Source organism: Pantherophis guttatus, chromosome 7, assembly GCF_059756535.1.
Source record: "Pantherophis guttatus breed Tessera chromosome 7, ASM5975653v1, whole genome shotgun sequence".
NCBI classification, from domain to species: domain Eukaryota; kingdom Metazoa; phylum Chordata; class Lepidosauria; order Squamata; family Colubridae; genus Pantherophis; species Pantherophis guttatus.
Genome location: NC_142069.1, coordinates 72,259,200 through 72,370,506, shown reverse-complemented (window position 1 = coordinate 72,370,506; position 111,307 = coordinate 72,259,200). Strand labels below are relative to the sequence as shown.

The following is a 111,307-nucleotide window of genomic DNA, read 5'->3' as shown; positions in this document are numbered from 1 at the left end:
AAGCTCTACCTCTTTCCTACATGCATGCAATGTCACGATACCCACAAAAGGTATCGGTGCAATACTGCCTTCATCATTTGATCACCACCTGCAGATCCCTGTGGAATGCAGTTAGTTACCGTAGTTGCCTTTTGATATTTTGAACCATCATTCCATGCTTTCGTACTGCTGACAAGCAATGATGCTAACATGATGGGGCTGAGGAGAGCTGGAACTGAAAAGTCTAGAGAGTACCTCGTTGTCTATCTTTGCAATAGCTTCTATGGATTGGTCTTAAGCCACAACTTAACTGATGGTTGATAAAAGCGTAACTGGATGGTCACATTGAAATGTTATGCCATCACTTTGTGAACCGAGGGAAAAAGTATGCCAGCAGGGTTAAAACATCAGGTTAGAAAGTGGGAAACTGAGTTCTAATCTCGCCTTAGCCATGAAAGCCAGCTGGGTGACCTTGGGCCCCAGCGTCTATCTCTGTCAACCCAAACTGACTTCACAGGTTTGTTGTGGGGAAAATAAGAGAAGGAAGGTGTGTTTCCCTCCCTGAATTATTTCTAAAAATAATAGAAGGCAGGAGAGGATAGATTAGGGAGGGAGGGGGAGAGAGAGAGATGACTGGCAAATTCTTTCTGGCCTCAATAATACTGTTGAATAATAATAATAATAATAATAATAATAATAATAATAATAATAATAATAATAATAATAATAATAATAATAATAATTTTATTTCTATACCGCCCTTCTCCCGAAGGACTCAGGGCGGTGTACAGCCTATTTAAAAACAGAATAGACATCAATTTAAAATAATTTAAAAGTATTAAATAAATTTGGCTTAATTTAAAACCCCAAAAATTTAAAACATCCAATTTAAAATTATGTTGCTAACTCAGCCTGGCGGAACAATAGGGTCTTGAGTGCGCAGCGAAATACCCGGAGGTCAGAAATCTTATGAATTTCCGGGGGCAGTTCATTCCACAGGGCTGGGGCTCCCACAGAGAAGGCCCTCCCCCTGGGTGTCGCCAGCCGACATGACTTGGCCGATGGCACCCTGAGGAGACCCTCTCTGTGGGAGCGGACTGGCCTGTGGGAGGCTATTGGTGGCAGAAGACGGTCTTGAAGGTACCCGGGTCCTGTGCCATGGAGCGCTTTAAAGGTGGTGACCAACACCTTGAATCGCACCCGGAAGACCACATCTATACATATAGATACACTGCTATCCATTTTAAGTTTTGTATTTATGATGGAAATTTTAAAATTTATTTTTGCATCCAGTGTCACTTGCTGAAATGAGCAGCCATACAAATAAATAAGTAAATACCCCTGGTTTTGTTTCCCCTCCCATTTTCCATCACCCCATTTAGATGCAGGATCAAGGGGTTGTGCAGGGCTCAGCACAGAGGCCAAGATGGTAGGTACAATGGTGCGTTTAAAACTCCACCACTTTTGTGTGCATGAAACTCTATACACGAATAAAGTATGGAGCTTTGTTCACAAGTTATACCTCCCGAAACATGATCTTTTTTGCCCTGCCCTGCAGATAGCCATAGAGAGTGGATGTTTTGAAAAGTGCATTCAGCCATATTTCCACTCTCCAGACTAGCAAAAACTTTTAAAAGCCTTTTTTAAAAAAATCTAGCACTCTTTTAAAAGGCCACCCAATTGTCTATGTTTGCAATAGTTTGTATGGATTGCCTATTTCCAAGAGTCTGTAGAAAGGCTCATCAACACTTTGGAAAGCTGCAATCCGACATTATGCAGGGAGATGCCTCTGGGGATGCCTGGGGTCCAGCCTCTCCTGCAGCCTAAGCAAAACTGCGCATAAGCGGCCTTTCTTGAGGAAGCATCTTCTGCAACAGCCAACAGGAGCTGGACAGGCTCCAACATCTGGTTGCATCTGCATCTCCCAACACTTGAATTATCCTAGTTTGCATCCAGGGCAACAATTGGGAGTTAGGAAAAGGGGCTAAAGCATTAAAAGCACATGCTGTAGGCATATCAGATTTTGAAAAGAATGCAAAGCATGTTAATGCTGCACCTAGGAACTTGTGATCGGGAGCCCATAGTTTTTACCCAGCATGTTGACTGAGGAATTCTAAGAGTTGAAATCCACACATTTTAAAAAGTTGCCAAGATTGAGAGATCCTGGGTTAGCCACTATTGCAGGGGCTCTTAAACTTCTCTGCCTTACTGGCATCTTGGCTTAGCCCTGGCGGGTTGATGGCAGGAATCAGCACTGAGAACCCGGAAAACACCTAAACCTACAGGTAAATTAAGGAGAATTTTTCTGACAGTGAGAACCATCCACCAATGGACAGAAGTTGCCTTCAGAAGTTGTGGGAGCTTCATCACTGGAGGCTTTCAAGAAGAGACTGGACTGCCATCTGTCAGAAATGGTGTAGGCAGGTCTCCTGCTTGGGTGGGTGGGGGTTGGACTAGATGACCTACAAGGTCCCTTCCAACTCTTAATCTGTTAAATCAGGGGTCTCCAATCTTGGCAACTTTAAGCCTGGCGGACTTCAACTCCCAGAATTCCCCAGCCAGCTTTTCTTTGCTGGCTGGGGAATTCTGGGAGTTGAAGTCCGCCAGGCTTAAAGTTGCCAAGATTGGAGACCCCTGTGTTAAATCGAGATCGGACGGGCACGTTTTTTTTTGTTTATGTTGCGCTTCTCAACATATCCCGTCCTCAGATTGGCTAAGCCTCTCCCGTGCCGTGATAGGGTGAATGCCTGAGGCGGTGTCTCGGCCAGAAAATTGGGATAGGCTGCATGGAGAAGCCGAGGGCGGGACTAAGAACAGGATGACAGGCGATCTGTCAGACGGTGGCCGAGAGGGCGAAAAATAATGGATGGCCGCCGCTCTGCGCTGTAAACGTCGCTGCTTGGGGTCGTCGTTGCCCGGCTGGTGGGTGGCGAGACGCCTTGTCAGCATGGAGGCGGCCGCCTCGCCCTCGACGCCGGCCCCGCGGTGGCTCAACGCTTTGCGCTTCGACAACCGGGCTCTGCGGGCTCTGCCGCTGGATCCGAGCGAGGAGAACGTCCCTCGGTCCGTGTCGGGCGCCTGTTTCTCCCGGGTGCGGCCCACGCCGGTGAGGTGCCCGAAGCTGGTGGCCGCCTCCGGGCCGGCGCTGGCTCTGCTGGGGCTGAAGGAACCGCAGACGCCGGAGGAGGAGGAAGAGGCCGCGCTCTGCTTCAGCGGGAACCGGCTGCTGCCGGGAACGGAGCCGGCCGCCCACTGCTACTGCGGCCACCAGTTCGGCAGCTTCGCGGGGCAGCTGGGCGACGGCGCCGCCATGTACCTGGGGGAGGTGTTGAACCCGCCAGGGGAGCGCTGGGAGATCCAGCTCAAGGGCGCCGGACTCACCCCTTTCTCCAGGTAAAGAGGGGCGGCGGAGGGAGGGAGGGTGTGTAGGGGGGGGAGGATACTGCAAAATCCCCGTTCCCTCCCCACTCCAGGGGAAGGATACTGCAAAATCCCTATTCCTACCCCATGTCGGGGGGAAGGATACTGCAAAATCCCATTCCCACCCCACTCCTGCTGGAAGGATACTGCAAAATCCCCATTCCCTCCCCACTCCTGGTGGAAGGATATTGCAGAATCTCCATTGCCATCCCACTCTGGTTCTCTTGCCGGTTCTCTGAACTACTCAGTTCTCTGAACTACTCCAAATTTCCACTACTGTTTCTCCCGAACCTGTCAGAACGTGCTGAATAGCACCCCTGGTGCATGACATATGTACAATAAGATTGGTGGAGCTCTTTCAGTGCACCCCCCTCCCCCCAACACAATACAACTCACAGTGAAGACAAAAAAATCCCTAACCCAATAAATCATAATAACAAAACACCCAGTCCTAATGCACCAGTGTGAACATGTTACACATTGCACCGGCCCTGCAAGTTCATCATACTACGTCGTTATGATGTTATTTCTCATTCAGGAGTCTGACAGTCCACGGATAAAAACTATTCTTCAGCCTGTTTGTGCGGCTGGCTATGCTTCTGTATCTCCTTCCCGATGGTAAGAGGGTAAAGAAGTGGTAACCAGGCTGAGAGTCGTCCTTGAGGATTTTCCTCAGTCTTCTAAGGCAGCGAGCCCTAGCGATCTCATCTAGTGGTATCAGGAGGCAGCCCAAGATGTTTTGTGCTGTGCTCACCACCCTCTGTAATGTCTTTCTACCTGCGGCTGTCAGACCAGCATGCCATACTGAGATGCAATAAGTGAGGACGCTTTCTATTGTGGGTTGGGCTTGATGACCTCTGAGATCTCTTCCAGTTCTACGATCCTGTATAGGACTTTGTTCCTTGTCTCAGCCAGGCCCTTTGGTCAGGTACAATTATCTGGACTCTGAATAAAAAGGCGCATGGAACCTGATTACGGGTTGAAGCAATTATTCTCTCAGGGATGTTTTAATTTAGATTTCTGAACAAAGCAAAAGTTGGGCTTAGATGGCGATGTGTCTCTATGGAGGTAAATCCACTTCTGGATTTATTCCCAATTCTCCAACTGGTTTGTGATTGTTTCATATTCAAACTTCGGAATTCTTTTCCCAAAGCAGCAAGATTTAATTTGCATATATTCCCTTCCCTTCCCTACACAACACATACACACTGCAAGTCCCTGTTTTCTTGGCAAGATTTTGGAAGTGGCTGGCCATTGCCTCCTTCTTAGGGCTGAGTGAGAGAGACTGGCATGGAGTTAACCTGCTGGCTCACGGTCTCTCAGTTTTTAGCTTTTTGTCTGTCTAATTTAGAAACCACTCATTTACCTCAAAAGGAGATTCTGGGCAATGTACAAATAAAATATTAAAACATAATGGTTTATTTAGTCATTGGATACCAAATAAATCATTCAACCAAATTGAGTTTAGTCATATTAAATGATAAATCTGTCATTTGATGCGTCATCAAAGTTAACAAATTACCTTATAAAATAGTGTAATATGGAAACCAATATTTTAAAGAAGGCCTGTGATTCTAATCTGCCAAATTTCACTCCTTTTTCTCCCATATTTTTCTCCCATTTTCTGTTTTCACTTGTGTTTTTAAAATGTTAGAAATGATCATTTTATAGTTTTATAGTACACTACTATTGTTTCAAGATGGGATTATACTAAAGCCATTCCGGCATGCTTGTTAGGTTGGAAATACTGGAGCTGGAAAATAACAAATAACAAAAGTAACAAATTCGTTTTGAGCCTTAAAGGATTCTGTAACATGTAAGATGGTTTCTGGCCCTTATGTGCTACGTTTATATTTACACATATTATTTTCATTATTTTCAGACAAGCAGATGGTCGTAAAGTTTTGAGATCGAGCATAAGAGAATTCCTTTGCAGTGAAGCCATGTTTCATCTGGGAATACCAACCACCAGAGCAGGGACATGTGTAACATCGGATTCAGAAGTTATTCGGGATATATTTTATGATGGAAATCCCAAAAAAGAAAAGTGTACAATTGTACTCAGAATAGCGCCAACATTTCTTAGGTAATTGTTCCAGTTGGATGTAATATTAAATTACATTTAATGTAATTTAAATGTAACATTACTAAATATTGATACATTATTAAATGTGGTGTTCTTTATGACAGAATGTGGATAAATTCTTATTAGGTCCAGAGGTTTTGCATAGTGTCATGATATATTGTAAATGTTCAGCTTCAGTGTTTTCTGGGATCACAAAGCTAGTATGACTAGCTTTTGTTTGTTAGACTAATATCTGGAAGATGCATTTTTGCAACTCACTGACTAGTTTCATTTCTGAATTATTATTTAGCTATTTTTATATATATGTATGACTGCAGATTTAGAGATGAATATGCTTGGTCACACAGTCAGTCAGATATTTTGATTGGATTTGGCATTTTATCCACCTATCAAGTCCTTTCCAAGGTCCTGAGATAGAAGTTATTAATATTAGTCTATTATTAATTATATCAGAAAGCAGTTTAGTTTCATTTTATGGTTAAATGTGCTTTTTAAAAAAATAGTTACAGAGAAAAAAGATCTTACTGAAATGTCAAAATACCTTATGAATGGATGGGGGTAATTGGCAATTCTTGTTTTAAACAGGTTTGGATCATTTGAAATTTTTAAGTCATCTGATGAATTTACAGGACGTAAAGGTCCCAGTGTTGATAGAAATGATATTAGAGTTCAAATGCTTGATTATGTGATCAGCACTTTCTATCCAGATATTCTACAAATACACCCTGACAATAATGTTCAGAGGAATGCTGCTTTCTTTCGAGAGGTAAAATGAGAGCTGACAATTTAAAGTATTCATTGTTAATCTACACTTCTCCTTCAAAGGGATTCAGGGTGCCTTTTTAATATTCCCGTTATTAGTGCCATAGTTAATTTAGGCTAATTTCTCTCATTTGTTTATCCTTGAGTAGGAATCGGAATGGAAAATTCATGTTCACAAGCTTGTTTAAATAGCATCATGCAATCTCTCAATCTCTAAATTTATTGTGTTATTTTATGAAGATATTAGTTTACTGTGTTTTCTTTTATTGCAGAAGATTCCTGAGACTCACATTTATGTTGAGTTTATTTTTTGTATAATTAATTGTATAATTTCAGACTTTCCAAAGTACTTTTGAAGTACTTGTCAGTCTGCGAAAAAAACAAATCATTTAAGGGCCAGTGAAATTAAACTTCCATATGCAGGAAAAATTAAGATCCCACTGTCCCATTTTCTACTCCGATGCTTATATGATGAGTATCTTCCAAATTAAAAGCTGTATTAGATACTTAAATCTAAAATTGTATGAATGCTAGAATAGAAAACTTTCAACATACACATTTGTTTACCATGTTATTACAACACAGTTCTTCACAGTTCTTGTCTTCTAAAATACAATTTGTAGATTAAAAGATCTTGACAATTAATTGGTATATATTTTAAGGTATCAAGGCGGACAGCCAGGATGGTTGCTGAATGGCAGTGTGTTGGATTTTGTCATGGTGTGCTCAACACAGATAATATGAGTGTACTTGGACTTACAATTGACTATGGACCTTTTGGATTTATGGACAGGTTAGTGTAGCTCGGGTGCTTACAATGTATTGATACTCCCTTGCAATTTTGGTCAATAATTTAATTCCAGTACTGAAGCATGTTGAATTATTATTTCAGATAAATTGTCTTCTTGCCATGCAGTTTGTTTAAGTAATTGTGGAGCTAGTACAAAATGATTAATTTTGCATATAGAAGTCTCATTCAGACAAGATGGAGAGATGAGACTACCCTCCTACAACTTGCCATGGCCAACTTACCACAGCCAACATGCTGTGGCCAACCCACCACGCGGCAACCCACCATAGCCAACTCACTGCGGAACAACGTGCCATGGGACAATTCAACAATTCAGTTTAATTAGTTAAAATAATTAAAAATATATTGTCATTTTTGTCATTCACATTTCATTTTGTCCCTCCTTTAGCATCCTTTCTTTAATGATTCTATCCACAATTTCTTCAGTATTAGTGTAACTCTTGTCCTGCAGTGTGCTGGCCATGGAGAGTTGTCCCACAATGAATTGTCTGTGGCACGTTGGCTGTGGTGAGTTGGCCATAGTGAGTTGGCCACAGCAATTGGTCCTAGACCCAGTTCAAGTTGGAAAGAGATGAGCTATAAAAAGATCTTGTCCCTAGTGGTAGACCATACTCAGACTATATGATATATAAGTATTGTTGAAATTGTTGTTTAGAATAACAATGCTATCTGGATGAATATGATGATACAGTGTTTAAAATGAATGTGATGGCAGCTTATATACTCTGATTTTTCCCCATCTTTACCTGTTGTTTGTAACTTTGTGTTTGTACCTGTGTTAGATTTGATTAACTCGTCTTAGAAAATGATGCATGCTATCTTCAAATATCAAAGTGCTTCCTGCAGTATTTAATGATTCTGTGCCATGTATCCGTATCACTTAAATATTTATCCTGTACCATTTTACATTTTATATCTTGTATCTTTTCTAGATATGATCCGGAACATATTTGCAATGGATCTGATAACACAGGACGATATGCTTATAATAAGCAACCAGAGATTTGTAAGTGGAATCTAACCAAATTTGCTGAAGCCTTAGTTCCAGAACTTCCACTGGAAATCAGCGTGCCCATTCTGGAGGAGGAATACGATGCAGAATTTGAAAAGCATTATTTGCAAATCATGAGAAGGAAACTAGGTTTAATTCAGCTTCAGCTAGATGAAGATAATAAGCTGGTCTCTGATCTCTTGGAGACTATGCATATCACAGGTGAGTATGAATCATTTTAAGAATACTAAAAAACAATTCAAACATTTGGATAGTTATGATATATTAAAAATATTACAATTGTAAAAATACTTGGAATTCTGTTACAGAAAGCTGAAAGAAAAAGCAGAAACTTTCTTATATGGCTGAAATTAACATTCTTGTTTAATCTGCTCTGTAGGTGCAGATTTTACAAATACTTTCCGCTTGTTTAACTCCTTCCCTGTGGATTTTGATCCTTTAAATCTAGAAGAATTTCTGGTTAAGATCTCAAAGCAATGTGCATCTTTGGAGGAACTGAAAGTTGCCTATAAGCCTCAGATGGATCCCAGGTATATTGAGCCATGAGACCGTGCTGTGAGAGCAAACGATGCTGTGTCCATTTTTGTGAGAGAATAATTGCTGACAAATTAAATTTTATATATTAAAATATAGCTATGGAATAGTTAAAATATGTAGATTGACTACTAAAGTTCAACGTTGCTGTACGATGTTCTTATACCTCTGGCTAGGGGGCTGAAATTTTCTTCTATATTTAAATTAAACTGGAGATTTTAAGCTATTAGCTGCTAGAAGTAATTATGAGGTGAAATGAACAGACTCTGTGGTTTGCCTACTAACCACCCATCTTACAGAAATAAGGCTCAACATACCATTTACTGTAACTCCAAGGATTCTTGGACCTAAGAATTACACATTTATAATATTACAAATTATAAAATATTATAATATTACAAATTTATAATGAAACATGCCCTTTCCTATGCATGTACAGGGATGTGATGGAATAGCTCTGCCACTAGATCTCCATTTTTTGTTACACATATCAGGATTAAGGAATTGCTGTAAGTGAAAGACCAATAGAGAAGGGAAAACAGAAAGACGAATTAGATAATTCAGAGATGCCCTCCAGAACAGTATCTTTCCAGAGATCCATACAGCTCTCCCCCAGTGGTATTTTGGAAGTTGTTGAAAACTGATAGTTCTGACCCTTTTGATGTGTGCAGCATAATTTTTCTGGCTATATATGACCTTTTTTCCTCAATTATAATTATTCTTCACTTTAAAAGTGTAAGATACCTGGAGAAATTGGGAGTCAGGCAGCCTGTAAATTTCACCCCACCCCCCTTTTCTGGCTGGAATATACATGTAGTTCAAGGGGAGAAGGGAATAGAATAATCAATACAAGGAGGATAACAAGCAAAACCTGCTTTGTGGTTCCATTCAGGATGGAAACTGCCTGTCGTATTTTAAGGATCTTTGGGAGAAAAGCCTGAAATGACACTGCCTGTTTTGTTATAGAGTTAAAAGCACAGATGATATATGAAAAGCTAAGTCTGCCCACTTTTAAACATGCCTTTAAAACAGTATTTTTCAAACTTCTTGACTTTAATACCTATGGACTTTAACTTCCAGATTTCCTCAGGCAGCATTCTGTCTGAGGAATTCTGGGATTTAAGTTCACATGTCTTAGTCATTAAGTTTGAGAAACACTGCTTTAGAAGGATAAGAAAGAACTCTTGACAAGTATAATGACTAATAATAGGTTATTATATGGAATTGATAAGTGGTTTTTTTTTCTAGACAACTTTCTATGATGCTGATGTTAGCACAGTCTAACCCACAACTCTTTGCCTTATTTGGGACAAAGTCTAATATCAATAAGGAACTAGAACGAATAGAACAGTTCTCTAAGCTGCAGCAATTAACAGCCTCCGATTTAGTCAATAGAAATAAAAAAAACTGGAAAAATTGGCTGCAGAATTACAGGTGAGGTTATTTACATTCTCTTTGCTTTAGTGCCTTTGTTTCCTTTTGTTGAGATATATATTTATAAATCAGCTAATAATTCAATCATTGCCCCGTGAAATGCAGATGAATGTTTGAGTCTAATGTTATTACATAACTTCTAGTTTTTCATTTGTTAATATTATATACTTAGCTAAGCAGTATGAGATTTAACCTGAATTACGTACTTTTAAAATATATTCAAATTAGTGTCTTTTATTGAACAGTCTCTTTTAAATGAATCATTTCAGAGATTTAAGAAACTGTATTGATCTAGGCACTCACTTTTATTCTGCTTTCAGAGTTAGGCTGGAAAAAGAAATGGAACACATTAGCAATACTGACACGTGGTATGATGAGCGTCTGAAAATTATGAATGCCAGCAATCCAAAATATATATTGAGGAACTACATTGCTCAAAAGGCTATTGAAGCAGCAGAAAATGGTGACTTTCTAGAGGTAAACAGTTTTCCCCATATTTATATGTTATTTTCTTTGCCCACCCATCTCATCACAGGAATTCTGGGTGACGTATCGGTAGTTAAAACCAAGCAAGAATAAAATTGAACAACCGCTAAGCCCCATTACCCAAGTCTAGGGTCAAGAAAAATCATTCTAGATTTCCCACAAAAAGAAATAAAACCAATCAGATTCTTGTGAGATGTGCAGGAGTGGAGTGGGGGCTCCAGATCTAGAGGACACTATTAAGAACATTCCTGTATTGCTGCCTTGTTTTCCTTTCCTTTCTCTACAGGTGAGAAGAGTCTTGAAACTCCTAGAAAGGCCATATGAAGATTCAGAATGCTTCCTGGAGGTATCGGAGGAGAGGGAGGAGGAAGAAAGTGTGATGGCAGCTGCTTCTGCTGTTGCTACCTGTAGCTCAGGAACCCAGGAAAAAATTCCATATAGCAGCAAGCCTCCCCTTTGGGCATCTGAGCTCTGTGTGACATGATCTTCGTAACTGCCTTGCTAAAGTTTTCCACAAAGAGGTTGCAAAGCTCTTGGGAGTGGAAAAAGTAGCAAGGTGCTGTAGAAGTGCTATTAAGTCTGAACAGACCATTTGGGTGTTTTCCTGTCTCACCCGAGCCACATTTATTTTATCAGATGTGACAATCAGTTCTCCGGGCACCCACTTAATATCATATGCCGGGGAACTTGGTAGGTTGAAGTTTTATCTTTCTTGAGCAGGAAATGCTATTTTATTTTTATGCATACTAGCTGGTGAACATCCAAATGAAATATATGAAGACAAAAATATAAAACCAGATGCTGGATGTATTTTTGTCTGAAAACGAACTACTAGTACTTCAAAGCTATGTTTTTAATTTTTACTTATGCAGGGATATTTTGATTCTTTCATTGGGAAGTGAGTTTCTTTTATTTTAAAGATGTGTTTGACTTAAGCAGATTGTTCATTTATTGTGAACCTCTGTGACTTGATCATGAAAATATTATCACTGGGCTTTAGGGAAATAGTAAAACTGCTCACTGTAAAAAAGCAAATAGGTAAAATTCAGACAAATATTTTCAACAACTACTTTACATGGAGTTGAAGATAATCTATATACAAATGGATGTACATCCAGAAACCTGAGTCACTGTCTCCACTTCCTTGTGAATTAGGAACCATACAGCAAATTATATTTTTCTTTTTGGTTCAAGGCTGTATCCTGCTTTCTGGGTCTCTGCATGCAGTTCATTGAATGAGGAATACTTAACACTTTACTCCCCCAAAACAGATTTTCTAAGTTAATAGCACCAATTACTTGTTGAATAGATGAACAAACTAAATTTAGCTTTGTTACTCCTTAAGGGTATCAAAGGGTCCTTAAGGGGTGATTCATTAGCACCCTAACTTAAGGAATATAGCCTCAGAGTGACATCTTTAAACAATATTGCTGTAGTAGGTAAAAATATAAATTACTGATTTTGAACAAGCCTTCCGCATTCCAATGTTGCATTTTGTGTAGGTTGCGTATTTTTTGTGTTTCAAATTTGCTACCTCAGGAGAGACTTCCATTTTTTCACTTTTTGCTGTCGGGGGTTTAATTGCCCAGTTATATTTTGATTACATTTGACTATAGCATTCAGCATATATTTCAGTTGAAGATTGTTCAACAAAGTAACTGGATGAAAACATCTCTTACTGAAGAATATGTGTCTCAGTGGGTGGGTGGCAATGGCTAGTTAGAAGACATTTTGTCATGTTTTCATTGATTGGTGCTGGGATGTGATGAACATCAAAGATATGCTCTTTTTGCATTAATAATGAATTCTTGCTTCTGTTGATAAGTTGACAAATAGTAGATAAGAGAAATTCTGAAAAATAAAAATCTAGACTACAGGTGGTCTTTGTGTTACCACTGTAATGGAGCCTACCTATTATGGTTGTAAATTATGACGGGTGAGTCATAGGATCAACCTGATTTTATGATCTTTTCTGCTGCAGTCATTAAGCAAACACCGTAGTTGGTAAGCAAATGCCGTGGTTGCTAAGCAAGCCCATTGTTCATTAATGGCATGGTTTTGCTGAAATCCAGAAACTCCAGTTTTGGGCAAAACTGTCATAAAATGCAGTCAAGTGACTGTGGGATGCTGCAAGCAGGTGTAAATGCACCAGTATATTTGAGCACAGTGTATATACTTCGAGTGCTCAAATGTGGGGTCATATGACAGCAAGGTTGGAGCAACTGTCTGAACTTCAGATCCAGGTTGTAAGTCTCCTTTTGTGGATCCGTCTTTGAATAGTCGCTAACCAACTGGTTTAAGTTAAGGACTACCTGTACTGAGATATTAATAAGACTTTAAATCATACTATAACTACTACTAAGTCACTTAAGTTATACTATTAAAAGGGCTTATGTTTTTAGTTTTGGTACTTGTTTAAATAAAACAAAATAGGACAAATGATGTGAAAAAATTAATTTTATTGGCTCTAAGTTTCAGGGTTTTTGGCAAGGCAATAAAAATACACCATGTGAATGTTATCATGATTTAAGTATTTTGAATGAGTGTTATGATTTTCATCATAGTGCATAAAATTTGCAAGCTGTCACCCTGAGCTATATTAATTGAAAATAAATGAATTTGATGTTTATAGCAAATGTCCATTTTTTAGGATAAGAAAATTAAGAAATAAAATGTTTGAAATTGTTACATGCAACTAATTTCTTGTTTTTGGATGGCACTATAGTAAGTTGATCCCAGATTTTTGTTTTTAGTGTTGTCCTAGGAATGAAATATCTTTGACTTAAAGATATGTTTGTGAAAGAGTAATGGTGGGATTGCCGTCCACTTTGGAAAAGCAGCTGCATTTAGATAGAAATGCATCCCAGCTCTACTTCCCTTATACATTTACTCATAAACATCCAAGATGGTGATGTAACTATGATTAGTTGCACCTCTAGGTTTTTCAAGGATGTGTAGTCCAGAAGCAGCCTCACCTCACCCAGGCCCTTGGCTTACAAAGCAAATACTAAGACAGAGGTATAGGAGACAGTAGAGGAGGGAAGGTGATAAGCAAACTAGGGAATCAGAGGCTATGTCTGGAGATTGATAGCTATTATAAGTGGAGAAGAGGACTTTCAGTTAACTGCCATGGCTACAAACTATGGTGAGCAGCATATCCTGGTGAGAAGTCCTGCCTGGATCTTGAAAGCAACTAGACGAGCAACTACAGTGAAATAACACATCCCAACTAGTGCAAGAATTTTTGGAAAAGGGCAGAATTTGTCTTTGGACAGCAAAGAACCTTTACACTGCTTAAACAAGTATTTCTACCTTCTTGGTGCCCATTAACACATTCAGAATTGTCCTATAAGAGCACAAAGTAAGCTTGCAAAGAATCTGAATGCAACACCTACATAACCTACATACTTGAGCCCACAAAGTGCAATGGAATAAGGTAAACTTAAAAGCTTTGGCAATATACTAGTCAACTTGTCAAGGACTAAAGCAATATAACACACTTTTGCATCCAGCACCACTCTGTCATCTCTCTCTTCTATCCCTCACATTTCCTCCCTCGCTCCCATTGCAAAGCAATACACAGTAAAATTTATTTGCTTGCCCAAATCCCATTGACCCTGGATGTCTTCTCGTGTGCCTTGATGCTAATTAAAAAATAATAAAGGATACAATAAGAACACTGAGGGAAATGTGAGTATAGGAGCTATATTGGGAAATGATTAATTAGATCTCTTTAAAAAAATCTTCACAGTATCTACAATCATAGGCCATTACAACATAATTAAACATTCTGGATTGTGTACATATTAAATTTATCCACAAAGAGGTAATTGTCAGGAAAGGTTTTTTTTTACTCTGAACATCTGCATATTGATTACAAAATAATAAATTTATGCTTTGCTCTTTATTACACATTTACATGAGCAGCTTTTACAATGCTAAAGGAAGAATTTACACATTAACAAATTTACATTTATGCACACTTTGATATATCACACCAACATGGGAAACATGCTTCCGTGAGAAGACAGTATGAACCAGTGCCATGCTATGTGAAGAAAATGGAGCATCTTGCTGAATCAATGGAACCATTCTACTCTGTCACTGTTTTCATTCAGTGGAAACTCTTCAAAGCTTCTGAGGTCAGCGGCTTTCAAATGGCCTGGGTTCCTTTATAATATACAGAGCAGTTAGTCTATTCTAAAGGCTCAATTATCTTTGTAATAGTTGTTGAAGTTAATTCGTAGTAAGAAATCTTCCAGGTGAGGCTGGTATCCTCTGTTGATAAGCTTTGTTACTACTGCAGGGAAAGGGGGGAAAAAAGGGAAAACTTAGAAAAGCCAATTGATCAATTGAATCTGCCTCTTCACAGAAACAGCTTATGGCAAGAGAAATGTTACTGGGTCTCTTCCAAATGTTCTTATTGGAAAAAGCAAAGTGGCCCTGGAATGAATCCTTGCAATCATGAGCATCAATTGGATGATGCATATCAAATCCTAAACTCTCATTATTTCTCCCAGCAGTTTCATTTAATTGCAGAGAATCTTGTCCAGCATCCTGCTCCGCTAAGAGTGTTTTAGATATCCAGCATAAAGAGGGATGCTATCAAGTACATTGGTAAGCATAGCAATAATTAGCTGGCTTTCCTTATATAACCGTTGTAAACAGTGGGACTTAAATTCTGAATAAAAAGAGAAAGGAAATAAGTCTTAAAATTAGGGGGTGAATGTAGGCCTGAAGGAAAAAATACATGCTGTGCAAAAGATGATCCTTAATTTGGGGGTGAGGGCAGGGTGAACCTGCTGCATATTTATTGTAAGGAACCACACAATTACAGAGGACTATGGAAAGAGAGATAGTATTATTGTCATCTGCCCTCTTTATGCAAACTGTTACAACCTGACATAGCAAGATAAAGTGGACAGGATATTGCAGACTGCAGAAGCACAGCTGACTTCACGGAGGTTTCACCATCTTGATACTAAATGATGCTTTAATTTAATATGAAATGAAGTGCAAGTGAGTTTTTCTTCTACACCTTAAAATACAGGATATGTTATCACATCCCTGAAGGTTTGCTCTAAGAAAACTGATAAATTAATTAGTCTTTAATGTAATCTTAAAATAGATTAGCCAATTATGCTGTGCTTGAGTTTCATTTTGATTTTCAGATTAACATTAGAGAAAAATTGCATGGCAAGTCTTACCGTTGAACAGAAAATGAGAGTAATATTTGAATGTGTTATAGGACTGCTGCATTAATCCAAAGTTAGGGTGAACAGCCACATGTTTGCTGCTATCAAAATTCCATGACTGAGAGATTAACTGGCTACGGAACTTTAAAATGAGGCTAAAGATGCTGTGAATTATATTCATCACAGGGGCTGCCTTTTCCGTCAATAATCCCCTGTCAAGAAAAAAGCAAAGGTATATTTTAAACATATACCAATGTGAAATTAACTAACAGGCAGCAATGCAATCCCTCTAACTTTGTAATAGATTTTAAAACTATGCATCAACAGTTATAAGAACATGCTTTAAGTCTGGAAACACAGAAAATATTAAAACTGGCTCATTGCTTCTTAAACATCTTGTTCTCAGAACCCTTTCCCACTTTTAAAAATTAGAGAGCCCAAAAGAAGCTTTTGTAGATATTTATCTTTTACCATATTCAGAATTAAAATTGATTGAGTCACGAGTATTTATTATTGAATCATGTAAAAAAGTATATTAGCCCCTGTAGATACTAACCTTTTGTTCATGAAAACCTCCAAATTTTTAACAAATAAAAAATAGTAAGAGTGTAATCGATTTACATCAGAGTGTCAAACTCACGGCCTGCGGCCCAGATGAGTCACGTGCTGGCCACGCCCACCCCCATTTTAGCAAAGAGGAAAGTCACAATACGTCATGATGACGTGAATTTGACACCCCTGATTTACATTTTGTAAATATCTTCAATATCTGGAAAATAATTTTGCTTTTGTGAACCAGAGAAGGCCTGGATCATTTCCAGAGGTTTGGCAGTTAAATTTGGGTGAATTCTCTTGTGACCCTGGACAGCCTTAAAGGGTTGACATGAATCTTGACTCGTCCCTGCTCTGCATAGAGTCATCATTACCGTAAGGAATCAGTTACAAAGAGGATTGAGGAAAGAAATCATTTGTGCAAAAGATCCTAACTATATTTGTTTTTATTTATCATTTACTATAAGCCATTTTGGGAGACCTATTATCCTAAAAGTATATAAATTATTGTAATCAATCAATCATCTAACAGGCTCTAGGATTCAAACAAAGTATAAATTTATAAAAACTTCCAAGAGAAGCCACAAGTGGTTCTGTACTAGGGTGGCTACAGTCCAGATTGCTCCTTAGAACATACACAGACTGATTTTTTTAACAATCTTAAAGGAATAATTTCTGCTAGTTGAAGTACTGTATAAGATTCTCTTCATTCCTGCAATGCAATGCAAGCAAATACTTTCTGTGGTCCATCAATGCACAATACATCTGTTCTGCTACATTATAGTAGAAGTAAACCCAAACCAAGTCAGTATAATGGAAATCCATGTTTATCTAACCTTTTACACCTATGAACACTACTGATCAACATAAGCAGACAAGTTATACATCTTCCTTACCGAAAGATTGCTTTGTTGAGATAGTCTGCATGTGTTCTGTAAATTTCTTCCAAATTCCCCACAGAAGACAATTTATTCCCAAATTCACACCAAGTGACATGCAAAATCTGATTGGCAATATAACCTTGAATAACTTTAACGAAATGCTGCATTTCATGCTTATAAAGCTGCAGTTGTCGAAACTGGACGGAGTTCGATGCATGTTTTACTAATGCTGAAAAACAAATATTACATTTAATCATTCAATCACAGGGTCTGAAAATCCAGTTATTTATTTAAAAATGAGAAACAGTATTTTAGAAGCCAAATTTAAAAGAAAAAAGGATAAATATAATTTAAGGTTAATGACTTACTGCTAAAATGTAATAATGTTGAATAAAATATTACATGATCACTAGAATGCAAAATTGCAAAATACTTCAATGGGAAAAAAAGAAATATTTGGCAGAAGTACACAAATCAGTCTTACCAGTTCGCTTTAAGTGGAACCAGACATCTTTAAGAGTCCATACCATATGTTTCAGCTGTAGCAGGAAGGAGAATATCTTGTTATATTTATTCATACAGTTTTCAGTAATTACAATATTTAACGGCCAGTCAACCTAAAAGAAAAAGAAAATAATTCTCACTGCATACGAATTGATATTTTGCAACCTTTTGAGATAAAAGTTTATAAACAACACAAGTATGCATTTATAAATAGTATCAGGAAATATTCAAAATCAATTATTCTAATAAATCAATCATGGCTTTAGAACAGTGGCCCCCAACCTTTTGGGCACCAGGGACCGGTTCCGGGGAGACAAATTTTTCCATGGACCAGAGGGGGCATGGTTTTGTATGCTGCCTGCATCCCTCAGATAAGGATTCACTTGTTTCTGTAGTCCAGTTTCCGGCATGCTGCGTTCCAGTGGATCAGGTTGGGGACCCCTGCTTTAAGTCGAAAAGTTCCATGGGCATCTCACCTTGTATCGTAGTTCCAAACAGGTTAGGGCATCAGGAGCATTGGGTTTGAACATGTCTGGGAGGTATTTCAGTGCAAAAGAGAGGTTAGAAGCCAAGTGACTGTCTCCATGAAGACTGTACTGAAGTGCCTTATTCAAGATGGAATTGAGGACTAATGGATTCAGAAGTTCACCAGGTGTCTGTCCTGATCCCAGCTTGAATGAAAAAATAGCATATTAGAGGCTGAGAGTTCACTGGGCAGGATGTAAGCAGAAGATAAGCATGCTGTTTATTACCAGAAAATCTTGTGCCAGAGTTTCCTATAATGCAAAGTTCCAAAAGTGGCTGTTTGCTCTTGACCATTATTGGAAACACAATCATGAAATGGCTATTTTCTGACCTATCATCGGTTTACATCTTGGCAAATAGATATAATTCAATACCTTTTCAAAAAGCAAATCACTGAGTGATTGAGCAAATTCTCCATCTTCCATTAACAAAAAATGCCTCAATGCTTCAAAATGTTTCTCAACATTCAATTCCACAAAATAATAATCCACAATGGCTTTGTTCACAAGGGAAACACTAGAAAAAAGAAATAGATGATCCAAATTTTAAAATGTAGAATAATTAAAATTCTCTGCTCATTATAAAAGGGAAGAAACAAAACCATGATAAACTAGACTAAGATAAAATGAACTGAATCATAAATCAAGCTGTGAAGTATATTTTAGAAAATGACCCTTTTGATCCTGTATACAGAATTAATGATTAGTTTCTACAAAAGAACTTACTAGAATAGTTCAAACATCCTTTGGTTGCTTTTCAAGTAAGGATGTACCATGTATGTTGAAAATAAAAAGTTCCTTTTAAATACACCTTGTTTTTCACCCTAACTCTTCTTCATAGTTGTATATAATTGCTTTGGCCTAATGAAGAAAAGACTGAAGAGGAAATATGCTATGACATTTATAGATCTAATACAAGTTATTACCGAATTTTTCGGAGTATAAGACGCACCGGAGTATAAGGCGCACTTACCTTTTTTGGTTGTTTTTTTTAAAAAAATGTTTTTTTTTATTTTTTAGACAAACACACATACAAACATACAATGTATTTTCTTTGAACAGAATATTTGGCTGGTTCACAAATTTAAACAGTGTTTAGTCATTTCAATTAAATTTACAATTCCTATATTTCCTTTTTGCCATATTTATTCCTCATCTTTTTTTAAAAAAAACCAATATTACCCTTCATCCTCATCTCTAATCTTAATCAAATTCAATTTTTCCCTTCTATTCTATATTATACCCCTTCCCATTGTCATCTATTTTTATATCCATCCTCACATTGGTTAATTATGTAATATTACAATTGTTTAATACAAATTCAACATTTTAATATAAATCAATTAGTTATATAACTATCTTTTTTGTATATTAATCAATATGAACATGAATATTCCAATTATTTCCATGCAATCCAATTTCTTACAAATCAATTAATTATATTTACCAATAATAATAAACCAAATAATTTCCCCCATATATTCCTCCAAACCACAACTTAACCATTTCTGCTTTCAACACAATATACAATTAATAGTATCTCAATTATTACAATTCCCTAGTTAAATAGAGCTTTTTTTCTTTTGTGTTTTAAAATCTTGAACTCTCCTCTTTTGCCCTAAATTTCCCATTGTTTGCACCTACCTTTTTTGGTGAGGAAAAAGAAAAAGAAAACTCTCTCTGCCTCATTTTGTCACGTTGCAGCAAAGACCCTGCTTTACTTTCAGTTTCGTTTTTTAGCTAGGGAAAAAAAATCTGCTCCAGCACTCTGCAGGGCACTCTGCAGCACTCTGTAGGGCTCTTCTGCAGAAGCAGAAGAGCCCTGCGCAAAACAGCTGAGAGCAAATCGGCTGAGAGTTGGGAGGCCGATCTAATCAACTTGTGCTAATTAACCTATGCTGAAGCTGAAAGGGGCTGTTTTTTCTTGCTGTTTGCTTGCAAGAAGGTAAGTGCTGCGAGGCACAGGCCAAAGGATGGGGGTCAGTGGGTGGGCAGGGCTACATTTGATGTATAAGACGCACCTAAATTTTCACCCCCTTTTGGGGGGTAAAAAGGTACGTCTTATACTCCGAAAAATACGGTATATGATATATGATATGATATATATTCTTTCTGCAGTAATCACTAAATTGTCTATACTATTGACTCAATAAAAGGAGGGGAGATGATAATTTGTTTGTCCTTAACAAAACAATATGAACAGCAGAAAAAGTACTCTTACGTATTGATTTAATAGTTCCAATACTACTTACTGAGAAACTAAGGGGGTAGTGATTGACCGTTTCATCAGTACTGGAAGTGATAAGAGCTCACTTAGTTGTACAGCTGTTTCATCTGTTGCAGATTGTTTTGAGGGATCCACAGGGAAAGTGTAGGATCTGGGGATCATGTGATGTAAGAGATGGGAAACTGGAAGCTCGGCTGCATAACAGGTAAAACAAAAATTTGTAAGGTGAAATATTATTTTTAAAGATTATCGAAAAGTAAAATACAATAAATTGAACAATCAATATGCAATGATCTGTAGTTTGCACTCACCATCTATTTAGTATATAGATAACAACCATAAAGTATTTATACTTTATGGGAGTATTTATAAAATGCTGTTCAAAAAGTTGAAAACTGAATGGAATCACTAATGCCAAAGAGTAGAAAGATTTACAGTAAATTAGATTATTAATCGGGGGGGGGGGGAGGAAGGTACACATAAACATAATTTAGCACATGCTTTAACCACCAATAAAAAATATTGCCTTAGTACATAATACATGTACATCTTTGCCTAGGAATTCTGGATAACAATTTCTAGTGCCTGAATTATGAAACTCAAGTGACCCGTGAAGCTACAAGAATGGAGATTTGCCATTTCTACACAACGGAAGTATTTTTATTTAGAGTTCAAAATTACTAAGAAAAACAATTTCCCCAAGTTTTACAGTAAAGGTGACAATATGTGATCTTCAACATGTTATTAAATATATTAGTATGAGGTAGTCATAACAACAGTCAGACAGGGATACTCCAAATTTTCAAGGATTGACCCTTTTCTCTTCTGGATCATCCCCAGAAGTTAAACTTAAACCAGACAAAATTTGGGGTGGACTATGTTTGGAGCATTACATGGAGCTTCCAGAGTGGAAAATTAACTTCCAGGAAAACATCCAGAATAGGTACATTTCGCATAACATTCAGCTCTGCGCAACCTTAGTCAGAGATTAAGAGAGTTGTACATTTTTGCAGGCCCTAAAATACTTACAGATCATGCACCAAAGTTTTACGTACTGTAGTGGCCGTACAATGAAAAAAGAAGCATGTTAAATCTGGACTTATTACTGAGCCTCTCTTTTCTTGCAACCTTTAGAATTAAATTAAATTAGAATTTAAAAAAATATTTTAAAAACTCACCCTCCCTAGGCTAAACAAAGTTAGTGGTCAACTGATGTAGAACATCTACAGCAAATGTGACCAACCACAGGCAGCATGCAGTCCTGAACAGCTAGTTATGCGGCCCCACAAGATTGTAAACTTTCAATACTATTATGAGATTGTTTTTTAGTGATACTATATTATATATTTTATATGTGGCCCAAGACAAATTCACTCTTCACTCAATGCAGATCAGGCAAGCCAAAATGTTTGGATACCCATGAGCTAAAGATTGTTGTGGTCTGCCGGCAGCCTGCGAAGCTGGCAGCGAAGTCGGACAGTGAGGAGGCTGGGGAGGAACATGGGCCAGTCCTGGAGTCTGGGGAAGGCTCGGACGAGGGCTCTGCATCGGAGGCAGAGATGGGCCAGGGCCATCTGGGAGTTATGTGCTGACTCCGGAGCCTCCAGAGTTTGACATCAGTGAGGCAGAGGAACAGGGGGAATCTGTTCCCAGTGCACGCATGTGCAGAGCTGCCAGAAGGCAAGAACAGTTAAGACAAAAGGGGCAAGTAAGGCTTGGAGGTGACTGGCCCCTCCCATAAGACATAAAGGTGGAGCAAAGGGACATGAGCCTTTGCAGGAAGCAACTTTGTTCGTTCTGGTTGGTTTAAACTCTGAAGCTCCGTTTTGACTTTGTGTTCCGTTTGGCCTTTCAAAGCTAATTGGCAATTAGGTATTTGTCAGTGTTTCAAAGGAGATAAAGGTGGATGCTTATCAGGCTTATCCCGAAAGACTGTGGCAGACTTCTGTCGGACTATTCACAAACTGCTTGGGACTCATTACAGGCTGTGAATGAACGTAATTCACAGCTGTTGAAATAAAAAGAGGGTTTTTGGGACTAAGCGTGTGATTGTTACTGTCTCAGGAAGCCTTGGTCAGAACAAAGATCATAAACTCCTCACCCTTGAGCTACTGAGTTATAGGTTAGCACTCTGAATTATCTTCTTTGAAAGGCTGTATCATATCAAGCAGTTACATTGTCTTAATGCATCTCGCTTTGAGACTACTCACACATAAATTCATATTGATCCTGATATTTTTCCAGGCAATATTGATTAGATAAAGCTTGCAGGTAATCATCTTCTTTCTTCCACATAGCAATACTGGTGCTTCCTCCTTCCTGGTTTTCAGGCACAATAACCTCAGAGACAGAAATTTGCTGAGTCACAACACACAATGAGGTTGATTTTTCAGGTTCTTCTACCTGATGAAAAAGAAATGTTGGTATTATAATGTTCCTTCAACTGGTATATTTAAGTAGTCTCATTCATTTTTCTAAATTCTAAAATATTCAAATCGACATACAAATATAATGGAATAAAAACAGAAATTTCTCCAGTTTCCATAGTGCAAAAAAGTTAAGTTTGTTCCCATATAAACCAACAATTAATTTCAATTAAACATATTAGCATTAATATCATCACATGGTCTCTGAATCATTCCTTAAAATTGCTAACTCCCTAGCTAGCTAGTTGGAGAAGAAGGGAATCCCATTTTAATGTTAAAAGAAACAGTGGAAGATAATAATATAAACCTCTGTTCCTTTCTGTTGGTCAACTGCTCCTTATGGAGACAACAGGCTCCATAGCTACACACTGATGCTGGCATTGCTAAGCAAAATCAGCTCAGTGAAGCAAAGCATGCTAAGCAGCAATAGCCAAAGCAGCAATATCAAAATATTACTCCTCTATAATTTTTTCCTTGCTGGCTTAGCGTTAAAAGCCTCTGTCAAAATGGTGATTGGAAAGTCAACAGTCCCTTTGCATTTTGAAATGGTACAAAAAGATATTATTCATAAAGTGATTCTTCTCACCAGGAAAGGCTGAAGATCTTCAATATCATCTTGGATGACCACTATATGAAAAAAGAAATATTATGTGGGGGAACAGAAGAAATACATAAAATTCATATACATAAATTGAATGTCCTTTTTGTATTCAGTTTTTATATTTCATATAAATATTTTATAATTTAGGCATTCTGTATATAACTTTACCTACCGAGAAGAAACTTCAGGGTAATATATTTTTGGAGCCATATCTTTTAGTTCAGTTTTAGTACAGTTCTTAATAATAATTTTGTAATTTGGATTTTAATATTTTAACATTTTTAAAGTTGTTTTATAACCTGTAACCTCTTGTTTTTGTTGCATAAACAGCTTTCAGCTATTAAATGCCATTCATTTTCCATTTATTTTTATATAAGGGGGGGCATTCTTAAGATTTGTTTAAGTATTAATTCAGACCAGTTTTAATTATTTTAATGTACCTGACAAATCTTTATTTTTTGCTACATAACTTCCCCAAACATGACCTCCTGACTGCTCCCTTTAATTACGAAAAGTATTGGGGATTGTAACCCACCATATTAAAGAGCAACAACTGGGATAAGGGTTGTGCTTAGGAAACTCAGATGTTTTCCACTCAGCTATTTGACTTCTCTGAATTCAACAGATTTCTTTAGTAGCTCTATCATTATATATTGGTATATGTCACTCACCTTGTTCTTCTTCCCCAAAGCTTTCTTCTTGCGTTTTATCCAAGTTAGCCAATCCAAGATCAGGTGGTCTTGTTTCTGGTTTTTCTCCTTTCCCATCAGAGAATCCCCCATTATATAGAGACATCTGTACTGTACAACTTGATGCAGGACCAAAACCTGCTTTAAGATGAGGTAATGGATCACTGTCAGTTGAAGGAGTCCATTCCCCCAGTTGAATACTGGACTGGGATGCATGACCGAAGGCACTCCATCGAGGCTTTGAACTCTCAGAATCCGAAACCAGCTCTCCAACTTTAAAATGTGACTCAGAGGCATGGCCATGGACATTCCACCGAGGTCGAGAAGTTAGACTTTCGGAAACATTTTCCCCAGTACAGATATTGGTATCCAAAATGTCCCCCTGAATATTCCATCGAGTTCTTGTGGCTTCTACCTTTGGCACATATTCACCGATCTTTATATTAGCATCTGAAGCATGACCATGAATATTCCACCTAGGTCTCGAGAGCTCTACCTCAGAGGCATATTCTCCAACAGGAATATGAGCTATGGAAACATGCCCATGGATGTTCCAGCGAGGCCGGTGAGGCCGTACTTCAGAAGCATATTCTCCAACCTTGATGTGTGCATCTGAGGAATGCCCATGTGGATTTAAATGTGGTTGGGAGAGTTCAGTATGAGGAATGTAGCCTCCTATTTTAATACTCGCATCAGATATGTGGCCATGAATGTTCCACCGAGGTCTCCTGCTTTCAACATTGAACACATTTTCACCAACCTGAATGTGGCTTTGTGAAACCGAAGGCCTGAGAACAGTGTTAAAGTCATATTCATTTTCCAGAGAAGCATGGAAGACTGTTTCTCCTTCTATAGCCTCTTTTGGCAGAGAATTACTTTCCTTTCTTTGATCACTTAAGGAAAGATCTGAATTGATACTTTCCAAAGCTTCATCCAATAGGTTTGTCTGTTGCGTTGTTTGGAGTATTTCTTCCTGAGGTTTTGGCAAAAAATCTTCAAAATTCAGACCAAGCTCAGACATACCCTTTGAAAGTGTTGCCATCTGATCACTACAGGCACTTTGAGAAGCAACTTCTGCTTCTTCTGATTCAGAGCAGTCCGTAGGCTGCACATTTAGGGGCTGTTTTAATTCCAATGACTGATCATTTGAAATGTAATTTGTCAGTTCAGATTTTGTATCTCTCCCCATGTCCATAATCTTTTGATGGTCAGACTCTAAAGAAGTTACCTTGGGTGCAAAATTTGAAAATAATTACAACAATATATATGTAATTCAATTAGATAACTGACTTATATTCAATTATTTTCTTTCACTTGAAGTTTCTGAAATTACTTACTGTATATACAATTTTATTTTACAATTGTACCGGTATTTAGTAGCTCATCTTATTGTCTTCATTAAATATCTCAAAGGGCTCAACAGTGTTTCATACGCCATGGAAATCATCTGGGTTACCACAAACATATAAGCACTAATCAAAGGGCATATTCATAAACCAAATATTCATCTTTAAACCAATCTTTAAACCAATCAACCATATCCATCTTTAAACCAATGGTAGGCTACATGCATGAAGAAAGTCCCAGTGCATGGGACTGCAACTTAAAACAACGATCAGGACAGCTACTTCAAATCTGAATAGAATAAACATGGCTAAAAGGAGAAATGATCTGAAGTAAGATAATTCCCTATATTTATTTTTAAACTGCATCAGTTGTTATTGGCCAAGATGCTAAAAAAAAAATATAAAAATGACTTTCTTGAATTCCAGGAAATGGTGTCAATATACATGATATACTATTACATGCTATTACTCATTAGAGGTGGAGCAAAGCATTGAAAGGGGTACATTGCAATATGTACCGGTATAATAAAGTACACCCTGAAAGCATTATGTTTACTGTACCAAACTAATCTTAACTTTATAATATTGAAACTTTATCCAATTTTTATACTTTTGAACAGGAAAAGTTATGGCTTTTTAATAACACAGAGCTAAATGATACTTTTTATAGTTGTAAAAATGGCTATGTCAAATACCAGTCTGTGATAAAATGTCTCTTTTTACTAGACATTTTACTAGTTTTTAAACTCTGGCCCCAAGCCATATATGTAAGAAGAAATACAAACCTGAAGATCAGCATCTCTCCCTTGGCCTACAGCCAGCATAACCTGTTGACTTTGGTCTTCTGGAATTATATTTACTTTTTTCCTGTACTTTCCACCAGGGAGTTTTTCAAGCATGTCCTAAACATAAAATAGAAATATTAATGTTTGTAATAAGTAGGTCCAATGTGATTTTTTAAAAAAAGAAAGAAAAGTATCAGTACCTCAATATGTTTTTGATCTTTTGACAGAAAATTGAGACGGGCTGCTTCCAGTTTATGCCTCTGAATTCTCCATAAAGCTTTTTTTTCTCTACGAGCTGCATCTTCAGACAGCTTAGTATAATGGTCAATTAACTCTTGTCTAAATGGAAAGAAAAAATACCACTTTATCTTAGATCAAAGATACTATTAAAGCAGAGCAAAACTAGCAAAGTTGATTAATACAAATTGCATTACTTCCAAAATAAATTCAGCCCAAACAGTCAAAATCAATGAGCAAGTTAGACGCTCATGGACTTCAATTTAATGAAATTACCTGTAATGTAATTATAGTGTTCAAAGCTTACAAAATAATTACCCAAAAAATCTACTATATGCGAATTTACAGAATAAAAAACACAAATGCCACGTTTTGCTGTGTCTTCAGAAAGCACAATACTCTTTCCTACGTAATCAGATGGCAAGATTAATACTGTTCTATCATAGTTCGGTACTGTAAGTAAAAATACACTTCAGTTGGTACTTTGGTGTCAACTTGTGATAAGTATATTGTGTTCTTTTAATTATTTACTCTGATTAGTGGTGCATGATCCATTAGATTGGCTGAATTCATCACTATGTTTGACAACTCCACAGACAAAAATATGGCACACTAGGACATGCAAGGCTTCAGATGTGTTTGGGCAAGGTGTTTCAGAACAGGTTGGAACAGGAATACAGCTTCTCTCTACCAACTCATGAAAACAACTGCTTCTTTTTCCATTTAATGAGCTGCAGAGAGGTACTGCATTTGATTTTCAATATTTCAAACCATCTCTTTTTAAGCTATGCATTCATGATTTAAGAGATTTTTAGTATTAGCATAAAAAATAAACATTCTTGTCAATGCTAAAATATACCTGCTCTTGATCACTGAAATATCTGAACATGAAATACTATGATTTGCTTACCTTGCCCTTTTCTCTAAATCTTCTTCTAAAGCTTTCAGTCTCTTCTCCCTCTCTCTGAGTTCCCGAGCATAACTAAAATCATCATCAATTTCTTCCTGTTTCAGAGTACGTCGACGCTACCAAAATATTCAGAAAGATTTTCAGAATAATTTTCCAAGACCTTAAACTGAGCTGTATATTTTTTCAGGCAAATAAAATATCCATCCATCCATCCATCCATCCATCCATCCATCCATCCATCCACACACACACACACACACATACACAGCTGCTAGTGAAAATGTACATTTCAGATGAATTAAAACATACCTCTTGATCTTTTACAAATTGTTCTTTCAACTTCTGAAATTGTTCACATTTTTTTACATCCAGTGCCATTTTTTCTGATATCTGTTGATCTAAAAATAAAGTTAAAATGCATATTTTTATAAGAAAAAACATAGAAGAAACTCAACTAGACTGCAAAGACAAGTGAAAATTACCAGTAATGGCTTTGAGAGCTTTGCTAGCCGTTTCTCGAGCATGAGCAATTAACTCCTGTTTCTCAATTTCCATGCGCAAAACCTAGAAGAAAATCCACCTGATTTACTGTAATTTCCAAATGTTATATCATAAAAGGAGACATACATTACATAAATCAGTAAATTTGAAATTCAAAATATTACCACTCAGAAATCAAAATCTTGTCTAGATCATGGACAATGGAATGGAATCATTTCCATTCTGAAATTACTCTGTTAAATATATTTACCTTTTCTTCCTTGCTGATGGTACTATAGCGAGCAATTCTTTCCATTCGACCTACATAGACTGCACAATCTTTCTCAATCTCTTTTAACTCATCCAGGGAGAAGGTTACTGAAATCCGAGGAACAGGAATATCAGACCAGCATATGTAGTGCTGCAAAAATTGAAAGATTAAAACCAACTTTGCTTTTAAATTATACACCTTTTACTTTTCACTAGTTACATACATTGTTTAAAGGCCACAATCCTATACTTTCTGAATCTGCTGGCCTTTATTCGTCCTGTAACCGTATACTTTTAGCAAGTGTTTCTACTACGAAGAAGATAAAGAAATAATCTATAGCAAGCAATGTAGAGATATTCTAACCACAACCTGCAAATAAAATGAACTCTAGAATTTCATGGAAATCATGGCACAAAAGGAGATAGGATGTGAAATCCCTAAAACGCATAGAGCAGGGATCTCCAAATTTTGCAACTTTAAGACTTGTGGACTTCAACTCCCAGAATTCATCAGCCAGGAATTCTGGGAGTTGAAGTCCACAAGTCTTAAAGTTGCCTAGCTTGGAGGATGCAACTGGACCTTGTAAGAAGACAAAAAGAATAGCCACGCAAGCTGGCAATCCCTTACTATAACAGCCTGAGGTTCCTGCCATCAGCAGTAAAGATAAAAGGATAGGACAGAACAACTTACAAGACTTATCAAATCCAATGCCAATTATAACCTTCTTCTGATACATATGGGAATAAATAATACTGTAAAAAAACAGCCAGAACCTCCACCTATGTTGAACATGATTGGTCACACAAACAAAAGTGGTATAAATAAATAAACTGGGGTGAATGGGAGAAATCTGCTTTCTGGGACCGCAATCTGAGTTATCTAGATGATGGATTGTTGGCACCTAACGAGGATTAGTTAAAAAAAAAATTTGGACAAAGCGTGGCAAGGTTCAAAAGGCTTGAAACCAAATCCTCTACAAAACGGAAATAAAAATGCTGAAGGACCACACAGAGAGATTTGTGTAATGTAGAAATTGTGCTTCTTAAGCCATTCAAAGAAAACGGAGAAATAACATTAGTTCATAACGTTCATGCCCTTCAATGTTAGTACTAACGTTTGGAGTATGGAAATAAACATGAGCTTGAGTTCTCAATACAGAATATGGAAGATACAACAGAGGCTGAGTGAAATGACTGACTACAACACAGCAAGCGAATTATACTATTTGCGAATTATACTATTTATTCAAAAGGAAACAGAAGCAATACAAAGCAGGGAAGAGGAATTGTAAATATTAACCCTGCTTAGAGACTACAGGAAGCACGGAAAAGATGTGGATAGTACCATACTTTCCCAAAGAAAGCATGTAATTTAATAAGGGATAAAACTCTATTCATAGAAGACTTATTTCAATATCTATTAGCAGACAAACTCTGCCAAGATGTTCCTTCCAGAAATTCCTGATTTGTATTGCTGGCATTTTTCCTTCAAAAGCTTGAAAGAAGGTATAAGAAAATCAGCTGTCCATGACTTGATGCTACTCAATATGGGAAATTATTTGAAGTAGTGAAAGGAACATGGAAGAAAATGATCACCTAATTTTGGAAATTCTTGATTTTCAGAAAAATTAAAACGGTATACACTCAAGCATTTATTATGGACTTCTAAAAACAAGCTTTTGATAAACTCAAAGAATGACTGGTAGGCTTCGATGGCAAGAGAAACTAATCAGAAAGGGCTCAAGAAGAGAAGGGTTTCCTAAATATATTCCAAGCACAACTGCAAGCAATTCAGGTGAGGAGGAATAGTGAAGGATAGCAGAAGAGGCCAATAGTACTACACCCAAATAAGACAATATACGGGTAATGGAAAGAAGGTCAGAGCAAAGGTAGGGGGCACAGAATTGTAGAGAAAAACATATGGACAGAAAGAGTTTAGGTTAATAAAGAATGCTAAAAATACAAAAATGGGTTGAAAATAACATTTAACAGACAAAACAAACTATGATTTTTTTTAAAAAAAAAAAAACTGCAAAGGCAGTTTTAGGTTGTATCAACAGAAATCTAATTTTTAAATAACAGTAAATTATCATTCTAGTATATTTTGCTTTAGTCAGATGTACTTTCTGCCCTAGATCCAGTTCTGGGCACTATTTCAACAAAGTCTGAAAACTTGGAACAGATTCAGAAAACAGCTACAAAGATGATTAGCAGATTCAAAAATAAGCCTTAGGAAGAGAGACTAAGGGAGCTGGGCATGTTAGCAGTGATAAAATATGAAGTGAGGAGGCATGACAGTATTTCTCAAATACTGGAAGAAAATTTTCATAGAAAATCAGGATGAAAAAAGAGGACAAGCTGTAGAACAAAAGATTAAAATTAGAAGATTTCAAATAAACCTAAGGAGGGAAAAATCTTAGCAGAAAGAACAATCCAGCAATAAAATCAGTGAAAGGTGGTTAACTCCCCTTCGCTGAATTTGTTTGGGTAGAAATTTGATTATCATCTGTTTGAAAGGGCTATAATTTCCAATCCTGCCCTGAGTAGGAGTTGGCATTATATGGACAGAATGGCCCTATTCATTCTAGAAATCTATGGTTTTATCAAAAGCATTCCCTAAAATCTCTATCCTTTGAGTACAAAAGAAAGAAAATTATTAACAGAAATCTCCTAATGATTGCTAGGTTCCAGCTAATATACTTTGGAAAAGAGAAGAAAAGTTTCTAATTTAGCAAGTCTCTTAGACAATTTCAATATTGCAGAAAAACAATGCCTCTTGCCTATGTATTCAAAGAATGAATATCATACTTGATGGTAACAACTGCGAGTATACACAGCCTCTAAAATTATATCAATAGCCTTAGAATTAGTGTTTCAAATATACTAAACAAAATAATAAATTAACTTCTAATACTTACCCTGGGACAACACAGCTTCAGTAAGTTTATAGTTTTCCCACAAATATATACATCATTAGCAATATGTTTCAAGAATACAGGAACACAATCTTCTACTTCTTTAGAAATCAAAACATATCCATGGGTCCAGTAATGCTTGTCTAAGTATAAAGAAGTACAACATATCAAAAAGAGTTCTGAAATATATCGTTTTGGCATGGTTTTAAAGGAATAAAATGCAGTGAGAACCCAAATACTACCCATTTGTTCTTCACAAGCCAGGCAGCTTCCTTTGAATGGCATTTGTGTTGCAAATATTTTTCACTCATTAGGTTCCATTTCTCTCTAGTCCAAAATATCTTATAGAAATAACTGTTGTGTTGGAGAAAAATGAGTGGAGGGAGCCTTATTTGTGTTGCCCTGAGTTCCTGAACAAAACGTGGATTATAAATCTAACAAATAATATTTCAAAGAAAGCTTACCTCTAAAGCCAAGATAATCTTCATTCACCTGAATCATGAATTCACCATACACATCTCTGAATACACCACTATACACCCAGTCATGGATAAATCTAAAGCAAAAAACATTGGACGTCCTTTTAAAAAAAGATATTCTAGGATGGCTGTTGTATGTAAGATTAATATGATATCACATCGGATTACTAAAAGGATTCAGTTATAGTAACCGGGAAAATCTGTGTGTTCTAAGAAATCTATTATATCATTTTGCCAGATCACTGTGACAATGCATGGCTCCTACCTTGTGTACGGTTCACAGCTTGTTTTCAGTAGGGACAGGAGAACTGGATAATGTTCACTGCTGCAGTTATTAAGAGTCTCTTGGTAGAGATATGAAAGAAGTTTAACTCCCTGAAATACATACAAGCCAGCTTGTGTAAAAAAGCATAATATTCACATTTTTTTCAGTTCAGACTCATTTGCCTGGCTCTATCCAAGAAATCAACTGGATAAAGCTATTGTTGACAGCTGCTTCTTTGCTCAAGTGAGCCTGTTTTAGTAGTTACATATTCAGGCTCTCAACAGGTGGGGAAGTACACAATATTTTTTGCTCAGTTATATTATTTCAAATATTGATGAGTACAAATTTTACAAGTTGAATAGTATAGAAATCCTATCAAACCATTTAAAATGCATGGCCTCTAAACATGTTGAGACCAACTATTTATTCCAACCAAGCCATAAATAAAAATATACAATTGTTTTTTTGCTGTGACAGAAACAAACCCATGTACTCACAGTTGGAAAGGAAGCACTGGTGCCTCCACCAGCTCCCACAGCAGTCGTTCCTATGCCACAGAGTTCAGCCAAATACCTTAACACAAAGACAAAGCAGTTACATTTGCCCAATCACTTCCAGAGTATTAAAACTGTCCAAGGTAGTGGACAGACAAGATAAGCTCTGAGCTATACCCTGATGTTTGGCTCAGAAGATGATGTTTAGAACCTTGCATCCTTAATGGAGTTTTTATGGAGTTAAGGCAAACAAATGATGAGATATCTTGCCTTCTAGAATCTAACGCAGGATTCTCAAACAATATATGTTAACAATATATGTTAAGTGTAAACTTTCAGGAAAAGATAACATAACTATATTTTATTATAGGTCTTGGATTAAATCCATTTTAAATTAACATTTTAATTTATATAATTAAATATTTTAATATACCATACATTTCAAAATATCACAATCAATTAAAACAATTCATAGCAAATACCTAAGTATGTTAATTATGTTACATTGATCTAACTAATATACTGTATTACTGTATAATAAAATATATTTCAATTCTTTGAATAGTCCATTAGTAATAACTAGATGTGCCAGATTATCTTGCCTAACCTAGGTTTGAACCTGAAAAGCTAAGCAGAGCCAGATTTCATTAATTCTTGGGTGGGAGTTCACAAGGAATCCTGTGGTTCTAAGCTTGTCTGGGACTTCGAAAAAAGATCTCTGAACAAACCACCAGCCAACCATTTCTACTTGGTCCCATGAAAACAACACTGATGTGTCGAACCAATGTGACATTACTTACATAAATAAATGTATGTGCACCACACTGAGGCAGCAGCTTTTTTATAGAGCTATATTAGAAATGAGGGGTCAGGACTATATTTTTTATTCCCTAATGCTCTTCTAGCCTTAAGGGCATCTGTCATGGCTGCATCGGAACCTAGTTTGGAGGAGTTGGAACCGGGACCATCCAAGAGGGATGGCCTCTCTCCCTTAGCATGTTTGGAGAGGCCAAGCACTGAGGACAATGCTGTCCGAGGCCCCTCGGGCACTGGGGGAGGTGCCTGACCAGACGGACAACTGCCTGCCTTCACAGACACAGGGGAGGATTGGCTGCTGATAGGCAGCAGATCTCTTCTGGTGAGGAACAGCTGCCTCTCCACTCAATCCAAGGGCAAGGAGAGTGGAGTGCAGGCAAGTCGAGAGAAGAGCTGCAAGGCTACACAGGTGGTGGTCACCCCACCCCTCCTCATAAAGAACATATGGAGAGGAATGAATTAAGGAGAAGCTGTGGGGAGTTAGTCTTTGCCAGGAACAATTGTTTGTTTTGGATTATAGTCCCCTGGTTTGACTCATGCCTTGCTTCAAGGACCGCTTTTCACTTTTGCTTTGAGGACTGCTCTTAGTCTTGCCTTAGTCTTGTGGGCTGCTTTGTTTTACCTTCAGAACTGCCCTTGTCGTGCACCTTGTCTTGCCCTGGGGATTGCCACTTGTTTTATGACTGGACTTTCCTGGTAATATATCGGCTGCTGTTTGGGGGACTGAGGGTGGCTGCCTTCAGGGGTGGAGCCTTACTGGTCATTGGAGGGCCATTTGTTGAATATGTCTTGCGGACAATAAAAAGACTCTCTAAAGCCTGCCTTGCCTTGACCTCCTGGGTCATAACAACATCTTCTTAGTCATAAAAATTATATGTTTAATTCAGGAACTTATTTTAGCAGCTACAACTAAATTACAGTAAGTGTTTATGGTTTTGTGAACCAACGGGGGGAGGGCAGAGCGGATGGTTATGCACGAGCAGCCGCTTGCATGAATGGAGCATGCACACACGTGCTCGCCCGCTGCTTGTACAAATGGGGATGTGTGCATGCCGCTTCCACAGCCTGGTTCCAAATGTCTCCCAGCTCAGTAGTGGGTCACAGCCAGGTGGGGTTCAGGACCCCTGTGTTAAAATAAAGGCAGCACCTTTCACACCATTGTCTTTGGGACACTGCTGAAAAATGTTCAATCTTCCATTTCTGTCCTATTACATTAATCCTACAATGTTACCTTAGCTGTCGTCCTAGTTTTCGGAAGAGAAAGCTGATTGTTAGAAGAGTTAAAGTCGGGGGAGTGGACAAAACACACGCTCGGTAGTACTGTAAGTATTTCCTCAGTCCACTTGTGAATGCCTAACAACAGGAAAAAGAAAGGTTTTTTTAAAATTAAAAATATTAAATACAATGTATCTCATAGTTTACTAAACTGGAAAATGGAGATAGGATACGTTAATCTTTTTCAGTGGATAACGGTCTTTTCACACACTACAGCTTAGTCACCAACCTTTTGAAACATAAAACCATTGTTCAGTAGTAGCACACATTCTCTGCATGAACAAATGAACTTGTGTATCATGTTAAGTTATGGCTTACTTAATCACAGTTGATAATTGAGACACAATTGCATTACTGTCAATTCTTACAGTATAAACCATGAGGGCTACAACACGCTGAGTCAAAACCAAATAATGACAGCTAAAAACTTGGTTTAATTTATATCCACTTATAAATATATAGCAGTGGGCAATCAGAAAGATTTCTACCTAATATAGTCAACAATATATTCTGTACACTACATATACCTACTACTTTGTGGGATGTGGACAAGAGTATGTTGAATTCTAAGGCAAACTCTAGCCTTGGAGACCCCTGAATGTATAAATAGCATAAGCAGTATGGAATGGAACTGGGCTTTTGTATTCCTTGTGATATATCAACCAAAATGTGCCAAAATTGACCGGTACTAGTCTTAGGTTACATTATAGAATTTTGGCACAAATATGAATCTGAATGTTGGTTGCTGAATAAATCAAGAACAGTATATCATAGAAGGCATTTGTGAGAATAAATGGAATGCATAACAAATGATACAACGCTGAGCAGGGAATAAGACAAAGATATATGGATGCTCCCTTGGCTTTTTCGTGTCTTTATGTGTAGATATACAGTGTAAGGAATATTTGTTTCAGTTATTAGGTATATTGGGCTAAGTCTAAGACATGAATCTGCATGTGTTTTTGTATGCAGAGACATTGTTAATGACGTTAATAAGTTAATGAAGGCATGAGGCACTGTTGTCAGTACCTCCTATCCAAAAAGCACCTTAAATGTTACACCAAAGCTTGGCAAAGCCTTCCCCTAGCCAAGTACTCTGCCTGATTATCAAGCAGGAAGGTAAGAATCCAGAAGAAGTCCCAAATAATGAACTTGTTTCTTCAGGAAAGTGCAAATCCAGTCCCCAAGAAGACTTAGGCCTTGTTAGAGATCTGATGGTTTCTGTAGAGACAGCAGCACTATCCTCTGGGACACAATAGAAGCTTGCTTTGTCCCATCCACTATTTTATGATCTCGAGAGACTCAATAAAGAAATTTACATCATCCCCCTACCTGGCTCAGAATTATATAAGTGAATGTCATCAGCAAATTAATTATACTTCACCCAGAATAAACAAATGATGTGTCTCACTAGTATTAGGAGAGAAAGGAATCATGTAGCACGCATCCTGGAGAGATAAAGAGCTTGATTGGTCAAAACTACTGACTGGAATCACCTGCTCAGAATGGAGACCTACAAAATAGTACCTTCTGTCTGTAACATCACAAATGTCCACAAGAATGTTATGATCAATGGTATTAGAACATAATGAAAAATATAATAGGACTAAGAGGGCTGCACGACTACAATCTAGGTTCTGGTGCAAGTTATCTATAAGAAGGACCAACACATCTTCAATCTCATAACTAGGTTGAATCTCAAGTGAAATGTAACAGTTAGGTTTATGCATGGACAAGGTTCTGCTTGCTCTCAGCACCTCATTCTCCCTGCACTTTGTGAAGAAGAGTTTTGTACAACTGGAATTTAAATGAACAGCGTAAGAACAAAAGGCAATTTTGTATTCCAAAACAGAGGATATACCAGATGTTACTATTAAGTAAAGAGAAGACTACATTCAACCAAATTAATAATAAAAACTGCAAGTTCATTACCTGAAATACAAGCCCCTTTTTGTATGAGGAGTCTAGGACTGGTTGAACAGAAAAACGGCTCAGTCGTGTGTAATAAGTTCCATATTCAGCCACTTCTGACAGTAGACAGTTCATACTTTCAGGTGAAGTTCCAGATACATAAATGCCTTGTTTCACTACAAATATCTGAACTGCCTATAAAGTTGGGAAAACAGTAACAGGAAATTACTAAAATGCACAGCATAGAATATATTTACTAAACAAATGCACGTCCTCATAAATCCAATTGTGAATACTTAAATGTACTATTTTTATATTAATTTTAAAAATAAAAATCTACTGAATACTGTTAATAATTTTAAGAAAATATTACCTCAATGCTAAATACTAATTTGACATTGTAAGAATATTTAAGCTTCCAGTAAAATTAAATACAACATTTTAAGTAATTTAAATCTGTATTTTAATTCAATAGGAAGGTTTTACTATCTAGGGCAGGGGGCCGCCCTGTTTGGAACTGGGCAGCCCCCTGTTCCTGTTTGGAACTGTTCCTGTTTGGAACTGGGCCGCAGAAGTGGTGGATGTATGCGCACATGCGCAAAGCTGCATTTGTGAAAGTGATGTGCACACACATGAAACCATCCCCCTCACGTCCTGCCTCAGCCAGTCTGTCAAGCCGGAAAGGTTGGAGACTGCTGATTAAAAAGAGCACTAGAACATTTCTTTTCTATACGTTTCTATGAAATGTCTTTATAATAAATAAATTATAGCCTGAACTTGATTATATAGGACAACTCCTGAGCCATGGAGCAGTCCCAGGCCGTGGCCCGTCAGGAACCACACAGCTGAAGGCAAGCGAGAGAAGTTTCATCTGTATTTGTAGCTGCTCCACCTCAGATCATCAGGCATTAGATTCTCATAGGAGTGAGAACCCTACTGCAAGCTGCACATTTGAGAGATCTAGGTTGCACACTCCTCCTCTCCCTGATCTGTGAAACAATTGTCTTACACAAAATTGGTCCTTGGTGCCACAAAGGTTGGGACCACTGACCTAGGGTATTGATAATTAATCAGTAAATATATGGCAAATATTCTTTTGTAACAACAAAAAGTTAATTTTACTGAATACACAGTTCATGTCTTAAAATTAAATCAAAGTTATGGCCATTAATATTTGATAATATATTTTTAAACCATTCAAAAAGAATCTGGACAGTTTATGAAATTACTTATAATAGTTAAAAAGTAGAGCAGTGTAAAACATTAGTAAGTAGCAACAAATTAACTTAATAATGTGGGCATTTAAAATCGGCAACTAATGTATTCTTTTCCACAGTATAAGACTGGGTACTTACATAATTCAATTCCTTTACTTAATGGGTTTTTTTTAATAATCATGTCTTCCAAGAATATGCAAAATGTAGGAGCAGTCCAATGTCCATTTCCATTTATGGAAACATCTTGCTTGAGAAGAACCATTCTCCTTCCACTATACCTCCTCACCAGCAACAATCAATGTTTATTTCAGGATAGAGGACTCTTTTGAGTCACCTTAGAAGTATTTGGGGAGGGGGAGAGGACAAGTATTGCAAAAGAGTGGGGAAAATAAGGTCCATTTTGTGAATCAGTCTCTCTGCTCACAGTATGGTGCTGTTCCTAAATCAGTGGCATTAAACCAGAGTTCCTCAACCTTTCCAGCTTTGTGGACTGGTGGTGGTGGTGGTGGGGAGACAGGATGGTTCCAGGCAAGCGGTAAGGAACAGCACACATGCTCACCTACTGCTCGTGCAAATGGGGATGCGCACCCGTTCACTTGCCCGCTTCCACAGCCGAGTTCAAAATGGCACCCAGCCCAGTAGTGGGCCGTGGTTTGGGGACCCTTGCATTAAACAATACCATTGATAGATTTTGCAAAATTGAGAAATGTATACTTTTCTTAGGCTACTTTGTCCAGCATGATATAATGCAAAAATGCATATATAGTTTTTCTATTAAAAATAAAACTATTATATACTATATCAAAATGTTATACCTGATTAAATGAGAAAGAAGTGGATACAACTCCAATAAGAACATTTAACACATCTTTAACAATTTCTGGTTCTTTTACTAATACACGCTGTGGTAACTGAAATTTAGTACTGCTGAAAAGTTGCAGTTCTTGTTCTCGAAGTCTGCAAAATTTGTCAAAGGCTTCTCTTCCAGCTTCTGAAAGATATGGCTCCTCTTTTTTCCCAGGTGGACTGTCAGGAAAAAACCACAAAAATGTTAAAACTAGAAGTCTGAATTACTCATTATTGACAAAATCATGTATAATATATACGGTTTTCCTTTTCTGTTTGATCTTCAGTATAGCTAAACTATGAATCATGCATAAGTATCCACCATGTTATAAAGAGATGTAGATTACAAGCTGTTTCCAACTTACTGGCATCTAAGCATTATGGCTCACAATTCCTTTTGAGTAAAGACCTTTTTATTAAATATTATTTAATACCTGTTGCATTAAATAAGCACTTGGCCTTATTGCCATGCACTCAAAAGCCCAATTGGGCTTATTATCAGGGGATGTCTTATTTTGGGGGAAACAGGGTACATTATATTCTGAAATCTGTTACTATGCATTCCTTTTCATCAACAATTATGTATCATCCAAAGGAATGCAAATATGCATATTGTTTATCAGTTTTCCTTTACTACTACAGCCTCCACACTATTAGGTGTGCAACTCCACACATTTCCTGTGTTTTGCCCCTATCAAAAATGTAAAGAGGAAGGAAACATAACTGAACAACTTAGATATGAATGTGATATTTTGGATCCAAAGACTGCCATTCTCCAGTTTTCCATTCATTGCAAACAAATAGATTTTAGTTGTCAGCAAGGTAACTCTGGAAATTGAACTGTAGTATGAAATCTAATGAAAAGACTTGGAACATTGTTGTACTAATCACAGCATCCTCCTGCCCCAAAATAGCTCATTACAAGCACTTTTTAAAAATATAAAGCAAAATACTTACAATCCAATTCTTTCCCAGCACCGTCGTTTACTAGGTCCATAAGTAAGTGCTGCCTCCCAGAGATCAAGATCTGGTGTCACACTGGGTTCTGATTGAGAGTCTGGAGTAAGATTGGATGCTGACTGGAATCCTTCATCTTCAGAAGGATCAATACTTTGGGGAACCTGCAAATATAAACATACTCCTTTACTGTTCCTATATTATGACTTTTAACAATTGTGCTCTGGGATTGTTCTAATAAAAGTAGAGCTTATAACAAATTGTTTAAATTAAAATTAATACTTAGATTTGGTTTGTATCCAACTTTCTATAGAAAATCTCACGAGACAATAGTGCTACACTATAACATTCAAACAGGAATAAACAATATCAATAAATGAAAGCAATAAAACATTTTAGAACCCTAAGTTGTTGTGAAATATTGGTTGATGTGTCAGAAGCATATTACTGGTCAAGAAACATTTTGTAATATTGAGACAGGGACAAGACATACTGATTTTCTTAGTATATTTATGTGAATCACATTATACTTCAAGATGGAAACATACAGCATCAGATCAGAGGGATGCATGAAAATGAAAATCTACATTTTTGCTTTGTTTATCCTTCCAATGAGCTAATAATTGTGGAATTGCAGAGGTAGAGTGAATGGAGACAGTGGTGCTTCTTAACCAATGTCATCTGCATTCTATAGAGGAAGCATAAATATCAATGAGTTCATTAAGACCAATATTGGCATAGACAAAACAATCTTATACCTTGATTGCAAGTCCAGACAGATCTGCATTGTCAGGCACTGGTGGCAAATCCAACTTGATGTCCATATCATATGTACGACTGTGAATGAGAGCACCAAAGAGCGAGACCCGAGTTTCTCTCTCATATCTGTCCCCCATTGAACAATTCTGTGAAAATAGTTCCACCATAGGAAGACCTGTACCAGGTGCTGCCTCCATAATTTGCAAGGTCTTTTGAATTGTATCATTACATTGAAGTTCTTCATTTGCAATAAAAGCCTGCACGTCTGCTTCAAATGTGCTAACATCATAATAATCATAACCTTGATATTTAGTGTTTCTTCCTACATATTTGTTATTCACAAAATAATCCTTTTTGAGGGGTGAACAATGAGGAGGCCCAGTTCCTGCAAGCTGTACCAGAAAATCCAAAATAGAAGTAATTTCAGTAAATGGTAAGCAAGTAGACTTTTCTAATTCCTCTACAAGTTGCTCCAGCCTGTCTGCTTCTAAGCTCAGTCCAGCAACTCTCAAATTGAAAGACAGCATTAATATTTTGTTTTTCACAGGGAGTCTAGAAAAATTTGATTGAGGAACTTTGTGGGTTTCATCCAGAAAAAGATTAGCAAACAAAGTATTATATACAATCTTTTTGAGACTTTTCCTTGAAATTTTTTTGCTGCTCTTTCTTTTGTTCAAATGGAACTTTGTTGACACAGATACTATGTGAGCCTCACACAAGTCACCAAATAGTTTTGTAATACTCTCCATGGTTCCATCAGTTATGGATATCCACAATCAACTCAGAATGAATCCAGCACTAATAGTCAAACAAGCATTGATTTGTGTTCCTAAAAAAATGAAAGAAAGAAAAATTATTAACATAATGAATGCTGTCTCTATTGATTTTCTCTGCATTATAAAATTAACAGCCAAGACTTTGGCAATGTCCCACTAGCAAGTAGCAAGAATGTTGCAAACATAACACTATCATAGCAGCTCAGGTAACTATTAAGGTTTTTGTCAGAGTAATAATCTATTTTAAATCTTTTAGTCTAATTAATACACAAATCTTTAATCAAAACTTGCTACTCTTTTTTCAGAAGACCCTAGCCACATTTTGTATGTGTGTGGGAACTGCATGTGCACAGTTTTGGGGTTAGTTTTTGACTCCTGGTGACAGCTTGGACAAGTCTCTGCTTATTTCAATTAGGCTGTGACACTATTTTCTGTAATTTCTTTCAAGGTGCCACTTATTTACTTTATATTTCTTGGCAAAACATTATAAAAACAATGCAAGAGAAAAAGGGGTGAGCATGACAGAAAAGAATCCAGCGTAAACTAAATGCATAACCTATCAAGAAAGAACACACACATTTTATATAGAATCAACTGTTGGGCTTATACCCCACACTACCTAGGGCAGATGGTGCCAACTATAGCAAAAAAATGAAGTATATATAACTGCAATGAAGAACCAAATTGGGAAGTATAATCTGCAAGAATAAAAAGTATTAGATGCCAGTTTCTGCCCAGCACAAATGTAAATTAGATAACTTGGTACAGTGATGAAGTGAAAGAGACCATGGAAAAGAACTAGCAAAAATAGTTCTATTAAAATAGCAAAAAACTGAAATGCTTTGAGTTAGGGTCTACACTGAACATTGCAAAGAAGGCAGTCAAAGACAACAAGAATGTCAGAATAAAAGCTGCAGAAGCATTTTTCATAGAATAGAATAGAATTCTTTATTGGCCAAGTGTGATTGGACACACAAGAAATTTCTCTTTGGTGCATATGCTCTCAGTGTACATAAAAGAAAAGATATTTGTCAAGAATCATAAGGTACAACACTTAATGATAGTCATAGGGTACAAATAAGCAATCAAATCATATTAGGAAACAGTCAATATAAATTGTAAGGATACCAACAACAAGGTTACAGTCATACAGTGATAAGTGGGAGAAGATGGGTTAATTCATGAAGATTAAAGATGTTTTGTAAATGTATGGAGCGGCCGAAACACGGAGCCTCCTGCGTGTCCAAGGGAATTAAAAATGACAAAATTATTTAGAATAAAACTGTAACAGAGGGAATTGCAAGGAGCATTTAAGAGATTTGCATGGGATGATAAGAACAACCAAGAATGATACTGAAACAAATGCTAAAAAAATTTTTTAGTCTCTAAATAACAAAAAGAGAAAGTGTAAATATTGTTACTACTGTATCTTGTCTTTTTATGTACACTGAGCGCATATGCATCAAAGACAAATTCCTTGTGTGTCCAATCACACTCGGCCAATAAAGAATTCTATTCTATTCTAAATGCTGTTAAGAATGGTCAGAAAATGGAAAGGATGCACCTGAAGTTCGGAAGAAGGAGATTATTTTATTATTTACAATTATTTTCAACTGATTCAACGGCTACCTCGCAGATTATCTTCCCCTGCAGAGAAGGGACTACCGTAGCGTGGCGACGGGTAGAATTCCCTAGGTAAGTAGCAATGTACAATGCCTCCTCTCTCCGCCATCGGCACGCCCCAGTGCTGGCTGGGGATGATGGGTCTTATAGTTCGGCATCCTTGTTGCTGCTGTTGTCGGTATCCTAGAAGCCACCAATTTGGGAAAAAGTGGGGAGCAACGTAGAAAGGCGGAGGGTTCTATGGCGTCGGAGGGAAAGGAAACCCGGGCGTTGGCGGATGACAGGCCCGGTTCCCGTCTCCAGGAAAGGTGGGTCGTCCGGGTCTCGAGCCACTTCTGGTGGGTCGCCGCCCGCCCGAGGTGACGGAAAACAGGCAGGCAAGAAAGCCGGAGCTCCTAATTGGACAACTGGGGGAGTCCGCACTTGACGAGCCTGGGGTAGCCGAGTCGAAAAGGCGCCATTTCCCCCTCCTCTCCCAAATAAATTATTATTATTATTAATAATAATAATAAAAAGCTTTCCCTCATCCCACCCAGGTCGCCAGTCAGGGAGACCTTCCGCCGCCTCCAACGCTTAAAATTCAAAGAAAAGCCGACCTACCGCGGGGCACGAAAAGAAACAGCAGGATTGAGGCGGAGCTACCGCAGGAGGGAGGAGTCAGGCAGGCGCAGAAGAGCCGCCTGGTAGGGAAGGGAGGCACGTAATAGGCGGGTGGGCTGGGATCGATGATCTCACCCTGATAAACCAGGGAGGAAGGTTCGGGCTCCGGCGCTCAACAAGGCGGAGCGTGAAGGGAGAAGGGAGGCGATTGGCTGGCTGGGAGGCGGGGGGTGGAGCTTATTGGGTGTGTATGCAAGGCGCGCGCGCCTGAAGCAATAATCTCGCGCTGTCCTATGTTGGGACGCTACCCTGTACGACAGGGGTCTGCAACCTTGGCAACTTTAAGACTTGTGGACTTCAACTCCCAGAATTCCTCAGCCAGCAAAGCTGGCTGAGGAATTCTGGGAGTTGAAGTCCACAAGTCTTAAAGTTGCCAAAGTTGCAGACCCCGCTGTACGAGGTTAAAGCTCTGATTTCTTTCCCGGTCCTGAATTAAATGGCTTGTGTAGGTTTCCAACAATACGCACCCCCCCCATCCAAAAATCTCCCACCGCGCGTTGGCTATAGCAATTGACATGAACATGCTCCACGGGTGGGGATAGAAATGCAGGCAAGAGGTTTTAAGATTTTCAAGCTTAACAGCAGTGAAACACCCGAGGACAAGAAAAGGGGTTCGAGTTCTTCAAGATGGGACCTGGCTTTTTTATATATGACGGGTGATGCTTGCTAATTGGCCTGTATCTTTGGTGAATTGACTGATTTTCAAGTAGTCGTCCGAATCTAAAATTGGATTAATGTGTATATCTTGGCTCAGGTTGGGATTGTGTTAATACAAAACCTGTGGTTTTGTGCAGCATAGTAGATAATCCTGAATGAATTCAGTATAATTTTCATGTACAAATTATATTCCAACTTCATTACAACTAGTTGATGCCCCACCCCGCCCCCCAGAACCAAATTCACTTTTATTCAGTTCCCAGCACATCTGAATAGATTAGAATTCTTTATTGGCCAAGTGTGATTGGACACACAAGGAATTTGTCTTGGTGCATATGCTCTCAGTGTACATGAAAAGAAAAGATACATTTGTCAAGAATCATAAGATACAACACTTAATAATAGTCATAGGAAACAAATAAACAATCAAATCATATTAGGAAACAATCAATATAAACCGTAAGGATACAAGCAACAAAGTTACAGTCATACAGTCATAAGTGGGAGGAGATGGGTGATAAGAACAATGAGATTAATAGTAGTGCAGATTTAGTAACTAATTTGACAGTGTTGAGGGAATTATTTGTTTAGCAGAGGCATGGCGTTCAGGAAAAAACTTCTTGTGTCCAGTTCTGGTGTACAGTGCTCTATAGCGTCGTTTTAAGGGTAGGAGTTGAAACAGTTTATGTCCAGGATGTGAGGGCTATGTAAATATTTTCACAGCTCTCTTTTTGACTCGTGCAGTATACAGGTCCTCAATGGAAGGCAGGTTGGTAGCAATTGTTTTTTCTGCTAAGTCTTTACTGAAAGTTTGCAAAAATTGAGTAGGAGTCCATGTACTGTAATTGGATACATACATGTAGTGATCTTGGAAACAATATAGAAGCTTTCTCTGGAGATGTTTTTTAACTTCCTAGTCCAACCTGCAATAACAGCACTCCGTGACATCATGCTGGCCAACATGACCATGGAAATGTCTTTGGACAATGCTGGCTCAATGGCCTTGAAACAGAGATGGGCACCGTGCCCTAAAGTCAGCAACTATTAGCGGAGTAAAATCCACAGGGACTCCTTTCCTCCTTTAGTCCAACCTGCAATTTCTCCAAGTACAACCAGTGCCAATCCTATTTAACTTTCAGTTCCAGACTACATCAGACAGATGCCATGACCTGCTGAGTAATATAAGAAAACATTTTTTCCTCCAGTTACGGCTTTTTGCTCCAATTATTGGTCATTGTTGAAATATTTAAAACTTCATTAACATCCCAAAGATATTGGTAATCTTATTGATCATACATTAAAGTGATTTCTTACACATGTAAAATAATCTCATGAGAGTTTGTAATTAAGTTTATTTAACATTGCAAAAATTATACATGAGAAATAGGCTTTACTCAGTAGTAGTTGACATTATTCAAATTTAATTTATAAATATACATGTCAGCGGGGAGTTACTACAGAAATGCAATCCCATTTGTGATCCTATATCTTTTTTTCCTTGGCTTGAGCTAAAGATATTAACCTCCTTTTCCATATTAAAAAAGTAGAGCTGTACAGTGCTAATTGGCTGTCCCATATGTCTGCCTACTTAAGAGCAGGGCCACACAAAGCCTATATATCACAACCCCTTGTTTGCCAGAAGTTTGTAAAGACTAAAAGGACACAATAAACCAACTAACAGAATAACAAAATAGCAGAGTTGGGAGGGACCTTGGAGGTCTTCTAGTCCAACCCTCTACTCAAGCAGGAGACCCTATATCATTCCAGACAAGTGGCTGTCCAGTCTTCTTAAAAAACTTCAGTGATGGAGCACCCACAAATTTTGAAGGCAAGCCGTTTCACTGGTTAATTATTCGCACTGTTAGGAAATTTCTCCTTAGTTCTAGGTTGCTTCTCTCCTTGATTAGTTTCCATCCATTGTTTCTTGTCTTGCCTTCTTTGGCAAATAGGTTGATCCCCCCTTCTTTGGGGCAGCTCCTCAAATATTGGAACATTGCTATCATGTCTCCCCTAATCTTTCTTTTCACTAGACAAACCAAATTCCTATAACCATTCTTATGTTTTAGCCTCTAGCCCCTAATAATCTTTGTTGCTCCTTTCTTCACTCTTTCGAGTCTCAACATTTTTTATAATATGGTGACCAAACCTGGATGCAGTATTCTAAGGGTGGTCTTACTAAGGCTTTATAAATGGTATTAATATCTCACGTGATCTTGATTTTAACCCTCTTAATGCAACCTAGGACTGTGTTGGCTTTTTTTGGCTGCCGTTGCCCATTACTGGCTCATTTTTAAGTGATTGTCCACTAGGACTCCAAGATCTCTCTCTCAGTTACTGCTATTGAGCCAGGTTTTACCTAATCTATACCTGTACATTTGATTTTTCTTGCCTAAGTATAAAATTTATTATTTTTCTTAATTTTCATTTTGTTAAATAGGTCCCAGTGTTCAAATCTGTCAAGATCTATCTGGCTCTTGAGTCTATTTTCTGTAGTGTTGTCTATTCCTGCCAGTTTATTGTCATTGGCAAATTTGATGAGTTTCCCTTCTATTCATGCATTCATTCAGTATTCATGCAATATTCATACATTTATATAGTACATATAAAATATTTATACATTTTTACTGTATAAAATTTTAAAAAGTCTTTATAGCAAAGCCAACAGCATTTCTAAAGTTAACGGGCTAGAAGGTAGTTTTCAATATAAAAATTATATAAAAATCAGTTCAGAAACATTTTGTGCCCTTTTATTCATAAAGCATATCTTGTTCTGATCTTTTGTTTTGTTTTCTTGTGGAAGAAAAGAGATTGTTGAAATCAAGATTACTTTCCATCTTTGAAGTTCTTTGCTACACAAAACAAAAAGACAAAGTAGTCAGATTTTGTAACAAAAATGCTCTTGAGAATCTCTAACCTCAAGTAATTCAAAGCTCAGCAGTAAGATATTTAAAGGTAATGAAGATTTACATTTTGTTTTCATTCATCTCTGATTGATTACCTGAACATTGAAGCAATTTCCATTCCTGTTGAAATTGCGCTCTTAATTCTTTTATCACTTCCACATTCTCCTGTAAATCTGGTGCAAAATTCTCAAAGTTGGGTATAAAGTCACCTGTTAAGATGTTGGCTATATCTTGCATTATTTTTTCTTCAGTATCCTTTAAAAATAAAGTAAAACACTTGCATAAATGTGTACTGATCTCCAAAAAAGAAAAAGAAACAGCATTTTATTGCTTGCAGTGTCATTTCTGAGAATTTGTAGTCTATTGAATGACTGTATTGAATTACTGGACTAAGCCATAATACGGCTTGCTTAGTTTTGGTTTAGTGAATTGTTTAACTAGACCTCTGTGGTTGGTAAACCTTGGTTTATAGCTTGGCATTTTCTGCAAACCCAAACAAATTGGAATTATTTGGTAAGACACAATGAAACACACCATACTTAGTGCAATGTGGGAATATATCCATTTAGGAGTCAGTTATCTTTAATATTATAAATCAGTTTTCTTCAACTGTGAGGTGGAACTCCAGAGAAATCTCTCAGCAATTTGTGAGGTCAGAATCCTTACATAAGTGTCTGTCTATATCCGTGATGGCGAACCTATGGCATGTGTGCCAGAGGTGACCTGCAGCACCCTCTCTGTGGGCATACGAGCCATCACCCCAGCTCAGTTCCACTGGCCGTGCGCCTCCCACCAGCCAGTTGGTCTTTGTGTCTCTGTCGCGCATGCGCAGGGGGCAGGGCACAGGCGTGTGGGGGGCGTGTGCATGCACGGGTGGGACACATGCGGGGGTACACACATGGGAGTGGGGGATGGGCGCATGCGGGGGGCTGTGTGTGCATGGCCAGGGTGGGGCGCATGTGGGGGCCGCACCCGCATTTTGGGTGTTTGGGTGCACATGCATGCATTCGTGCGCATGCATGCTTTGGCCACTCGGTCTGGAAAAGTTTAGCCATCACTGGTCTATATTGTCCCAGGGTGCTTTTCCTAAAAGGCAACTGGACTTTGGTTTTTTCCCTTGAAAACGTTTGTTTTGTCATCCAAGAAGCTTCTTCTGAAAAAGTTTCTTAGATGAGAAGCAAACAGTTTGTATGTGTATGTGTAATCAGGCTAGAGCAGGGGTGTCAAACTCATGGCGTCACGTGATGTATCACATTTTTCCCCTTTGCTAAGCCAGGCGTGAATGTGGCCGGCGCATGATGCATCCGGTCCGTGAGCTAGAGCAATGAAACAGAAGCACTGTCAAAATCTTGCTCTCAACTTTTTCCCCCCCCCCTCCCTTTATCTGCGCATGATGGCTAAAAGTTTTCCCAAAGTGGAATGGATTTTAACGATAGTGTCCTGTCAAAACTTGATTTGAGTTCTGTTCCTTGCTTTGCCTGCATCAGCTCGGTCTAACAATGGAAAGTTGTGATGTTACAAAGTTTGAGAACCCCTGGTGATAAATATATTAAAATTGAGTTATTAATAGGAAGCTTCATATATCTTTCTTGCTAAATTCTAACCACAATGAAATCATTCATTGTATTTGGGAGGGGTGTTGTTTCACATATGTTCATTTATTATTTTAGAGATGTCATGATGCTGCAGAGTTAAAGAACCTCTGCAATAATTGTTATGCATGTTTTGTTTGTTTGACTTATTTAGATTTTCCCAAGATCCAGGCATAGGAACATAAACAGAGAAGCAAAGCTGAATTATTCTTTAGGTTGAATCTCAAAAAGTTGCTTTGGCACACAGATACAAAATATTGTCTGAACCACTTTAAAGACAACACATCTTTTCTTTGAATTTTCAGTTGCCTTTCATTCTCTTTTAGAACCGAAATTGAAATGCTACAGCACCTTACTAGATTCTTCATGTATTTGCTTCAGGAAAACAAGAGAATCTGAAACTATAGACAGTTTTAGAAGGAATTACTCACACATTTCCCCTGGATCCTTTCTTCTAAAAAATAAGCTATTTTGTTGTAAAACCACTTATGTACTCCTTACCTGAATTACAGCAAGAATCTGAGATTCTGCTAATCCTTGCAGTAAACTAATAAGCAAGGAAATTCTATTTTTGCCAAGGTTCTGGTTTGGTCCAACAATTACAATGGTTAAATTAGGCTGATAGCTGTATGCAACTGGAAGAATAAATCCAAAGGTAGCAGAGAAGAAGTTGTTGGTTTTAGGATCCTTCCAAAAAGAAACAAAAAATTAAAATATTTTTGTTTTATTTATGTTAATGAATGTTAGCATATTAAAATTATCCAAAACTAAATTTCTTAATATAATTAATTAATTAATTAATTTCTCAATATAAAAACTATATTTACATATTACTTGTGTAAAGGGATAAAAAAACTGAGAGATCTATAGGACCATAACACTAACATGCAGTTCTTTCCAGCCCAATAATTAAGTATATGAATGCTCAGAAGCTTGATTTTTACTTTCATCTATGTGGGGTGAAGTAGGGGTAGGAAGTATTCACCTTCTGCAGACTGTGACTTCACCAGAAGAGGTGTTTTGAATTTTGGGGGGGATGGGGAAGGGGTTTAGCCTCTTGCTTTAAACATTGGAGGCTTCCTACATTCAAATTATGTGCATTCATACTGTTAAAAAAACCCTCAAAATTATGCTGCTGAAATTTGGCCATTTTGCTGCTGAACATCATTAGTAAAATCTTGGAGTGTTTTTATTTGTACTGGTCTATGACTGTGATAAACTGAATAGGTTGAATAGGTCTGCATGGACAAACTTTTGTTGTTCCTGGATCCCAGAGTGAACAAACAAGTAACTCTTTTCATGTCTGATTAATATAATCAGACTTCCTTGATTCAGATGTCCATAAAAAACTATGTGGAAGTCAGTGGTGGGAAAAACCATCTATCTGTTTTACAATTGTGCTTTTTCTCAGTCCTTTCCAATTCATGCCAGGAAGACAAGGGTTAAAGATTGTGCTAATGTTTCGAAGTTTCTAAAAATGATGTGCCAATTACTTCCACCGTAGCAGTTCTTCAGTTTATCCCAAATATATTTATAGCATTTGCTACAAGACTGATTGGTTATTAAATTTATAGCCCACCCAACTCAAAGCATGACTCTAGGTGGCAAACTGTACATTTCCAGCAGGCAGAATTATCAGTTGGAGCACAATATTCAAATATTTGCATGTCATCCACATTCTAAATCTCCACAGTGAAAATTGCTGAATATATAGTTCAACTCAAAATTTATGTCCTTGCATTCTCACTAAATCATACTTGGGTGATAAAAAAAAAGACCATAAAATGCCACACCTACTTCTTTCCAGTTGAGAGAGATATTGTGTTTGGTGTTAACTTGTTCAAAATGTTTAGCACAAATATTGATCAAGAGCACTTTGCTGTAAAATATTAAAGAAAATAGGTTCTATAAATATTAACTCTATAAAATAGTTGCCACACTGGTAATAATAAAATAAAGCAAATACACATATCTGGGAAATATACAAACTGTAAAGAACTGCTATAATCAAATACATGTTTTAGATGTAAAATTATTCTAATAAAAAAAAAAGAGATTCAAAGTTCCATGTTTTTTTTACGAAGCCCCACTGACCTTAGCAGAATTTCATTTTCAGAACCAACTGCACAAATTTAAATAAATTGGTTGCAATACTGAGACTTACTCATCATCCAACTCAATTTTCATGTCCATGTCACCAACAAATACACACAGGACTCTGCAAAACAAAATATTTCAAGATCTGTTATGCATATATATAATATTTATTTATATCCTACCTTTATTATTTTTTATAAATAACTCAAGGTGGCAAATTTACCAAATACATCTTCCTCTTCCATTTTCTTGCAATAACAACCCTGTGAGATATGTTGGGCTGAGAGAGACTGACTAGTCTAAGGCATAACTAGAAGTAGCCTGGTGCCTTAACCAGTAGACAAAACTCAGTAGACAAAACTTAATTGAAATCCAATTTCTTTTACTACCGGTTCTGTGGGCGTGGCATGGCTTGGTGGGCGTGGCAGGGGAAGGATACTGCAAAATCTCCATTCCCTCCCCACTCTGGGGCCAGCCAGAGGTGGTATTTGCCGGTTCTCCAAACTGCTCAAAATTTCCGCTACCAGTTCTCCAGAACCTGTCAGAAGCTTCTGGATTTCACTGACAAAACTTTATGATAAATAGCTTCATTTATGTAAGGTAATCTGATAATGGACTACATAAAAAAACTGGCATAGCTGAGAGTCCAACAAAATTCACCATGTATAGCCAGCTACCATTATAATTGCAGTATGAATAACAAATCCTGAAAATTCAGTGAAGGAATTGATAATCTAAACCTCTAAATTTAAGAGCTCTTTTATAATTCTATATGTATAATTCTGACAATATGCTAACTAGAAAAAACAATTTAAGGATTATAGCATATATGGCAAAAGTTTCCTAGTCTATAAATTAATATTATGCATCATGAACAACGGACGTGCAGTCTAATTTATTTCTATCCAAGTAATATATTCTGTATTCATTCAGTAGCAGCAAACCTCTGCTTTTTACCGTAGCCCATCCATCCCCTAGGTATACGGTACCTATTTAGTCTTTTTCTACCACCACAACTATGTAGTCTTTTGCGTCTTCGTTATCATATACATTCATAGTATTCTGAAAATGGATCAAATTGCGCACAGTGCAATTCTGAATAAACTACTCAGAAAAAAATCCCACTGTGTTAAATGGAGTTTATTCATATACTAATGAGTACTGTTCACTTTGCATATAGAGTGCGTTTGTATATAAAATAGCCCAGGTTATGACAGATTCATTGCTTTTCAAAATCTGTCAAGAATTTTCCCAAGTCCCTAAATAATAGACAATGTTAAGAACTGAAAGCATTAGTCAAAAAAGTCACAATATTTAGAGTTGTGCACGCTTTGAAAAGGTGTTGATAAAAGAGAATATCTGTGGGGTCTTTGGTGCTCTCTGAGTTTGTGGTTTTCTTGCAGACGTTTCACTGCTAAACTAGCTAACATCTATTTGGTAATGAAAAGTCTGCAAGAAAACCACTAAGTTCAGAGAACACCAAGGACCCCATTGAAAAAATGCACTTGGTTTGCAGAAGATGACTAATTAAAGTTAGTATGATTCCTAAAAACATTAATACTTTTTTTCAGGCTCATGCAGATGGCTAAAAAATTTTAACTATTTCAATGAATAGTAGAGAGGTGCTGCCTTAATGTGACATTCACAGAATGTCTTTGAATCATTTTTGAATAATAATTTATTACATTGTCCTTTAAGTACACAACTGTGCAAGAAAATATTAGGCACAACATTCTTATACCTACTTTTGTACCTTCAGGTTTTGACAATGTGCTACCGCAATGGCAGAAGAAAGTGAAGGTGTAGATGAAACTGCAAGCCCATTGATCACCTAAATAACATGATAATAATAATTAAAATGTTACTATTTTATTTAATATTACTTACAATCAAGATTATATAGCTGTATTGCCTTATATGGATACATTCATTGCATATGAATGTCTAGATTGGTATAGTTATAAGAACAAATAAAGTCTCTGCAAATACTGTAAAATTTATATCAAAACAAAATATTTGGACATTTAAAAGCATATCAAGTCTGGATATGTTCCTATTTTGCCACAAAAAGAATAACTTTATTACATTATTACATCTAGAGAAGGATCTCTATTTGAAGGGCTACCAGCAAACACAAGTGTCTGATGACATATTTTCCTTAAATTAAACAGTCAGTTAAATCTTAGTAATGCACCAAATAGGAATGTTTAGTCTGTTTACAGGATACATTCATGTTCTGATTTCAATCAACCAATATTAAGAAAACATTTTGATATGGGACAAATAGAAAGAAACTTAGGCTTCCCCAAGTATAAACAGAAGGATTCAAATTCTAAAAAGCATGTTGTTCGCACAAAGAAATTTGATTAACTAATTAACTAAACACTAATAATTTGGTAGCACCCTCTACTATTCATTTGGGCATATTAACTGTGCAAAGAGGGAATTATTGTCATTTAAGTTAACAAAAGTATTAGGGCTGACTTAGGTGGCTTGAAGTTGTTTTCTACTCAGTAACTTTTATCCTAGCAAAGATTATGCATGAATAAATGGTCTACTTTGGCATAGAGATGGACTACTTCCCATCTGGGCCTCTTCAAACTCTTACATAATTTTGTACAGGCATGTATACAAGTCATACAGCCACAGATATACAGTATAGGGAGGATGGTGGCAAATAATGAAATACATATCATGATGCCACAATTATTATTTAAATATTTTCTTCTGCCAATTTACTGTTTTTATAAAACAACTCAAGACAGTGAACACACTTAATACTCTCTTTTCCTCCTATTTTCCAATAACAAATTTTCCCAACCTGTGAGGTGAATTGTCTGAGAGAAAGAGAGTGACTGACCCAAAGTCACCCAGCCGGCTCTGGGACTTATATCCCACACTGGAACAAAAGCCAAGATCTACATTGTTATTTCTTTGGCCTTGTGGTTACCTGAGGACATTTACTGTATGCACACAGCCCGTCTTGACATCAAGCAAGCTTTTCCAGCTCTAGCAAAAATGTTTAATATTTATTCATAAGATGTGATTTACTGGTTTCAGAAAAATTATTCACACCTCTGTAACCCAGGTTAGTCTTCTCTCTATACAGTTGACAGGTTTACTGAGTTAATTGAAATGTGTTATTGTTACTAGCATTAGCATTTACATTACAACACGATGCCCAAGGTGGGAATATATGCAGCCTTTACCTTAGCAGTAATAGAGAAATTATGCAGCAATTAGTGTAATGGGATAATAATGCATTGTTCTAGGAGAATATAAAGAGTTAACCAGCCATATAATAATTGGGTAGTTAAGCATGCAGATGGAACTTGTGATATATCTCTTTAAAGAGAATGAATTTACATCCTAATTGCTTGAGAGACATAATGTGAGATCCACCAGCCTACATCTAAGATGCTATGGAAAATGACCAAAAAAGAAACATATCAAGTGGTTTTTTTTATTTTGGAAAAAAAAGGCAACTGGACTAAAATATATTTAGTTCTCCTCAAGACTAACTAGAAGAAAATATATCATTTCGAATCAACCCAGTTTTCCAAATGATTAACATTACCTCCTTTTTAATGATTTTGTTAAGGACAGCCAGCATGTTCAAGAGTAAGTTTAGAGCTTCTTCTTTCATATTTTTCACATCAAATGCACTGTGAAATACATATATTTGAATGATCATTATACACCAGAACATTTGGAACAATTGTACTTCTTGAACAACATGTTGAGGTTTGAATTTATGACTTTTTAATGGACATATAAAAGTTGCCCAAATTATAAATTACTCTGCGTACTGTACACTAAAAGTGTTGTCCCTATTATTCAGGAGGAATCTTATGTTAACTGCAACATTAATTAACCCATAGCAATTTCTTCTTGCAACATAATAGAAGGACTTTTGAATTCTGGATAAACAAATTATCACTGTGGGGAGGGTGGGTTTTTTTGTTTTTTGTTTGTTAATATGGGGGATTTTTAAATGTTATAAGACGCCTGGAAACACCTCTGTGTGACTTTGACAGCCTTATAATTTTGCAAAATAAATAAATAATCACAGGCCACTTCTAATTGATCTTCTACCGGTAATCCTTGATTTACGACCACAATTGGGCCCAAAATTTATGTTGCCGAGTGAAACATTTGTTAAGTAAGTTTTGCCTCATTTTGCAATCTTTCTTCCCACGGGTTGTTAAGAGAATCATTGCAGTTGTTAAGTTAATAACGCTGTTGTTAAGTGAATCTGGCCTCCCCATTGACTTTGCTTGTCAGAAGGTCACAAAAGCTGATCACATGACCCCAGGACACTGTTACTGTCATAAATATGAACCAGTTGCCAAGCATCCAAATTTTGATCACATGATCATGGAGAATGCTGCAAGTGTGAAAAATGGTCATAACTCACTTTTTTCAGTGCCATTGTAACTTTGAATGGTCACTAAATGAACTGTTGTAAGTAGAGGACTTCCTGCACTTTACACAGACAAGCTTTTGCTACCAATCCTTTTAACTGGAGAGACTGAATGTTCTTTTTCACCAAAAGCTGAATACTAAATATTTGGTTGTATCATGATACACTCTGTTTTGAGCCGGTGAACAGTATGGCTAACCTGATAGTAGTTTTGAACTCTTTCATATCCAGTCCTTTTGGAATGTGAACAGTTGGTGGGAGCAGGTGTGCACCACTCTCACCAACAGCAGCTGCGGTTTTAATAGGAGGTTTCAAAGACAAAATGCTTTTCATATGCGTCTCCAAAAACCTATCTGTTTTGATGACTTCATTGACATCTCCCTTTCCAACTTCTTGAGGACTCAGGAGTTCCACATTGGTCTGTGTAAGCTCAGCTTTCTCTGCTTGACAGGATATAGTACTGAGATCTTGCACTGGAGTTGCATCTGGAAACAACAACAGAACAGAGCCTGTCTCCATAGTGAAGACAAATTATCCTTGTTTTCGTCAAACCAGTGGCCTCCAGATCTGTTGGGATTACAACTCTCAAAATTCTAGCCAATTTATGGAAAGTTGATTATGCTAGTTATACTTGGGGCTTGGGTATTGCCACATTTTCAAATCTCTGAACAGATTTCTGGGGGGAGGGGGAAGCATTTAGCTCAGAAATGATTCGTTTAGTTCAAAATTTTAACATTATGGAACAGTAATGGGACATACTACCACCAATGGTGGACCTGCCCTAAAGCAGGCAAATATTGGTCCAGGGTCCAGAACTGGATAGTGGAAATTACAGGTTATAATATAGAGCTGAAACCTGAAGTTTTCTTATTGGGAATGAAACCAGATAAAATAACTAAGGAAAAATGGTACTTGATCCTCCATATCACTGCTGCAGCTAGGATATTATACGCGCAAGAGTGGAAAAATGAATTAATACCCACAGAGAATAAATTGATTTGGAAAATTTCAGAATGTGCAGAGGCAGATCAGTTAATGAAATTACTTAGGAACCAAAAAGATTCTGATTATTACGAATGTTGGAACCTATGATATATTTGGGTGAAAGAAAAGAGAGGGAAATGAAATGGATCTTATCAGTGATCTAAATTGTATAGGCGCATATGTGTGTACGTTCGTTGCAATAACTTTGTATGTGTATATGTAAAGAATTGGTTTTTAAAAAATGGAAATAAACTTATTTAAAAAATTTTTTAACTTTATTGTTTTTAGTAGAAAACATATTAAAAATAGACAGTTTTTACATTTTTGTTGCCTAGTGTATAATATTTAACAATCCTCTTATTGTTGGAGCTATATACTATGATCTACAAGTCAGATAGATGGGTTGTGCCTACTTTGAAAATGAGTTGGAAGAAATGTTTCAAAGTAGAGGGAGCACACTACTTCATTAAAGCAGCTAGGATTTTCCCAACTGCTCCAAGAAAGATGATGATGTAGTTCCATTAATACAGAGGTGTTAAACTCATGTAGTCACAGCGATGTCACGTGACACAGTGGGTTTCAATTTTTTTTACTACCTGTTCTGTGGGTGTCGCTTGGTGGGCGTGGCAGGGGAAGGATACTCTAAAGCCTCCATTCCCACCCTACTCCAGGGGAAGGATACTGTAAAATCTCCATTCCCTTCCCAATCCAAAGGGAGGTTACTACAAAATCCCCATTTCATCCCTATCAGCTAGGACTCAGGAGGCAGAGAATAGATGGGGCGGGGACAGTCAGAGCTGGTATTTACCAGTTCTCCAAACTACTCAAAATTTCCGCTACCGGTTCTCCAGAACTGGTCAGAATCTACTGAAACCCACCCCTAACGTGATGTATCGGGACTTTTTCCCCCTTTGCTAAATCAGGCATTGGCGTGGCCAGCGCACAACGCATCTGGCCTGCGGGCTGGCAGTTTGACAGCCCTGCATTAATGAATCAAAGCATCATGTCCTTATTGCAACTCATTGTTCTTATGCTCCCACATTCTGAAAAACACTTCTTTTGGTTGATATTTTTAAGTATGCAGTCTTTAAGTACATGCAGCATATTTTTAAGTACACTCATATTTTTAAATTAATTCAACTCCAGTTATTTCAACCAAGTATACTGTCATAATTATTTACGCTAAATTTGCCACTGACATCCTTTATATCGTCAATCTTTCATTTGACAATTCAGAAAGAAGAAGAATAACTTTAGGACAAGTTGTTAATTTATACTGACTAAATTAATTTAGTCAATATATTGACAATTTTGTGACTTTATCACCTGGCAATGTTAAAATTAGCCAATCTAGTTTATAATACTGCTTCTAAATTGAAATAGGAATTTGATGACTTGTTCTACTTAAAGATCTGCTTTGGAATATTTAAACTTGATGAGTGAGATTTCTGTGAATTAAGAAAAAGATAGACAGTAAACTAAATCCAGAAATGTTTTAATATCTGCAGAAATATATAAAGAAAAAAGGCAATTCCTGCCATTACCTTCATATGTCAAACACTTCCAATATGGCTTATGTGCAGCTCTCACATTCTGAATGGATTCTCTTGCACTAAAAAAGATCAAATGCATTAAATCTCTTTAAAAAATATTTTTAAACCTCTATATTTTTTAATACTAAGAATATGTATAAGTGTTATTTGTAATGATATATGCCACAAAAACATGAAGCTACAGTATCTAAAATACAACTTGTATGAAATAAAATTATTAAAGTATAATAAGGTAGGTTCAGCATATCAATATTCAATATCCCATCTGGCTGTATATGGATTTTTTCTACCATTCTTTGTAATTCCCAGGATTTTCTAATATGTAGACACTTCAACAAAAAAAAGAGCTCAAATCTACGTATTTTGTTGAAAATATTCTTTCATATAAGACAGTGTTTCTCAACCTTGCTGCTGGGGATTCAGGGAGTTTTTTTTTTATTTTTTTTTTATTTATTTTAATTACATTACAAACAACATGTACAATATTTCACCCTGTGCTATACATAAGAAAGGAAGATTTGGTTCTTCGGATATATCCTCATGATCGCCAAAATCCACGTTCTCAGGGTACAGGTACCGAAGCATCCAATTTTCCCAGCGCATAGTCCACAAATGGTTTCCAAATTTTCCAGAAAATATCTTCTTTATAGTCACCATTTCTAATTTTAATATCACATGTCATTTTATCATTTAAAGCTAATTTCCACATTTCACAATACCATTCTTCTATTCTAAAATTCACATCTAATTTCCAATATCTGGCTATTATAATTCTACCCATTATAATCATAATTCTAATCAATTCTTTCTCATATTTTGTTGGTTCTATTTCCTTAATTATCAACAGTAATATAGTTTCTGGTCTCAATATTATTGCTTTCCCCATCATTTCAAATATCATTTCCTCCAATTGTTGCCAAAACTTTTTAACTTTATCACATTTGTACCACATATGTTCATAAGTCCCTAATTCCATATCACATCTCCAACATTGTTTACTAATTTTTTTATCCATCAATGACAATCTTAATGGAGTCAAATACCATTTCCAAACAACCTTATAATTATGCTCTTTAATCCTTACAGATAAAGTCTTCATAATTCTACTCTTCCAATTCACGTTCCAATCTAAATCTGATATTTTAATATTAAGTTCTTTTTCCCAATTAATCTTCATCACCCTTTGTGGTTTTCCATCAAAATTTATAATCTTATATATCTTACTAACGAGTCCCTTTAGCCCAATTTCATCTTTCATAATTTGGAATACTAAATATTCAAATTCAGTTTTACTTCTACTTATCGAACAATTGTCCCTTACCTTCTTAGTCCATTTTTCTATCTGTATTTTTTCAAACCAGCCTAAACCCAATTTTTCAATGATTTCTTTTTTCCTCCTTTCATTTTCTGAAGTTTTTAACCAATCTATTATAGTTTGTATATTTTCATCTTCCATTACCCTATCACGACTTATATTAATTTTAATCGGCCAATTTTCAATTGTCTTCCCTAAGAAAATTATATCTGGAATTAAAATTTTAACAAATTTGTTCCAAATTTTACTCAGTCCCTTTAACCAATAGCTATTAATTACACATTTTGATTTTGCTTTATCTAAAAACCATGTTGAGCCAAATCTCTTGATGTCCTTTAATTCTAAATCTCTCCAATGACTATCTTCACCTTTAAATATTTTTACCACAGTCCGAATAGCATAAGCCCAATAATAATTGAGTAGTTTGGGGATTCCTAATCCACCTTCCTTTTGATTTTGATACCACATTTTCTTCACTAATCTAGGTCTTTTCCCACCATTACAAAATTTATCCAATTTCTTCTGATATCCTTCAATATCTTTCTCTGTCAAGTTTAACGGTAACATCTCAAATAAAAAATTAAACTTTGGCAACAACATCATCTTACACATTGCAATTCTACCAAACCAAGACAACTTTATCATTTTATATTTATCTATCTTTTTCTCAATTTCATTCATCACCACATCATAATTTAATTTTTTCATTTCTTTAACTTTGAGTGAAAGTGTTATGCCCAAATATTTCAATGTTTTTTTAATCCTTATCCCAAGTTGTTCTTGCATATTCTCCCACTCCTTACCATTATTATTCATTAATAATTCAGATTTTGACCAATTTATTTTCAAACCTGTCATTTCCTCAAATTCTTCCAAATGCTTATGTATCTTTTTCAAATCTTTCTCTATATCTTTCAAAATAATCAAAGTATCATCCACATACAGATTTATCTTATATCCCTTATACCCTTCCAATTCTTCATCTTTTTCTATCATTTTAGTCAAAATTTCCATAACTAATAAAAATAATGTTGGAGACAGGGGACATCCTTGTCTTGTAGTCCAATCTTATCTCTTCTGTCAGCCTTCCATTCACCTTCACTCTTGCACTACTTTTTTGATACAGTTTTGAAATAACATGTATAAACTTATTACCAAAACCTAGTACCTCAACAATTGTTTTAATAGTTTCCCATTGTACAGAGTCAAAAGCTTTGAAAATATCTAATGATATTATACCTATTTTATCAGCATTATATTCAGCAACATCTATAATATTTAATACTCTTCTGACAATATCACTCATGTATCTACCCTTCACAAAACCTACTTGGTTATAACTTATATATCTGTCTATAAATCTACTTAATCTATTATTTATAATGGCAGTAAATATCTTTGCATCTTGATTAATTAAAGAGATGGGCCGATAGGACTCAATCCTTTCTAAGTCTTTATCTGGTTTAGGGATTATAGATATCACCGTTCTGTTCCATGACAACGGAACTTCTCCACCATGTAAAATTCCGTTAAATAGTTTTTGCAATTTTGGTATTATTATTTCCTTAAATTCTTTATAAAACTCAGCAGGTAATCCATCTTCACCTGGAGCTTTCCCTAATTTTATTTTTTGTATTACTCCATTAATCTCGTCTTGTGTTATATCTTCTTCCATTAAATCTTTGTATGTTTGGTCAATTTTCACAACATGTTTTTCTAAATAGCTTCTTAGTTTTCCCCGATCAATTAATTTTTTCGAATATAAATTTTGAAAAAAGTTCCTGACCACTTCACATTTTTCTAATTTTTTATAGCGTCTTATACCCTTATCATCTATCAAGGCTCCAATTTCTCTCTTCTCTCTTTTATTTTTCGCCATCCTTGCCAATAACTTAGAGTTTTTATTGCTAAATTCAAAAAAATTCCTATTTAAATATCTCATATTCTTTTTTACCAATTCTATATCTTCTATCAATTTATTTTTTAGCAAATTTAATTCCTCCAAAAAAAATTTTTCTTTAGTAAGCAAAAATTGATTTTCCAATTCTTTAATCTGGCTTTTATCTTTTTCAATTTTATTTTTATAATTTTTATATTTTCTGCTTGATAACTTGATACTTTCCCCTCTAAACACTGCTTTCATCGCATCCCAAACAATTTCAAATTTAACCTCTCCATTATCATTCAATCTCCAACATTCTTCCCATTTTTTAAATATCCATTTTTTATCCTCCTCATTTTTATACAGTTTTTCATCATATCTCCAACAACTTCCTTTTTTCTCAAAATTAAAATCTATTTCCATCGTAACTTCTGCATGATCAGAATCCTTAAAAATTCCCACATCTATCTTATCCACATTATTCAACAAATCTTTAGAAACTAAGATATAGTCAATTCTTGAATATGTATTATGTATCTTAGAGTAAAAAGTGTACACTCTTTCAGTTCCTTTCACTTCTCTCCAGACATCCACCACGCCGTTTTGAAACATCCATTTATTTAAGGTCCCCATTTTATTTGCTCCTCCACAACGAGTGGGGTTAGTACTATCTATTTTATCTCTAATTAAATTAAAATCCCCAGCCACAATTACTTTCCCTACACTTTCGATTTCCAAAATTTTAGTTATTTTTTCAAGAAATTCTTTTTGCTTCTCATTTGGTAAATATAAATTAACCAGTGTCACTTTTTCCTCGTTAATATTTCCCACAATTATTACATATCTTCCTTCTTCATCCACAATTACTTGTTCTTTTTCAAAATATACCCTATCTGATATCAATGTAGCAACTCCTCTAGCTTTTGAAGTTCCAAAAGATTTTTCATAAATTTGCATACCCTTTATATACATTTTATTTGAGTCTTCAGATTTCTGATGGGTTTCTTGCAAAAATAATATATCTGGTAAATCTCTTTTAATTTTAAGTTCCAATCGTGTTCTCTTGATCTGATTCCCTGTACCCTTCACATTCCATGTCATTATTTTTATTAAACCCATTTAAACTGTAACTTTTTTAATCCTTTCCCCTCCTCTTCCTTTCTGTGCCCAGATCCCAGCACCAATCTCCCACATTCCAAACAACATTCAACATAGAAGAAAAAAAACAATAAAAAAAAAACAAAAAAAGACAAAAAGAACATCAAACATTGAATAACAAACAATCTTCGTCCCCCACATCCTCAACTGGTTTCCGCCTCTATAAAGAGAGTAGGGGAGAGGGGACATGCCAATGGTCGGGTCACTTCTTTTGGGTAGTCTACTTAAATTCATCTCTCAGAGAAAGGGTGGTAACTTCTCCCCGCACTCAGCTTCCTGCAATTCTTTTTCAAGATCCTTGAATTTCTTATCCGCTCCATCTCCCATTATATCATCACGACTTTTCTTTTGTTCAACCATCGCAGGTGAGATTTCCTTCCGCTTTAGTCCTTTAGGATCTTGTCCTCCAGCAGCCCCTTTTTCTTCTGGTGTTGATGTTTTTGCATATGTTCCACCCATCTTGAGCATTTGATCTTTTATCTCTGTTACGTCCTCATACTTTACAATCAATCCAAGTTCATGTAAGTATAACACTGCATCTGTTTCCAAAGTAATTATTTGCATTCTTCCTTTATAAAAAAATTTTAGTTGCTGTGGCGGTCTCCAGTTATATTTAATTCCATTGTCTCTCAGAACCTTTGTGATTGGTTTCAAAAAAAATCTCCACGCCCTTTCTTCTCTTGATATATCCGGAAAGACTTGAATAATTTTCTCCTCAAATTTCAAAGCTTCACCCATCTCTCTCACTTTCACCATCACTTCCAATTTGTCACTAAGATTTGCAAATCTGACAAGTACATTTCTATTTAAGCCGTTTTGTCTTTTAAACCCAATTCTAAAAACACTTGCCAGATTTGTTGCTGTAAATGTGATTTGTGTATCCAAGTCATTGAGCCATTTTAAAACTCGTTGTTTCAAATTGTCCACTTTCTCTTCTTGAATTCCACGAATAACCAGATTATATTTCCTCGCTTCTTCTTCCAAAAGACAAATTCTTTTATCTTGTTGTTCATTTTTAAAAAAGATTTCTCCAATTTGCCAATCTATCTTTGCATCATGTGTATGAATCTGCTCAATTTCATCTTTAATTATTGTCATTTCTGCTGTTTGCTTTGCAAAATTTTCATTCATTTCTTGCTTCATTCTTTTAATTTCCAATGTCATATTATCCATACTATCTGACAGTCCTGATATCTTTTCACTAATTTTGGTTAAGGCCACAGCAACTTGTTGCATTTCTAAAGATTGTTGGGTCGCCATTTTTTAATAAGTTTTAATTATCCACTTTTGCCAAGAGGGTCTGTAATGAAGATTAAGGGACAGCAATCCAATATTGAAGCTGAGACAGCTTATTATTGCACTCAAAAGGGCCAGCAATAAAAGTTTATAGTTCTCAATTCAGCTTACGTAATTTCCCTAAAAAAAAAAGCTAACATCCGTTGGAAGGCACTGCCCAGAAATGCGTTTTGCCGCTTCAACTCAGGCACTTTCACAAACAAAAGATCAACTTAAAGTTCACATATTCTTCCAAGAGAGAGAAAAAAAAAACCCCTTCCACCAGTCTTTTGATGTTCCGTGCCTTTATCCCACAGCAAAAACAAACACAGATCGCAGTAATAATGAGAACAAAGACAGCTATTTACTCCAAATATGCAATCGCGACTGCCTATCTGGTCACCCTTCGCTCCTTCCACTTTCCCATGCTATGAAAAGCTTCAAAATTTGAGTCGTTCAGGGTGACCTACGATTCCAAAGTCAGTCTGCTGGGCCAGTAGCTCTTCCGATACAATTTATAAAATTTTGGTCCTTATCAATGCATTTCAAACACTTTAATCCACATTTATCTTCCGTAAAATGCCCTGCGAAGTGGAGGAAAACGTCCTCACACCACCACGGCCATAACCACGCCCCGGGGATTCAGGGAGTTGAAGTCCACCCATCTTCAAGCTACCAGTTGAGAAACACTGATATAAGCAGTGGAGATTCTTTTGGATATATAGATTGGCATATTTGTAGGCAATTAAGCAAACCTACAGAGGCACTTGAATTATTGGAAAAGAATAGTGTAATTCTACACTTTTGGTTTCATTCAACAACAGGGTGAGCTCCCGCTCTTACCAAACTAGCAGTTCAAAAGCATGCAAATATGACTACTTCTTCAGTAGGAAGGTAACAGCATTCTTTGTGCTTTTGGAGTATAGCCACATGACCATGGAAAATGTTTTTGGACAACACTGGCTCCCTCGGCCAAGAAGCAGAGTTCAGCACAGCACTGCACCCTAGAATGGACACGACTGAAAGAGAAACCTTTACCTTTTTTCAAATTACCTATAACCACCTCCAAACAGTGAGGACTAATCCACTGCACAAGTAAATACCTTGTGGGTAGATGCCTCCTGCACCAGTTTCAGAGATCTCATCCAATACTGCCTATATTTTATGCCATTTATCAAGAGAGTGTGTGAAGGTCACTAGAAATTCCCATTCTTTAGGGTAACATTTCTATATGAGCTTCTGTCTTTGTCATTCAACATTTAAAGCATGCTGGTCGGGGAATTCTGGAAATTGAAACCTACACATCTTCCAGCTGCCAAGATTGAGAAACACTGGTTTAAAGATATGGTGGGCCATATGAAATCTTCAAATTAAAAAGATTATAACCTAGCCATGTCGCAATTGTACACCATTGTTCTCCTACAATTAAGGAGAACAGATTTAAGAACATATCTTCCTCACTGAGCAATGATTTTATGATAGAACAATGCAATATGGTTTATAGACCTAACACTAAAAGAACAGGTATATACCAAATGTACATCCAATCTCTCCACTGTAAAATCTTCACAGGTTTGTCTACTACAAGTCATCATACATAAAACTGTTAGAATCTGCATTTAAATGCAGGGCTTGGGTAGACCAGTAAAAACCTAAATGCATTCTGGACTTTGCACTGTTGCCTGACTCAAAAGATCAAAATAGTGGAATCCTATTTACAGAAATGCTCACACAGGAATAAAAAAAAGTTCTGATAGTGGTTTCAATTGCGTGATCACCATTTTGCCTTTTTTGACAATCCCTTAGTGGAAATAATTTTGTAAGATTGTCCCAGCCACAGGCTTGTTTAGAACTGGCCTTTTGTCAATGCAGATCTATCTTTTTAGTTATTACATGCCTACACCAGTGGTGGGTTGCTACTGGTTCGCCCCAGATTGGGCGAACTGGTAGTGGCGGTGGCAGGAGGCTCCACCCACCCGCTCAGATGTCTCTGTGCATGCGCAGAAGCTTCTGCGTATGTGCAGAAATGTTGTGCACGTGTGAGAGTGTCCACGAGCGAACCAGTAGCGATGGGATTTGATTCCCACTGCTGGCCTACACACATGAACATTGTCATACATGTACCTTAAACATGGCATCATTTCACCAGACAAAGGAGGTAAAGGATCTCCAAGCAAAGCTTTTAGAGTCATGCAGACGGATTCAGAGAGTGACCGTAAGTGATATCCACCCTAAATAAAAACAAACCAATGTAAAATATAAAAGAGTATACAAAATTCCAAGCAAAGATTAAGCAATCAACATCGATGTGTTAAATTATTAGAAAATTTAAAGAGTGGTATTCATAAGACACCAGCGTATGCTGGTTTCCAAACACCTGATGCAATCACTACTGAAAATAAGTACCCCCCCTAAAAAAATCTCATTTCATAAAGAAAGAAGTGAGATAATTGTAAGTAGTAATAGTATTACTGTTTTTATGATCTCTGGAATGGCCTAGGTGGCCTGGTTGCCAAGTACACAAAGTGAGGTCATATGACTGTGGGTGGGAGGGTGGCCATTGGAACTTCAAATTTAGGTTGTAAGTATCCCTCAGATAGGCCCATTGGAACTTCGATTGCTTGCTAAGTGATATGTCATAAATCAGTGATGGCTAACCTTTTTGCTGTCGCGTGGCAAAAGTGGGGGGGGAGCGCGGGGGAAGTTGTGCGTGCATGTGCTGATACCCATAATTCAATGTGCCCCGCCCCTCATACATTCGTGCATGACCCGCATTCCCACAGCTATTGGCACATGATAGCATGGTGGGCCCGGTAGGCCCATTTTTCGCCCTCCCCAGGCTCCAGAGCCTTTCTAGGGACTTGCGGAGGGCGAAAACAGCCTTCCCCCCCCCACTCCGCCGAGGCCCAAACAGCCGGTTTTCCGACTTCCAGTCCCACCGGAGCTGAGCTAGGGCAACGCTCGCGTGCCCACCGATATGGCTTCGCATGCCACCTGTGGCACGCATGCCATAGGTTCGCCATCACGGTCATAGGTCAAGGACTATCTGTATTCATAGACCAGTAAGCATCTGAGATTTGTGTCAATATGTAAATATTCATAATCCAAGAAAAATTTGAACAGTACCTCTAATTAAAAAGCATTTATTACGTTGGAAATAAGATTGTAATAAAATCCATACCTCTAAAACTGCACACAACTTTCCATTAGCTAAATTCATTAGAAAATGAGTAAGATGGGAAAAGCATTCTGGAGTCGCTTTCATCTGCCCCTAAAAACAAAATAAGCAGAAACAAAGACATTTTGTGATCTATTTTCATGGGAAAAAAGAAAGAAAAATAGTATCTAGAAAAGAGCTTACCTCTGGATCGCCTATTCCAGAGTCATACCCAGCAGAAATCAAAACAAGTTCTGGATCAAACTACAGTTGGGAAAAAAATCAACAGAGTTTATATTTTAGTATAATGTGCACAGTATAAAGATGTTGCAAGTTGTAATTCATCAAGATCTGAAAAGTCACAGGTTCTTTCTTAAATTAATCAAGATTTGATTTCTGATCTACTGTTCCCTTTCAAACTTTTCATAAAACCTTTGAGCTGTTTTCCCTCAACCTCAGCTACTTTAAAATGAGTGGAATGCCCCTAAAAACAAAACAAGCAGAAACAAAGACATTTTGTGATCAAAGACAATTGAAAAATGCCGACAAAAAGCAACCCACAAGTTCCCTGCTTTGATGCCTTTTTGCTAGAAGAATTTGCGTGCAAATAATCCCTCCAGTTGACCAATGTAGAATATGCAGGACCAAAATTGTCTAATCAGACCTCACACATTCTTCACTCCTTGCTCATTTGTTTCTTGTCCAATTCAGTCCCAGTAGCAGTTTGAGCTGATAGATTTTCCATTCATTTTAAAACCATGGATCTCAAACAGACAGGGAAAAGTGAAGACCAAGGGCATTCTCATTACAGGTAATGAGCTCGAGTCACAATCATTTGTTTAGTGACTGAAGTTACAGCAGCAGTAAAAAAAAAAAGTGATTTATGTTCCTACGGCCCTTGTAGCATCTTCATGGTCATGTGATCAAAATATGGCAACCAGCATGTGTTTACAATAGTTGTACCATCCTGGGGTTATGTAGCTTTGCTGGCTGAGGAATTCTGGGAGTTGAAGTCCACAAGTCTTAAAGTTGCCAAGGTTGGAGACCCCTGATGTAGATCACTATTTGCAATGTTCCCAGCCTGCCTCTGATAGGCAAAGTCAATGGGGGAAGCAGGGTTTGCTTAATGATCATGTGATTCCCTTAACAGCCTTTAAAAAACAGGTAATAAAATGAGGTGCAGCTCGCTAAACAACCTCCTTGCTTACTAATGGAAATTCTGGCCTCAGTTGTGGTTATAAATTGAGGACTACCTGTAGCATTTCTGGAGCTATTCCTTTCACACCACTACAGAGATGTCAGAGAATTGGCTCTGTTACACAATTGTACAACAACATTCAGGAACTGTAACATTTGTGAAGGGGCTCATAGTCTTTTTAAAAAACAACAACTAGCAGCTCTCGTTATACAGAGATAATTGTAGCACAACAAATCTGGGGAGATCCCAACGGTAGCAAAAAAACCAAGAGTGCAGTACAGCTGCTGTCTTGGTTTTTGGGCCTTCTTCCTGCAGATAATCCTAAATGTAATTTTTTTAAAAAAGGAAATTGTTGCTTTTAAATAATTGAAGATTATTTCTGATATTATACAAAAGTATTTTACTATTGTATTCTACTTTGAAATAGCATCCGTAATTAGGGGGGAAAAGGTCCAGAATTCAAAAGTTACCTCAAAAGCTATTGGAAGCAAGACATGAAGAAATACAGCCAAATAATCTGAATTTCCCATTCCAACCTGCAAAGCCAAGCATAATACAAAATAACAGTTCTTTTAAAACAGAAAAAAAACCAACAACCCCAAACTGCCATTATATGGGCCTATTAAGTCCACAAATATATTAGTGGAAATCGTCTCTGGAGAGCATTGTGCTTCTCCAACAAATTCTAAATTGTATTCAGCAAACAGTTTTCTAAATCCCCAGGAAGGAAAACTATATGGACATTTTAAAATGTGTATTACGTTCCGTCTGACAATATACAATCTATATTTTACTTTTTTACTTTTTTTGCCTCAAATGTTGCCCTCATTAATATTACCACAGTAATAAAACTGTTATTTTTCTTAAAAGTCTGTGCTACAAATAAATTTTTTATAAACAGTAGAGTAGGAAAATGAGTGTTTTTATTAAATTACGGTATTTCAGCGGAAACCATGCTTCCCTGTGCATAATTCATCAGCTGCATATGAGGACACAAATCTATTCTAATTACAAAATGAGTTCTGAGTTGACTGCAAATATGTATAGTAGGTGTGTAAATGGAATTAAAAACAAAACTGCATCAAATGCATGACTGCTAGAGTTTAACATCTATTTATATTATAGTGCTATTAAACAACATTTACCTGATTCCAAGGGACATTTATGGTGAATCCTTTTCCTTTCCCCTGACCAACCGCATCATAATTAGACTCACTGAGCCAAGGCCAAAAGTTCTGGTGTTCAAACCGATGCCAGGAAAAATAGAGAACACTAACAAGAACAAAATAGTATTTAATGAAGTTGCTGATACACCAAGCAAACTACTCTCAGCAGTGCTTATTCCAGGACAGAATAGCTGAACTAGGTCTGAAATCTATGAATTTTCACTATTTAAGTTTTCTATAAATTGATTTAAATATAGGGTGTTCTGGACGAGTTTAATTTTTCATAGTTATAGAGTCAGAGTAGTTTTTAAGATGTCACTAAAGTTTTCCGCAAAAATGTGGGTGTTGGTAGGAGTGCCATCCATTTTGTAAATGTACCTCACAATAACATGTATACTTTTAATCAATTGTTTTCATCTTTATCTTTGAATAGGACCTCATCTATCACTTTAGTTCAACACTGAAGGGAGTTTTACAACATTAAAAACACAGACTGTAAGATATAGGTTATAGCAAAATTAATACAATTTGCCTAAAAACCAAAATGATACATAATTGTGTAGTGAAAGCTATCAAAATATCTTGAGGCCTGCTGTCTGCTACTGAAGTTTATTGGTAATTCATTTCCAAAATAAAAACTTTTTGAAACTCATGCAGTACCTGGGGTCATCATCAAATGCATATTGAATTCCTTGTCCATGATGTATATCCCAGTCAACAATGAGGATCCTGCATGAACCAACAACATTCATTAAAAGGTAAGACCTTCAAAGATTTGTGATTTTAAATATATATACTTCACCTTTGCAAGCCGTATTTTCTCTGAGCATATTTTGCTGCAATAGCAACATTATTGAAGATACAAAATCCATTGGCTGCATTTCTTTGACTATGATGACCTGGAGGCCTGCAACCAAGCATGATTAAGTCAGTTAACCATAAACTATACCAAAGAACATTCACCTAGAGCAGGGGTCAGCAACCTGCGGCTCCCTGTCTCTTTGGGCCCTCTGCTGTGGCTCCCTGTCTCTTTGGGCCCTCTGCTGTGGCTTCCTATCAGGTGATCCCACCACTGGCTGGCTCCGCCCCTCGCCCTCCCCTCCCAGTCACTCCTCACCTGGCCTGAGAAGGTAAGGGCGACAGGGGATGGAGAAGCAGCCAGGGCAGAGACAGAGATACAGAAAGAGGGGGGGAGAGAGAGAGACATAGAGAGATACAGAGGGAGAGGGAGAGAGGGGGGAGGGAAGGAGGGAGGGGAGAGAGAGAGATGTCAAAAGGATTTTGTGGTTTTTTTAACAACTGGTTCTCTGCCCTAATGACCGGCTGGGTAGGCGTGGCTAGGGGGTGTCATGTGACTGATAGAAGTGAGTGACATCGAGTTGGCCACACCCACCCAGGTTTTGTGGCTCCCGGTGTTTTCTTTTCTGTGGGAAATGGGTCCAAATGGCTCTTTGAGTATTTAAGGTTGCAGACCCCTGTCCTAGAGAACAGTTCAATTTGGTTACCTTATTAGAGTCAAGCCATTACGGGTCTTTCCCGACATCACAGCATCTACCAGTTGCAGTGTTGCTCCCACAGCCACTTTGGCACAACGATATGTTGTCTGAAGAACAGAACAAGTTCATGATTCAAAGACTCTACTGCAGTTTCTGAGAAGAATGAATGAAGGCTGGAGAGATGGGAACAGATTGGCACTCTACAACACTGAATTTCCCCTCATTCAGGCATTGGGTATTAGAACTGTAATTCAAAGAAGCACTCAGCAGTCACCTTCTCCCAATTTATATTTCCAGGAGTAGGAGAACTAAGAAAGTAGGAATTTGGGGAGATGGGGAGAAGGATACATCTGGAGGAAGCTTGGAGTCTTGGCCATAAGAAAAGCTCCACCTGTTCAAAGGGACAAGTTTATGAACACATATTTAGTTCCAGGGAAGGCAGAACTGTGAGCCTGTAGAAACATTTCAAAGTTAAGGATGGCCATTGAAACCCATTTTGAGTTATTTAACAATGGCTAAATTTGGTTCCTTCTGCAAACATTAACAAAATGACTGTGGTGTTCAGCATCTTACTCCAGTTACATAATTTGGATTAGAGATTTTAAAAATGGAGGGGAAAAAAATCTCCAAATCAGGAAAGGGCTTAGTGGTGGTAGCAACAGCAACAGATCCTTTTCAGGCCTTCCACAGGAAAGCTAAAAAGCCAAAATGACAGCTGCAACCATGTCATCAAAGACTCTCCATCTCCTCCAAAATGACCCTGGAGCCTTGAGAAATATTCATGTCTTAAGAACAATATGTTTTAATTTTGAAGAACAGTCGCCCCACAACTCTTTGGGTGGACAGCGGAATTTGGAGAAAACGGTTTATGACTAAAGTACATTATATCTAGGAAGAATTCTTGATTAGGCTCCATACTGGATGAAAGTAAACAGCATCATATTCAGCAGAGACTTTTTGGAGCTCTTCTTTTTCCATTTTCTCAGTGCTCTTCACCACTTCCACATAATCCATACTGGAAAAAAAAAAGAAATATGGTGTCACCCATAGACATAACGTAGGGTGTGAGCCAGTTTAAAATGTTGCCGTCTCTATTACTCTGCTAATCAGGAATCTGGTTGCAGATAAAGTGACAGGACAGCTATTTATATAGAGCAAGCCAACTGAGATCTGAGACAAGATGCTGAACCAATATGTATATAAACTGGGCTGATTACTGATTTTGCCCCTAAGTCAAAACCAAATTGGGACCATTTCTCTTATGAAGAGCAGTCATGTAAAATGCAATTCCATTTCTTTGGGACGGATTTTTTTAAAAAAAGTTTAGAACACTAAGTCTAGGAAGCATTAGTCTGTAGAGTATCTCAGTCATCCAAGTCATGGTTGTCCTAAAGGTGCTTTTTCAGGAGGCAACTGGACTTTCTTGTTTTTTCTTTCGAAGATGTTTCACTTGTCATCCAAGAGGTTTTTCAGCTCTGACAGAATAGTGGGGAATGGAAGGATTTATATTCCTTGCAGACAGCTGGTCATCTGCATCCATTTAGCGGGTCGTTGAAGCACTTGGAGGTTTATCTGTGCCCTCAGGGTCATCTGTGTTGGGAAAACCCTGAGGACACAGATAAACCTCCAAGTGCTTCAACAACCCGCTAAATGGATGCAGATGACCAGCTGTCTGCAACGAATATCAATTCTTCCATTCCCCACTATCCTGTCAGAATTGAAGAAGCTTCTTTTTCAAAAGAAAAAACAAGAAAGTTGAGTTGCCTCCTGAAAAAAAGCACCTTTGGGACATCTAGGATGCATTGAATTTAGTAATACAAAATCACATTTCTTACTGATGCTTCATTCCTTACTGTGGCTCAGTTCAGCGCAACAATAAATCGCCCAAGTTTAAGAGACAGAGAATTAATGTCAGCCTTGAACTCATCCCTCATTCTATTCAAACACATATTCCCTTTTTCCTCTTTTTTATGGATTAATCTGAATAATTATATTTATATCAGTGTTGATGCTAAGAAACTGTGGGGAGTGGAAAAGCTGGGAGCCATTAAAGAGGAGATGATGGTCTGGTGCCATAGCTAAGGGAAGCAGGGGAGAGCTCCTAGAAGACAAGAGAAAACTCATTGGAAGGGTAATTTAAATATTCAGAAATCAAGGTTTAACTGAAGAACATAGAATCTAGAATAATAGGGTTGGAAGGAACTTTAGAGGTCTTCTAGTTCAACCGTTGCCCATGGCAGGAGATCCTACTCCATTCTAGACAAATAGCTGTCTAGTCTCTTCTTGAAAACTTCCAATGATTGAGCACCCACAACTTCTAGAGGCAAGCCACTGATCGTTTTCATTGTCAAGGAAATTTCTCCTTAATTCTAGATTGGATTTTTTTAATGAATTTCCTCTGGCTACTTCTTGTCCTGACCTCAGCTACTTTGGAGAATAAATTGACTCTTCTCTTTGACAGCTGCTCAAAACTGGAAGACTGCTACCATATCATCATCCTTAGACTAGGCATACCTAGTTCCCTCAATCGTTCATCATATGGTTTAGCCTTCAGTCCCCTTATCATTTTGTTGCTCTACTCTCCATTCTTTCTAGGATCTCAACAGAATCCACTTCTGAATGGCATGTTACCTCTTTGCAGCTTGCCCAGCAAATGACCTTTTCTAGTTATCAGGATAATGAGCTTAATGACCCATATGCTCAACAAAAACAAAAACAAAAAAAAACCCAAATCCCATAACTTTAACCTTAGATTGTCTACTGTAGACCTCACCTCATTCCTTAGAGGTCTGTAAGGGGCATGCATAAGCGCACCAGTGTGCCTACCATCCCTGTCCTAATATTTCCTTTTATTCATATCCATTTTATGTATTCATAATTATGTTTACACTCGTATCTGTTATCTTATACATGTTTGACAAACTAAATAAATAAATAAAAACTCCAGATTACAAAACAAGAGATAAAGAGAATCTCTTTGTGCATATGCTGGGAGAGTTTATATACAGTAGAAGTAGTGTGTAAAAGTTTTACACTGGAGTGTAAAAGCTTCTTTATCTATAGGTTGATATTTTGTTTGCTGCTTTTTGCCTGATTCTTCCCTTGCAATCTATTCCATACTGGAAAATTTTCTTGAAATTAAAATACTCCTAGCTTTTGGTAACTATCTAATTACTTGGAGCATACCTGTGAATCAGCATGATTTCACTCTCAGTTCCTTCTCTGGCAGAGACCGAAATGCATCTTTCAATCAGGTTATAGTGCTGAAGGCGGCCATAGCAGCAAGAAAGCCGTTCAGGGACCTCCACCTCACATGTTGGGCTAAAAATGAGACCAAGAGTTAGGTTCCCAGTTAAATCATTAGAAATCTATGTTGCAGCTAAGAAAGAAGATATTTTTGATTACTAGAAAGAAAAAAAACTGGTGAAGGAAGGAATGTGACCTTTAGTATAGTATTGATAATGAAATACCTCAGATATTAACTAAAACCAGAGGTGAAATGCTGCTGGTTTGGAGACCGGTTCGACTGAACTGGTAGCGATGGCGGCCGGTGGTTCAGAGAACCGGTAGGAATGGTGGCACGAGGCTCCGCCCACCTGCCCGGTTGTTTCTTCCTGGTTTTAACCAGGAAATAACCTTTTTTTTACCCTCTGCACATGCAGAGGGTAAAAAGAGCAAGACAATTAACTTTGTCATGATACTCCTGCCTTAGACAGGAGATTGGACTAAAAGACCTCCAAAGTCCTTTCCAACTCTATGATTCTATGATAACAATGGACCAGTATTTCTAAGCCTTGGCAACTTGAAGATGTGTGGACTTCAACTCCCAGAATTCCCCAGCAATCATGTCAACACATGTTAAAGTTGTCAAGGTTGAGAAGCACTACAATGGATTAAGCAAAATCAAAACCAGATTTTCTTTTTGAAGCATGCAATAGTATCCACAGCAAGGGTGCATGTATCAGCATCAAAGCCCCTCTCCTTTTGCACATGCAGCAACGATGCACAAACATACAAAAGATGCAGGTTTCTGATCATGATGCTCCATTGACTGATAGGGGCGGCTATAGAAATTGAATAAATAGAAATAAACAGCAGTATTGGTCATTAGTATATTTCATGCGTGTAAAAAATCTGCACATGCATCATAGCACACGAGCACCATCTAGCCAGCCTGGCTGACCTAAAAAAAAAAAAAAAAAAAAGCTAAGTAGGGACCAAGGCACCAGTGCTTTTTTGAGTGAGCACAAAATCCCAAATTGTATAGAAATCAACATCATATAAGGATCAAATGTCATTGTAGCAACAGGGTATCACACCAGGTGAAACAACACCTAACTGATCTTGAAGAAAGCTAAGCAGAGTCACATCTGGTTGGAATTAAGAGTTCCTTTGTTAATGTTTATCAGAAACAAAAACCAGCATAAAACAAATGAGCATTTTTAGTAGGAGTGTGTACATCAGCAACATGCATCATAAACAGAGTACAATAAAGCCTTATCAATAATTGTTGAACAAACAAAATTTTCCAGTGGTGCAATAAACATAAATCATGAAACCACACCAGTCAGCAACAGGACAAAAGAACAGATTGTAATCAATAATGTTCCCTTATTGCCTTTTGATCTAATTTTATGGGCTGCAGCACAGAATCTAGCCTGGTCTTTATAAGCTAGCCGGAGAATCAAGGAAGAAAGATCTGATTCTCTGGGTTTATTTATAAAAAGATTTTCAGTCTTTAGATCCTGGCATAGTTAAAAAAAAAAGTGAGAATGTCTCCATCTCCTCAGAACCACAGGTATATTATTAAATCTTTCCTGGAGCACAGTTGTGGGGACCACAGTGACATGCACGATTAATAAAGTTCTGTGGAACTTTGGAATTGATAGCTAACTGATCAATGTGCCTAAAAAAATATTATTGGGAAAAAGTCTCAGAACTGTCTGTAAGTTCTGTCAGAATAAACCATTATTCTTGGTTTCTTCTAACAGCAGAAAGGGCATCATTGTGTCCCTCCCCAAGAAGAAACCTAAGTGTCAGGATCTCAGGTTAGCTATTCTTCAACTTCCTCCAACGATGTTACTTCAGAAAGTGATACTTACAAGGCTAAGGAAAGAAATATAAGATCTAGTTTGTATTTGGATGGGACACCCATGACCAGGAAATCCTAAAGCAGACCGAGATGTCAAAAAGAGAATCCAGAAGGAGGCAGTGACAAGCCACTTCTGTATTCCTGCAAAGAAAAACCATGACTGGGTCTTTGTAGCCCAAGTTAAGGAACTTTTTTATGTCAAAGACAGGCAGTCAGTGCATCTCAGAGCATCTTATTTAAATGCAGATGAAATAAGCCATGTTCAAATCATCCCGTACACTTAACCACCAAAAGTAACATAAATTTTACTTGTTCTGGTTATTTTGTCTCAAATGCTTTAAAAGAATGCAAAAGCATTCCATTCTTTATGTACATGCAACTGCAGCAAATATATAGATGTTGGGAAAGTAGAAAGTTATGCGAAAGAAACACAAAACAATTTCATATTAATTAGGATAGGTACAGTATAAATTGAAGCAGAGGGTCTGACAGGTTTTCAAGATTGTGTAATCTGTCAAGATCAGGAAATAGAAATTGCTAGGAATCTTGGAATGTATCTTAATGTGGTTAGAAATTTCACAATTTATACCTAACAGTATCAAGTTGGAATTGTTTTAAGTTTTGTTCTACTTTCCCAGGACTCAAATATCCTTTCTGTAATAGTTTGGCATTTTTTCTTTTCCCTGAATCAAACACGCATGCAGGTAATCCTTGCTTATAGACCACACACTGAGCAACCATTCAAAGTTGAAACTATACTCAATGAGGGATACTTATAATTGAAGCTCTGGGTGAGTGCAATTGGCTTACTTGAACAGTTGCACTGTCCAGCATGATCATGATTTGTGACCTTCCCTGCCAGCCTCCCATAAGGAAAGTCAGAAGGAATGTCACAAGTCACTCTGGCATGTCCCCATCCCCTATCTTCTTGCACACTGTGCAATGCCTTCCTTCCCTGGGCCTTGCTGCATTCACACACACACATCTGCATCCCAGCATCCTCTCCCCCAACTTCTGCACATCCTGTCTGAGGCCTCCCCCACCCAGGCAGTTCTGGTTCTAACTACCATTGTAACTCAAGGACAATCTGTATCTGTAATTCCCTTTTATTGCAAAGTAGAGGTTTCTTAAATGAAACAACAACAACAACAACAACAACAAAAGCTGTACTTACTCTTCCCAAAGTAGCTTATGGTTGATCATTTCACCATCGTAAACCAAGGCTGTTCCAGCTGCCATCACTTTGTTTGAAAACACAATGCAATATCTGGTATGTGGTTCATTAAAGAAACAAAACATGCATCAAGAAGGGAACCAGCAAAATCAAGACGTCAATTGTTATTTTGCTTGACAGTCTGAAATAATGCTACAGCTCACAAATTTTAATAGAGCAATCATCTGAACCTGGTTCAGTTTAACATTAAACTGTAGCTGAACACAATGTGAACAAGCTTATTTAAGCTTCAGACAGAGTACAACTTCTTCCAGTCATCAAGACCATTCCAGAGGAAGAAACTAAAAGCATCTTCTTTCAAATCCAAACTACTCATAATTGTTAGTTTGACAAAGATAAACTATCACCTATGATTTACCAAAGTAAGGCAAAATCCAACCACTATTTCCAGCTCTAGTTCGTTTTGCTATAGTTCATTGATTAAAACAACCATATTTCCCAATAATTGCATAAGTTTCTGAACTGGAACTGAAGAAAGTTGCTGAATGCTAACTTCAGGATGTGTGAACTTCAACTCTCAGAATTCCTCAGCTAGCTTGACTATCTTGAAACTGCCAAGCTGGAAAAAACACTGAATTTGAGCATGTTCCTATCCAGCTGGACTTACCGTAGAAATTATTCTCAAATTGGCTAAGGAATTTCTCAGGGTTGAAGTCCACACATCTTAACATTGCTGAAGCTGAGAAACACTGAGCTAAGAGAGAAAGGTTGGTCCAAAGTGCTGCAATCCAATGGCCTCTGGCATCAATGTTCGGAACCCTGGTCTCTGTTAGAATTAACTACTTCTCTACATATTGACTCTCCTTTTTACGGCAAACAGTAGTCAGAACTCATTCATGGACATGTGAAGCTACAGCAATTTGTGAGGATATTTTAATAATGGAAGGTCTTAATTTTAGGTTCTTTAATCTTCAAATTCTTTAGACTTGAATAAGCACAGAAGAACAATTTTCTCAATCTCTTGAAATACCACCCAATGCTGCCCTTAACATCACTCTCTTCTTACCTGTTAGGTGCAATCCAGAAAATCCTGCTGAAGAAAATAATTTCAGGATCAGTGTCGAAGGATCTAGCAAGAATAAGATAAAACTCTGAGCATGCTGTGGACTTCAACTCCCAGAAATCCCCCAGACAGCATGACCATCTTGAAGCTGCCAAGTTTGAAAAACACTGAATTTGAGAAAGTTCCTATCCAGTTGGAAGACATTAGATGCCATTCTCTAGCTGGCTGGGGAATTCTGGGAGTCCACACACTGTAAGAGTTGCCAAAGAGTTGAAAAATACTGGTCTAAATAAATTTGGATAATCAATTTTCATTTAAAATGAAAACAGCTGCAAATTTTGTGTACTATCCGCAAAAAAAAGTGTAAAATGTAACATTAAAAAGGGGAGGGGGAGACCTATGTCTCCAGCAAGATTAAGCTCCGAATGTGCAAATGCAATTTTTAAAAAAATCTACTCCTCTGACCATGTGCAGAAAGGAATTCCAATTCTCCAAAGAAAGCACAGTCGATTCAAAACATCTGAAATTAGGCGATGGGAGTTGGCAAGAAAGATCTCAAAAGAATCTCTTCTTTGCAATAATTCCGAATTTCATTTTAGCTTACTGGAAGCCTCACTTCTGGATCAGCGACTCAGCCTCATGTTACAGGAAAAATGTCAAACGGCATTTAGATCAAAACTTTCCTACCCGGATTCCAGCTTCTATTAAATTCTTACCACTCGGCGCAGGCAGGGGAGGGAAAATCAAAGTGCTTGGAGGAAGAAGAGGACAATCTGCAACGTCTTATTGGCTTGAATGTGTACACAGAATGTTGAGTCGGACCAATCGGGAAAAGGAGTGCAAAGAAGGCGGGGAAACATCAACCTGCCACACAAATGTTCAGTTCCCGCCCTTGTCTACGCCTTTCCATCTCTGATTGGATAGTCCGACTACTCTTTGCCAATAATAGCACACAGAAGAGATTGGGGAAAAGCATGGGAAAAATACGTGGTGCGCTGTAACTTTAATCGAAATAAGGTTTGGACTGAATCTGGAAACAAGTTTGCATGCTACAACTTTCTTATGTTAGCTCCATGTCTTAAGTGTTTTAAGAACAATGTTGTATTGCATTTGATTCATTACTTAATAACGTGTGTGTAGAAGACATTACGAATAATACAACCTTTAAAAAAAAAGGTCATTTTCTTTATTTCGGTGCTTTCCAATTTCTTGTGGAATCCATTCCTGGTTTTCTATATAGCTCATGCTTCGCTGACTTTGTTTTCCATACAGCCCAGCTGTGGCTGTGTTCCTTCTCAGCTTCCCTCATCTTCTATTGCAGGGGTCCCCAACCTTGGCAATTTTACGACTTGTGGACTTCAACTCCCAGAATTCCTCAGCCAGTTTTGCTTTGCTTTGCTGGCTGAGGAATTCTGGGAGTTGAAGTCCACAAGTCTTAAAGTTGCCAAGGTTGGAGACCCCTGTTATTGCACTTCCTTCGGACGCTGCTGTTTATTTCAAAACATTTTTTATTTTTATTTTATTTTACTTCAAATTTATATACCGCCCTTCTCCCTAGGGACTCAGGGCGGTGTACAGCCAAGTAAAAACACATAAATACATAATACATAGATTAAGAACAGATTAAAAGGAAATATCTCAATTTGGCCCAAAATTTAAAAAGACAAACGAATTTAAAATCATTTAAAATCATTTAAAAGGATTTGTTAGGCCAGCCCGGCTTGTTGAAAAAGGAAAGTTTTAAGGGAACGGCGGAAGGCACGAAGGTCTTGGATTCTCCTTATCTCTGGATTTCACCCCTGAAACAAAGAGAGGAAAGTGACATCATTGGAATATGTGTGTCTTCTCAGTTAATCATCTCAATAATTTAGTATCATTTAAGCATGTTCTCATTGGGGCGCTGCTTTCAACAGACCGATATTTTTCACCTCTACAACGTCTAAGTATAGTTACTGCCACTCTGGACATCCTTATGCAGAGCAACTTGTGAATGGAGAAGAAGCCACAAGGATGCCCTAGGGCATAGGTCAGCAACCTGTGGCTCTGGAGCCGCATGTGGCTCTTTCACCCCTCTGCTGCGGCTCCTTGTCATTCAAAATATGCGTCACAACCGGCAATGTGCGACACCTGCCGGCATGCGATTTATTGAGCTTTTCAACCCCTGGTAGGCCAACCATGGATAAATCCAAGAAAAGAAAAGTTTCAGAAGAAAAACAGAATGTTTAATTCAACTACATATGCTAGTTTTGTGGCCGCTCAAGAAATAGTCAGGCATGGGAAGGGTTTTGTGGCTCCCGGTGTTTTCTTTTTCTGTGGGAAACGGGTCCAAATGGCTCTTTGTATGTTTAAGGTTGGAGACCCCTGCCCTAGAGATAAAAACCCTCTGACTCCATTTTAACTATGCAACAACCCTGCAAGAAAGGTTAGCTTTGTGGCTGAGATTCATAATCGGCCCAAGTCACTTAATTGCCTTGCTTAGCAATGGAAATTCTGATCCCAACTTTGCCTGTCAGTCAAGGACTAACCAGTATGTAAACTTATGGCTTTATGGTTCTAATATGATGCTCAAATTGTATTTATATTTAATATTTGTATGGAAATCTAAATAAATATGTGGTACTTGATAAAGGCGGCTTAAGTTCTGGTTTATACATTTACTACAAAATATATAAAAATTGAACCAGCATTAATGGTTTGTTATACTCACACAGTTTCAACAATCATCATTTGTCCAACAATTGCTGGTTATGGTACGCACAGATATTTCATTCCACTAGGAGTCACTTTCCTCTCTTTGTTTCAGGGGTGAAATCCAGCAGGTTCTGGAGAATTGGTAGCGGAAATTTTGAGTAGTTCGGAGAACAGGCAAATACCACCTCTGGCTGGCCCAAGAGTGAGGTGGGAATGGAGATATTGCAGTATCCTTCCCCTGCCACCAAGCCACACCATGCCCACCAAACCACGCTCACAGAACCGGTAGTAAAAAAAATTGGATTTTACCACTGCCCTGTTTTATATAAATTTGCTACTGATTATGAGCATCTCTAAGATACTTCATGTGAAGGGTGGTTTGGAGATAACTGAGGTTCTGAGGCTTTACTGTCAAATGTTGAAGCAGAAACATTGGATTGCAATGGTGCATCTTACCTGCAAAGGAGGGTGGAATGTTGGCTCATCTATTGTTCCTGTAAAGAAATTTACTTTAAATGAAGCTCACAATCCTGGTGACTACTTGGACATGTCCATGGAGCAGGGGTGAAATTCAGCATGTTCTGACAGGTTCTGGAGAACCGGTAGCAGAAAAATTGAGTAGTTCAGAGAACCAGCAAATACCATTTCTGGCTGGCCCCAGAGTGGGGTGGGAATTTAGATTTTGCAATATCCTTCCCCTGGAGTGGGGTAGGAATGGAGATTTTGCAGTATGCTTTCCCTGCCATGCCCACCACGCCACACCACGCCCACCAAGCCATGCCCACATAATTGGTAGTAAAAAAAAAATTGAATTTCACCACTGCCATGGAGGTTTCTTGGCTACAGTTCCCTAGAGCTTTTTCACCAGCTTCTCTAGCATGTTGCTTTGGTTTCTCAGATTAGCCTTCAATTCTAGAATTTCTTGGTTCCTCACCCTAGACTTGACAACATTAAACTCCCCCCCCATCAATGTTGGCTAAGTGCTATGCATGTATAAAGAACAAGAAACATCCAATTTGGAAAAGTTTTTTAAAGAATAAAAATATAAACAAAAGTATTAATAAATGAGAAAGACCTCAGATAAGAATCTCCACAAGAATGCCATTATTTACTAAAAGTACATGTACTATTGTGACTAACAAAATAAAAATATAGACTTCTGAAATTAAAATAATCATATGGATTTGTCTTCCTCTCTCCAGCACATTGGAGGCTTGTTGGCTGTCATGCAAAACAGAGTTGATGGTGTTTTTCACATGTACCTGACACATTGGAGGAATATGTATATGTAATAGAACCCATACCGTATTCCCAGCTTGTGTATATGCATAAATAAAGCCTGTTTTGTAAGTTCTAGTGACTTACGGAAACCAACATTGATTAAATACTGGTGAATCACAAAATTTTCATTATTGAGAAGTGGGATACACCCAGCCAGCATGTGTGGTAAAAAAACCATCAAGATGATAGCCACAATGGTGTGCTTGAAATTCCAGCCATTTTGTTTTGTAGATAACAGAGTTTTGATTGCACCATCATGATCACTATCTTGATCCCAGATGCACCTATGATTCCAATGCTAAAGTGAATGAAACCATAGTAATCTCTAATTGACAATTGGTATAACTGAATTAGCTTGAACCAGAAAATAGATCCGAGGTGGATTTCAGCAGATTCTGACCAGTTCTGGAGAACCAGTAGCGGAAATTTTGAGTAGTTCAGAGAACCAGTAGTAAAAATTCTGACTGGCCTTGCCCCCATCTATTCTCTGCCTCCCAAGTCCCAGCTGATTGGGAGGAAATGGGGATTCTGCAGTAACCTTCTCCTGGAGTGGGATGGGAATGGAGATTTTACAGTATCCTTCCCCTACCACGCCCACCAAGCCATGCCCACCAAGCCACACCCACAGAACCGGTAGTAAAAAAATTTGAAACCCGCCACTGATCCAGATCTATATGCAGGAATACTGTCTTTGTCCTGAGAAAGGTTTTGCAATGTGGATTTAAATCAGCCCTGGAATTCATTTTACCTTCATTCAAAAACAGATTCCACTAAAAACAGTCTTACATTTTACATCAAGGCCCATCAGGACTTTGGGATCAGTTACCTTATATTTGTTTCCTAAAGCCCGTGACATTCAGGTTAAAGCTTTTGCCTGAGTGTTAGCAAAGAAGAGGTAATATGTGAAACAGAACTAAAAATCATTATTATTCTCATCTATCAAGCTAAGCATTGATCAAAGGTTTAAAAAGAGGTGGTAAAGTTCATGCAGAATAAATAAAATCTTCCTCTAAACTTAAGAAACAAATAAATCAATGTCCTGCGTTTTGTTTCTTTCATTGATTTTAATCTTTATTGAATAAAAAAACTGGTTAGAAGCCAAATTCAATCCAACATTTAATCAAATGGTTGTTCTGGTTTAATGTCAATGACTATACATATTCATTCATTACAATAAGTAGGGGAACATGATAGAGAGTCGGGTTTGTGGCTTAGTATCAATAGCCATAAGCCACCTCTGCGTCTAGCAATTCAAATTTCTTCAAAATTCACATTTGCCACAGAAAAGATTCTAACATTGGTGTGAAAGGAGAAAACTTTATACTAATTCTGAACTGAAATCTGTTCTTCCCTCAAAAAGGCATCTGTTTTTCTACAACATTCTTTTTTTCCCCCAGTTCCTTCCACATTGGGCCACCATCGGCTTCAGATCAGTGCACCTCTTTATTCTTATGACGTCAAAAGCTTTGGAAAGCTTAACTTTCAGCTCAGCTCCTGCTCCAGTCAAAATACATCAAAGATGGTAGCAAAGAAGAGAACTTCTCTTTTGAGAGCCTCGGCTTCATCTCATCTCACTTTTCTTGAATTGTTACACTGCTATCTGAAGTCAAAGTCCTCAAATTCCTTGGTTTATATTCTTCCTGCCCTGAGTACCTTCAGGAGTACCCAGAAGGTTAGTATCTCCCCCCATATTGTGGAAGAAGCAAAGAGGGTAGAGGGAAGAAGCTGAAGTGCCAATTTCCGCCATCTGTCAGATGGTCCTTTCACATGTCTCTCCCTTTGTCAATTCTCTAGGGTGCAGCCATGAGGATTTTTATGAAATATCATGAAGCAATAAAATAACATGGGGCCAATGTCGGTGGGGAAACGATCTTACAGTAGAAGAATCTTCAAGCATTTATCATTGCAAGATGACATTCCCTTTAAGTGCTCCTGCTTTCTCCAGAGCTGCGAAAGGCTCTGGAGAATTCACTTGTTATATTACATTTTCCCTTGGGATTTTATTGAGGGCTTAGAAAGCTGCATACAGCTTGGGAGGCTATTGTACAGTGTAGAATGGGACTCGCTCAACTGCTTGAGAATTAAGATCAAGGATTCCAATTTTTCAACCTTGCCTGAAAAAACGGTGCATCATTTTTTTCACATGCCCTTTCAATTCCCATCAAATTGAATGAGAAGGCTAAAAATGCTGTATCAAATATAATCCAAGAGATAAACAATGAATTCAATCTTTGACCAACACATCAATATGTCAGTATTACACCAACTGTTATGACCATGATAACAATCAATTCAAATCAGAACCGGTGGTTAAATAACCACTTTCCTTAATAGATGCTGTATGAGCTATAAACAACCAGCATGATAATGGATTAGGCCTTATTAGCTAATGCTCAGCTCATCCAGAATTTTTCCATCAGTGATACCAGACAGCCAAAGATTAACATCTTTGGTTTAGCATCTGCATCGTTTGCTTATAAACACAGTTGGCTCGTTAGGATCCAAGCTGCAGCCTCAGGAAGCCCGTCATGACTAAAAAGAAGAGTCCCGTTGGTCCAGGAGAGCTGCTGGCCGTGCTACTGGCTGGCATGCATTCAAGGCTGGTGATTGCTGAACTGGCCTGGCTAAATGTTGCCGCACCTCCAATGGTAGCATCACAGACAGCATGGGTAGTGCAGCCCTTCATGGCAACTTTTGTAGATGTTTCTTCTGGTGTTTAGAAAGACAGAAAATTACAAAATGCATGTTAACCACAAGGGGGCAACAGATACACATCAATCCATTTCTTCAAGGCCAAAGAAATACTGTAGTCTACACCCACTTCTCCCAGATGACTTTCCTTCTCCCAAGGAACCAAGTTGCTGCATCTATAACTTGTATTTTGAGAGAATGATTCATATCCTTTCCTTTAAGTTAAAGATAGTCAACAGTCAAATCCTGTGTAACCTAATAAACAGAAAGCAGTGTAATAAAGGAGGACAATAACACAAAACTTTTTACAGACAATAGATCAACACCCAGTATCAACCATATTGCCTCAGCTAATTCATTTTGCTTCTGTAAACTCAGAATATTTCCCATAAATTAGCTGAATGATGTAGTGGGCCTAAAACATACTTGGAAACTTGCCAGCCATTTGCCTATAGAGTAAAAAAAAAATTGGCACTTTTTTGGGACCTCTTATGATGAGCATTGACATATTTTGGAGTAAATAGCAAGACCGTCCAGAATAGTTGCAGAAAAATAGGTTTTTCTTCCACATCTAATATTGATCTGCAATGCTATGGGAAATAGAAAGGATCATCAGAAGGATATTTAACAGATTAACAGAATTGGAAGGGACATGGAGGTCTTCTAGTCCAACCCCCTGCTCAAGCAGGAAATTTTTAACTGGCAGGAAATAGGACTGTGCTGGGGGTTTTTTGACAGCTGCAACATTCTGCTGGCTCATATTTAAATGATTATCCACTAGGACTCCAAGATCTCTCTCATAGATATTATGTATTATTGAGCAGATACAACCTATTCTATACCTGTGCTTTTGGTTTCTCTTGCCTAAATGTAGATCCTTATTTTTCTCACCATCGAATTTCATTTTGTTAGATAGGGCCCCCTATTCAAGTTTGTCAAGGTCCTTCTGTATCTTGAGCCTATCTTCTGTAGTGTTGGCTATCCTGCCAATTTAATGTTGTCTGCAAATTTGATTAGTTCCACTTCTATCCCCTCGTCTCAATCATTGATGAAAATATTGAAGAGTTCTGGGCCTAAGACAGCCTTGTGTACCCCACTGCATCCTTCCCTCCACGTAGATACAGTTCCATTGAGAAATACACATTACATGTGGTTGGTCAGCCAGTTACGAATACATCTGGTGATGATGCTGTCTAATCCACATTTTTCAAGTAGTGGGTTGTGGTCTACTTTATCAACTTTACTGAAGTCCAAGTAAATTATATCCACAGTATTTCATTGCTCCACTAATTTTGTCACATTGTCAAAAAATGCAATAAGATTTGTCTGGCATGATCTGTTTTTGACAACCCCATGTTGGCTTCTCATTATGACTTTGTTTGCCTCTAGGTGTTCGCAAATTTGTTGCTTGATTATCTTTTCCAGAATCTTCCCAGGCATTGATGTCAGGCTGATAAGATTTTTTTCCCCCTTTTTTGAAGATGGGAATTACATCAGACCTTTTACATGCATCTTGTAGTTCCCCAGTGCTTCAGGATCTTTGAAAAATATGGTTCAATGGTTATGAGATCAGGTCTGCCAGCTCCTTCAGAAGTGGGATCACTTAGTCTTGACATTGTTTAGAGAGTCTTGGCATTGCTTAGAGTGTCAGGTCAGGAGAGCTCAAAACAGGCTGGGCAATTTGTCTAACACAGTTTATCTTGCCTTTTTCCCAGTGTCTTAAGGTAGAATTAATATTCTCCCTTTCTATCTTATTTTCCCAGGTAAATTTGGGCTGTGACATGGTCTTTGGTTAAAATAAACTAGTGAACTTTAAGACTGAGTAGAGATACCAATTAGGGTCTCATCTTTCTAATCCACAATGCCAACTTCCACACTTAGCTACTCTAAAAAATTGATTCCTTACCCTACATTTTAAATGCAGCTCTGACATGTTAAATGAAAGTTTCATCTACTGCAACAAAGCAAAGTTTCTTTCAAGTTTGACTTCAGGGGAATGTCATGGAAGCCGTTTGCCATAGCCTCCTGAAATTGTTTTGATCCCTGTCCCATATATTTTATAACCCTGGGATATTCTGAAGGTATTTAATCTAGATACTATCCATGTGTGATCTTGCTCAGCTTGTGAAGACAAGCCAAAGTTAGCTAAGCGCTGCCAAGTATCTATCTGAAAAATTGAGAAATTGAGAAGGTTCAAAGATACAAAATAGTTTACAAATATTGCACTAGAAAGAAATGTCCCAAATGTTTAAAGACCTAAAACCTCTTCTTTATAAATGTACATTCCATACCTGCTGAAAACTTTCTCATCTATTTTACTGATGACATCTGACTGGTAATATTCCATTGCTCATGTTATTGGATCTTAATGCAAGAAAAAGCCATGTACCTCCTCCCTCACAACACACATACTACACAAGATCTGAATGCATCTGTATCTCTGAATGAGCACAACATTCATTTCTGCCTGTCCTGTTCCTATGAGTATTTTGCAGAGTTCATAGTTCAGATTCCGAATACCAGGTAAATAGCTTAAAGCAATGTTTCTCAACCTTGGCAACTTGAAGTATGGACTTCAACTCCCAGAATTCCCTAGCGAGCATACTGGCCAGGGAATTCTGGGATCTGAAATCCATATATCTTCAAGAGCCACAGCTGAGAAAACACTGGCTAAAGACTGCATTCCAGTTTAAGATTTCAGATGCCTGCACAATGTCATTAGCTGCTGAAGTTGGATCTTCTCCTCTAACTTTCCTAGATTCATGTTGGACTTCATGTTCCTTTTGGCAATATACGTTAAAAACATCCAAGGTGTTTCATGCATCTTCTAATTACGTCTCCAAACAAGTTTTGCTACTAATCTTTCAAGGAAATTGACAATGCCTGAATCAGTCCATGCCATTTTCTTGTTGGACCTGTCCTTGGCTTGGCATATAACAGCCTTCAAGGACTATGTCCTGCCAAATGATTCCTGAGATTAACACCATGACAGCCGGAGTTCCCAGTTTCACAACATCTCTGCATCTGATGAGTTTAACAAAGATTGGCTGATATTTATTATCACATGAACAGTCAAGGCAATGGTACTGCAACCTCAGAATTCTTACTGGAAATTGATTCTCTAGATCAGGGGTGTCGAACTCGCGGCGTCATGTTGTCATCATGTGACATATCGTGATTTTCTTTCCCCATTCACTAAACCAGGTGTGGGCGTGGCCAGTGCATGACACAACCAGGCTGTGGGTCGCAAGTTTGGCACCCCTGATCTAGATAGTCACCAGTCTGGGTTGAGACATGGAGTTTGCTCAGAGACAGCCTCATTGCCCTGATAGATGCTCTGCATTAAGAGAGAGACAAAGGAACTATAACAAAATCTCTGGCTAACTGACATAGCCAAGATACTAGGAAGAAATTTAGTGGAATTCAGTAAACTCTTTAATTACTTGAAAACTTTTTGCATAAAATTGTCATAGGATATATATTTGGATACTTTTCATTAGACACAATTATTATTTTCTAATCTTCCATGCCTTACATGAGATTCTCCATGCTGTATACATTTTATTTAAAAGAAATGGATGTTTTCTAAGATGCAGTCTATTATCAAACCCCATAAGAACCCATATAAAATGCTGAATGAATTACCAAAACGTATGTATCCAGCCAAATCAATGCACTGAGATTCGGATCCAACACAATCAACAGTGTCATCCTTACAAGAATCAGGAAATGAAGCATAGCAGGCTGGGCACCGAAGACCATTGACCTTGGTTTCTAGTTCTGGCACTGAATAAATAGAAAAATTGTGGAGACTATATCAAATAGCATAATTAAATAAGACAATGACATCTCTATGGGTTAAATATTTGCGGGGGGAGGGGATTCCTTGTTTCGAGCTCAGGATGAATTGTTTCAATTAGTCAGTTGATGGGATATTACAGAAGATAAAACAATTTTGTACCTTGTTCTATCTTTATCAAGACCTTTTCCCCCCACTCACAATAGAAGTAAACATAAACTAAGCATTTTAAGATTCATGTTCCTCATCAATCATAATTCTTATGTTTATTCGAGCAATTTTCTTGTCCCTAAGAACTGAGCCCAGTGAATGAAAGAATGCTTCTTATAAAGGATTTGTTTGACTGCTTTTATTGATAACTTTAGGCTATTTCATTTTAGACTATTCATTGAATTGTTATAAATGTGCACAAGGCGAATTACCCATTTATATATTGTTATATATATCTAGTGAGTCATTTTTAATGTCCTTTTTATGCTGTCTCTGCTTTCACTATGATCTTAAAAAAAGAAATGCATTTTCTGAAATTTTTGATGGCCTTGGAATTCTTCCCTCTCTTTTGTTTACTTCACTGTCATGTCAATATTCCTCTTCCTTGTTCCAACCTTGCCAGAAGGGCAGGACCCCTGAAGACGGGTTTCCAATTCAGAACAATGTTGTCATAACTCTTCCAAAGAGGTTGGAATAGCCATTTCCAGATTAAAACATTTTACATCTCATTCCTCTGCTCCATCTGCTAATATGGAAATGGAAAGACCTTGAGAGCAACAAGTTCACTTTTTAGATTATGTAGATATTTAAGATGATCCTTCCAAAAGTGTACAATTAAGTTTAAGTTTATAAGTACAAGCCAACAACATGTGTCAGGGTCTGCTGATCACTTGGGCTTAAAATGAATAATATGGAAATGATGTATTTCCCCAATTTCTTTTTAAAATTTATTTAATCAGATTTGAACCAGGGCCATTCCTTGTACAGTGTGGGAGGTCTAAATCTTCCCTGCTGACTTTTTCCTTCTTATCAGGCTATTTGGTTATATTTATTTTTTCTTTTTTAGCCTGCTCTTAGCTTGGTCACTCTGCTTTTAATAAACATTCCTTGAGTGAAATCATTTGTACAAAAGCACAAGGGAGTAAAGCTCAGGATAGATACCTACATTTGACTGGAAAATCTGTATTGCAGGCATCGTGCTTACAGCAAAAAACACTTGTCCTTGATCTTCCTTTTTTACCCAGATTAATGTGAGCAGAACCACCTTCACAGATGCTTGATGGAACACAGCTTTTAATAATCCCCTGAGCCTGAAGTTCTTCTGCAGAGAGGAAAATAAATTGACATTTCTAGCAGATAATGAGAATAGGCCGACACTAAAAGTAGCAAAGCCTATTTAAAACTACAGTAAATACAAAGAGTAGTACCCTGTTCGGATAACATGTGTGACCTTGAAAATCACTAACCAGGAAAGAACTTTACAGGTGACTGGTGTATCATGCAACCATTATTAACTAGTTCAGTTGTTATAATTTAGGAATAGAATCTCCACCACCCATTAATCATTGCACCGAGAGTGACGCAATTTCATAATATCTGTAGCCTATTTGCCACTAGCCATATAGGCAGAGATGCAGCAGTTGGCAAAGCTTGGTCACGGCAGCCATCCCAGCTTTGAAATGTGTGTTTTATAAGCAATTCTTATATTCTTAGCCATTCTTTGTCCTCAGGAATTTTTCTTGGAGAACTAAAGTTGGACTAGAAGATCTCCAAGGTCCCTTCCAACTCTGTTGTTCTGTTCTGTTCTGTTGTTCTGTTCTGTTCTGTTGGCATGAGCATCCCCAGCAACCTGCTATTTTCCTTAAATATTGTGGCATTGTTGCCACAAGCTTCACCACTTTTGTAAATGCTTGTGGCTAATGCACACATAAAAGGGGATTCAATTAGTTTAATCTGATTTATGAGTAGGATCTGTTTAAGCCTACATCCAGTCTCCTAGTGTTAGTTAGCTAGATTAAAGGGCCTCCTATTTGAGTTTCCACACCACATTACTCTCCTCCTGTAGGATTTCTTACTGCTGGACTGCATCAACAATTTAAACTTTAGGTCAAGGACTGCCTCTCCCCAGCCTCTCCCCAGCTACATCTACCTGGCCCACCAGAGTAGGAACACAGAATATATTGTGGATCCCAGCCAGGGGTGAAATTCAGCAGGTTCTGACAGGTTCTGGAGAACCAGTAGCGGAAATTTTGAGTAGTTCGGAAAACTGGCAAATACCACCTCTAGCTGGCCCCAGAATGGGGTGGGAATGGAGATTTTGCAGTATCCTTCCCCTGCCAAGCCCGCCAAGCCACGCCCACCAAGCCGCACCACACCCACAGAACCGGTAGTAAAAAAATGTGAATTCCACCACTGATCCCAACTATTTATTTATTATTTATTTTATTTTTCATATTTGTATACCGCCCTACTCCCGAAGGACTCAGGGCGGTGAACAGCCATAATAAATACAAATACATATAGAAGTTAAAAACTATCAAGAAACAGATTAAGTAATTTAGGCTCAAAGATTAAAGAACATCCAAATTTATCTAAAGAGGTTTAAAACCCAATTTAAAAGACAGTTTAAAAGCCAATTAAAAAGGGAGAGTTAGGCCAGACCAGCTTGTTGGAATAGAAATGTTTTCAGGGCTCGGCGGAAAATGCGTAAGTCTTGGATGTTTCGTAACTCTGGGGGAAGCCCATTCCAGATGGTAGGTGCCCCCACAGAAAAGGCTCTCCCCCTGGGGGCCGTCAGTCGACATTGTTTGGCCGACGGCACCCTAAGGAGTCCCTCTCTATGGGAGCGAACTGGTCGGTGAGAGGCTATTGGTGGCAGGAGGCGGTCTCATAAATACCCTGGTCCTGAGCCATGGAGCGCTCTAAAGATAGTAACCAAAAACCTTGAAGCGCACCCGGAAGACCACTGGGAGCCAGTGCAGCTCGCGCAGGAGGGGGGTTACATGAGAGCGCCACATTGCTCCCATTACCACCCGCGCGGCCGCATTCTGGACCAGTTGGAGCCTTATTAAGAAAGTATATACCTAGTAGGACCCAGGAAAAGGGCCTCTTCTATAAGGCTCTTCATTTTGGAATATCATTTCCCCAGAGATAAGATTGGCTCCCACCCCACTTTTCTACAGGGCCCGAAGACACGGTTTTGTCAGGAAGCTTGGGAATCCCATTTGGAGCCAATCAAGTGGATGTTGCGGTGGGATATGGGGTACGGGTTTAAATTGTGAATTTTTAACTGTGGATTTTTAATATTGATTTCTGCCCAGAGTCAGTGTGCATGTGTTGGGCGGCTATATAAATTTGTTTAATAACCAAACAAATGTAAAAAATATTATTATAAATTATTTCTATTGCTATTCTTTACCTTCTAGCTAAGTTTACTAATAAACAAATTGCAGAATAAGCATGCAAGCATGCAAAACTGCACAGTCATGTGCCATATAAATTTAATAATCATTAAAACAAATGAAATGAGTGGAGAATAAAGTACTATTAAACCTTTACAAGGGAACCTTTACCCTCTTGGATACCCAACTCTCCCCAGATAGAAAATAATAGGAAAATAGGACTCCACCAAGAAGTCCCACTGTAGTTTCATAGCATCAGAGTGGGAAGGGGTTATGCAGTAGGATTACTGGATCAGGGCTACAAAACTGTAGATGGTCTCCAAATGGTGAGAAGATGGCTAAAGTTTTATTGCCTACTGGCCAGCTGAACTTTTGCAGTTTGATTCTGGTCCATCAAACCTTGAGTCCAACCTCCTTCTCCATGTAGAAATGTATCCCATGGCAAGTGGTTGTGTGGCTTCTGTTTGAAGGGTCACCACACCCTCTCTTTTTTAATTTTCAAGATGGTTCCATTTTCAAACAACTTTTATTATTTTATTCATAGGGTTTATTTTTCTAACATGCAATTGGTATTTGTTGTGCCAAATTAGTCTAACCCATTCAATTCTTTATGGAAGTTCTTTTTTAAAGTTTATTTATCAATCTTCAAGAGCAGAGCAGAACACAAAATATATGAGTATACTGAAATCAACATACAATTTTGGTTACAAAGGAAAACCCACTTTCCAATGTTACTTACCCAATACACTTTCAAATGCAGTAATACCACAAAAATCATGTTCTGGAGGACATACTTCTATATTACCAGAACAGTTATGACCTTGACCAATGCAAACTTCACATTTCAGAGCAATACCTGGAGAACACAGAGAGAAAAATATGGTCATTTATATATACCTATTTAATTTTTGGAAGAGAAATTATTAAATTTACTTAATTCTGAAGTCTGAAATGTCCCCTTAGGGTTCATAACCAAAAATACTATTTGCAATTCCCACTGCTAACTAAAATGAGCTATGAATGTATATGTGTGTATATATATATATATATATTTATATGTATATATATATATATATATATATATATATATATATATATATATATATATATATATATAAAAGCCCACATACGTCATATAGATGAACTAATTATTCTGCAATGCTATTCTGGATTTTTGCCAGAGATGAGGGATAAATGGAAGCGCATGACTGCCAGAATGTATTACTTGTTTGTAAACCTGTTCATAAACCAGCTTGGCCTCATTAGCAAAACATTTCTCTAGTTTAGATCAAACAATTATTCTGTAAGCTATGTCATTTCACAAACGTGTTGCATTATACATACTCTTTCCTACAAATAATGCAAACAAATTTGCAAGAAAGTGAAATCCCCAGAACCTTATATAGATCAGGCAAATTTGCACAAATAAATCTGTCATTCAGTGAGATGCCAGGAGATTTCAGAAAATGAAGAACATACAATTATTTTGTTTGTTAATGATGTAGCTACAGAAATGCCTATATCTGAGCTTTTAAATATTAATGTACTCCCTGAAGGCAGCTAGATGATTGAAAACAAGTATGAATTACAAACAGTAAGAAATCATATTTGAAATAATAAAACCTGAAAGGGGTACAGCAGATAAAACAAGGCATTAGATCAAAACCTAGCCATTCAATAAAAAAGAATGCCTGACCAAATAGGAAGATTTTTTTGAGAAAAAAAAACAGCAGAATTCTTTTTTTACATGTCATGTAAATTTTTTTTTTTCCTGTTCAATCTTGTTTGATTCTGAAAGACTGCCTGGACAAATCCCTGCATTTTCTTAGCAAGATTTTCAAAAATGGTTTTCCATTGTGAAAAACTGATTTATCAGATCTTGACCAGATATTCTGGTCATTTGCACAATAAAATCCTTATATAAGTGGTCTAAATAATGTGATTTGTTTATTTCCATCATCTATGTAATGATGTCATTTCCCAGACTGTTTAAATTACTTCAATTGCATCATTTGCACTGTTACAAGGCTTTACTTTTCAATTTACAAGGTTTAAAGGAATAAGGAACATCTCCCCACCCAATTAGTCCTTTAACATGAGGTTTCACTGTATTGTAAACCAAGGAACATGAATCCCACTCGGTATTCTTTTGTCCAATCCAAAAAATCAGATCTCTATAGAAAAATAAATAACTTATATTGTGTCAATCTTTCCAAACATTTGTGTATGTGTACCCATAGAAGGGACAACAGAAAGGCACCACATCTGTTTTCCCTCCACCAATTTATACCACTACCACCAATGAAGGAGCTACTCACCACTGGCTATCAGTGCTGAGAGGAGGCCAAAACTGAGGCAAGCCTGCATTGTTGCTAGGTTAGAACTGGGCTAAACTTCTAACGTGGCCAGCTTTTTAGCTAGGAAGTATACCTTCAATTACTGCAAATGAAGGAGTGTCCCAAAGCATCCTTTCTCCTCAAGGCCACACTGGAGAGGAAATTACACAATAATGATATACTTCCTGACCAACACAAGCCAGATCACCTACACAGCAAAAGCTGCTTTGGCTTCTGATAGGTTTAAGGTGCTGCTTTTAACTGAAGAAGTCCTAGAGGGGAAGGACTCAAACCTATGGGTTTCTTCCTGTCCTCAATTCTATTTGGACGGTGAATTCTACTCAAAAGAGTAGAATTTTGGGTACAAAGAAGGTAAAAAAAGGCAAATTGATAGCCACAATGGCATTGTTGCACCCACCATCCTGACTTTTTTTCAACCTATCTTTTGTAACATCCTGCCAAATACTTTCAATTTGAGAGCTGGGAGCTTGGAAGCAGGTCTTCTCCATCACTAGTACCTCCCACCAAAAAAAAAATCCAATTGGCCTCTATTATACAGTAATCATCTTTTAGAAAGCTGCTCCAACATGCTGTTAATATCTCTGTTTTGCCTGCTATCTGTTTGGCAGGATGCTGTTTAAATCTTATTATGTTCTTAATTAGAGTTAGGATGTGTCTTTATGGTTTTGCTTTTTAAGATGTGTGCTTGCAGTCATAGAAAAGTAATGAAAAATAAGAAAGGGGAAGGAAGGAAAGATGAATTAGTCACATTTTAACCTGTGCAAAGGGTTGCCCTTCCCACAGAGATCCACCCAAGAACCCTTCCAGGTAGCTCTACATCATTTAACATGGCTTAACAGGGGCACTCAGAGCTTGTTCTCATGTAACTCCATGCCTTGAAAATCTAGTTCCAGATTCACAAGTCTTCCTTCAGAGGAAGCTTATAGTGTTTCATAAAGCAAACTGCAAGGACACCAAAATCTGGTTTTCACATTGCACTAATCTATGGTTTGCAGGATAAATTACATTGGGCTGGGATTATACAAAACACTAAGCCATATATCATTGTTTAGAAAACCACACTGCGGGATTCAAAAGCAGTTTAAACTATTGTTTGGATTGGCTTAGTACATTGCCTTGACGTATCCTTTTGTCTTAGCATAATGCTAGCAAAATTTTGTAGCACCAGTAATAATTAAAGCAATGTTTGGATATGGCATAACAATGATAAATTATTGATACTGTAATGGTCCTGAGCTTCAAGAAATGAAAGACCTACAAGTTTCTTATTCTGCTTTGTTAATTACAGTGTTGTGTCATATTTGAATCCTACCATTATAGCTGTTCTTTACTGTCTTTTATTGAAACAAATTCAGATTAATAAACCATAGCTTAAAGGTAAGCATAATCAAGGCCATAGTTTGTCGGGATTTAGACGTAAAGCTAAACCATGATTAGCTTGAAATAGAAGTTAAAAACATGTTTCTTAATGTAAAACCGTTTTGTTTTCCAATAGCCAAATACTAGTGCAATTGTCTGCAAAAGTAACACCTACATGTGAAGAGCTGCTGCAAGGATTTCCAGAGGGGGTTAACATCAAAAAAAGTTTTTAAAAATGTGATTATGTGATCAAACATCACTCCTTTTTCCCTTGTGTATGAGTACAGGCAGTTCTTGCCAATTGGGACCAGCAATTCTGTTGCTAAGTGACAATCATTAAGCAAGACATGTGACCATGACAGACTTACCTCACTTCCACTAATCATTAAGTGAATCATCGGATTTTGTTAAGCAAGACATCACATGACCTAGACTTGTAGTTTTACTGCTGGCTTCCCCATTCACTTTGCTTGTTGGAAGCCAGTTGTGAAGCATGCAAATGGTGACCCCAGGATGCTGTGATGGTGCTAAAGTCCAGAGGTGGTTTCAGCAGGTTCTGACCAGTTCTGGAGAACCGGTAGCAGAAATTTTGAGTAGTTCGGAGAACTGGTAGTAAAAATTCTGACTGGCCCCGCCCCCATCTATTCTCTGCCTCCCAAGTCCCAGCTGATCGGGAGGAAATGGGGATTTTGCAGTATCCTTCCCCCAGAGTGGGGTGGGAATGGAGATTTTACAGTATCCTCCCCGTCACACCCACAGAACCGGTAGTAAAAAAATTTGAATCCCACCACTGCTAAAGTCCCACCAGTTTGCAAAGTACCTGAATCACAATCACATAACCGTGGGGACACTGCCATGGTCATAAATGTGAGGATTGGTTGCAAAGTTATTTTTGAGCACAACTATAACTTGGAATGGCTGCTAAACAGGGCAGTCATTAAGTGAGGACTATCTGTGTAAGGACCCTATTCTTTGATATTGGCATTGTGGCCATCTTGTCACAGGCATTTCAGCGCAAATGTGAAAATCTGGGTGTAAAGAACAATGAGTCACTCTAACTTCCTTTCAAACTGACACTCCCATGTAAACAATTTTTCCAAATGTATGTCATCACGGCCACCTACATATCACCTCTTTCCCTCAATAGGAAACCTTGTCATCACCCAACATTCCAGCTGGGCCTTTGTTCTGAAACCATAACTTGTCTTTCCTCCAATGATGGCGTTTTCTCCACTTCCTTCACCCATGGTCAAGAATTCAGGCCTTCCAGGCAAGTGAGCCTCTCAATTAAACACTATCCATGGTCTTTCATCAGGGTTGGACCACACCTTTTTCATGCTACTGTGTTTTTGGCTGCCAGTCTGGAACTTTCAAAATGAAGGTTTTGTTTACTTATTTTAATATTTCTCTCAAAAGCAATGGCCAAGGCCAGACCAAGCAATCTTATAGCACTGCTTGATGTGATGCACCAAAGACCATCTAAATTATTCTGACATTGGAAATTAAAAAAAAAACAAAAAACAATCTCACAAGCATCTCTCCTGCAATTTGGCAGTAAATATCCAACAAAAATATGTGAATTACTAATAACATTAGTTATTAATGAACATTGCTCCACAGGTAGCTGTCCCTGTGATTTTCCAGCTGTGAAGCACAGCTGGCTGAACTTTACTATTGAAGCATATGGTTGGGTTTACTTTTCTCTCTCTAGAGTTTAGTTTTTAAAATTGGAAGCATTGGAGACTCTGAGAGTTGCATTCTCATCTAAACCTAGTACTTGGGCAATCAGTTTCACAGCAAATGTGGGGACACAAATTGCTTGAACAGAATTGCACAGAGATATTTGGTAGTTTGCTTGCCTGGCATGTAATGTTTCCTGTTTGCAGCAGTATTAAGGCAATATTTTTAGTGTACATATAAATCTGTCCTCTTTTTTTTAAAGTATTGTTTTTTTCCCTCCCCCTTTTCCCTCTGCTCTTAAGAAACAATTTCAATATGCATCCAAATAAATAAAAATGAAAAACTTTCCCATTCACTGCAGACTTGCCTAAACCTCATTGTGGCAGCACCTCCTTGTAGCATTTATTTATTGTTTATAAATTAAATTTGTATTTTATCAGTCTATGCAAGACTCAAGGCATCTTAGACAAATAACAAAATACCAGTTGTAAAATATAATAAAAATACAATTAAATTAAAATCACTATTTATTTGTTCAATTTCTAGACCTGCCCATTTCAGTCAATGACTCTGGACAGTTTACAATTCAGAAAATATTACAAAATTAAAAAAAACCATTTTAAAACAATAAAAACAGTAAAAAAAAAAACATTAAAAACATCCAATTCAATACACAAGAGCAAGATATTTGGCCCATTAGCAATATAGCCCGGAAACAGGGCCTTTGGCACATTCAGAAAACCAGGATCAGAAACATAGCCAAGTTTTTAAGACCTTATGAAAGGCTAACAGGATTGGGGCCATTCAGATCTCAGAAGGGAGAATGTTCCAAAGAGCCCGGACTACTGGAGAAGTAGTTCACCTTTTGGTCCTCACCAGTTGACAGGTTCTGCAGCATGCCCATTCTGCTTGACCTAATTGGACAGGTAGAGAGACTCTAGAAAAAAAAGGATCCCTTAGGTACCCGCTCCCAAGCCATGATGTAGGGCTTTATAACTAACCTCCAACACCTTGAATTACATCTGAAAACATCCCAGTAACCAATGCATCTCATGCAGAAGTGGTGTTGCATATGTCTTATATCTGGCACTATTTACTACTTGTGCGGCCACATTCTGCACCAGTTGGAGTTTCCGAATGACCTTTAAGGGCAGCCCCATGTAGTGTGTGTTACAGTAGCTTTATATGGAGGTTACAAGAGTATGAGTTACTGTGAGCAGGGCTTCCTGATCCAGGTATGGGTACAACTGGTACACCACTTGGAGTTATGCAAAGGCCCTCCTAACCACAGCTGCCACCTTCTCTGGACCCCCAGATTGTGTACAAAATCTGTTTGGAATAGTGCAACCCCATCCAGAATCAGAGATGGAAGAACCTTGTCTCTGAGAGATCCACATACCCACAGCCACTCCATCTTGCTTGGGTTGAGTTGGAACCCGTTTTGCCCCATCCATACCAACAACCTTCAGTCACTAGGATAGGACATCCATGGTATTACTCAAGGGGCCTGGGATAGAGATATAAAGCTGAGTGATTCTATTAAAACCATTATTAAAAGCAATTTGGTTAACAAATAAAACTTAATAAGGAGATGTGAATTTTATAATTTTCTTGATTACTGAGAGATCAGAGTCAAACACACTACGTTGGAAAATGCATTCTGTATCCTGAGGACCAAATAGAGAGCCAAATGGCCACAGTGAAGATGTGAAAAGGAAACATATTACTAGTAATACCGCTCTCTTCCTGGTTGGAAAAGTCGTACTTTCATAATGTAGTTTGGTTTTGTTGCTGAATTATGAGAGGAAGATGCCAGTAGGGTGACAAAGCATTGCATTATAGCCTAAGGAAATGTTAGTCTACTACTTGTAGATCTACAGATGCTGCTTCTTTGAAGAGTTTATTTGCCCTGATACTATAATTGGTGATACTTTTTCTTTTCTTTTCCTTTCTTCTCCTCCTCTGAGTCAGGGTTGATTCTTGGAGACTGTTTGGAGAAGTCCCTGCAGTTTTCTTGGCAAGATTTCAGAAGTTCTTTCCCAATGCCTGTTTGCTAGGCATGAGAGAAAAGGACTGACCCAAAGTAACCAGCTGGCTTTGTTCTTAAAATGGGACTAGAATTCATAGTTTTCCAGTTTCTAGCCTGGTATATTAACCATTACACCATTAATGGCCAATGATTTTATACACATCTATTCTTAGTGTTGGTCTAGGAAATTCAGGTGGGTCCTGCCCCATAAAATATATACATATGTATGTACAAAATGTGATACTTTGTTTCAGTTCATTCATCCTCATGTAACGTCAGTTTTTCCATGATCATCTTTCCATGGCATTGACTTTAATATTCATTCACCTTTTTGTTTTGTAAAATATGTTCTGTTATATGAAAGGTCACAGATTAAGGTAAGTAGAGCAATGTTTCAAAATTTGAAATTAAAAAAAAAGTGTAAAGCTACTTGATCAAAAAGCACAAAAAAGATGATTTAAGACATCAATGTTCTAGAATTGCTAAGATTATCAGAAATGGGTTGTTTAAGATACAGTACATTGTCTTGCAAGGATCTTTGGAGTCAAGATGGCAGATATGACCAAGAAAAAACCCCATATTTTTTCAAAATGCATTTTGTATATAATACATGTTACAAAAGGGCCAGGCTTTCATTGCATGGTTGCAGTCACAATCTTGATTTTTTAATGCCCCCTCCCACTTTGCCAACACACATGTCCTTCTGAGATTAGTAAAAATCCTAATAGCAATACACTCATATAGACATAATTGCATGCGAAATTATACACCAAATAGGGTAAAAATATGTTTAGCTTTCTTTCATTTAAATATTCAAGATTATGTAATCTTTTGTTTATTTAAAACATTTTATCCTATAATTCCTCAAATGGTTTATACAATCAGTGACATGAAAAGGAAAGGTAATACAAAATTAAGTCCTAAAAATCATGTTACAGGGGTGTGTGTGTATACACACACATACACACCAGTGGTGGGTTCCTCCTGGTTCGGCCGAGCCAGTAGCAGTGACGATATGACGTCACTGAACCGGTTCTCTCCCCACCGCCCTCCCACCCCCCCACCCCCCCACGTTATTCTTACCTTTTATTTGGTCCCACCCCCAATCTATTGCTGCCTCCTGAGTCCCAGCTGATGACTAGAGGGAAAAAAACTGTTTAAACTCTTGCCGCAGGGCTTCAAAGGGCTGTCCTACAGTTGATCAGTGTTAAAAGCAAACAAATGAGCCAGGTCGTAAGTGTGAGGACTGGTCGTAAGTGCGAGGACCTTCCAGAAATGACTCTGACCAGTTAGCCACGCCCACCTAGTCACATGACCTCCAAGCCACACCCACAAAATAAGCCATGCCCACAGAACCGGTAGTAAAAAAATTTAGAACCCACCCCTGATACACACACACATTAGAATACTTGCATATCACTCCAATATATAACTACCTAGTTATGTAAGTCTCTTATGTAAGTCTTTAAGTTTTCTAAATCTTTTAAGAAAGTTTAATATGTTATAAAATGTTATACAGCAGAAACAGTAATAATTTCAGATATGCTAAAGAAGTAACACATTTTTATAGCCAAACATTGTTAAATATTTCCATTTTTGTTCTTGAAACTGCAGCAATGGGGTCCATTCTCAGGAAACTTCTCTCTCTCTTTCTCTAGAATATGTGCACTGGGCTATTCTATGCATAGATTTTATGTGGTGCCTGGTTGTGTGTGGCTTCTAGTTGTTAATTGGGGTATTGATGGCCAGCCCAGTGCACACTTTCTGGACAGAGATAAGTTTCTCTAGGATGGGCTCCAGCATGAGTCTGAATGTTTGGAAAACTAAAACTCTGGTCTCAGTGATTGATTCAGATTGGATCCTGCAACATTATCCTGGGGCATATATATTTGCCTTAATTTGTGAGTGACTAAATCCCAAAGCAGGACTAATAGCCCTTGTCCTTAATGCTACTATGAATAGTAAGGGAGAAGTTTGCTACTTGTTTTTTTTCTGTTTGGTTTTGCCTTAGAGCAGCAGCAGACAGTGGGAAAAGAAAGAAATCTATGTTTCCCCACCCTAAGAGTTGTAGGATTAAATCTTCTAGAACAGGGGTGTCAAACTCAAGGCTGGATCTGGCCAATGGGGTACTTAAATTCGGCCCATGGGGCCAGCCTGGAAATATCAAAGGAATGGCCCATGGTGCCTCTGGTGGCTAAAACGGGCCGTGTGCACCCCCCGCGCCTGGTTTTCACCCTCCATGGCCTCCTGCAGCACTCTGCCGACCAAAAACTGGGCCAAAAACTGGGCTGAAAACGGGCCCAAAAACAGCCGGCAAAGTGCTGCAGGAGGCCATGGAGGGTGAAAATGAGGCACGGGGGGGGGCATGCGTGGACACACCCTCACACCCGGTGCCCCGTTTTGGCTGGCAGGGTGCTGCAGGAGGCATCATCCTCCCTCCCACCACAGCTGATCACTGGCACACAGAAAAGAACTACAATGCTGATCCAGCCCTCAAAGAAATCCAATTTGACACCCCTGTTCTAGAACAAAGAAGAAATCTAGCCCATCCACATCTCAAGAAGCAATAACTTGAGTGGGATCATGATTTGGTTTTACTTTGTATGGCTCAAATCAAGCCTCTCCCAGTTTCCTTCAATCTGGTTTTCTCTGAGACCTTATTGACTTTAGTCATCCTTCCTCTTTCAGAGATTAAACCTTTTATTCAAACCAGATTATCATGTGGTTTTGCTTTGTTTTGTTTTGCTTTGCTGTGCATTCAATTCAATCTTGGCTCCTGATGACAGCCTGGGCATATCCCTGCGGCTTTATTGTAATATTTTGGTAGTGGCTTGCCATTTCCCCTTTTCAAGGGCTGAGAAAGAGGGACTGGCCCAGGGTAACCCAGCTGGCTTTGTGTTTAAGATAGGGCTAGGACTCACCGTCTTCCAATTTCAAATCTATGCCTTTAATCACTAAATCTTTGTGCTCTTAATAAACTCTATTATTTTAAAAGAATATTTTGTGATCTTTCTTCCTTCCTTCCTTCCTTCCTTCCTTCCTTCCTTCCTTCCTTCCTTCCTTCCTTCCTTCCTTCCTTCCTTCCTTCCTCCCTCCCTCCCTCCCTCCCTCCCCTCCCTCCTTCCTTCTGTTTGGCTGCCAATCTCAACAAGTGATTCTGAGCAGTGAACAGTTGTAAAATCAATTAAAACAAATTTACATCTACTACAAAAATTAAAATGTATACAGCAGTTGAGAAGAATGTTGTAATGCATGGTTTTTAGCACAACCAGGAGATGGGATTCTTGATACACTGGGTGGGTATGATCTTGTGAAATTCATTGGAAGGCTAGGCTTTGTTAGCTTGACAATCAAATGTAGACTTAATTTGTTTTCCTCTCTGTCCATAAAATTTCATCACCCACATTCACCTTAATATGGGATGAGAATGAGGCTGGGGGAGGATCTGGTTTGCTGTGTGTTTTTGTGGGTGCATTCAAAGGGAGCCAGTATCAGATGATATTCAGGCTCCCTTTGAATACACCTGTGCAAAACATTATCAAAATCAGATCTGATCATCCTGGTTCATTTGGACATGGGTTTAGAACGGTTTTAAAAGAAAGTTAAACCCATCTTCAAAAAAGAACAGCCCCCATGCACAGAGAAAGTTGCACCATGAAATATCAGGAAGCACTCTTTTTTCTTTCCCACTTCACTGAGAAGCCACTGATTCTTATTCAGATTGATCTAAGTCACTAAATCAGAAATCAGTGCAGGGACTTAGTAGACATGAGGGACAGTTCCAGTGGTGTATTAACCATTAATCAGATTAAGTACATGCTTGGGGCACCAGGCCCAAAGAGGGCACCACAAAGTTAAAGAAATATATATATAGATTTTACAGTATGTACAAAGGAGGGGGGCATTAAGATTTGTCAGTGCTTAGGGCACCAGTGAGCCTTTATCCGCCACTAGACAGTTCAGTTTGAAAGAACTGGATTCTCCCTTTGTCTAAAGCCGAATGGATCTGCAAGTGCCCAAGAACCAAAGAGAAGGGATCATTGTTAAACTTTTATAGGGACTGAATTAACCCCACCCCAGGAATCATCTATCTCTGATGCTGAACAAATGGTAGGTGAAGTGTCGCATCCATCTACCTTTCTGGGGCTTTTGCTTGCTTTTAGACACAAAAGCTGCCTTAAGTATAAGTTTAATGTAAGATGGAAGCAAAAGTATGGGAATATTGCAGAAAAAGTTTGCTAAGGTATGTTTGTTTTTCTCATAGTTAGTTGCAAATTGGGAAAGGCTCTAATTTGAGCTATAAAACAGCAAAGAGGGAATATTACACAATACATGTTGATAAAAACAAAGTAATTTGTTGTTATCCTTATTGATAGAATGCAAATTACTGTCAGCTCCATTAGGTAGACTAGACCATGAAATCAACACCACAGGAAAACTAGAATACTTTTTATTGAGATTGGCTATAAAAGAATTTTGTAAAACTGCCAATGCTGTATTTCTCCCCACCCCCTTCTTATACATCCCCCCCCAATGAATCATGGAGGTGTCTGAGCCACTTCCAAATGTTTTCTGGTTGTTCTGTACTTAAAAAAGAATGTTTTAGCCCTTTTTGGTTAGGCAACAGCTTCTCTATCTTCTCCTTAGTCTCTACAATTGCTCACCTGAAATTACTGGCTTGTGACCTGTACCAAGATATCAACCTAAACATTTCAGAAGGCTATGAAGAGGATGATCTTCAAATTATAATCTATATTGGAATCAAGGTTCAAAAAAGAGATAGTGAGATAAACATTGATTCTTACGTTTCTCAACAAAACTCACCAAAATGTCTGGCACAAAACTGTAGCAGTTTTTTGTCGGCAAAGGCTCAGTGACAAAATAAATCTGACAGGCAGGCCTTGTAAAATCTGGTAATAACAGAAGAAAAATGTGTTTTGTTTTGCATAATTCCTTGAATGACCACTAAGGCCAACATTTAAACAGTTGGCAGTCAATGAGATCTCTGAGATTAACTTGACATTAGATGCAAACCTACATTTAATAACACTGACACCTCTTCCTTTCTCTAGAAAAGCAGCTGACTTTTAAGGTCTAAGGCTGCTTCAGAGCTACAACTTACAGCTGATGGGTTGTAAATCAAGTTTTGCAAATAATACCCGCTTTTTAACATTAAAAACTAGAATATCTTCATCTTAAAGCTACCTGATTCTACATAAACTATGATTGCCAGAAAGGCAGAATTACAACCACATTATTCTAAACCTACATATTTTCTACCTATAAACCACTGGATTTAATTGTGCTTTTAATTAACAGTGTGTTCTGATCTCCCAGAAGTCACCAAAGGTATAGGCTTGTGTATTCTTTGCTGAGAGAAACAAGACACATATCCTCGTCATCTTAGAATTGATTAAATTGCTTGGCCAGGAACATCCTGTCATTCAGAAGAGGAGCACAGCTATCTCAAATCACAACACACACTATTGTGGAAGGTTGAATGAAGTTGTTGGAAAAGCAGTTTGGATTTTCTCAAGCCTGGTGTGGAGCAGTCTCCTCTATGAATTCTCCTAATTTTATGATCTAAAAAAAGCAGGTTTTGGCACTCGGAGAAAAAAGGCAATCACTTCTTTCAAAATGGGCTTTTCTTTTTCAGAGCCCACTTCATAATTTCAATATGTGCACAGATTTTCTCTATGATGCTCTTTAATAAATGCTTTCTAATTTTTTTTTTTTTGCATATTTAATACATTTTGAAGATTTCAGTATGTGGTTCACATTTATCCTCAGCAGGTGGCAGCAACTAGCTTATTTTAGTTGATCTCAGAAACTAAGCCAGGTTGACTCAGGTTAACACTTGGATTGGGATCACCTGGAAATTCCAGGGCTAATGGCTAAACTGAGAAGTAGAGAAAAATATCCCATAAGACTACCAAATCACTTTCTTTCTCTACCAAAAAGGGACAGGATGGCAATCAGCATGGGTCAAGGTGAATTACTTATTTTATTTCTTTATCAAATTTAATTGCCACCCATCTTGCAATTCAGGTGACTTTGAGTTGTTTATAACAAAATAAAACAAAACATTTCAACGATTATAAATATTAAAATGAATTAAAATTACAACAGTTAAAGCAAATAATTTAGTGTGTGTATTTACTTTTGCCACACACAAATAAAAACATTAAGAAAAATCTTTCTGCTTAATTCTTTCTTATATTCTATTTGTGGATAATTATTCACGTATCTGGCTTTTCCATCCTATCTTTTTCTTCACTTTCTATTTTCACTTTTCTATTTTATCCTATCCTTGGAAACCTAATTATTCTACTGTAGTGTATTTTTTAATTATTTTTTTCCTGTTCCTATCCCTTGCAGATTCACATTCTGATTTGTCCACATGTCTCTGGCAACTGAGGTCTTCCCATTAATCAATAAATTGTCTAATTAAGTCCCTATTAGTTTGTATGAGACTGGTCAGCATACCTAATGGAAAAGCACCTGAGGGTTAGAAGTACTCCAGATTGGCAGAAAAGTTTCCTCATCCCAGCATAAATTGCTACTATATATTATATACAGCGCAATGTGCCAGAGGCTGCATGGAGTAGTAATAGAACAGACATAGCTTGCAGGGAATTGGCCATCTCATTTCTGGATTCTGAACAAAGCCTACCACATTTTGTATATAATACAAAAATGTTTCCAGTCATAATAGAATCATAAAATTAGAAGGAGGCATTGAGGTCACTAAGTCTAGCCCTCTGCTCAGCACAGGAATCCAAATTAATACATTTCAGACAGATCGCTATGTGGCCTTTGCTTGAAGGACACTAGATCACTATTAACATCAGCATTTCATTCACTGTTAAGCATATTGCAATCAATACATTGAAAACAATCTGTGGTTTATAAATGAAAATGGTTTTTAGCTGAGTTAGTAATAAAGATTAATTCATATCTTTGATAATTAAATAAAGTTAGTGCTAATAAAAAGTGACTTTTTAAAAAAGGATAAACAATATGTTGCTTAGTACACCCAAGCTATATATCATTGAAATAATATACATTAAAGTTGATCAATTATAATTTAAGAGAGCTAGGTATTATTACGTTTAGTTATATGTACCTTTTAAAGATTATTAAAGGAAATCTGAAGTCGTGTTCACCTTATTGTACAAATATGACTATTATATACTACAAAATCCATGCTTACTATTTTCTTATTCATTTTATTGTGTTAATAACTAAGGAAATTAAGGAAATTTTCATTTCAATCAAGAACAGTTTTGCTATCACCAACTACCAGTAATCAACTTCCCCCACTTGATGCACCTCTAGATGGGTGGGGCTCAACTTTCCATTGTTAGAAGTTAGACTATGAGGAGAATTTATCAGGTTTTTTTATTTCTCTTTTCAGCATCCAGCCAGGGTGGATTTTTTCATATGTTTAATATTGGATGTTTGGGTCATTTTTCTTTTCTTCCTTTTATGTACACATTTGTCTTTTTGTTGTTGTTCATACTGTTGGATGTATGTTTTGTATTTTATTCCTTTTGGTAAAACACACACACACACAAACACATATGGTAAATTAATTAAGAGCATATCACTGACTCCATCAAAGAAGTGGAATACCCTCAAGATAAGGAGAATTCATGACCCCCTCATAACAAATCTACATTTAGGGAGGAATCTACATATCTAAGGGCCATCTTCCTTTCTAAACTTCTCATTTCCTCTGGGCAATGTTTGAATATATAAAGCCAACGTATGCTCCTCATGATCAAAGCCCAGGGCAGAACCACCTCAATATGCAAATCTAAAGATTAAAGCCTGCTTGTCATTATATATACCTCTACTGGTATCTATGTAGGCTAACTATATAGGATACCTTTAACCATTGTTTGTGATTAAAGTAATTTTCCAGCTGCTGAAATTAGTATTTATTCATGATCCAGCTTAGGAAACTGGAGCAAGAAAATTCTTCTAACCCCATCAATATTCATATTGCATGGGGACAATGGAAATTGTGGTCTGAAAAATCTGTACAGCACCAGACCTGATCATCTTTTTTTTTCCTTCCTAAAACATGCTCTTTGTCTTAATGAAAATCAAGGCAGAATCAGGTATCTTGACAGAGGCAAAGAATCAGGACCACGGGTTAAGTTTCAGTTCAGAAGATTTATTGTTCAGACTTATACACAAGAATCCAGTCAACTAACAGTACTAAATTGGTGCTAGATAAGAGTTAACAAAATTCAAGGGGGAAGGGGTGTGTGACTTGGATTGCTTGTGGAAACTTAAGGACTCCAGATCGGTTCCTCTCTTGACTTCACCCCTAGGCTAACAGTAACAGAGTTGGAAGGGACTTTGGAGGTCATCTAGTCCAACCCCCTGCTCAAACAGAAGACCTGTACTAGGGATTCGAACCGCCAAACTGCCGACCTTTCTGATTAACAAGCTCAGTGTCTTAGTCACTGAGGCTCTGCCTCTTCTTCTCCTACACCACCCTCTTCTCCAACTTGCCTCCCCCACCCCAACTTCCATGGCTTCATTGTCGTTGCCCTTCCCTTCTTGCAAAGCTGTTCAAAATCTGAGTTCTCACAGGGAAGGCAGTTTCAAAAAACCTCCCCCCCCCCACTTCTGAAACAGCCGTTGAGCCAAAGTGGCAGTTGCTGCAAACAAGAATACCATTAGGCCCCTCCCCTTTCCCCTCAGAGCTTGAAGGCTAGAGGTGGAAGGGCCAGTGTAATCAGCCTCCTCCTTAACCAGAGGCTGCTTAATCGTCTCCCCCTTTCCTTCAAAATAAAAATGAGGTGCTCTGAGGTGGGAGAGTGCCCAAGGAAAGCCTCTGAATATGAGGCAAAGCAAACGTCTTCTCCATCTGACAGAAAACACAGAGATAGTGCCATTCCTTTTGGAGAACATTTTCCCATTCTGAAGGGAAGGCCGGGCAGTCAGAGAAGCTTCAGTAGGAAGGGGTTCTTTAATGGTTCAGAAAAGGTTTGGCTTCTGTTCAACCTCTGGGCCAAAGAAAGCATTTGAGCAAGGAGACAAGTTTTTTCTGTATAAATCTCTCTGAAGGATCTCAGTTCTGAAGACAGTCCTTCTTTATCTTACCTCTCTCAGTTCCCTCATCCCAGGGCAAAGGATCTTCCCACCACAATGCTTTTTGGAGACCAGTAGGAATAAATAGCTTTTTTTCCTCCTTTCCTATACAAAGTAACCGAGTCTGTTGCTCCCTCTGGACTTTAAACATCAGATCATAGATATCTTCTACAGCCTGCCTCTTTCTTCCCTCATACACAAACCTTCCCTCACCCAAAAACAGAAAAATACTGAGAAAAACACTAGAGCACAGAGGGAGAAGACAGTGGCAATGAGGCAAATTCATGTTTTCTTGGCAAATAAAAGGCATTGTGTGATCCCAATTGATATTATCAGCACTACATTTGGGTCATATCATTCCCTTCACATTGGAAAATTATGGAAGAAGATTTTACAGTAACCAGCATTTATTTGTCCCTCTGTATGTGTCTATTTGTTTATCATCCATTTCTTCCCTTTGTTTTCTCTCCAGTGACTTTAAGACAATAGACAGCTTGCAAACAATAGTAAAAACAATATATATGAAAAGAACATAAAAACCAGAAAAGGACTTCCCAGGTCCCCAAACACAAGATGTCCCCTCACATCCAATTTAGACTTAAGAACTTCACTGAGATCTAGCCCGATTTCAGTGCAAAAATAAAATCAACATCAAAACTTGACCTTGCCAGATCAAGGGTATGTCTCAGCCAAGGAAAAGTAGCTGAAATGTAAGAGACCATCAGAAATAGAAATATCCCAAACCTGTGAGGTACTGTATGGAATATGAAAAAAACTCTCTAAAGCAGAGGTTCTCAAAATCTGGGTCATACTTTCTAAGGAAAAATGAACAAATGTAAAAGGAGATGCAAATCTCCTTGCGCATAAAAAATATTCAGCTGATGGCTCTATTTCTTCCTGATCAACTGGGTAGTGATCACATGAATTCATTCCTCATTCTAAAGAATAACAGCACCATGTGGCTTTTTATTCGAGTAGAATATATATTCTATAAAAGTGGGAAACCACACATACACCAATTTGGATTTAGGGTTCAACATATTGGAGAATGCATTATCCTGTGTTGGGCTAAAGAAGAATTGATAGAAAGTGATTGCTGATATTAAGGCAAACTCCATGTCTTGGAGAGGGACATGGTTTGGGAGGGATATTCTCTTTGTCTCTCTTGTACTTCAACTTTGGGGTGCAGAAAAAAAAAGGATGTCTTCATGCAAGCAAAAGGAATGGAAAGGCCTGAGTCATAATGTGGACCAATGGGACACTGCCAGGAAAACTACTTTGAACCAATTTGTGACAAGCAGATTAAGGGAAAATGTGGAAGTAAATCACAGTCAATCACTGTGATTGTAAATCACAGTCATGTAATGTTTTGCTTAAAAACCATAAGGATTCACTTAACAATTGAATAGCAATTGATGTTGTAAGGCCACCATGGTGGTTGGCATGGGGCCTGGAAAGAAAAGCTGTTTGCTGGATGTGGCTGGTGCAGTAACTGAGAAGGCACCACTGGCTCTCTGATCCAAAATCATTTTTTAAAAAAATATTTTAAACTTTTGCAAACCGCTTGGTCTAATAGTTAAGGCACCAGTCTAGAAAGCAAAAGATTATGAGTTCAAGTCCTGCCTTAGTCATGAAGCCAGCAGGGTGGCTTTCGGCTAGTTTCTCTCTCTCAACCCAACTGACCTCATAGAGTTGTTATGGGGAAAATGGGAGGATGAAGGAATGTTGGATATGTTCATCCCCTTGAGTTATTTATAAAAATTATGAAGGCAGGATATAAATATATAAATTTAATTGTACAATGATTTATAACTTTTCACTCAGAGTCTCCTCGAAAATGGGTGGCATATTAATTTAGTAATTTTGCACAAATCTTATACAATTTCTCTACAAAGTAGAGAGGAAGTCTCAGGCTTGCAAAATTCTTTCGTTATATCGTTATATGGCCTGCGAGGTGTTTAGATCTGGCCCGGGGGGCCATCCTGAAAACAGCAAAGGACCCGTTCGTGGTGCTCTGCCAGAGAAAATGGAGCACTGGTACCCCCCCCCCCCGAGCTCCGTTTTCATTGGCAGAGGCTAGCAAAACAAACTAAAAGCAAAACAAAATGTTTCCCCTTTTGCATTTGAGCTTCCAAGAAGAGGCAGGAAAGGAGAAAGGGAAGGAGGAAAGACAAAGAAAAAGAAGGGAAGATGGGAAGAGAGCAAAGAAGGAAAAATAAGGAAAGAGGGGAAGGAAGAAGAAAGGAGAAGGAAGAGGGAAGGAAGGAAGGAAATAAATACATTATAATTAGAGGGAGGTAGGGTCTGAGGGAAGTCCTGCCTTAGCACTTGGCCACCACAGGTACCCTGGACATGAGTGATGTTCAGCTGGCCATGTCCACCCTGGCCACGCCCATCCCAGCCATGCCCATCCTGGTCCCCTGAGGTCAAACACAACTCTGATGCGGCCCTCAATGAATTCAAGTTTGACACCCCTGCTCTAGAGCCTCTTCTGATGGCTATTGTTAAAAAGTGGAGACAATATTATTGCCCATTTAGAAGTAGGAATCACACTAAAACTACAGTGAAAGTCCTATAGACTAGATAACATTAAAAATAACTAAGTGCTTTCTTCCATTCAGCAAAATGAGAAAATCATGCCAACTCTCATTGAATATTTTCTGACTTATCTTGTTGGAATTTTATATCGATGGAAGGAATTATAGAATGAAGATTGAAGACAGATGGTATTGCTTGCCACTATATGAAACTTACTAATGGCAAAACCTTGCAGTTCCATAGAAGGAGTTTTGATGTTTAGAGTGGGTTGTATAATTTTATGATAGCTCACAATAGGCCTACTGGAGAGATTATGGCTGTATACACCAAATTATTAAATCTCCCCAATCACAAAAACTGGGCAAATTAAAAGAAACGCCTAAATGGGAAATGAATGGGTCAATTCCATTCAGTATTCACAAGGAGAAAAAGAGGGGCATGGAATGACTTTACCTTGAAAAGGCTGATGGAAATATCTCTCATTGGTTTTGAATGTTAAAAAAAAGATCGCCATGTTCCTTTTTACACTGTCACCTGAGAATTAGGATGAAGATGACTGTCTAGCTTCAAGTCAGGCACATCAAACAATTCAGTAAACAAATCCCCCTCTGCAATTTTGATTCTATCATATTTATATTTATATCACAAATATTTATGCAAATCCTAAGAGTAGCTACTAAACCTCTGATGAATATCTGTGCCACCCTTCATTTAGTATTAGGAGAAGGACCCACTTCTCATCTGGTAAAATAAATTGTAATTGCAAAACCCAGGTATGATTTGGTTATAGACTGTGGGCGACCAATTGGCCACTTTTATTCATAGTTATATTTTTTTAAAAAAATACTGAACTATGCTACAAATACTCCAGATTCAATTTCTACTTGATCATGTGTTATTATGGAAATTAAAATAAATGTAATCAAGCACAGTTTTTTAAATGCAATATGCAGTTGTATTTATTACATATTGCTTATTGTAAGATATTTCTATGTTGTTTATAAATAAAATAAATCTTAAGTAGTGAGGATAATAAAATGGTTATCTAAAATC

The 111,307-nt window shown here is 37.7% G+C and overlaps 4 protein-coding genes and 1 pseudogene across 9 annotated transcripts; 1 reads left to right on the top strand and 4 right to left on the bottom strand.

Annotated features, from left to right (window-relative positions):
* Window positions 1-2,741: 2,741 nt before the first annotated feature.
* SELENOO (selenoprotein O) lies at window positions 2,742-13,219 on the top strand. Its single transcript, XM_060687147.2, has 9 exons — window positions 2,742-3,372; window positions 5,282-5,485; window positions 6,071-6,251; window positions 6,910-7,040; window positions 7,991-8,271; window positions 8,450-8,600; window positions 9,853-10,038; window positions 10,359-10,515; window positions 10,811-13,219. The coding sequence occupies exons 1-9, from the start codon at window positions 2,846-2,848 to the stop codon at window positions 11,015-11,017; spliced, it is 2,025 nt and encodes a 674-aa protein (XP_060543130.2). The 5' UTR covers window positions 2,742-2,845; the 3' UTR covers window positions 11,018-13,219.
* Window positions 13,220-14,413: 1,194 nt separating this feature from the next.
* Window positions 14,414-43,277, bottom strand: TUBGCP6 (tubulin gamma complex component 6). Of its 3 annotated transcripts, none has more exons than XM_034421116.3 (26): window positions 43,085-43,277; window positions 40,085-40,914; window positions 39,327-39,490; window positions 38,339-38,549; window positions 36,328-36,501; window positions 34,352-34,473; window positions 32,308-32,383; window positions 31,811-31,920; window positions 31,531-31,622; window positions 31,070-31,209; window positions 28,153-28,302; window positions 27,884-27,965; window positions 27,711-27,799; window positions 27,402-27,517; window positions 26,455-26,593; window positions 26,255-26,371; window positions 24,106-25,351; window positions 23,420-23,460; window positions 22,618-22,810; window positions 20,433-20,601; window positions 18,556-18,697; window positions 18,133-18,327; window positions 17,637-17,769; window positions 17,168-17,381; window positions 15,732-15,931; window positions 14,414-14,824 (listed from the first exon to the last, which is right to left on the bottom strand). In XM_034421116.3, the coding sequence occupies exons 2-26, from the start codon at window positions 40,832-40,834 to the stop codon at window positions 14,733-14,735; spliced, it is 5,157 nt and encodes a 1,718-aa protein (XP_034277007.2). In that variant the 5' UTR covers window positions 40,835-40,914; window positions 43,085-43,277; the 3' UTR covers window positions 14,414-14,732. The 3 variants fall into 3 exon arrangements, with proteins under 3 accessions (XP_034277007.2, XP_034276998.2, XP_034277015.2); XM_034421107.3 differs by having other exon boundaries at window positions 42,491-43,137; XM_034421124.3 differs by lacking the exon at window positions 43,085-43,277 and adding an exon at window positions 42,573-43,073.
* Window positions 43,278-44,074: 797 nt separating this feature from the next.
* HDAC10 (histone deacetylase 10) lies at window positions 44,075-78,136 on the bottom strand. Of its 4 annotated transcripts, none has more exons than XM_034421148.3 (22): window positions 78,046-78,136; window positions 77,333-77,395; window positions 76,267-76,359; window positions 73,187-73,321; window positions 70,919-71,015; window positions 70,010-70,107; window positions 69,307-69,411; window positions 69,165-69,233; window positions 68,484-68,610; window positions 67,809-67,874; window positions 66,345-66,404; window positions 66,165-66,254; window positions 65,108-65,214; window positions 57,345-57,412; window positions 55,016-55,301; window positions 53,971-54,058; window positions 52,139-52,224; window positions 50,461-50,514; window positions 50,094-50,175; window positions 48,798-48,983; window positions 46,800-46,959; window positions 44,075-46,650 (listed from the first exon to the last, which is right to left on the bottom strand). In XM_034421148.3, exons 3-22 carry the CDS (start codon window positions 76,329-76,331, stop codon window positions 46,625-46,627), a joined length of 2,055 nt encoding a protein of 684 aa, XP_034277039.2. In that variant the 5' UTR covers window positions 76,332-76,359; window positions 77,333-77,395; window positions 78,046-78,136; the 3' UTR covers window positions 44,075-46,624. The 4 variants fall into 4 exon arrangements, with proteins under 4 accessions (XP_034277039.2, XP_087730349.1, XP_060543128.2 ...); XM_087874223.1 differs by lacking the exon at window positions 78,046-78,136 and adding an exon at window positions 77,934-77,951; XM_060687145.2 differs by lacking the exon at window positions 78,046-78,136 and having other exon boundaries at window positions 77,333-78,025.
* LOC148112921 (uncharacterized) lies at window positions 61,929-63,257 on the bottom strand (annotated as a pseudogene).
* A 4,209-nt stretch (window positions 78,137-82,345) lies between the features above and the next one.
* Window positions 82,346-94,048, bottom strand: LOC117667647 (phospholipase A2 inhibitor and Ly6/PLAUR domain-containing protein-like). The gene is made up of 5 exons (XM_034421168.3): window positions 93,502-94,048; window positions 91,923-92,039; window positions 88,948-89,103; window positions 87,638-87,778; window positions 82,346-84,010 (listed from the first exon to the last, which is right to left on the bottom strand). Exons 1-5 carry the CDS (start codon window positions 93,548-93,550, stop codon window positions 83,796-83,798), a joined length of 678 nt encoding a protein of 225 aa, XP_034277059.2. The 5' UTR covers window positions 93,551-94,048; the 3' UTR covers window positions 82,346-83,795.
* Window positions 94,049-111,307: the final 17,259 nt, after the last annotated feature.

What these genes read in the sequence shown, in the direction of transcription:
- TUBGCP6 (XM_034421116.3), bottom strand. Translation starts at nt 40,834, where the DNA reads ATGGAGAGTATTACAAAACTATTTGGTGACTTGTGTGAGGCTCACATA. An exon ending in TGTCTGGACTTGCAATCAAG is followed by an intron (nt 39,491 to 40,084) that starts GTATAAGATTGT and finishes TTATATTTGCAG; the next exon opens with GTTCCCCAAAGTATTGATCC. An exon ending in ACTACCCCCTTAGTTTCTCA is followed by an intron (nt 18,698 to 20,432) that starts GTAAGTAGTATT and finishes TCTTTTTTCTAG; the next exon opens with TGTTTCCCTTGTGAACAAAG.
- HDAC10 (XM_034421148.3), bottom strand. Translation starts at nt 76,331, where the DNA reads ATGGCAGCTGGAACAGCCTTGGTTTACGATGGTGAAATGATCAACCAT. An exon ending in ACAAAATCATTAAAAAGGAG is followed by an intron (nt 52,225 to 53,970) that starts GTAATGTTAATC and finishes CATGTTATTTAG; the next exon opens with GTGATCAATGGGCTTGCAGT. An exon ending in CAAAACCTGAAGGTACAAAA is followed by an intron (nt 50,515 to 52,138) that starts GTAGGTATAAGA and finishes TTTGTTTTGCAG; the next exon opens with AGTCCTGTGTGTATTTGTTG.
- LOC117667647 (XM_034421168.3), bottom strand. Translation starts at nt 93,550, where the DNA reads ATGCAGGCTTGCCTCAGTTTTGGCCTCCTCTCAGCACTGATAGCCAGT. An exon ending in TGCATTTGAAAGTGTATTGG is followed by an intron (nt 89,104 to 91,922) that starts GTAAGTAACATT and finishes TCCTCTCTGCAG; the next exon opens with AAGAACTTCAGGCTCAGGGG. An exon ending in TACAGATTTTCCAGTCAAAT is followed by an intron (nt 87,779 to 88,947) that starts GTAGGTATCTAT and finishes CTATTTATTCAG; the next exon opens with TGCCAGAACTAGAAACCAAG.